We start from the raw sequence: 144,179 nt of genomic DNA, 5'->3' as shown, positions 1-144,179 counted from the left end.
GGGGGGGGTTTGTTTGGCCTGAGAAGGTCAGGTTTTTTGCTGTGATTTGTGGGGGAGAAAGAATGATAATGTGCCTATTGACAAATGCCCAACTAGGGATAGTTGCTGAAATTCTTGTGCATTTTTTCGATCCAAAGTGGTTTTATGTGGCCATGCTGTCATTGTTGTGTGTGTATTGTTCCTGTCTGATCATGCAAACATCGTTTGGAAGCATCTGTTGACCTTCTATTCTTTTTGATCTTGTTTAATCGTGTACACCGAAATGCAGCTTCCAGCAGAACATGGTCACCAATGTATGTATGTGTGGATTGTGGGCTGGTGGTGGGTGTTTTGAATAAGTCTCTTTTTAACATTATGTTGGAATGCTTTGTAAGAATAATGACTGTTAAGTATGTTTCTATAATCTTGCAGATAAAAATGTAATGTGTTGCCCGTTATACACTGAAATTAAAGCTGTGTCCACTCTAAGGTTTTGTCAAAATTTTAGATTGCAAGCTCCTATGAGCAGGGCCCTTAAATTCCTATTGCTAAATGTAGTGCCATACATCCCCAAATTTTTTTGAAGCTAGTAAATGAGTGTGTGTGTGTGTGTGTGTGTGTGTGTGTGTGTGTGTGTGTGTGTATGTGTGTGTGTGTGTATATATATATATATATATATATATAAAAATTTTTTTCTACTGGTAAAATAAAAGTACATTATTGAGCTTTGTTGTGGGTGGTGGTGGTTTTGGGAAAGTGCAATATCTCTTATATCTTTTTTTTAATTTGTATTTGTGCACCAAAAAACTAATCTCTTCGCCCTGGTTCACATTGATGCTACTTTGAAATCGTGCTACTTCACTTAAAGTAGCACGATTTTAAAGTAGCAAGGTCAGCGCGATTACAGGTGCTACTTGATAGACATCCCTGTGGCTTCATACACAGATGTCTATTGAAGTCGCACCTGAAATCGGCAAAAGTAGTGCAGGAACTACTTAAGCAAATTGGTGCAGAGCCACAAAATCGGTGTTGCATCGATTGGAACAGTGCCATTGCTGCCAATAGTCATGCGATTTGATCTCTCAAATCGCATGAAAAATCGATTCAATGTAAACCTAGGCTTCTGCACACCTGCAAGTAAATGATAAAGGTGGAATCTTTATATATAACAGCTGTGGAGAATTGCAGGTAATGAATTCAGCTGGTAGATAGGCAGTGTTGTATGTGTCAGCTTTAGTTCACATTGGTGCGATTTGACATGTCAAATCTGTGGCAATTGCACCGTTTTAATTGGCGCGACTTTGGGGTACAATTTGTATTGATATCAGTGCAGAAGCTTGCACAGATGTCTCTGAAATTCCCCCTGCAATCGGGACTGACATGCGGGAATTAAATTGTGTGATTTCAGCTGAACGATTTCCTCCCTCTGTCAGTGTGAACCAGGGCTCAAACTGGGCCTTTTGTTTTTGTCATTCACCTGCTGCTAACCCAGGGACACCATTTCTTATCGAACACCTTTAAATATCATAAGTAGAAATAATAAATTTGCATATCTGCAAATAAACAAAAATAATAAAATTCTAATCGTGGTTGCAATCAAATATTCGCAGCAGCGATCAAGAGTGTAGTTTCGCCTTCTGACCCAGAAATGAGTCATTGTAATCACCCGGAAGTTCCTGTGCTGGTCAGGATCTCCATCTAGGTGGACATGTTGAGGTCCCTCTTTAGCAAAGAGGAGGTGCTGCTCATTTTCCAGATAAGGGTATGCTTAATCAATGTGGGGTGGATGTGGTAGTTAGATTTGGTGTGGGTGGGGTTCATTGATTTGTTTGGCATCCACACACATTTGCTTCTGGCCCATGTGCACACATCACTTCCTGCATTTGTTCTGCTGATGTAAATGCAAGTGTAAATGAGAGCTCCTTTCTATTAAAATATATATGACTTGTTTAACAGTTGGGCGACTTTGGACCTCCAAGTTGCTTGACAAGTTGTACCAGATGTTTCTCAATGATAACTAGGGATGGGCTGAACATGCGAACAGGCAAAAAATTAGTTTGAACACACGAACACCGTTAAAGTCTATGGGACACGAACATGAATAATCTAAAGTGCTAATTTTAAAGGTTAATATGCAAGTCATTGTCATAAAAAGTGTTTGGGGACCCGGGTCCTGTCCCAGGGGACATGTATTAATGCAAAAAAAGTTTTAAAAACTCACTTTTGTGGGAGCAGTGATTTTAATAATGCTTAAAGTGAAACAATAAAAGTGTAATAATCCTTTAAATTTCGTATCTGGGGAGTGTCTATAGTATGACTGTAAAGTGGCGCATGTTTCCCGTGTTTAGAACAGTCTGACAGCAAAATGACATTTCTAAAGGAAGAAAAATGTCATTTAAAAGTGCTAGCGCTAGTGCCGGTTTTCTGCCAAGAAAGTTCCCCCCGGCGGATAAGGACTCCCCTATACTGCGTAGGAGCAGCGCTTGCGCAGTACGAGCCGCCAAAAATAGCCAAAGCTGAACACCTGTGAGTCAGGGCCCCTCTATGTCCATTTGGATGGTGGGGCTTAAACTTGGACTTGAACTGAAGGTAGTGCGCAGGCACTGTGTAGAGCTGACGATCAGCTGTTCAACTTCGGAGACTTTTGGCAGCTCCGTAGTCATTCGTACTGCACAAGCACAGCACATGCACAGTACAGGGGGGTCCTTATCCACCGGGGGAACTTTCTCTGCAAGACACCGGCTAATGAATTGTCGGTCCCGACAATACACATAAAAATTCATTGATAAAAATGGCCTGGGATTCCCCCACAGTCCATTACCAGGTCCTTTGGGTCTGGTATGAATATTAAGGGAAACCCTGAACCAAAATTAAAAAAAAAAATGCGTGGGGGTCCCCCCAAATTCCATACCAGGCCCTTCAGATCTGGTATGGATATTAAGGGGTACCCCATGCCAAAATTTAAAAAAAAAATGGCATGGGGGTCCCCCTCAAAATCCATACCAGACCCTTATCTGAGCACGCAACCTGCCAGGCTGCAGGAAAAGAGGGGGGGGACGAGAGAGCGGCCCCCCTCCTGAACTGTACCAGGCCACATGCCCTCAACATGGGGAGGATGTCCCCATGTTGATGGTGACAAGGGCCTCATCCCCACAACCCTTGTGGGGGTCTGCGGGCGGGGGGCTTATTGGAATCTGGAAGCCCCCTTTAACACTCCCTGTGTAAAATGGTAACGGGTACATTTTACTCCTACCATTTCACAAAAAAGTGTCAAAAATTATAAAAAACACACAGACACAGCATGGGACAAGTCCTTTATTAAAAAAGAAAAAAAAGTTCCAGCGATGTAATCCTTCCTCGTCCCGGGATATGGAGAAAGATGCCGCCACGACACGATCCGCCTCCATGGGAGGAGCCCGCTGAATGACGCTAGACCTGCCATGACAGTTCTTAAATAGCTGAGGGCGGGGCCACTCATGACGCACAAGGGTGACTCCGCCCTCTCTGACACAACGGGGAAACACCGCGGGGTTACCAGTGACATTTACGGGTGACCCCGCCCCCCTCTGATGCCACGGAAACCCCCGTAGCATCAGAGGGGGGCGGGGTCACCTGTACATGTCACTGGGTAACCCTGCTGTGTTTTCCCCTTTTTTACAATTTTTTACACTTTTTTTGTGAAATGGTAGGAGTACAATGTACCCGTTACCACTTCACACAGGGGGGGGCGGGATCTGGGGGTCCCCTTGTTAAAGGGTGCTTCCAGATTCTGATAAGCCCCCCACCCGCAGATCCCCACAACCACCAGGCAAGGGTTGTGGGGATGAGGTCCTTGTCCCCATCAACATGGGGACATCCTCCCCATATTGAGGGCATGTGGCCTGGTACGGTTCAGGAGGGGGGCTCTCTCGTCCCCACATCTCTTTACTTTAGCCTGCCAGGTTGCGTTCTCGGATAAGGGTCTGGTATGGAATTTGGGGGACCCCCACGCCATTTTTTTTTAAATTTTGGTTGAGGGTTCCCCTTAATATTCATACCAGACCCAAAGGGCCTGGTAATGCACTGTGGGGGATCCCAGGCCATTTTTATCAATTAACTTTTATGTGTATTGTCGGGAAGGACAATTCATTAATAGCCGGCAGTAGCACTAGCACTTTTAAATTACTTTTTTTTCCTTTTAGAAATGTCATTTTGCTGTCAGACTATTCTAAACACAGGAAACATGTGCCCCTTTACAAGCATACTATAGACAACCCCCCAGGTACGAAATTTAAAGGAATATTATACTTTTATTGTTTCACTCTAAGCATTATTAAAATCACTGCTGCCGTTTTTAAAACTTTTTTTGCATTGATACATGTCCCCTGGGGCAGGACCCAGGTCTCCAAACACTTTTTATGGCAAAGAACTTGCATTTAAGCCTTCAGTGAGAACTTTGGATTTTGCAGGTTCGAGCCCCTTTGACTTCCACTATTCCAGCATATGTGATCTGACAGGCATTATTTCCGGCAAAGTGCTGCTCTCCATTTGCATTGGCGCTCAGTTTCTGAGAGTTGAAGTCTTTCTGGCCTTTTTTGAGAGCTATTTTTTGGCACTGCAGGATAATTTTTTGGCGCTATAGTAAATGACCCCCTATAAGTAAAAATTTAGTTGTCTGAAGCTGTAGTTTAGCTCAGACTGCAATTATTGTAAATTCTGGTTCTGTTTCAGCTTGGCTGATTGTGTGGTTTTCCCCTTGGCCTAGGGATGGTACCCTATTATTGCGGCCAAGGTTGGAAATTGCAACAGGCTGGGTGTATTGTGTGCCTCCTTGCCTGGAAACAGTCAGTGGGTGTGGTTTGCCTGCTGTGCATTCTGGGAGGTGGTACTTAAGAGACAGACCCCGTGACACGGAGTAGTTCCGACCTGATGGCCCTCGTGGCTTAAGGTGTGTCGCTGCTGTCAAATTGTCTTGGGCCGACTGGCCCGAGGCGTCGTAACTGAAGGTAGGCCCAAAAGTCTTGGGTCCTACCAGTCCAGGGATGGTCCTGTGCTGTCTTGCCTGTGGGAAGAAGCCGAGTGACTGGAGGATCCAGGGGAGGACTTTTCAGGAGAGGACTGCGCAATAAGGCCGGTGCCTCTAGAAGAGCCTGGAGACTCAGTTGGAGGATGCATCCCGGGTCACCTACCATACAGTACTGTAGGTTCAAAATAAGGGAACTGGTACTGTGTAATCAAGCATTGATATTGCAATAAATCGCTAATTACCCAATCCTGTGACAGAGGATACCAAATCCTAAAGTCTGTGGCAGAGACTATGACAGAGCATTGCATCAGTGTGAGAGGCCTATCCAGTGGCCTATCCAGTGGTTCCAGTTATGGAGCTGTTGTCCTCTGGATCAAAGAAAGTGTTCCTGATCTCAAATTTCAAGGTACCTGAATTCCCCTAAACCTTTCATTCCTCTATTGCATGTGTCTTTCTTAAATAAAGCATTGAAGGAAGAGACTGTGTGTCGGAGCTAAAATTAGTAAAAAGCAAAAGGGAAGACACACTAAAGAGAGATGCTGGTGCTGCTCACTCCAAATATGGACAAAAAAAAATGGGAAAAATCCCCCGGGGGGGGGGGGGGGGGTTTAGACAGCTTGATGTAGATAATGAGAGAGATGGATATGGAATGAAGAATAAAAATTCTTTATTGGGAGGTAATTACATTGATTACATGAGTGTTAAAATATAAGCTCGAGTGGGGATATACCCATGCCAAGTACAGGAAGTAGCAAACATAGGGGTTATACACAGCATATAATAATGACTATTGCACAACAAATACTGACGCGTTTCAACCCATAGTGTTTGGGGTCTCTTCAGAGGATGAGTTTGCTAAAAAAAAAAAAGATTGTAATAACATATCAAGTTTGTTTAAAACAAGATATAATGTATGCAAAAATGTTTGGTGACACATTGTGCATAATTACCACTGCATTTGGAGTTAACCCTCAGTCAGAACCTCTCCACACAGCCGCCAGACCATTCTGTGTACCTCCACGCTACGAAAAGATATAAAAAAAACTGGTGGGGTAGTGGTTGGGTGAAAAACAAAAAATAGGGAGAGGTCAATGAGTATGTGTGTTTTATGCAGATGAGGTAAGACATGATATGGAAGAGTCCGTTGGAAAAAAGGAACATTGCATGGAGAATCTAGTGCTAATGAGCCTAATAGTGAAGATTAGGTGAATATAAAATATTGTAATCAAATGGAATCTAACTAAACACTTGGAGAGGTTGTAGATGAATGGTTGTAACTTACTCCTGTGATTGAGGAAAAGTCTGGCCGTCCGAGAGGAGTGTGAGGGGATCACATTTTGATCAACCCTCATCACAGAGATTAAATAGTATCCTTAATTACAAGGGTACTGAGGAAATTGATAACAGGTGCCGTTTGCTCAGCTCCCCACCCCTGGCACGCAGGGGGAGACAATAGCCGCCAATGGCGTGCCACGTGTGGCTCCCTCGGCATCCCTGAAGGTGAAGCCTCGACTGCTGTCGTCACCTCCACCATAAACTACGTGACGTCCTGACGTCACACACGCACGCAGAGGGGCCCATCCGCGTGCCCGACACACGACATCCGAGGTGATCCGGAACACCGGTGGGGTGATCAATCCCACAGGTGGCCGGAGCAATGATGTCCGGAGGTGATAAGGGACGCCGCCGGCAGGGTGATCACTCCCACAGGTGGCCGAAACAAAAAAGGGCCACCTAGTGGGACGAAATGGGAGCGCAGATGGTAAAACTCCCCATCCTACTGGGAAGACGCATAGGGAAAGAGGATCCCTAACCCGGTGCAACACGCAGCCATGCAGGCATCACAGGGATCCAATGGTCCGAAACGCAAGTGGGGAAGCGCTGAACAGGGGGACATAAGAACGGGCTCATGAGATTGTACAATGTATAACAAAACAGTAACAGTAAAAACCAATAAACATGAATAACCAAGTGGCAAAGTAGAGATTAAATAGTTACTCATTGATCATATAATAAAGATATTCTAGGCTGTACACAATAAATTCTAGTGGTATACTTCAAATTAAATGGTTACTCAATCAACCCAGAAGTGGCTGCATTGAGTAATAATTTGAGGGGATTTATTGGGAGGAAATACCTCCCAGATGTAGAGAAGATGGGGGCTAAGAGGGAAGTAGGAGCATTTAGGCCAGGGTAGAAAGGTGATATAGGGTCCCAAGGAACCCTGTTCATAATCAGAGTGGGATCTTAGTCCGATCTCTGCCACAGTTGAGAAAATGTACTTGATCGGGTATGGCAAAGGGTACAGACATTTTACAAGAGCACAACTAATTTAGGGAACTCTAGGGGAGAAATATAGCTTCAGTTTGATCCCCTTATTAAAAGTCTGCTTGGTATCCTAATATATAATTTGGCACATTCATTGTCCTAAAGAGTACAATATTGATACAATATGATGTAGTATTCAAAATTTGTGCAAAGAAATATATACAAAAGAACATACAGTGCACAGCTTATACCTTAGCTCTCATGTGTCAAAGGGGGAAGGGGTGTTTAAACACCCAAAATTGTTGTATAGCAAAAGGGAAGACGCACTAAAGAGAGATGCTGGTGCTGCTCACCCCAATATGGACAAAAAAAATGGGAAAGGTCCCCCGGGGGTGGGGGGGGGGTGTTTAGACAGCTGGATGTAGATAATGAGAGAGATGGATGTTGAGTGAAGAATAAAAAATCTTAATTGGGAGGTAATTACATTGATTACATGAGTGTTAAAATATGAGCTTGAGTGGGGATATACCCATGCCAAGTACAGGAAGTAGCAAACATAGGGGTTATACACAGCATATAATGACGTGTGGCTCCCTCGGCATCCCTGAAGGCATTGTTATGGGTCTATCTATGAGCTAACGCTCTAAAAATTGCCGTAGGTTCTGGCCCCCCGCCCCCTCTGGGGCGCTTCAGTGGCAGGCACCTGTAACGTGTGACTCCTTGTAAGCCACATTGAGTGGATCCTCATCCTCTTCTTGGTGTCTTGTTGTAGCGTGGAGGCGCGCAGAATGGTCTGGCGGCTGTGTGGGGAGGTTCTGACTGAGGGTTATTTCCAAATGCAGTGGAAATTAGGCGCAATGTGTCCCCAAAAATTTTTGCTTACATTATATCTTGTTTTTAAACAAACTTGATATGTTATTACAAATCTTTTTTTTTAGCAAACTCATCCTCTGAAGAGACCCCAAACACTATGGGTCGAAACGCGTCAGTATTTGCTGTGCAATAGTCATTATTATATGCTGTGTATAACCCCTATGTTTGCTACTTCCTGTACTTGGCATGGGTATATCCCCACTCAAGCTCATATTTTAACATAAAGAATTTTTATTCTTCATTCAACATCCATCTCTCTCATTATCTACATCCAGCTGCCTAAAACCCCCCCTGGGGGACTTTTCCCATTTTATTTAAATTACTAAAAAGAAGTCTTTAATGGGACCCCTATGACGGATATGGTGAAACAGTAAAGGAACGGTAAGCCCAATTTAAATCAACATCTCCTTCGGGGGTCAGTGCTACATGTGTATGCAACATTTCATATTTACCTGACTAAAAGTTTAAGGAGTGTAGTTATCCTTTTTTTTTGGGGGGGGGGGGGGGTTATGGGAAATAGCAATCACAAACAGGATATTGCACTAAACCCCTAGGAAAATAAGAGAACCAGAACCATTGGTAAGTGTGAGTTTGATAATAAAGTTGGCAGTGCCTCTACCCAGGGCAGGGCCTCTGTGAACAGTGGGGACTCCCTTCCTCAGAAATTAAACAGAAATCTAAACAAAGTCATTGGGAGCAGAGGAACTACAGCAACCAGCATATACCATTATTAATCTCTATCCACAGCGCTGTCCTTCTCATGCTAATATTATCACAGCAATAGTACCGTACATGATCTCATCATATACTGTATGCATTTGTGCATTAAATACAAAACTAATGAAATTGATATAAGAAGAAATAAGTAATTATTATACCAATTTCATTAATTTTTTATTTAATGCACATATGCATATATAATGAGATCATGTATGGTAATATTGATGTGATAATATTAGCATGAGAAGAACAGCACTGTGGATAAAGATTAATAGTACAAACAACTGCCTAAAATTCTGGTACTTGATAAACAGCAAGCAGTCCAAGGCAAATATTCATGCTTTTAAAGTGACAGCGCTGTGGTAAATTTATCAGTATATACCATTAACCATAAATATAAAGATAAAACCACAAAACACAATACGCTATCTCTGTACTAATCCCATGGTCATAGGATGCAATTAAGCAACTGATTAAAATAAACAGCCAATAAAAAATTAAAAAGTCTTATTCTCAGATGTTCAGGAATTAAATGTCAATAATAAAAAAAGAGGCTGTAAAAGGAAGCATGGCTTGCTTCTGAAATGCGTTCCTGTTGGCTTCCATGGCGGAAGGACTGACAGCTCCTCTCTACACTCCAGCTGGAGATACATACTTTGGACAGATATCCGAACACCGGACGAACAAACCAGGCTATACAGGGCAGCTCAACGCCAGCTCCCTCTGGACAGATCTCAGGCTGATCTCGCTATACAGCTTGCCTTCTTCCTATAATGGATAAAGACCATAGCTCCCGGTTCACACTCGGACTTCCCATCCACTGCGATCTGTCTTCATACCCCACCACACCCGCTTGTGAGTGTCATTGCTGTTTATATCAATTTTTTATCTTTTAACAAATTGTGCTTCACAATGCCTGCTTTACGCTTTTTTCCCTTCCCTCTTGCATAAGTATAAAGATGCAGACCCATATGGAAATAATACAAGCTTTATATAAGAAAAGGTTATTAACAGTACATACATCCAATGATAGACATGGGCACACTGAAATATTTTGTTTCGGAATTTCGTTATCGTCCGAAAAATAAATGTATTTAGTTACTCCCGAAATTCGTTTTTATTTATTTCGTTTTTCATAAAAAATTGCATTTGTCTGAAAATCCAAATTAACCACTTCAGCCCCGGAAGGATTTACCCCCTTCCTGACCAGAGCACTTTTTACAATTTGGCACTGCGTCGCTTTAACTGCTAATTGCGCGGTCATGCAATGCTGTAACCAAACGAAATTTGCGTCCTTTTCTTCCCACAAATAGAGCTTTCTTTTGATGGTATTTGATCACCTCTGCCGTTTTTATTTTTTGCGCTATACACGGAAAAAGACCGAAAATTTTGAAAAAAAATGATATTTTCTACTTTTTGTTCTAAAAAAAATCCAATAAACTCAATTTTAGTCATACATTTAGGCCAAAATGTATTTGGCCACATGTCTTTGGTAAAAAAAATGTCAATAAGTGTATATTTATTGGTTTGCGCAAAAGTTATAGCGCCTACAAACTAGGGTACATTTTCTGGAATTTACACAGTCTTTAATTTATGACTGCCTATGTCATTTCTTGAGGTGCTAAAATGACAGGGCAGTACAAAACCCCCACAAATGACCCCATTTTGGAAAGTAGACACCCCAAGGAAATTGCTGAGAGGCATGTTGAGCCCATTGAATATTCATTTTTTTTGTCCCAAGTGATTGAATAATGAAAAAAAAAAAAAAAAAAAAAAAAAATTACAAAAAGTTGTCACTAAATGATATATTGCTCACACAGGCCATGGGCCTATGTGGAATTGCACCCCAAAATACATTTAGCTGCTTCTCCTGAGTATGGGGATACCACATGTGTGGGACTTTTTGGGAGCCTAGCCGCATACGGGGCCCCGAAAACCAATCACTGCCTTCAGGATTTCTAAGGGCGTACATTTTTGATTTTACTCCTCACTACCTATCACAGTTTTGAAGGCCATAAAATGCCCAGATGGCACAAACCCCCCCCAAATGACCCCATTTTGGAAAGTAGACACCCCAAGCTATTTGCTGAGAGGCATGTTGAGTCCATGGAATATTTTATATTTTGACACAAGTTGCGGGAAAGTGACAATTTATTTTTTTATTTTTTTTTTTTTTGCACAAAGTTGTCACTAAATGATATATTGCTCACACAGGTCATGGGCATATGTGGAATTGCACCCCAAAATACATTCTGTTGCTTCTCTTGAGTACGGGGATACCACATGTGTGGGACTTTTTAGGAGCCTAGCCGCGTACGGGACCCCGAAAACCAATCGCCGCCTTCAGGATTTCTAAGGGTGTACATTTTTGATTTCACTCTTCACTGCCTATCACAGTTTCGGAGGCCATGGAATGCCCAGGTGGCACAAAACCCCCCCAAATGACCCCATTTTGGAAAGTAGACACCCCAAGCTATTTGCTGAGAGGCATGGTGAGTATTTTGCAGCTCTCATTTGTTTTTGAAAATGAAGAAAGACAAAAAAAAAAATTTTTTTTTTCTTTTTTTAATTTTCAAAACTTTGTGACAAAAAGTGAGGTCTGCAAAATACTCACTATACCTCTCAGCAAATAGCTTGGGGTGTCTACTTTCCAAAATGGGGTCATTTGGGGGGGGGTTTGTGCCACCTGGGCATTCCATGGCCTCCGAGACTGTGATAGGCAGTGAAGAGTGAAATCAAAAATTTACGCCCTTAGAAAGCCTGAAGGCGGTGCTTGGTTTTCGGGGTCCCATACGTGGCTAGGCTCCCAAAAAGTCTCACACATGTGGTATCCCCGTACTCAGGAGAAGCAACAGAATGTATTTTGGGGTGTAATTTCACATATTCCCATGGCATGTTTGAGCAATATATCATTTAGTGACAACTTTGTGCAAAAAAAAAAAAAAATAATAATAATTTGTCTCTTTCCCGCAACTTGTGTCACAATATAAAATATTCCATGGACTCGACATGCCTCTCAGCAAATAGCTTGGGGTGTCTACTTTCCAAAATGGGGTCATTTGGGGGGGTTTGAACTGTCCTGGCATTTTATGCACAACATTTATGCCGCGTACACACGGTCGGACTTTTCGTCTACAAAAGTCCAACGGACGCTGACGGACTAAAGCTGGCTGGTAATCCGATCGTGTGTGGGCTTCTCCGGACTTTCAACGGACTTTTTTAGCCTCAAATCCGACGGACTTTAGATTTGAAACATGCTTCAAATCTTTACGTCGTAAGTACGACGGACCCCGAAATCCGCTCGTCTGTGTGCTAGTCCGACGGACAAAAACCCATGCTAGGGCAGCTATTGGCTACTGGCTATGAACTTCCTTATTTTAGTCCGGTGTACGTCATCACATACGAATCCGTCGGACTTTTGTGTGGTCGTGTGTAGGCAAGTCCGTTCGTAAGAAAGTCTGCCGCAAGTCCGCCGAAGGTACGTCGGAAGTATGTCGGACAGGCTGTCGGACTTTTGTAGACGAAAAGTCCGACCGTGTGTACGCGGCATTAGAAGCTTATGTCACACATCACCCACTCTTCTAACCACTTGAAGACAAAGCCCTTTCTGACACTTTTTGATTACATGAAAAAATTATTTTTTTTTGCAAGAAAATTACTTTGAACCCCCACACATTATATATTTTTTTAAAGCAAATGCCCTACAGATTAAAATGGTGGGTGTTTAATTTTTTTTTTTCACACAGTATTTGTGCAGCGATTTTTCAAACGCATTTTTTGGGGAAAAAACACACTTTTTTACATTTTAATGCACTAAAACACACTATATTGCCCAAATGTTTGATGAAATAAAAAAGATGATCTTAGGCCGAGTACATGGATACCAAACATGACATGCTTTACAATTGCGCACAAATGTGCAGTGACAACAAAATAAATACATTTTTAAAAGCCTTTAAAAGCCATTACAGGTTACCACTTTAGATTTACAGAGGAGGTCTACTGCTAAAATTACTGCCCTCGATCTGACCGTCGCGGTGATACCTCACATGCATGGTGCAATTGCTGTTTACATTTGACGCCAGACCGACGCTTGCGTTCGCCTTAGCGCGAGAGCAGGGGGGACAGGGGTGCTTTTTTTTTTTTTTTTTCTTTATTATTTTTTTGCTTTTTTATCTTATTTTAAAACTGTTCCTTTCATTTTTTTTTTTTTAATCATTTTTATTGTTATCTCAGGGAATGTAAATATCCCCTATGATAGCAATAGGTAGTGACAGGTACTCTTTTTTGAAAAAATTGGGGTCTATTAGACCCTAGATTTCTCCTCTGCCCTCAAAGCATCTGACCACACCAAGATCGGTGTGATAAAATGCTTCCCCAATTTCCCAATGGCGCTATTTACATCCGGCGAAATCTAAGTCATAAAATGCTCGTAGCTTCCAGTTTCTTAGGCCATAGAGATGTTTGGAGCCACTCTGGTCTCTGATCAGGTCTATGGTCAGCTGGCTGAATCACCGGCTGCATTCTCAGGTTCCCTGTTGAGACAGGAGAGCCAGAGAAAAACACGGAAGACGGTGGGGGGGGGCATTCTCTCCCACTGCTTGAAAAAGCAGTCTAGAGGCTAATTAGCCGCTAGGATTGCTTCTACATGAAAGCCGACCGCTGGCTGAAAAGAATGATACCAAGATGATACCTAAACCTGCAAGCATCATTCTGGTATAACCACTCAAAGTCGTGAATGCTGTACCTGAAGACAAAAATATGGTTAACAATAAAGCACAGTAAACGGTAAAGTATAAAAAATTGCAGACCTGAAAAGCAAACATGATAAAACATAATAACAATAAAACATTGCAGAATAGAATACAGTAAAAAAGAGCAGAACAATAGAGAGAATAGAGAGAGAGAGAATAGAGAGAGAACAATAAAACGACAACTATTATTTTTTATTTTATATTTTTGTTTGTTTTTTTTTTTTTTTTTTTACACTTTTTTTGTAACTGTAACTTTTATAACTGTAACCGGTTCCAGGTTCGGGTCTCTCAAAATGCGATGGCATCTTGGGAGACCCTGTGAAAGTGTGTCCTAGTCTGTGCAATGCTGTACCCTACGCTAATACTCAGCTAGTGAATGGTAGCGTTCAAAACATTCACCAATGCAAAGACCAGGATTGTCAGGACAGGAGAGACAATAATAGCGGGTGTCACGCCTATATCCGCGCTTGCTGCAGACACAACATCTTTTTTGGGGGGGTTCGTCGGGTAGGGGTACTCGGGAGGACATAAAAATGCCTCTCATGCAGCCGACTGCATTTGGTTGGGGATGTGAATGGGGGAAGTACGGGCGCTGCAGAAGTGGTGGGTTCCCAATTAGGATTGGCGAATGCAGCAGGAAGGGCACTATGGGCATGACGGGCCTGTGTTTGTCTTCTTGGTGGCAGCGGGACACTATTTGTGCTTGCCACCTCACCAGCTTGAACTGCACTTATGGGACTCGCCACGTCACCAAGTGTTACTGCAGTGCTGGTTTGACTACGACCGGGGTGTACTAGGCCGCTGGCGCTTGCCAGTTCACCAAAACGCTACCAAAAAAACTGTTAACGATCGCAGGGATCAGGCCTGACTCTGCGAACGCTGCAGTTATGCATTTAGTGTTTTGTAAGTGACAGTGATCGATCGATACTGCACTTGGGTGGGCTGGGCTGGGCCGGGCGGAGGGGCAAAACGCAGGTGCTAGCAGGTATCTGGGCTGATCCCGCTAACACTGCGTTTTTGGGAACCCTAAACTGCTGGGGACGCCAGTATAGATCTGATCGGATCAGATATTGATCAGTTCAGATACTATACCACTAAGGGAGGTGTACAGTGCGTGCGTGGGTGTTAGCGCTACTGGCACTAACCTGACGCTGCCTGGGGCTGGTGCTTGCCAGTTCACCAAAACGCTACAAAAAAAACTGTTAGCGATCGCAGGGATCAGGCCTGACTCTGCGAACGCTGCAGTTATGCATTTAGTGTTTTGTAAGTGACAGTGATCGATCGATACTGCACTTGGGTGGGCTGGGCTGGGCCGGGCGGAGGGGTAAAACGCAGGTGCTAGCAGGTATCTGGGTTGATCCCGCTAACACTGCGTTTTTGGGAACCCTAAACTGCTGGGGACGCTAGTATAGATCTGATCGGATCAGATATTGATGCGTTCAGATACTATACCACTAAGGGAGGTGTACGGTGCGTGGGTGTTAGCGGTACTGGCACTAACCTGACGCTGCCTGGGGCTGGTGCTTGCCATTTCACCAAAATGCTACCAAAAAAACTGTTAGCGATCGCAGGGATCAGGCCTGACTCTGCGAACGCTGCAGTTATGCGTTTAGTGTTTTGTAAGTGACAGTGATCGATCGATACTGCACTTGGGTGGGCTGGGCCGAGCTGGGCGGAGGGGCAAAACGCAGGTGCTAGCAGGTATCTGGGCTGATCCCGCTAACACTGTGTTTTTGGGAACCCTAAACTGCTGGGGACGCCAGTATAGATCTGATCGGATCAGATATTGATGCGATCAGATACTATACCACTAAGGGAGGCGTATGCTGCGTGCGTGGGTGTTAGCGGTACTGACGCTAATCTGACGCTGCCTGGGGCGACGCATATCACCGCCGGGCGATCAGGGGGCTAAATCTTTATTCGGTAATAAACGGCGGGTTCCCTGACACTATAAAAAATAAACAAACTAACCAGCGTCACCCGTAACGGTTATACAGTGATCAGTGGTGAAAGGGTTAACTAGGGGGCAATCAAGGGGTTAAAACATTTATTAGATAGTATATGGGGGTCCCTGTCGCTATAAAACTCTGACGGCGAACCTAAATATTTACGTCCCTAACTAGCATCACCAGCGACACTAATACAGCGATCAGAAAAATGATCGCTTAGCGACACTGGTGACAGGGGGTGATCAAGGGGTTAAAACTTTATTAGGGGGGGTTAGGGGGGTACCCTAGACCTACAGGGGGCCTAACACTAACTGCCCTGACACTGTAACTGTCACAAACTGACACCAATACAGTAATCAGAAAAAAAAAAAAAAAAAAAAAAAAAAACTGCTGGTGTCAGTTTGTGACAGGGGGGGGGGTGATTGGGGGGGGATCGGGGGGCGATCGGGGGGGGGATCGGGGTGTTTAGTGTGCCTGGCATGTTCTACTGTGTGTAGTGTGTTGGTGCACTTACATTGCAGTCTTCTCTCCTCGGCCCGGAACGGAAAATACCGAGCCGAGGAGAGATGACATCATTTCCTCTGCCTCTGTGTACAATACAGAGGCAGGGAAATGATCCCATTGGCTGAGAGCGATCGCGAGGGGGGGGCCACGAATGGATGGCCTCCCCCTCACCTCCGATCGCCGGGGGAGATTTGCCGACCGCCGCAGGCACCGGGGGGGGGTCCGATCGGACCCCCCACCCGCGGGCAGGCAAGGACGTACATATACGTCCTTTTGCCTGCCCGTGCCGCTCTGTCGACGTATATAGTCGTGCGGCGGTCGGCAAGTGGTTAAGGTCAAATCTGTCATTGAAGGCTTATGGTGTCTGTCGAATTTTCAAAGAAAATTTGACGGAGCAGCTAAACTATATGACGCCACAATCGTACATTTCCGGTGGAATATTCTGCCTACAAGCTAACTATGGTAGAATTCTAATGTTGTATGACTAGTTATAATTATATTTATTAATTATTTTACTAGTCAACCAACATTAGAATTTTTCTATAGCCTATGGGCGGATGCATTTGACCGGAAATGTACAATTGCAGCGTCGTACAGTTTAGCTGCTCCGTCTAATCTTCTTAGAACTTTCGACAGACACCATAAGCCAAAGATTCAACGTTTGTATGTTTTTCGTTGCTTTGTCAAATCTTCGTCGTTCATGTTGAATGGTCTACTTGTAGAATAATCTTGGACTAATAGCGTTATGGTTAGGCACATTCGACCACAGGTTCGATAGACACAGATTGTTATTGTCAGAGTCATGTCGAATCTCCTATCTATATCGAATTGGTGTCGCAACGAAAACTAAAATAAAGCATTTGTTTAAGTCGGATCTTTCGGTTTTTGTATTCTGCGCTTAACGAAAATACCTGAAATTTAGACGAAAATGCATTTGGACTAAAAGGAATGCACGTCTATGTACAAACAGGTATATCAGCAAAAGGAATTTTGCACATGTACCTGGTAGGAATGACCCCGATTTTCGAGTCGAATGGGTGTTTGCTGAATAGCGAACAATTTGGGGTGTTCGCGGCAAATTCAAAAGCCGCGGAACACCCTTTAAAAGTCTATGGGAGAAATCAAAAGTGCTAATTTTAAAGGCTTATATGCATGGCATTTTCATAAAAAGTATTTGGGGACCTGGGTCCTGCCCCAGGGGACATGTATTAATGCAAAAAAGTTTTAAAAACTAACGTTTTTTCGGGAGCAGTGATTTTAATAATGCTTAAAGTGAAATAATAAAAGTAAAATATTCCTTTAAATTTCATACCTGGGGGGTGTCTATAGTATGCCTGTAGAGTAGCGCATTTTTCAATGACATTTCTAAAGGAAAAAAAGTCATTTAAAACACTCGTGGCTATAATGAATTGTCGGGTCCCAGCAATACAGATAAAAGTCATTAAAAAAAATGGCATGGGATCCCCCCAGTCCATTAACAGTCCCTTTGGGTCTGGTATGAATATTAAGAGGAACCCCAAACCAAAATTTAAGAAAAAAATTGCGTGGGAGCCCCCTAAATTCCATACCAGGCCCTTCAGGTCTGGTATGGATATTAAGGGGAACCCTGTGCCAATTTTTTTTTTTAAATGGTGTAGGGGTCCCCCTCAAAATCCACACCAGACCCTTCAGGTCTGGTATGGATCTTAAGGGGAACCCCGCTCCAAATTGTTTTTAAAAATGGAGTGGGGGTCCCCCCAAAAGTCCATACCAGACCCTTATCTGAGCACGCAACCTGGAAGGCCACAGAAAAAGAGGGGGGATGAGAGCGCCCCCCCTCCTGAACCGTACCAGACCACATGCCCTCAACATGGGGAGGGTTCTTTAGGGTAGCCCCTCCAAAGCACCTTGTCCCCAGGTTGATGGGGAAAAGGCCCTGATCCCCACAACCCTTGTCCAGTGGTTGTGGGGGTCTGTGGGCGGGGGGCTTATTGGATTTTGAAAGCCCCCTTTAACAAGGGGACCCCCAGATCTGGGCCCCCCTGTTTGAAATGGTAAAGGGTACATTGTTACTTCCGAAATTCATTTTTATGTATTTCATTTTTTGTTAAAAATTGCATTCGTCTGAAAATCCAAATTAATTAAGGTTGAATCTGTCATTGAAGGCTTATGGTGTCTGTCGAATGTTCAAAGAAGATTCGACGGAGCAGCTAAACTGTATGACGCCACAATCGTACATTTCCGGTGGAATTTTCTGATTACAAGCTAGCTATGGTAGAATTCTAATGTTGTATGACTAGTAATAATTATATTTATTCATTATTTTACTAGTCAACCAACATTAGAATTTTTCTATAGCCTATGGGCGGATGCATTTGACCGGAATGTACAATTGCAGCGTCGTAAATTTTCTTAGAACTTTCGATGGACACCATAAGCCAAAGATTCAACGTTTGTATGTTTTTCGTTGCTTTGTCGAATCTTCGTCGTTCATGTTGAATGGTCTACTTGTAGAATAATCTTGGACTAATAGCACATTAATGGCACGGGTACATTGTACCTGTGCCATTTCACAAAAAAGTGTCAAAATGTAAAAAAAAACAGGATACACCTTGGGACAAGTCCTTTATTAAAAAATAAAAAATAAAAATGTCCCACAAAGTCCATTCATCTTCTTCTATGGCTCCGCCGACAGACCGAAAAATAAAATAAAAAAGATCCACCTCCATGGGAGGCACCCACTGTTTGACACTTCAGCGTCGATGACAGTTCTTTTATAAGTGAAGGCGGGGCCACGCTGTGAAATACCCGAGTGACCCCGCCCCCCTCTGATGCATAGGTACTTCCCAATGGCTTCCCTGTGGCCTCAGAGGGGGGTGGGGCCACCCATTTATGTGCCCGTACCTGAAGGGTACCTGATGTACCTGAAGGGTCTGGTATGGATTTTGAGGGCGACCCCTACGCCGTTTTTTTTTTTAATTGGCGCAGGGTTCCCCTTAATATCCATACCAGACCTGAAGGGCCTGGTAATGGACTGGGGGGGATCCCATGCCATTTTTTCAATTACTTTTATCTGTATTGCTGGGACTCGACAATTCATTATAGCCGCAAGTAGTTTTAAATGACTTTTTTTCCTTTAGAAATGTAATTTTGTGCAGGGACTGTTCTAAACACAGGAAAAATGTGCCATTTTACAGGCATACTATAGACACCCCCCAGGTAAGAAATTTTATATTTCACTTTGATTGTTTCACTTTAAGCATTATTAAAATCACTGCTCCCAAAAAAACGGACATTTTTAAAACTTTTTTTTGCATTGATAAATGTCCCCTGGGGCAGGACCCGGGTCCCCAAACACTTTTTATGACAATAACTTGCATATTAACCCTTAAAATTAGCACTTTTGATTATTCATGATTTTTCACGTTCGTGTCCCATAGACTTTACCGGTGTTCGCGTGTTCGAACAAATTTTTTGCCTGTTCGCATGTTCTGCTGTGAACCGAAGCGGGGGGGTCTTCGGCTCATCCCTAGTACCTGGGTATATACACTATATTACCAAAAGTGTGCATGAACTTTAATGGCATCCCATTCTTAGTCTGTAGGGTTCAATATTGAGTTGGCCCACCCTTTGCAGCTAGAACAGCTTCAACTCTTCTGGGAAGGCTGTTTACAAGGTTTGGGTGTGTGTCTATGGGAATGTTTAACCATTCTTCCAGAAACACATTTGATAGGGTAGGCACTGATGTTGGACGAGAAGGCCTGGTTTGCAGTCTCCGCTCTAATTCATCACAAAGGTGTTCTATTGGGTTGAGGTTGGGACTCTGTTTTTATGGACTTTGCTTTGTGCATTGATGCACAGTCATGTTGGAACAGGAAGGGGCCATCCTCAAACTGTTCCCTCAAAGTTGGGAGCATTAAATTGTACAAAATGTCTTGGTATGCTGACACCTAAATAGTTCCCTTCACTGGAACTAAAGGGCCAAGCACGACCCCTGAAAAGCAACCCCACACCATAATCCCCTCTCCACCAAAGGATTTAAACCAGTGCACAAAGCAAGGTCCATAAAGACATAGATGATCGAGTTTGGGGTGGAGGAACTTAACTGGCCTGCACAGTCCTAACCTCAACCCGATAGAACCCGATAAACCATCCAAAAATGTGCAGCACTATGGCAGTTGAAGAGTAAATAGAGAACAAGATGACAGCTTCCTTGACTGAAAATGATAGTCGGGTTTACTTCCACTTTAAGTTGAACAATAGAGGACACCGTCATCGAATTAAAGAGTGTTGACTCTTGGTCAGGTGAATAGAAAGGTTTAGGTTTGTTTTTTGCTAGCTTGGGTCAATAGAAAGTTATAAACTCTGTCTCTTCCCAGCAGTAACACTTGTAAGTTCTGAAAGCCTTGTAAACATAGAACAGTTTCAGTTTAAAAAAAGTTTACTTCTTTCTGGGTCCAGGTCTGTTTATGCACCAATACAACCCATTGTTCAGAAAAGCCCGTAGCAAAAGAAAAGAAGAAATAAGCGCAGGCTACATGAAATGGGACCCTGTAGGCTAGGCTAGTGAGGATTCAATTATTTCCTGAAGTTAACTTGAGCTCACAGGTGATTGGTCAGAGCGGTGTAAGGGGGAGGCAGTGTAGAGAGGAGGTCAGAGGTGCAGACTTCCTGTCAGCACACGAGGATAGGAAAAGTTAGTGTGCTGATATGTCTGCCCCTGCTCTCCTCTGCGGATTGATGGCTGAAGCTAACAGTATGACTGAGGGTAATGAGAGGGACTCAGGGTAATGACAGAGACTATGGGCACAGCATGGCTGCAGAGCCAGCTCGCAACCATGCAGGGGATGTCCGCTGCAGTCCCCAGCGGGTCGCAGATGCAGCGTGTTCGGCAGGCATGCACACCAGAACGCTACAGCCCATCCGGGTCCCCTCAAGTTCAGCGGGGCTTGGGCTATCACCCTCAGACACCGCCGGCTCCGCCACTATTGGCGGAAACCAGGGACATTGCTGTTAGGATGCCTTGGTGGAGCACATCCCCACCCCCGGCTTCCATCTGTGCACAGACCAGGGGGAGAGCGGCACCATCCCTGGTGGATGTTTCAGCAGAGATGGCGGCTCATCGGGGAAGGAGTATTATTGGAACATGCCCATACACCAGGATGGCTGGTGTCACCCATGCACCCATATCCAGCCAGGATCCAAGGGCCACAGTGGAAGGGAGGAGAAGCAAGGCCCCTCCCACCTCTGGAGGGGTGAAGAGGTCACACCTCACCACAGCCAGGACCAGCAGCCCCGCGGGCCAAAGGTGCAGAACAGAGGGCGAGCTGCCAGGGCCTTCTGCGGCCAGAAATTCCTCGCCAGTGCAATCTCCAGGTGGTCTCCAAGAGTCATCCTGCTCAGAAGGTGAGCTGTCCAGTGAGGAGGAGGTCAAAGAGGAGGTCATCGCCCCGAGGAGGTCGGCTGCGGTGGATTCTGGATTGACGGCTGTGGGACCACGTCCTGGTCGGCCCAGTAAGTCCATGCCTATTGTTGATGCTTCTTTTCAGTCTTCTCCTGTCCCTGTGTCCAGGTCCAGAGGTGGGAGGACCCCTTGGTCATCGGGTGTGGGGTCAGTCATGTCTGGGGAAGCCACGGCCATGCAGGACCTATTGGTGGGGCTACGGTCGTTGGTGCAGCATTTTGATGCAGGTGCACCGGCATGATCTCCGCTGGTGTTGGCCTGGGTTTCGGATGTGGGTCAGGCAGGGGCCCCATCAGTAGTGGGTCAGGTACAGGGGACGGGACAGGGGTTAGATGTGGTGGTGTCACCGGGGGATTCGGTGGTTCAGGAGTTGAGCGCCCCTTGCCCCTGCGGTTCCCGAAAAAGGAGGTTAATAAGAATACTGAGCTGGTGCGGATGGCTGATTCGGCCAAATGCAAAGTGTACATCTGCTTTGAAGGCCCCCTCTCAAAGCTGAGGTCAGGGAAATGATCTGAAAAGGGGAGTATGTGGAGATCTTCATGTTGCTCCCCCTGGAAAAATTTAACCTGGGCAAGGTTACACCGGAGGAATCAAAAAGGAAGACGAGGAGAAGCGGCGGTATAGGTTGATTCCGCAAACGTTTAGTAACTGGTTGCAGGCATTCGCCATTTTGGCTAGTGTCATTGGCGAAAAAGCACCGGAGAATTGCTTGCCATTGTTTTGCTATCTGGACTCCATTGGCGAGGCCCAGAGGGTGTATGGCTGTGATATGATGAACAATTCCGTCAGCACAAAGCAATACGCCCTTCCCTGCGTTGGCACCATAAGGACATCAGTTTGTGGATGAAACGTATGTCCTCTCCACGAGCCTCTACGGCGTTTTTTCAAGTGGAGGCCGGAAGTCCAAACACCCCTGGACAGCTGGCCTCAAAAAAGCGGGGTCAGTGCTGGCAATTCAATGAGGGTTCTTGTAGGTTCGGCGCCAACTGCCCTTACAAACATGAATGCTCACACTGCGGAGGGGCTCACCCCTTGTCCCGCTGTTTTAAGGCCGGGAAATCCCATACCGGTGATACTGCAGGTAAGAGGCCAGACGCTGGTGAGGGTGGACAGGATGTCCCCCTTTCTAAATAAATATCCAGACCGGCAGGCAGCTCGGTTACTAAGAGAGGGTTTCACAGAGGGTTTTGTTATTCCATGATCCCCCGTAGCGGACAACCTGAAATCTGCTAAGGAACACTCTGAAGTGGTTTCTGAGAAGCTTGCTAAGTTAGTGTCCTTGGGCAGCATGGGATGCCCCTTTCCGCTCCCTCATTTGGGGAATTTAGTGGTGTCACCGTTGGGTGTGGTTCCGAAGAAGGAGCCCAATAAGTTCCGTTGGATACACCACCTATCATTTCCAAAGGGTGGGTCTGTTAATGATGCCATCAACCCCGAGGCATGTGCAGTATCTTATACTTCGTTCGAAGCTGTTGTGTGTTTGGGTTGGCAATACAGCACACAGTTTTCATCTCCTGGTATTTAAGTGGTTGGGGGCCTGTTACGTGGATCTCTGCCTGCCTATGGGTTGTTCCATCTCATTTAAGACTTTTAGTTCCTTTTTGGAGTCGATAGTACGGAATGTGGCGGGTGTCAATTCTGTCATTGATTACCTGGATGACTTTCTCTGCGTAGGTCCCACAGCTTTTAGGTTATGTGGAGTACTGCTTGCTACAGTACAGCACATAGTGGAGCATTCTGGTGTACCCCTTGAGGCGGATAAGACGGAAGGCCCTGCGGAGGTGATCAAATTCCTGGGGATTGAGATTGATTCTAGGTCTATGGAATGTCGTCTGCCTGACGATAAGTTGCATGCCTTACAGAAAGAGGTTCGCTTAGTCGCAGGGAAACGCAAGATTCAGCTGCGGGACCTGCAGTCTTTACTCGGCGAGCTCAATTTTGCATGCCGTATTATGCACATGGGCAGAGTTTTTTGTGGGTCACTTCACTCTCTGCATTTTATCAGACTGAATAGGGAGCATAGGGACGACCTGCAGGTTTGGCGGGCATTTCTGGATGAGTTCAATGGGCGGTCCATCTGGATAGAGGGGCCAGTCAGCAACTATAATTTGGAACTCTTTACAGATGCGGCTGGTTCTACTGGGTATGGGCTTTGGGGGTTGGTGGAGTGCGGAACGCTGTCCCAAATAATGGCTCTTTCCCGTTTTCAGTTGGACAGGTTACAGGAGTTGGTGCCTGTTGCGGAGCAGCATGGAACCCCTTGTCTTCCTTATCTATGGCAGGTTGCGTTGGAATCACCTCCAGTCAGATTCGAAACTCCTTGAGTGAGTCGACATGGTTGTTCTATTCTAAAGTTTGGAAGGACTGGGAGGCTTTAACCCGGCAGTCAGGCTGTGGGGGTGATAGTGGGAGATGAGACAGTCACTCATATACTTTATTTGAAAGTGTTTTGCAGAAGGGATATCCATTTTAGCCATGCAAAGAAAATTGGCTGGCATGGCTTTCTGGTTCAAAATGTGAGGCATGCCTGACTTTGCCAAGGACTATTTAGTAAAACAGGCATTGAGAGGTTATAGAAGGGACTCTCTCACTTTTGATATTTTGCATGCTTTGTTTCTACAGATGGCTACAGCTTGTTCATCAGAGTTTGAGACAGTACTATTCCAGGTGGCATTTGTGTTAGCATTTTATGGAGCCCTCAGGGTGGGGGAACTGGTCAGCCCTTCCAAGGTGGCATACGGGGGCTTGTCGGCGGACAATGTCTGCTGTGACGACTCAGTGGTCAGGCTTTTCATCCGCCATTAAAAGACGGATCAAGCCAGCAGGGGGGCTCACATTGAATTGCGCAAAATACAGGGTTCCTTCACATGCCCTGTAAAGACGGTGATGGCTTACTTACGGCTTCGCCCAGCAGTGGCTGGTTCTTTTCTGATCCATTCTGATGGTTTGGCTTTATCTAAGTTTCAATTTATTTTGATACTGCGGCGCTGCCTTTCGGCTGCCGGTGTTGAGGCCAGTAATTTTTCATTGCATTCATTTAGGATTGAGGCAACCAATGAGGCTGCCTGGTGGGGTCTTGACAGAGTGGTAGTTAAGCACATTGGCAGGTGGGAATCCGACAGATTCAAAATTTACCTTTGTCCCCATTTGATTTAATAGGGGTTGGTTGGTTTTTAAAGATAAATAAACGGAAAAAAAATACGGGAAGGTGGGGGTTATGTGTCCCCTTTTTTGTTTTGTGTTTATTTCCATGATCTGTTGAGTAGTAATGGTGGTAAGATGGTGATGGGTGTGTGTGTGCTATGCTTCACTTTTTCTTTCAGATCATACTTGCCTTGTTTGGATCCTGAGTAGGGATGAGCTTTCTGTTCGAGTCGAACATGAGTTCGACACGAATATCGGCTGTTCGATCATTCGACGAAGATTGAACATTATGGGGCGTTTGCACCAAATTCGATCGGCGCATCACGCCCCATAATGCACTGCGTCATCGCAGTGCATTGCTGGCTGATGATTGGCCAAGCATGCACTATGACCCACATGCTTTGGCCAATCACAACGCCATCAGCAAAGAGAGCCATAATTGGCCAAAGGGTTAAGTCCACGCCCCACACTATATAAGGCCCCCTGCACATCGGCCTTGTATAGTGTGTTCTTGGCAGAGAGAAAGATAGAGACAGAGAGTGTAATTTCATTTACTTTGAGCAGGCAGTTTATTCAGTTAGTTGCAGTGTATTTAGTATATATATATATATATATATATATTTATATTTATATATATATATATATATATATATATATATATATATATATATATATATATATATATATATATATATACATCTCGGCTTTGTATGTATATATATATATATATACACACTGTATCCAGTTTAGCTAGATCTCACTGCAGGCTGTTCCTCCTGGTGTACTGTTTCTAATATACTTCAGGCAGGCTGTTGATTCAGTTAGCTGCAGTGTATTTAGTATATATATACATCCCAGGTTTGTATATATATATATATATATATATATATATATATATATATACACATTGGGGATGGAGAGTATTCAGACACCCTTAAATTTTACATTTTCCACTCTTTGTTATATTGCAACCATTGACTAAAATCATTTAAGTTCGTTTTTTTCCTCATTAATGTACACACAGCACCCCATATTGACAGAAAAACACAGAATTGTTGACATTTTCTCAGATTTATTAAAAAAGAAAAACTGAAATATCATATGGTCCTAAGTATTCAGACACTTTGCTCAGTATTTAGTAGAAGCACCCTTTTTATCTAATACAGCCGTGAGTCTTTTTGGGAAAGATGCAACACATTTTTTCACACCTGGATTTGGGGATCCTCTGCCATTCCTCCTTGCAGATTCTTTCCAGTTCTGTCAGGTTGGATGGTAAATGTTGGTGGACAGCCATTTTTAGGTCTCTCCAGAGATGCTCAATTGGGTTTAAGTCAGGGCTCTGGCTGGACCATTCAAGAAAAGTTACGGAGTTGTTGTGAAGCCACTCCTTCATTATTTTAGCTCTGTGCTTAGGGTTATTGTCTTGTTGGAAGGTAAACCTTCGGCCCAGTCTGAGGTCCTGAGCACTCTGGAGAAGGTTTTCGTCCAGGATATCCCTTGGCCGCATTCATCTTTCCATCGATTGCAACCAGTCGTCCTGTCCTTGCAGCTGAAAAACACCCCCACAGCATGATGCTGCCACCACCATGCTTCACTGTTGGGACTGTATTGGACAGGTGATGAGCAGTGCCTGGTTTTCTCCACACATACCACTTAGAATTAAGGCCAAAAAGTTCTATCTTGGTCTCATCAGACCAGAGAATCTTAGTTGTCACCATCTTGGAGTCCTTCAGGTGTTTTTTAGCAAACTCCATGCGGGCTTTCATGTGTCTTGAACTGAGGAGAGGCTTCTGTCGGTCCACTCTGCCATAAAGCCCCAACTGGTGGAGGGCTACAGTGATGGTTGACTTTCTACAACTTTCTCCCATCTCCCGTCTGCATCTCTGGAGCTCAGCCACAGTGATCTTTGGGTTCTTCTTTACCTCTCTCACCAAGGCTCTTCTCCCCCGACAGCTCAGTTTGGCCGGACAGCCAGCTCTAGGAAGGGTTCTGGTCATCCCAAACGTCTTCCATTTGAGGATTATGGAGGCCACTGTGCTCTTAGGAACCTTAAGTGCAGTAGAATTTTTTTGTAACCTTGGCCAGATCTGTGCCTTGCCACAATTCTGTCTCTGAGCTCTTCAGGTAGTTCCTTTGACCTCATGATTCTCATTTGCTCTGACATGCACTGTGAGCTGTAAGGTCTTATTTAGACAGGTGTGTGGCTTTCCTAATCAAATCCAATCAGTATAATCAAACACAGCTGGACTCAAATGAAGGCGTAGAACCATCTCAAGGATGATCAGAAGAAATGGACAGCACCTGAGTTAAATATATGAGTGTCACAGCAAAGGGTCTGAATACTTAGGACCATGTGATATTTCAGTTTTTCTTTTTTAATAAATCTGCAAAAATGTCAACAATTCTGTGTTTTTCTGTCAATATGGGGTGCTGTGTGTACATTATTGAGGAAAAAAATAAACTTAAGTGATTTTAGCAAATGGCAGCAATATAACAAAGAGTGAAAAATTTAAGGGGGTCTGAATACTTTTCCTCCCCACTGTGTATATATATATATATATATATATATATATATATATATATATATATACACACTGTATCCTGTGTAGCTAGATCTGACTGCAGGCCATTCCTGGTGTATGTATTCAAATACACTTTCAGGCAGGCAGGCCAGGCAGGTTATTCAGTGATCTGCAGTGCATAAAATATATATACAGTTTCCAACATATGTATATTCACTGCATTCTAGTCTAGCCAAGCCTATATCTGACTGCAGGCCATTGCTGGTGTATGTTTTAAAATACACTTTCAGGCAGGCAGGCAGGCAGGCAGGCAAGTGATTCAGTGATCTGCAGTGCATTAAATATATATACAGACTCCAACATATATATATCCACTGCATTCCAGTTTAGCCAAGCCTATATCTGACTGCAGGCCATTGCTGGTGTACGTTTTCAAATACACTTTCAGGCAGGCAGGCAGGCAGGCAAGTGATTCAGTGATCTGCAGTGCATTAAATATATATACAGTCTCCAACATATATATATATCCACTGCATTCTAGTCTGGCCAAGCCTATATCTGACTGCAGGCCATTGCTGGTGTACGTTTTCAAATACACTTTCAGGCAGGCAGGCAAGTGATTCAGTGATCTGCAGTGCATTAAATATATATACAGTCTCCTACATATATATCCACTGCATTCTAGTCTAGCCAAGCCTATACCTGACTACAGGCCATTCCTGGTGTACGTTTTTAGCGACACTTGCAGGCAGGCAGGTGATTCAGTGATCTTCAGTGCTTAAAGATATATATACAGTATCCCACATATATATCCACTGGATTCTAGTCTAGCCAAGCCTATACCTGACTACAGGCCATTCCTGGTGTACGTTTTCAACGACACTTTCAGGCAGGCAGGTGATTCAGTGATCTGCAGTAGGGATGAGCCGAACACCCCCCTGTTCGGTTCGCACCAGAACATGCAAACAGGCAAAAAATTTGTTCGAACACGTGCACACCGTTAAAGTCTATGGGACTCGAACATGAATAATCAAAAGTGCTAATGCTAGTTATTGTCATAAAAAGTGTTTGGGGACCTGGGTCCTGCCCCAGGGGACATGGATCAATGCAAAAAAAGTTTTAAAAACGGCCGTTTTTTTCAGGAGCAGTGATTTTAATAATGCTTAAAGTGAAACAATAAAAGTGTAATATTCCTTTAAATTTCGTACCTGGGAGGTGTCTATAGTATGCCTGTAAAGGGGCGCATGTTTCCCGTGTTTAGAACAGTCTGACAGCAAAATGAAATTTCAAAGGAAAAAAGTCATTTAAAACTACTCACGGCTATTAATGCATTGCCGGTCCGACAATACACATAAAAGTTCATTGACAAAAACGGCATGGGAATTTCCCACAGGGAAACCCCGAACCAAAAGGAAAAAAAATGGTGCGGGGGTCCCCCTAAATTCCATACCAGGCCCTTCAGGTCTGGTATGGATATTAAGGGGAACCCCGTCCAAAATTTTTAAAAAATTGGCGTGGGAGTCCCCCTCAAAATCTATACCAGACCCTTTAGGTCTGGTATGGATTTTAAGGGGAACCCCACACCAAAATTTTTTAAAAAATGGCGTAGGGTCCCCCCAAAAATCCATACCAGACCCTTATCTGAGCACGCAACCTGGCAGGCCGCAGGAAAGAGGGGGGGACGAGAGAGCGGTCCCCCCCTCCTGAACCGTATCAGGCCACATGCCCTCAACATTGGGGTCCCCTTGTTAAAATGGGCTTCCAGATTCCGATAAGCCCCCCGCCCACAGACCCCCACAACCACCGGGCAAGGGTTGTGGGGATGAGATCCTTGTCCCCATCAACATGGGGACAAGGTGCTTTGGGGGGTTACCCCAAACACCCTCCCAATGTTGAGGGCATGTGGCCTGGTACGGTTCAGGAAGGGGGGCACTCTCTCATCCCCCCATCTTTTCCTGCGGCCTGCCAGGTTGCGCACTCGGATAAGGGTCTGGTATGGATTTTTGGGGGGACCCCACACCATTTTTTTTTATTTTGGCACGGGGTTCCCCTTAAAATCCATACCAGACCTGTAGGCCCTGGTATGGAATTTAGAGGGACCCCTCACACCATTTTTTTTTCATTTTGGTTTGGGGAAATCCCATGCCGTTTTTATCAATGAACTTTTATATGTATTGTCGGACCGACAATTCATTAATAGCCGCAAGTAGTTTTAAATGACTTTTTTTCCTTTGAAGTGTCATTTTGCTGTCAGACTGTTCTAAACACGGGAACATGCACCCCTTTACAGGCATACTATAGACACCCCCCAGGTATGAAATTTTAAGGAATATTACACTTTTATTGTTTCACTTTAAGCATTATTAAAATTGACTGCTCCCAAAAAAAACGGACGTTTTTAAAACTTTTTTTTGCATTGATCCATGTCCCCTGGGGCAGGACCCAGGTCCCAAAACACTTTTTATGACAATAACTTGCATATAAGCCTTTAAAATGAGAACTTTTGATTTCTCCCATTGACTTTTAAAGGGTGTTCCGTGGCTTTCGAATTTGCCGCGAACACCCCAAATTGTTTGCTGTTCGGCGAACTGGCGAACAGCCGATGTTCGAGTCGAACATGAGTTTGACTCGAACTCAAAGCTCATTCCTAATCTGCAGTGCACAAAGATATATATACAGTCTCCTACATATATATCCACTGCATTTTAGTCTAGCCAAGCCTATACCTGACTGTAGGCCACTCCTGGTGTAATTTTTCTAGTAAACCTCAGGCGGTGTTTTGCTAATCCAATTTTACAGCATGCCTGGAAGGCCACCAAGGAAAGGCAGAGGCTCACAGGCCACTCAGCCCGGGTTCACACCACAACGGGCTGCGGATCGCACAGGAGCGCTGTGCGTCCCTGTTCACCGTTTCAGGGCCGAATCAGGGCCGATTCTATGCCTGAATTCGGCCCTGAAACGCAGCCAAAGACGCACAGCGTTTTTGTGCAGTGCGCACTGCAGCCGCCCCGGAGATATGTGAACTGGCTCCATAGGGAGCCAGTCACATTCTCCTGCTATGCGAATTAGAGGTGCGGAAACGCACCTCTAATTCGCATAGGTGTGAACCCGGGCTAAAAGAGGGCAAGCAGACTCTGTGTCTACAGCCAACAGTGCTGATCGTGAACACAGTGCATCCTCAGCATGTGGCCATGGGGCACGCTTGTCCTTTTTTTTGGCAGATGGCCGTGTTGAGCCACAACATGCAGAAGAGTTGGTACAGTGGATAACAAAGCCATCCTCATCCTCCTCTGTCACCCAGGCTAGGAGAAGTTTGGCTGCCGATGCAGCTGCCACATTGGCCTATTCCATTGGCTCTAAGGCATAAGTCACCCTTATGGCCCCACCATCATGTCCTGAGGAGTCCCCCGAACTGTTCGACCACAGCGTTGGGTACACGCTGCAGGCAGGCAGCATTTTGAAGGCCCCGATGATGGTACCCAGGATGAGGATGAAGGCAGTAACGTGAGCCCAGAGAGAGGGGGTGCCCAAGAAGGACAAGAAACTGGCAGTCATGTTCCTCCAGCTGCAGCATACTGCCAGGTTTGCTCCAGTGGCGAGGAGGGAGGGGATGATGAGGTCACTGACTCTACGTGGGTGCCCGATAGAAGAGAGGAGGAGGCACATCTCCAATGAGGCAAGATGCTCTCGAGGGGCCAGCTTAAGGACAGCCAACCGACTGCATCACACCACAGAGCTCTGCATGTGCAGGGCGTTGCTGATTCTGCTTGTTTTTTCAAAAGTTTTTTGGTGTGGGCCTTTTTTGAGATGTGTGCAGCAGATCGCACTGTTGCTGTTTGCAACATTTGTCTGAAGCCTATCAAGCATGGCCAAAACAGCAGCCACTTGGGCACCACATGCTTGACCAGACAAATGTCGAGCTCCCATGCAGTCCTTTGGCAACAGTAATTAAAAGACCCACACCAAAGATCAAGGTGGACCTCTCCTTGCTCCTCATCAGCTGGGATCTCCAACTCCACTATAACTTCAGTCCTCTCAGAGAACTGCACTGAGGAATTGCCCTAAGCAGGGTAATAACTTCTCCGCAGGATGTGGAAACCTTGCAAAAAGACCTGAACAAATTAATGGGGTGGGTGACTACATGGCAAATAAGGTTCAAAGTAGAAAAATGTAAAATAATGCATTCGGGTGGCAAAAATATGAATGCAATCTATACACTGGGGGGAGAACCTCTGGGGGAATCTAGGATGGAAAAGGACCTGGGGGTCCTAGTAGATGATAGGCTCAGCAATGGCATGCAATGCCAAGCTGCTGCTAACAAAGCAAACAGAATATTGGCATGCATTAAAAGGGGGATCAACTCCAGAGATAAAACGATAATTCTCCCACTCTACAAGGCTCTGGTCCGGCCGCACCTGGAGTATGCTGTCCAGTTCTGGGCACCAGTCCTCAGGAAGGATGTACTGGAAATGGAGCGAGTACAAAGAAGGGCAACAAAGCTAATAAAGGGTCTGGAGGATCTTAGTTTTGAGGAAAGGTTGCGAGCGCTGAACTTATTCTCTCTGGAGAAGAGACACTTGAGAGAGGATATGATTTCAATTTACAAATACTGTACTGGTGAACCCACAATAGGGATAAAACTTTTTCGCAGAAGAGAGTTTAATAAGACTCGTGGCCACTCATTACAATTAGAAGAAAAGAGGTTTAACCTTAAACTACGTAGAGGGTTCTTTACTGTAAGAGCGGCAAGGATGTGGAATTCCCTTCCACAAGCGGTGGTCTCAGCGGGGAGCATTGATAGCTTCAAGAAACTATTAGATAATTACCTGAATGACCGCAACATACAGGGATATACAATGTAATACTGACACATAATCACACTCATAGGTTGGACTTGATGGACTTGTGTCTTTTTTCAACCTCACCTACTATGTAACTATGTAACTATGAATGAAGGTGTAGAATTAGGAGTCCCAAGCACTTGCGGGCAATCTGCTAGCGGTACACCTAAATCCGATTGTAGCAGGCAAATTTCCCTACCCCAGTTGCTAAAACGTCGAAAGAAATTCGGTCCCAGCCATCCACATGCTCAGAGGCTGAATGCTAGTTTGGCTAAATTGCTAGCACTCCAACTGCTGCCTTTTCAGCTGGTAGACTCTGCCCCCTTTTGAGAATTTGTGGAATGTGCGGTATCTCAGTGGCAGGTTCCCAAACGCCATTTTTTTTCTTGGAAGGCCATTCCAGCTCTCTATCGGCATGTGGAAGGCAATGTCTTGGCCTCGTTGAACAGGGCGGTCAGCAGTAAGGTGCACATTACCACTGACTCATGGTCCAGCAGGCATGGACAGGGACGTTACCTTTCTTTCACGGTGCACTGGGTAACTCTGCTGGCAGCTGGGAAGGATGCAGGATAGGATGCAGTAATGTTGAAGCTTGTTCTGCCACCACGCCTCCAAAATGCTGTTAGTGGTGATTCTGCCACACCTCTCTCCTCCACCCCCTCCTCTTCTTCTTCCTCTATGGCCTCTTCCTGTGCAGATTTGTCCTCGGAACCAGCGGTGCTCTGTAGGCGTGCTAGAGGCTACGTAAGCACTCAAAAAGATGCCATGCGGTGCTTGAGTTGTTCTGCTTAGGGGACAGGAGCCACACTGGGGCAGAGATTCTGGCAGCTCTGCAGGGGCAGGTTCAGAGGTGATTGATGCCACGCCAGCTTCAGCCAGGAATGGTGGTTTGCGACAATGGCACCAACCTCCTCTCTGCCCTCCGACAGGGACACTTGACCCATGTTCCCTGTTTGGCTCACACCCTTTATTTGGTGGTGCAGCGGTTCTTGTGCAGGTACCCATGCTTACAGGAACTCCTGAGGCAGGCCAGGAAAGTCTGTGGGCATTTTTGCCAGTGCACTGCCAGTGCTCGGCTGGCTGACCTTCAAAAGGAATGCAACCTGCCCAAGAACCACCTCATCTGTGACATGCCAACCAGGTGGAACTCAATGTTGGCAATGCTGCAGCGGCTGCACATGAATCAGAGGGCCATCAATGAGTACCTGTGCAAGCATGGCACCAGGACAGGGTCAGGGGAGCTTGGCTTTTTTTCACCACGCCAGAGGCTAATGATCAAGGATGCATGCACTGTCCTGTCACCATTTGAGGAGGCCACGAGGATAGTGAGCAGTGACAGTGCCTGCATCAGTGATACTGTCCCTCTTGTCTTCCTGTTGGAGCAAACTCTGCATGGAATAATGGACAGGGCACTTGAGGCAGAACAGAGGGAGGAAGAGGAGGACTTTCTTACCTCTAAAGGCCCCCTTTATCCAGACAGTATTCCTGCAGGCCGGCCTATCACACAGGAAGAGGAGGAGGAAGAGGAGGATGAGGATTGTGTCAGCATGGAGGTGGAGCCTAGCATTCATCATCAGAAGCAATCTTCAAGGGATCGTTTTCAGTCCCCAGAAACCCATGAACTAGTATGTGGCTGGGAGGAGGTGGCTGCGTATCATGTCGTTCTTAGTGACCCAGAGGACTCCGGACCGAATGCATAAGCAAACCTACGCTGCATGGCCTCCCTGATCCTGCAAAGCCTGCAAAGCCGAGGACCCTCGGATTCGTGGTATCAATGAGAGGGATCAGTACTGGCTGGCAACCCTTTTTGATCCACGTTACAAGGGTAAGGCCGTGGAACTTATCCCGCCTTTGCAGAGGTAGCAGAGGATGAAACATCTTTGGGAGGCCTTGCAGAAAGGTTTGTGCAATGCGTTTCCAGAGCCTGGCAAGTTACAATTTCCTGGTCCTCCTGGACAATGTGTTGCTGAGGCTTCGGTCAGTCACAGAAGGAGCGGTGGAGAAGGTGGCCGTTTGACCGGTGTGTCCAGACAATTTTTTAGTCTGCAGCCCCAAGGTCTGATCGGTTCCAGCAACCATCGCCAGTGTCTGATTTACATGGCGCAGGAATACCTTGGGGCAAGATCTTTCTTAGAGACCTTCTTAGAAACCTTTCCAACCGAAATCCATTGGGTTACTGGGTTACTGGGTCGTGAGGATGGATCACTGGTCAGAGCTTGCACAGTATCCAATTAAGCTACTGGTCTGTCCTGCATCCAGCATTCTATCTGAAGGCACATTCAGTGCTGCTGGAGGCTTTGTAACCAATCACAAAATGTGCCTGTCCAGACTCGGTTGATCGGCTCACCTTCATAAAAATGAATCAGTCTTGGATCACGAGTTACCAAGCACTTGATCCTGATGTAATGATTCATTTTTTATGAATGTGAGATCTCTTGAAGACTGCCTATGCTGATGCAGAGTGACTTTCCTGTTATGCTGACTATCCTATTCCCCCTCAATGTTCATGTTGATAGCTTTTAAGAACATTTTTAGTTCTGGGGATCACTACCAGTGCCTAAAGCCCAATTTTTCTGCCCATGTTTAACAGGGGCGTGTAATTACAATTTTTGCTGTAATATTTTGCAGCAGGGCTCGTTTCTGTGCTCAACTAGAATATCTGTGAGGGGTTGCAGTGTTGTGGCACCACCACCACCGCCGCCTAAGGCCCAATTTTTCTCCCCCCTGTTTAACAGGGGCACGTAATTACAAATTTTGCTGTAATATTTTGCAGCAGGGCACGTTCCTGCGCTCAGCTAGAGTATCTGTGAGGGGTTGCAGTGTTGTGGCACCAGCACCAGTGCCTAAAGCCCAATTTTTCTGCCCTTGTTTAACAGGGGCATGTAATTCCAATTTTTGCTGTAATATTTTGCAGCAGGGCTCGTTTCTGCACTCAACTAGAGTATCTGTGAGCAGTTGCAGTGTTGTGGCACCAGCACCAGTCCCTAAAGCCCAATTTTTCTTCCCTTGTTTAACAGGGGCATGTAATTACAATTTTTGCTGTAATATTTTGCAGCAGGGCACATTCCTGTGCTCAACTAGAGAATCTGTGAGGGGTTACAGTGTTGTGGCACCACCACTGCCGCCGCCGCCTAAGGTCCAATTTTTCTGCCCCTGTTTAACAGGGGAGCGTAATTACAATTTTTGCTGTAATATTTCATAGCAGGGCATGTTCCTGCGCTCAAATAGAGTATCTGTGAGGGTTACATTGTTGTGGCACCAGCATCGGTGCCTAAAGCCCAATTTTTCTGCCCCTGTTTAACAGGGGTGTGTAATTAAAATTTTTGTTGTAATATTTCGCAGCAGGGCTCGCTCCTGTGCTCAACTAGAGTATCTGTGAGGGGTTGTAGTGTTGTGGCACCAGCACCAGTGCCAAAGGTCCAATTTTTCTGCCCCTGTTTAACAGGGGCATGTAATTACAATTTTTGCTATAATATTTCACAGCAGGGCAAATTCCTGCGCTCCACAGTATCTGTGAGGCTTTACAGTGTTGTGTCACCACCACCACCGCCGCCTAAGGCCCAATTTTTCTGCCCCTGTTACCAGGGGCACGTAATTACAATTTTTGATTTAATATTTCACAGCAGGGCCAATTCCTGTGCTCACCAAGAGTAACTGTGAGGGCTTACAGTGTTGTGCCACCACTACCACCACCACCACGAAAGGCCCAATTTTTTTTGACCCTGTTCAACAGGGGCATGTAATTACAATTTTTGATATAATATTTCACAGCAGGGCCTGTTCCAGCGCCCACCAAGAGTATCGGGAGGGCTTACAGTGTTCTGGTACCACCAACACCTAAGGCCCAAATTTCTGCAGAGTATATAGGGCAGGCCATATAGTATATACAGGCGGTCCCCTACGTTCTAACATCCGACTTACAAACGACTCCTACTTACAAACGGAGGGAGACAACAGGAAGTGAGAGGAAATCTACCTCTAGGAAGGGAGATTCTCTCCTGTAAGAGTTAATATGGGAAAAAGGTGTCTCCAATGATGGTTTATCACCAATCCTTGTTTCCCTAAAATCCCCAAATTTTCAAAATCCAATTGTCATTGGGACAGAAAGTGAGGTGAAATCTTCTGAACAGGGGCACAGACAGCAAAACAAATGTTACAGGGGTGATGATAACCCTTCCCTATGTTATCCAAAAAAGCTTAAAAATAGATTTTTTGGCTGGAGCTACACTTAAAAAATGTACCTGTTCCAAATTACAAACAGATTCAACTTAAGAACAAACCTACAGTCCCTATCTTGCTTGTAACCCAGGGACTGCCTGTATACTGCTGTTCAGAGTATATAGGGCCTGGGGGCCCCACGCCTTTTCTTTTTTTAATTTGGGTTCGGGGTTCCCCTTAATACCCATACAAGACCCAAAGGGCCTGGTAATGGACTGGGGGGTTACCCATGCCGTTTTTCTCAATAATTTTCATCCATATTGCCAGGACCCGACATTACATTACAGCCGCAAGCAGTTTTAAATTACTTTTATTCCTTTAGAAATGTAATTTTGTGCAGCGACTGTTCTAAACACGGGAAACGTGTGCCACTTTACAGGCATACACCCCCCAGGAACGATATTTAAAGGAATATTTCACTTTTACTTTTTCACTTTAAGCATCATTAAAATCACTGCTCCCATAAAAACAGACGTTTTTAACATTTTCTTTTGCATGGATACATGACTCCTGGGGCAGGACCCGGGTCCCCAAACCCATTTTAGGACAATAACTTGCATATTAGCCTTTAAAATTCACACTTTTGATTTCTCACGTTCGAGTCCCATAGGCTTTAATGGTGTTCGAATGTTTGCGCAAACTTTCGGTCCGTTTGCATGTTCTGGATGCAAACCGAAGTGGGGGGATGTTCGGCTCATCCATAATCCTGGGCCATTCTTTTTGTTCATTGATGGGCAATGAGGGCTGATGTCAGGTCTAATGGCCGACAATTGGGTTTCCCACAAGCAGAAGTCAGCATCCGGTGGATTGGAATTTCAGGGATGTTATGGAGCAGGGTTGTGCCGGAGGTTAACAGGATATCCAGATGGGATAGGCCCCTGGATGTATTGGTCATTAGGGATGAGCCGAACACCCCCGGTTCGGTTCACAGCAGAACATGCGAACAGGCAAAAAATGTGTTTGAACACCTTTAAAGTCTATGGGACACGAACATGAAAAATCAAAAGTGCTAATTTTAAAGGCTTATATGCAAGTTAGTGTCAAAAAAATTTTTTGGGGACCTGGGTCCTGCCCCAGGGGACATGCATCAATGCAAAAAAAGTTTTAAGAATAGCCGTTTTTTCGGGAGCAGTGATTTTAATAATGCTTAAAGTGAAACAATAAAAGTGAAATATTCCTTTAAATTTTGTACCTGGGGGTGTCTATAGTATGCCTGTAAAATGGCGCATGTTTCCCGTGTTTAGAACAGTCTGAGAGCTAAATGACATTTCTAAAGGAAAAAAGTAATTTAAAAGTACTCGTGGCTATAATGAATTGTCGGTCCCGGCAATACACATAAAAGTCATTGAAAAAAATGGCATGGGATTCCCCCACAGCATGGGTCTGGTATGAATATTAAGGGAAACCTCGAACCAAGATTTTTAAAAAAAAATTGCGTGGGGGGTCCCCCCAAATTCCATACCAGGCCCTTCAGGTCTGGTATGGATATTAAGGGGAACTCCACGCCAAAATTTTAAAAAAATGGTGTGGGGTCCCCCTCAAAATCCATACCAGACCCTTCAGGTCTGGTATGGATTTTAAGGTGAACCCTGTACCAAAATAAAAAAAAAATGGTGTGGGGGTCCCCCCAAAAATCCATACCAGACCCTTATCTGAGCATGCAACCTGGCAGGCCGCAGGAAAAGAGGGGGGGCGAGAGAGCACCCCCCCTTCTGAACCATACCAGGCCACATGCCCTCAACATTGGGAGGGTGCTTTGGGATACCCCCAAAACACCTTGTCCCCATGTTATTGGGGACAAGGGCCTCATCCCCACAACCCTTGCCCGGTGGTTGTGGGGGTCTGCGGGTGGGAAAAAAAAACTATCCCACAAAGTCTTCTTCTTCTTCTCTTGCTCCGCTGACGGACTGAAAAAGAAAAACAAATGCGACCGACCAAGAGAGAAGAAGAAGAAGACTTCATGGGACAGTTTTGTAAAATTTTTTAATAAAGGATTTGTCCCCAAGCCGTGTTATGTAATTTTTACCATTTTCACACTTTTTTTGTTAAATGGTAAGGGTACATTTGTACCCTGTTACCATTTCACACAGGGGGGTCCCCTTGTTAAAGGGGGCTTTCAGATTCCAATAAGCCCCCACCCGCAGACCCCCACAACCACCAGGCAAGGGTTGTGGGGATGAGGTCCTTGTCCCCATCAACATGGGAACAAGGTGTTTTGGGGGGTACCCCAAAGCACCCTCCCCATGTTGAGGGCATGTGGCCTGGTACAGTTCAGGAGGGGGGACGCTCTCTCGTTACCTCTCTTTTCCTGCGGCCTTCCAGGTTGCGTGCTCGGATAAGGGTCTGGTATGGATTTTTGGGGGGACCCCACGCCATTTTTAAAAAAATTTTGGCACGGGGTTCTCCTTAACCACTTCAGCCCCGGAAGGATTTACCCCCTTCCTGACCAGAGCACTTTTTACAATTTGGCACTGCTTCGCTTTAACTGCTAATGCGCGGTCATGCAATGAATGCTGTACCCAAACAAAATTTGCATCCTTTTGTTCCCACAAATAGAGCTTTTACCTCTGCGGTTTTTATTTTTTGCGATATAAATGGAAAAAGACCGAAAATTTGGAAAAAAAATGATTTTTTCTACTTTTTGTTATAAAAAAATACAATAAACTCAATTTTAGTCATACATTTAGTCCAAAATGTATTCAGCCACATGTCTTTGGTAAAAAAAATGTCAATAAGCATATATTTATTGGTTTGCGCAAAAGTTATTGCGTCTACAAACTAGGGTACATTTTCTGGAATTTACACAGCTTTTAGTTTATGACGGCCTATCTCATTTCTTGAGGTGCTAAAATGGCAGGGCAGTACAACCCCCCCCCCCCCCCAAACGACCCCATTTTGGAAAGTAGACACCCCAAGGAAATTGCTGAGAGGCATGTTGAGCCCATTGAATATTATTTTTTTTATCCCAAGTGATTGAATAATGACAAAAAAAAATTTAACCACTTGAGCCCCGGACCATTATGCTGCCTAAGGACCAGAGATCTTTTTCCAATTTGGCACTGCGTCGCTTTAACTGCTAATTGCGCGGTCATGCAATGCTGTACCCAAACGAAATTTGCGTCCTTTTCTTCCCACAAATAGAGCTTTCTTTTGATGGTATTTGATCACCTCTGCAGTTTTTATTTTTTGCACTATAAACGGAGGTGCTAAAATGGCAGGGCAGTACAAAACCCCCCCAAATGACCCCATTTTGGAAAGTAGACACCCCAAGGAAATTGCTGAGAGGCATGTTGAACTCATTGAATATTTATTTTTTTTGTCCCAAGTGATTGAATAATGACAAAAAAAAAAAAAATATTTACAAAAAGTTGTCACTAAATGATATATTGCTCACACAGGCCATGGGCTTATGTGGAATTGCACCCCAAAATACATTCAGCTGCTTCTCCTGAGTATGGGGATACCACATGTGTGGGACTTTTTGGGAGCTTAGCCGCGTACGGGGCCCCGAAAACCAAGCACCGCCTTCAGGATTTCTAAGGGTGTAAATTTTTGATTTCACTCTTCACTGCCTATCACAGTTTCGGAGGCCATGGAATGCCCAGGTGGCACAAAACCCCCCCAAATGACCCCATTTTGGAAAGTAGACACCCCAAGTTATTTGCTGAGAGGCATATTGAGTCCATGGAATATTTTATATTTTGACACAAGTTGCGGGAAAGTGACACTTTTTTTTTTTTTTTTTTTGCACAAAGTTGTCACTAAATGATATATTGCTCACACAGGCCATGGGCATATGTGGAATTACACCCCAAAATACATTTAGCTGCTTCTCCTGAGTATGGGGATACCACATGTGTGGGACTTTTTGGGAGCCTAGCCTCGTACGGGGCCCCGAAATCCAATCACCGCCTTCAGGATTTCTAAGGGTGAAAATTTTTTATTTCACTCTTCACTGCCTATCACAGTTTCGGAGGCCATGGAATGCCCAGGTGGCACAAAACCCCCCCAAATGACCCCATTTTGGAAAGTAGACACCCCAAGCTATTTGCTGAGAGGCATGGTGAGTATTTTGCAGCTCTCATTTGTTTTTGAAAATGAAGAAAGACAAGAAAAAACTTTTTTTTTTTTCTTTTTTCAATTTTCAAAACTTTGTGACAAAAAGTGAGGTCTGCAAAATACTCACTATACCTCTCAGCAAATAGCTTTGGGTGTCTACTTTCCAAAATGGGGTCATTTGGGGGGGTTTGTGCCACCTGGGCTTTCCATGGCCTCCGAAACTGTGATAGGCAGTGAAGAGTGAAATAAAAAATTCACGCCCTTAGAAAGCCTGAAGGCGGTGCTTGGTTTTGGGGTCCCGTACGCGGCTAGGCTCCCAAAAAGTCTCACACATGTGGTATCCCCGTACTCAGGAGAAGCAGCAGAATGTATTTTGGGGTGTAATTTCACATATTCCCATGGCATGTTTGAGCAATATATCATTTAGTGACAACTTTGTGCAAAAAAAAAATAAAAAAAATTTGTCTCTTTCCCGCAACTTGTGTCGCAATATAAAATATTCCATGGACTCGACATGCCTCTCAGCAAATAGCTTGGGGTGTCTACTTTCCAAAATGGGGTCATTTGGGGGGGGGTTGAACTGTCCTGGCATTTTATGCACAACATTTAGAAGCTTATGTCACACATCACTCACTCTTCTAACCACTTGAAGACAAAGCCCTTTCTGACACTCATTGTTTACATGAAAAAGTTATTTTTTTTTGCAAAAAAATTACTTTGAACCCCCAAACATTATATATTTTTTTAAAGCAAATGCCCTACAGATTAAAATGGTGGGTGTTTCATTTTTTTTTTCACAGTATTTGCGCAGCGATTTTTCAAACGCATTTTTTGGGGAAAAAACACACTTTTTTAAATTTTAATGCACTAAAACACACTATATTGCCCAAATGTTTGATGAAATAAAAAAGATGATCTTAGGCCGAGTACATGGATACCAAACATGACATGCTTTAAAATTGCGCACAAACGTGCAGTGGCAACAAAATAAATACATTTTTAAAAGCCTTTAAAAGCCTTTACAGGTTACCACTTTAGATTTACAGAGGAGGTCTACTGCAAAAATTACTGCCCTCGATCTGACCTTCGCGGCGATACCTCACATGCATGGTGCAATTGCTGTTTACGTTTGACGACAGACCGCCACTTGCGTTCGCCTTAGCGCAAGAGCAGGGGGCGACAGGGGTGCTTTTTTTTTTCTTTATTATTTTTTTGCTTTTTTATCTTATTTTTAAACTGTTCCTTTCATTTTTTTTTTTTTTAATCATTTTTATTGTTATCTCGGGGAATGTAAATATCCCCTATGATAGCAATAGGTAGTGACAGGTACTCTTTTTTGAAAAAATTGGTTGTCTATTAGACCCTAGATCTCTCCTCTGCCCTCAAAGCATCTGACGACACCAAGATCGGTGTGATAAAATGCTTCCCCAATTTCCCAATGGCGCTATTTACATCCGGCGAAATCTAAGTCATAAAATGCTCGTAGCTTCCGGTTTCTTAGGCCATAGAGATGTTTGGAGCCACTCTGGTCTCTGATCAGCTCTATGGTCAGCTGGCTGAATCACCGGCTGCATTCTCAGGTTCCCTGTTGAGACAGGAGAGCCAGAGAAAAACACGGAAGACGGTGGGGGGGGGCATTCCCTCCCACGGCTTGTAAAAGCAGTCTAGAGGCTAATTAGCTGCTAGGATTGCTTTTACATGAAAGCCGACCGCTGGCTGAAAAGAATGATACCAAGATGATACCTAAACCTGCAGGCATCATTCTGGTATAACCATTCAAAGTCGTGAATGGCGTACCTGAAGACGAAAAAATGGTTAACAATAAAGCACAGTAAACGGTAAAGTATAAAAAATTGCATACCTGAAAAGCAAACATGATAAAACATAATAACAATAAAACATTGCAGAATAGAATACAGTAAAAAAGAGCAGAACAATAGAGAGAGAGAATAGAGAGAGAGAGAACAATGAAACGACAACTATTTTTTTTTATTTTTTATATATTTTTTTTTTTTTACACTTTTTTTGTAACTAACTTTTATAACGGTAACCGGTTCCAGGTTCGGGTCTCCCAAAATGCGATGGCATCTTGGGAGACCCTGTGAAAGTGTGCCTAGTCTGTGCAATGCTGTACCCTACGCTAATACTCAACTAGTGTATGGTAGCGTTCAAAACATTCACCAATGCAAAGACCAGGATTGTCAGGACAGGAGGGACAATAATAGCGGGTGTCACGCCTATATCCGTGCTTGCTGCAGACACAACATCTTTTTTGGGGGGGTTTGTTGGGTAGGGGTACTCGGGAGGACATAAAGAAAATGCCTCTCATGCAGCCGACTGCATTTGGTTGGGGATGTGAATGGGGGAAGTACGGGCGCTGCAGAAGCGGTGAGTTCCCAATTAGGATTGGCGAATGCAGCAGGAAGGGCATTATGGGCACGACGGGCCTGTGTTTGTCTTCTTGGTGGCAGCGCGACACTACTTGTGCTTGCCACCTCACCAGCTTGAACTGCACTTATGGGACTCGCCACGTCACCAAGTGTTACTGCAGTGCTGGTTTGACTACGACCGGGGTGTACTAGGCCGCTGGCGCTTGCCAGTTCAATAAAAAGCTACCAAAAAAACTGTTAGCGATCGCAGGGATCAGGCCTGACTCTGCGAACGCTGCAGTTATGCATTTAGTGTTTTGTAAGTGTCAGTGATCGATCGATACTGCACTTGGGTGGGCTGGGCTGGGCCGGGCGGAGGGGCAAAACGCAGGTGCTAGCAGGTATCTGGGCTGATCCCGCTAACACTGCGTTTTTGGGAACCCTAAACTGCTGGGGACGCTAGTATAGATCTGATCGGATCAGATATTGATCCGATCAGATACTATACCACTAAGGGAGGCCTATGCTGCGTGTGTGGGTGTTAGCGGTACTGGCGCTAATCTGACGCTGCCTGGGGCGACGCATATCACCACCGGGCGATCAGGGGGCTAAACCTTTATTCGGTAATAAACGGCGGGTGCCCTGACACTATAAAAAATAAACAAACTAACCAGCGTCACCCGTAACAGTTATACGGTGATCAGTGGTGAAAGGGTTAACTAGGGGGCCATCAAGGGGTTAAAACATTTATTCGGTAGTATATGGGGGTCACTGTCGCTATAAAACGCTGATGGCGAACCTAAATATTTAGGTCCCTAACTCTCGTCACCAGCGACACTAATACAGCGATCAGAAAAATGATCGCTTAGCGACACTGGTGACAGGGGGTGATCAAGGGGTTAAAACTTTATTAGGGGGGGTTAGGGGGGTATCCTAGACCTACAGGGGGATAATACTAACTGTCCCAACACTGTAACTGTCACAAACTGACACCAATGCAGTAATCAGAAAAAAAAAAAAAAACTGCTGGTGTCAGTTTGTGACGGGGGGGGGGGTGATTGGGGGGGGATCGGGGTGTTTTGTGTGCCTGGCATGTTCTACTGTGTGTGTGTAGTGTTGTGCACTCACATACCTGTCTTCTCTCCTCGGGCCGGAATGGAAATTACCGAGCCGAGGAGAGATGACATCATTTCCTTTGCTGCTGTTTAGCATACAGCAGCAAAGGAATGATTCGATTGGCCGGCGGCGATCGCGAGGGGGGGGCCACGAACGGATGGCCTCCCCCTCACCTCCGATCACCGTGGGACAAAAGACGACCACCTCGGGCACCGGGGGGGTCCGATCGGACCCCCCACCCGCGGAAGGCAAATCACGTACATGTACGTGATTTTGCCTGTCCGTGCCACCTTGCCGACGTACATCGGCGTGAGGCGGTCGTCAAGTGGTTAAAAAAAGTTGTCACTAAATGATAAATTGCTCACACAGGCCATGGGCATATGTGGAATTGCACCCCAAAATACATTTAGCTGCTTCTCCTGAGTATGGGGATACCACATGTGTGTGGGACTTTTTGGGAGTCTAGCCGCGTACGGGGCCCCGAAAACCAAGCACCGCCTTTAGGATTTCTAAGGGCGTAAATGTTTTATTTCACTCCTTACTACCTATCACAGTTTTGAAGGCCATAAAATGCCAGGACAGTTCACCCACCCCTCCCCCCCAAATGGCCCCATTTTGAAAAATAGACACCCCAAGCTATTTGCTGAGAGGCATGTTGAGTCCATGGAATATTTTATATTTTGCCACAAGTTGCGGGAAAATGACAAACTTTTATTTTTTTTTTTGCACAAAGTTGTCACTAAATGATATATTGCTCAAACATGCCATGGGCTTATGTGGAATTACACCCCAAAATACATTCTGCTGCTTCTCCTGAGTATGGGGATACCACACATGTGGGACTTTTGGGAGCCTAGCTGCGTACAGGGCCCCGAAAACCAAGCACTGCCTTTGGGATTTCTAAGGGCGTAAATTTTTGGATTTCACTCCTCACTACCTATCACAGTTTCCAAGGCCATAAAATGCCCAGATGGCATAAACCTCCCCCCAAATGACCCCATTTTGGAAAGTAGACACCCAAAGCTATTTGCTGAGAGGCATGGTGAGTATTTTGCTGCTCTCATTTGTTTTTGAAAATGAAGAAAGAAAAGAAAAATGTATTTTTTTCAAAACTTTGTGACAAAAATCGAGGTCTGCAAAATACTCACCATACCTCTCAGCAAATAGCTTGGGGTGTCTACTTTCCAAAATGGTGTCATTTGGGGGGGAGGGTTGTGCCATCTGGGCATTCCATGGCCACCGAAACTGTGATAGGCAGTGAGGAGTGAAATCAAAAATTTACACCCTTAGAAACCCTGAAGGCGGTGCTTGGTTTTTGGGGTCCCGTATGCAGCTAGGCTCCCAAAAAGTCTCAAACATGTGGTATCCCCGTACTCAGGAGAAGCAACAGAATGTATTTTGGGGTGTAATTTCACATGTTCCTATGGCATGTTTGAGCAAAATATCATTTAGTGACAACTTTGTGCAAAAAAAAAAATTGTCTTTTTCCCACAACTTGTGTCACAATATAAAATATTCCATGGACTTGACATGCCTCTCAGCAAATAGCTTGGGATGTCTACTTTCCAAAATGGGGTCATTTGGGGGGGGGGGTTGAACTGTCCTGGCATTTTATGCACAACATTTAGAAGCTTATGTCACACATCACCCACTTGAAGACAAAGCCCTTTCTGACACTATTTATTTATTTCAATTACTTTGAACCCCCAAACATTATATATTTTTTTAAAGCAATGGCCCTACAGATTGAAATGGTGGGTGTTTCATTTTTTTTCACACAGTATTTGCGCAGCGATTTTTCAAACGCATTTTTTGGGGAAAAAACACACTTTTTTTATTTTAATGCACTAAAACACACTATATTGCCCAAATGTTTGATGAAATAAAAAAGATGATCTTAGGCCGAGTACATGGATACCAAACATGACATACTTTAAAATTGCGCAGAAACGTGCAGTGGCGACAAACTACATACATTTTTTAAAGCCTTTAAAAGCCTTTACAGGTTACCACTTTAGATTTACAGAGGAGGTCTACTGCTAAAATTACTGCCCTCGATCTGACCTTCGTGGTGATACCTCACATGCATGGTGCAATTGCTGTTTACATTTGATGCCAGACCAACGCTTGCGTTTGCCTTTGCGTGAGAGCAGGGGGGGACAGGGGTGCTTTTTTTTTTTTCATTTTTTTTTTGCTTTTTTATTTTATTTTTAAACTGTTCCTTTCATTTTTTTTATCATTTTTATTGTTATGTCAGGGAATGTAAATATCCCCTATGATAGCAATAGTTAGTGACAGGTACTCTTTTTTGAAAAAAATGGGGTCTATTAGACCCTAGATCTCTCCTCTGCCCTCAAAGCATCTGACCACACCAAGATCAGTGTGATAAAATGCTTTCCCAATTTCCCAATGGCGCTGTTTACATCCAGCGAAATCTAAGTCATGAAATGCTCATAGCTTCCGGTTTCTTAGGCCCTTAGAGATGATTGGAGCCATTCTGGTCTCTGATCAGCTCTATGGTCAGCTGGAAGAATCACCTGCTGCATTCTCAGGTTCTTAGGTTCCCTGTTGGGACAGGAGAGCCAGAGAAAAACATGGAAGACGGTGGGAGGGGGGTCATTCCCTCCCACTGCTTGTAAAAGCAGTCTAGAGGCTAATTAGCCACTAGGATTGCTTTTACATGAAAGCAGACCGCTGGTTGAAAAGAATGATAACAAGATGATACCTAAACCCGCAGGCATCATTCTGGTATAACCACTCAAAGTCCAGCAACATACCAGTACGTTGCTGGTCCTTGTTGGGTATATATTGTAATCTTTTTTTTTTCATGCAGCCTGTGGGCTGAACGAAAAAAAGAGATTGATTGGTGGGTATGCCCACCATTAGAATACCTCCCTTCATCCACCCACTTCTAATGAGGGGCATACATGCACCATTTATATATGCCTAAGCATGGGGGCATCTGCCCCAAAAGTTAAGAGCAAATCGCTCCTCCGCCCCTACTGCTCCCATGCTTCGGCATATATCACCTCCGCTGGAGTCACGGCTTTATATATCGTGGGAGCAAACGCTGTTGCTGTCAAGATAAATAAATCCGCGCTGCAGCTGAATGGCGTACCTGAAAACAAAAAAATGTTTAACAATAAAACACAGTAAACAGTAAAGTATAAAAAATTGCTTACCTGAAAATCAAACATGATAAAACATAATAACAATAAAACATTGCAGAATAGAATACAGTAAAAAAGAGCAGAACAATAGAGAGAGAAGAGAAAGAGAGAACAATTAAACAACAACTATTTTTGTTTTTTTCTATTTCATATTTTTTTTGTGGTTTTTTTTTTTTTTTACACTTTTTTTGTAACTGTAATGCCCCGTACACACGGTCGGACTTTGTTCGGACATTCCGACAACAAAATCCTAGGATTTTTTCTGACGGATGTTGGCTCAAACTTGTCTTGCATACACACGGTCACACAAAGTTGTCGGAAAATCCGACCGTTCTGAACGCGGTGACGTAAAACACGTACGTCGGGACTATAAACGGGGCAGTGGCCAATAGCTTTCATCTCTTTATTTATTCTGAGCATGCGTGGCACTTTGTCCGTCGGATTTGTGTACACACGATCGGAATTTCCGACAACGGATTTTGTTGTCGGAAAATTTTATAGCAAGCTCTCAAACTTTGTGTGTCGGAAAATCCGATGGAAAATGTGTGATGGAGCCTACACACGGTCGGAATTTCCGACAACAAGGTCCTATCACACATTTTCCGTCGGAAAATCCGACCGTGTGTACGGGGCATAACTTTTATAACTGTAACCGGTTCCAGGTTTGGGTCTCTCAAAATGCGATGGCATCTTGGGAGACCCTGTGAAAGTGTGCCTAGTCTGTGCAATGCTGGACCCTACGCTAACACTCAGCTAGTGTATGGTAGCGTTCAAAACATTCACCAATGCAAAGACCAGTATTGTCAGGACAGGAGGGACAATAATAGTGGGTGTCACGCCTATATCTGCGCTTGCTGCAGACACGACATCTTTTTTGGGGGGGTTCGGTGGGTAGGGGTACTCGGGAGGACATAAAGAAAATGCCTCTCATGCAGCCGACTGCATTTGGTTGGGGATGTGAATGGGGGAAGTACGGGTGCTGCAGAAGTGGTGGGTTCCCAATTAGGATTGGTGAATGCAGCAGGAAGGGCACTATGGGCACGACAGGCCTGTGTTTGTCTTCTTCTTGGTGGCAGCGGGACACTACTTGTGCTTGCCACCTCACCCGCCTGAACTGCACTTATGGGACTCGCCACGTCACCAAGTGTTACTGCAGTGCTGGTTTGACTACGACAGGGGTGTACTAGGCCGCTGGTGATTGCCAGTTCACCAAAACGCTACCAAAAAAACTGTTAGCGATCGCAGGGATCAGGCCTGACTCCACGAACGCTGCAGTTATGCATTTACTGTTTTGTAAGTGACAGTGATCGATCGATACTGCACTTGGGTGGGCTGGGCCGGGCGGAGGGGCAAAACGCAGGTGCTAGCAGGTATCTGGGCTGATCCCGCTAACACTGTGTTTTTGGGAACCCTAAACTGCTGGGGACGCTAGTATAGATCTGATCGGATCAGATATTGATTCGTTCAGATACTATACCACTAAGGGAGGTGTATGGTGCGTGCGTGGGTGTTATCGCTACTGGCACTAACCTGACGCTGCCTGGGGCTGGTGCTTGCCACTTCACCAAAACGCTACCAAAAAAACTGTTAGCGATCGCAGGGATCAGGCCTGACTCTGCGAACGCTGTAGTTACGCGTTTAGTGTTTTGTAACTGACAGTGGTCGATCGATACTGCACTTGAGTGTGCTGGGCCGGGCCGGGCGGAGGGGCAAAACGCAGGCGCTAGCAGGTATCTGGGCTGATCCCACTAACACTGCATTTTTGGGAACCCTAAACTGCTGGGGACGCTAGTATAGATCTGATCGGATCAGATGTTGATCCGTCCAGATACTATACCACTAAGGAAGGTGTATGCTGCGTGCATGGGTGTTAGCGGTACTGGCGCTAACCTGACGCTGCTTGGGGCAACGCAGACCCTATCTGACCCTAAAACCTAACTTATATCACCGCCGGGCGATCAGGGGGCTAAACCTTTATTAGGTAATAAATGGCGGGTGCCCTGACACTATAAAAAATAAACTAACTAACCAGCGTCACCCGTAACAGTTATACGGTGATCACTGGTGAAAGCGTTAACTAGAGGGCAATCAAGGGGTTAAAACCTTTATTACATAGTATATGGGGGTCCTTGACGCTATAAAAAGCTGACGGCGAACCTATATCTTTACCTCCCTAACTAGCGTCACCAGTGACACTAATACAGCGATCAGAAAAACAATCGCTTAGTGACGGGGGGTGATCACGGGGTTAAAACTTTATTAGGGGGGGTTAGGGGGGTACCCTAGACCTGAAGGGGGCTACCACTAACTGCCCTACCACACTAACTGTCACAAACTGACACCAATGCAGTAATCAGAAAAAAAAACTGCTTGGTGTCACTGTGACGGAGGGGTGATTAGGGGGTGATCAGGGGGAGATCGGGGGGTGATGAGGGGTGTAAAGTATGCCTGGTGTGTTTTACTGTGTGTGTTGTGTTGGTGCACTCACTCAGATGTCTTCTCTCCTCGGCTCTGGAACGGAAAATACCGAGCCGAGGAGCGATGACATCACTTCCTCTGCCGCTGTTTACTATACAGCAGCAGAGGAAGATTTTCATTCATTGGGAGTGATCGCGAGGGGGTGGCCACGAATGAGGGGTGTCCCCCTCAGCCTGGATCACTCTCCTAATGAAGCCAACTGCCTCAGGCACCAGGGGGGCGCAATGCGCCTCCCGCCCGCGGGAGGCAGATCACGTACCAGGTATGTAATTTTGCCTACCCGTGCCATTCTGCCGCAGTATATCTGCGTTAGGCGGTCAGCAAGTGGTAAAATCCATACCAGACCTGAAGGGTCTGGTATGGATTTTGAGGGGGACCTCCACGCCATTTTTTTTTTCAAATTTTGGTGCGGGGTTCCCCTTTATATTCATACCAGACCTGAAGGGCCTGGTATGGAATTTGGGGAGACCCCCACGCAATTTGTGTTTTTTAAATTTTGGTTCGGGGTTCCCCTTAATATTCATACCACCAAAGGTTCTGGTAATTGACTGTGGGGGAGTCCCATGCCATTTTTTTCAATGACTTTTATGTGTATTGCCAGGACCGACAATTCATCATAGCCGCGAGTACTTTTAAATGACTTTTTAACCTTTAGAAATGTCATTTTGCTCTCGGACTGTTCTAAACACGGTAAACATGTGTCACTTTACATGCATACTATAGACACCCCCCAGGTACGAAATTTAAAGGAATATTTCACGTTTATTGTTTCACTTTAACCACTTCAATACCAGGCACTTATACACCTTCCTGCCCAAGCCAATTTTCAGCTTTCAGCGCTGTCGCAATTTGAATGACAATTGCGAGGTCATGCTACACTGTACACAAACAAATTTTTTTATCATTTTGTTCCCACAAATATAGCTTTCTTTTGGTGGTATTTGATCACCTCTGCAATTTTTATTTTTTGCGCAAAAAGACCAGAAATTTTGAAAAAAATAAGTTTTTCTTTGTTTCTGTTAAAATTTTTTGTAAATAAGTATGTTTTCTTCTTCAATGATGGGCACTGATATGGCTGCACTGATGGGCACTGATAAGGCAGCACTGAAGAGCACTGATAGGTGGCACTGGTATGCGGCACTATTGGGCACTCATAGGTGGCACTGATGGGCACTCATAGGCGGCACTGATGGACACTCGTAGGTGGCACTGATGGGTACTTATGGGTGACACTGATAGGTGGCACAGATGGGCACTGATGGGCACTGATGGGTACTGATAGGTGGCACTGATGGACACTGATGGGTGGCACTGATGACACTGCTGGGTGGCATTGCTGGGCATCACTGAATTAATTTGTTCCATAATGGTGCCAGTCAGTGCCCATTTGTGGGCACTGATTGGCATAGATTGGGCATTAATTTGCACATGTGGATGGCCATGGGCGATGTACCTGGCCTTCCACATGTTATGTGCTTCCCTGGTGGTCCTGGCGGCTTCCCTGTTAGTCCAGTGTGGGCATCTGAGGGTGGCTGCACTGATAAACAATCAGCACAGACCCCCCCGTGTCAGGAGTGCTGACGATCGGTTCTCCTCTACTTGTGTCTGTCAGACACGAGTAAGGAAAAGAAGATCAATGGCTCTTCCTTTTTAAATCGTGATCAGCCGTGATTCGACACCGTCAGAGGCTCTTTATCGAGATCGGTGAGGCGGTGTGTCAGACTGACACACCGCACCACTGATCGCCACAATGCACGCCCCTACCGGTGCGCGGTGGCTGTTATCCTGCAGGATGTCATATAACGCCCAGTCAGGATAACTGAACCACCACCCGGCCCTCATTCTGCTATAGGCCGGGCGGGAAGTGGTTAAGCATTATTAAAATCACTGCTCCCGAAAAAACGGCCATTTTTAAAACTTTTTTTTGCATTGATACATGTCCCCTGGGGCAGGACCCAGGTCCCCAAACACTTTTTATGACAATACCATGCATATAAGCCTTTAAAATTAGCACTTTTGATTTCTCCCATAGACTTTTAAAGGGTGTTCGCGGCTTTCGAATTTGCCGCGAACACCCCAAATTGTTCGCTATTCGGCAAACAGGCGAACACCCGATGTTCGAGTTGAACTTGCATTCGACTCGAACATCGGGCTCATCCCTATTGGTCATACATGCAGGGGGTAATGACCTGGGGGTTAGATCCACTAGGCACCTAAGGGACATAAAATTTGATGTGCTGCGACTTCAAGCGGCTTTCCCACACATGAGAGTGGTATGGTCGGAGATGGTGGCCCGCACCACCTGGCGTCTTGCCCGGTCAGTTGCTAAGATTAACAGGGCCTGAGTAAAGGCCAATAAAGAGGTTGGGAGATTCATAGCCAGGAATGAGGGTCTTGTGGTCAGGCATAAGGAGCTTGAGTTTGAGACATGGAGATATCTCCGTGGGGATGGAGTTCACCTTAATGAGGTGGGTACGGACCTGTGGTCTTTAGGTTTACAGGAGGGAATGCAGTGAGCAGTTCGTTGTTGGCGGGGCACAAAGGTGTGAGGCTTTACACTTTGCGCTGTGGCGGTTGGGTTTTTGGAGGCATTTGGAAGTAAAAAGATGGTATTAAAGGTTTGGGACACATCTGAGGTATGGGTCCCCAGTGAATGCCAGTCACATGGTTAACTGGGAGTTTATGGTTGGGACACATCTGAGGTATGGGTCACTGGCGAATGCCAGTTACATAGTTAACTGGGAGTTTATGGTTATCTGCTGAAGGTTATTCGTCCCCAAGTTGGATGCAAAGCGACAAGGACCATAAATGGTTAAGCGGATATAAGGTAAAGGGTTGGATATGTAGTGTCTCCAAGGATTGGCAACCAAAAAGTTTATGCTTTGTTTTGGTTTATACTGTTTTTTTTTTTTTTTGAAAATTCTTTTTATTCAGATTTAAAAACGTAAATAAAAATAACAACCTTAGGGCTGCCAAATTGGCTTAAACCCTACATTAATCCCCCCTCCCCCCTCCCCCATTGACGTCACAGCCCAGTTTGAACAATAATGAGATTTGAGTTCTCCTTCACCAATCTCATGATTAATCTACACACCGCTGAGATATTACAGATCTATATTACATTGTGAGCCTAAAATCCTCCATTAACAGTACTCACCACCATTACCCATAACCCTCTTGGTTTGATATGTTAGATATCTGGAGAACACCTGGAGAACATTGGTGAGGATATCATCTGGACTCACATATTTCTACTGAGCCTGTTTTGACCCCCCTGAATAAGGGTGGTCGCAGGCTGTCCGGTAAGCCTCCAACTTTTATCCCTTGGTGGTGGGCAACAGCTGCGGTGGAATACTGAACCAGACTCTGTGTTGGAAGTGTCACTACGCTTTGGGACCTGTTTGACATTTTTTTTGGGACTGTATTCATTTCCTTTTCATTTGCGATCACTAAAATCAGCACTATTAGTGATTAGATGGTTTATGTTGACATAATATTTGTATTCATTTTTGCTGCCACATTGGTTCATCTTTATTCACTTCTAGTTTGCCATATTTTTAGAACTCACTTTTCTAATATTTTCTGATCTTTAAACTTAATGCAGGTGCACTTGATTGATTTTCAAATGTCACTATATATTTATTTGATTAATTTAGACTAAATGATATATGGTCTTTTATTAGTCACTTTATTTACACATTTATGGGGCTCCGCCCACTCGCATACATCATTATATGCGTATTTATAGTCCAGCGCTACACTATTTTTTCTATTGTCCATTACCCATAACTATCTGGAGAATTCCCGCGTTAAATCCTAATGACATCTCATTTTATGGCTTAATCATTACACTTATCTGGTTATCCCACCATATTCTCAGAACTATACCATGCCTGCCAAACTTTTTCACATTTCTTTCTACACCCTCTAGCTTGGTATGTAGATTTATAAAAGGGCATCATGTTGTTCACCAGCATCTTCCAGAAAGCAACTTCTGGAGCCTTTGGATCTTTCCATTCAAGTAATATTGCTTTTTTGGCGTAAAACAGCAGTATAGTAAGCAATGTTCTCAAAGCCCTAGTCTGAACCACCTCCTCCACCAAACCCAACAGACAAACCCTGATATTTAGCGGAATGGAGACTGTGAGAAGGTCCGAAACACATGAAAGGACCTCCTCCCAATATCTTTTTATCTGTGGACAATGCCAGAAAATGTGGCTGGCGTCTGCCGGGGAAAAGGCACACCTCCAGCATTCCGCTGAAACTGTCCCAAAAATCTTAGCCAACCTGGCTGGAGTGAAATAGCTCCTATGAAGGAATATGAATTGGATCAGCCTGTCTCTGGCTGATACCAAATGGTGAAACGGCTGAATGCACATCTCATCCCAATCCTCACCCTGCAACTCAGGAACTTCTGCTTCCCAACTACTTCTGACATTAGCTACAGCTTTGTGTGTAGTTTTAAAAAACTCTTTATATGATTTAGAAAGGGGCTTTTCTAAAACCTCTTCTGATAATATGGATTCAAGAGTTGATGGAATAGATTCCACTTTGCGGTCCCTGAATTGTGACTGGAATGCATGCCTAATTTGTAGGTAACGGGAAAAGTATGTATTCTCCAAGTCATGTCTCGTCTTTAACTGGGGAAAAGTCAGAAGGTCGCCAAAGGAAGTTATGTCTCTTAATGTTTTGACTCCCTTTACCGCCCGCATCATGGGATCCGGTATGTTGTAGAAGTGTTGTAGCGTGGGGTTCATCCACAGTGGGGTCATGGGCGAAAAGCCCTGAAAGCTGGGGGATGCAAGATGCACCGCCAGTTCCCACGCTTTAATCGTGGCCTTCATAGTAGTTGTTAATGGTAATTCAGATTTAAGACCCCTAAATAGCGCCATGCATAAGCTTTCGAAAGACCCCAAGTAAGCTGCCTCCAATACCGTGGCGGCGTCACCCTCATCCTTGATTAACCATCTGTGGGCAAAAACCATTTGCCCTGCCAGATAGTACTTGTGCCAGTCTGGGAGCGCAAGTCCCTCCCTATCCCTCGGTTCCTGAAGTACCTTGAGCCTGACTCTAGGAGGCTTGGGGGCCCATAAAAATGAGCCCACCAATGCGTCTAGTTGTTTGAAATACGATTTGGGAATCCACACTGGTGCGTGTCTCAAAAAATATAAAATTACCGGGAGGACCTTCATTTTAAGCAGACTGATCCTGCCTATCAGGGACAATGGAAGTCTAGTCCACGCCTGAATTTTTTGTTTAAGGAAAGTCACCAAAGGGAGCAGATTCAGGGACATGTAGTCATTTATATTAGCTGTAACCTTTACCCCCAAGTATTTCATTGACGATACCCATTGTAAAGGTAACTCTGGATCCACCCCATTTTTTGCCTTAGCATCTAACGGGAGAATTGAAGATTTACTCCAGTCCACCTGTAACCCCAAGAACCTGGCAAACTCATCTAGTATGTCCAATACTACCTTCAGTGAGTTCCTAGGGTCTTCAAGAAACAGGGACATGTCGTCAGCATATAATGCTACTGTTTTATGAATTGTGCCCACTCTAATATCCTGAATCTTTTTACAGGCACGCAAGGCGATAGCCAAGGGACTGCATAGCTCTGAGGAAGAGGGGACAGTCCCCTCGAAACGTGTTAGCGGATTGCAGCGTCTGTGCGTTCCTCCACGACCCCTGGAAGGTTCCGCTCATTTCAAATCGCAGACTGTATACCGGTGCGATTTTATGTTGTGCCTCCTCCACCAATCACCTGTGAGTTATTTCCTTTATTATTTTTTATCAAATGAATGTTTTAAAAGTTAATGCACTAGGCTGGTGCGCTTTTGTCTTCTTTTTATTTCGATAGCCAAGGGTTCCATGACCAAGGCAAAAAGGAAAGGGGATAAAGGACAGCCCTGTCTGGTACCTCTACTAATTGTAAAGAAAGGAGACACTGCCTTACCCATACGTATAGCCACCTTGGGATTCTTGTATAACATGGAGATCCACTTCCTAAAGTATGGGCCGAATCCCATAACCTCCAATACCTTACTCATGAATTGCCAGTCTACTGAATCAAAAGCCTTTGCTATATCTATGGAAACCAGAATTCTAGATTCATAGTTGTTAGGGGGGAGTTGTAGGTGCGTGAACAGTCTCCTAAGGTTGGTGTCAGTCGACTTGCCTGGCATGAACCCAGTTTGGTCTATGTTAACTACTGTTTGTATATAAGTCTGGTTGCTAATATTTTGGTTAGAATTTTAAGATTTGTATTCAGGAGGGCAATTGGGCGGTAAGATGCACAGTCAGTCAAGTCCTTCCCAGGTTTTGGCAAAAGAATCATATATACTTCCATCATTGAATCCGGTAGAGAGGAGCGTTTTAGACAGTGTTCTTGTAACCAATTAAATCTAACTGCCAGTACTTCAGCATTAGCCTTATAGAAATCTGAAGTGAACCAACAGGCCCGGGGGCTTTATTAGGTGGGAAAGCAAACATTGCAGCCTCGATCTCCTTAACCGTAATCTTGGTCTTCAAATAGGGCACAATCTTCTTCCGACAATCGGGGTATAGGCAGTTTCTGAAGTATATTATCCAACTCCGCCGCATCATACGGGGGAATAGAAGAATATAATGAGGAGAAAAAATCATCAAACTCCTGCATAATAAGTGTCGGATCACTTACCAGCGCCCCTCCTTTGTCCTTAATAACTGGAATATGCGCCATCGGGGGGTGATCCACCACCAACTTAGCTAGGAGCTTCCCATTTTTGTCCCCTTCAGCAAAAACCTTGTGCATTTTCTGAGACTCTTCTGCCTTAGTCTGACTTTTTACCCATAGTGACAATCGCCTTCTGACTTCCAGAAGGGAACTATAAGAGCTCTCCTCTGGGGACTCCGCGTATGCCTTAGCACATTCTCTCTCTTCCTGTTGTAAATTTTTGTATTCCTCATTCTCATTAACTCTAGCAGTCTTAATGGCCGATACACATTCCTCCCTGGCAACTGCCTTGAAGGCATCTCAAACCACTGGGGGATCTGCCATGTCAATGTTAGCAGTCCAATACTGCTGGATAGCCTCCTCCAGCTGGGCAGCAACTTGTTCGTGCTGCAACCAACTAGGGGATAAATGCCAGCCCCCTCTCTCCCCCCCGACTGGAAGGTCAGAGTAAGGGACAGAGGATTGTGATCCGACAGACCCCCAGCCAGATAGTCAATGCTCTCCACTGACGGCATTATCAGGTTGTTGCCAAATGCTAAGTCTATTCTTGCCGCAGATCCATGGGCTGTTGAAACATGAGAGAAGCATCTATCCAATGGATGTTTCCACCTCCATAGTTCCACCACTCCAGCCACTGAGGCCCAGCCCCTCAAGTCCGCAGAGCTTGCCCTGGCCGGGTTGGAGGAGTCCAACGCCGCGTCTAGTACAGCGTTAAAATCCCCCAACACAACCAGGGGTAAATGAATGTATTGAGCCAGCCTAGTCCACATATCATACAAAATTTGAACCTGGAAAGGAGGAGGCATATACACATTAATTATCAATAAACGACTGTTGAAGATATCAAGTATCACTGCAGCAAACCCGCCTCCAGGGTCCGTAATCACTTGGTGTATAGTACATGGGACTGACCTACTGATAAGAATGGAGACTCCCCTCGCAAATGTAGAATATGTAGAATGTACAGCTTTTTGGATCCACTGTTTGTGCAGTGCCATGACTCTGCTTCCCTCTAGGTGGGTTTCTTGCAATAGTGATTGATTAAAAATGAATCTATATCCGGTGAGGAAGGGGAAAATCCTCTGTGAACAGTTAGACTTATACCACCATCTTATGTGTTTCCGACCATTGCAGGTACAGAACATACACAAACAGGTGGACTCCCCCAGTCAGCATGATAGTCTAGTCAGGTAAATTATGAGAAACATCCATAGTCATTACTGTTAGGAACCTGAGGAGGCTCCCTTGGTCCCTTACCATCATTCACTACTTCAGCTTACCTAGTTAGATGCAGATCTCAAAGACACAAAAAAGAGCTGCGGGGTTCGCCTTTATATACATCTGAACATAGGCCCAAAGGACTTTGTACCCTGCTCCATGGATGCTCTAGTGTTGGGAAACTGAAAACAGGAGCCCAGAACAAAACACAACAGGTGCAACTATAGAGTCCAGGAGTGTTTGGGCATTTTACCATGACAGTTAAGGAAAGTTCCTTATCCAGCCAATCACTTGCTTCTCCGGGGTCTTCAAAGAATTTCACACTGCCCTTGAATTGGATCTGGAGCTTGCTCGGATACAGCATGCTGTATTGGATTTCCTTGTCCTTTAATTGCTTGCGGACATCATTAAAGGATCTACGTTGCTGTTGCGTAGCTGCCGAGAAGTCCGGAAAAAACATTACTCTGGCATTTTCATACTTGAGCTCCTTGCGTTTTCTGGATTCGGCCAAGATCATGTCACGGTCCCTATAATTCAGAAACCGAACCAGCAGGGGCCTAGGAAAATCTCCAGGTGGTCTGCGGCCTGTGGGTACTCTGTGAGCTCTTTCCACAACGTATGTGGGGGGTAAATCCTCCAGCGACAGTATTTGCTTGAAAAAGGCCTCAGTAAACATGACTGGCTTGTCACCTTCAGCACCCTCAGGCAGGCCCACCACCCTGATGTTATTCCTCCTCTGTCTGTCTTTAGCGTCTATTGCTCTGCACTGAAGGGAAAGCACCATGTTCTTTAGCTCAGCCAGATTAACCCCCTGAGAGTGAGAAACATCCTCCACATCAGAGACCCTGGATTCCACCCTGAAGAGCCGCCCCCTGATCTTATCTAGGTCATGCCTGATCAGCGTGCATTCTGAAGATAGATGATCAATCCTGCCCATTAGTTCTGACTTACTGGTATTTATGGCTTCTAGGATTGGTCTAATAATAGCCTCTGTGTCCACAGCCCCCAGTGTGTCCTCTGCAAGTTCAGCGTCTGGTCCCAGCTCCACAGCAGCCCTCTCCGACGCCATTATCACAGTTGACTTCTTGGCGTGCCTTGCTGAGCTCCATGCAGGCAAGATGGCGGGGGCGGAGTCTCTGTTCCCTTCCTTCACGGAGCGTGTTTGGCGCGGGTCATTTGCAGCCTTCTGGTTCTTTTTGGAAGCCGAGGAATGCATTCCTGTGTGCCAGACACCTTCCCCTGCAAGATTGTTAAGGCGGATTTGCTGATAAAGTGCTCTTTTATCACGGATTATGCCAGGATGATCGGAGCTTCTGAGAAAAGCGTGCTGCCTCGTTCACATCCGGCCACGCCCTATTTGGTTTATACTGTTAATTATTTTATTTAATAAAGGGGCCGTTTTATCCCAACCTTTGGTGTCAGACTATTTTTAGTAGCAATAATAAGGGGCTACAATATGAGTCAAAAGTATACATAGGGGTTACCTTTTCAAGAAAAGCCCATAGCAAAAGAAAAGAAGAAATAAGCGCAGAGCTACATGAAATGGCACTCTGTAGGCTTGGCTAGTGAGGGTTAAATTATTTCCTGAAGTTAACTTGAGCTCACAGGTGATTGGTTAGAATGGTGTGAGGGAGAGGCAGTGCAGAGAGGTCAGAGGGGCAGACTTCCTGTCAGCACATGAGGATAGGAAAAACTCCCGCCCGCCCTAATTATTTGAGATTGGTTGCATTGAAAATTGATAATGTTGGTTTGTTTTTCTGTGTTTGTTGTTTTCTTTTTGTGTTTTCTTTTCTTTTAGGAAGGCGGTTGGGTCTTTGGAGGCATTTGGAAGTAAAATGATGGAATTAAAGGTTTGGGACACATCTGAGGTATGGGTCCCCAGTGAATGCTAGTTACGTGGTTAACTTGGAGTTTATGGTTGGGACACATCTGAGGTATGGGTCCCCGGTGAATGCCAATTACGTGGTTAACTGGGAGTTTATGGTTATCTGCTGAAGATGGTTCGTCCCCGAGTCTGATGCAAAGCGACAGGGACCATAAATGGTTAAGCAGATACAGTATCTCACAAAAGTGAGTACATCCCTCACATTTTTGTAAATATTTTATTATATCTTTTCATGTGACAACACTGAAGAAATTACACTTTGGTACAATGTAAAGTAGTGAGTGTACAGCTTGTATAACAGTGTAAATTTGATGTCCCCACAAAATAACTCAACACACAGCCATTAATGTCTAAACCGCTGGCAACAAAAGTGAGTACACATCTAAGTGAAAATGTCCAAATTGGGCCCAAAGTGTCAATATTTTGTGTGGCCACCATTATTTTCCAGCACTGCCTTAACCTTCTTGGGCATGGAGTTTACCAGAGCTTCACAGGTTGCCACTGGAGTCCTCTTTCACTCCTCCATGAAGACATCACAGAGCTGGTGAATGTTAGAGATCTTGCGCTCCTCCACCTTCCCTTTAAGGATGCCCCACAGATGCTCAATAGGGTTAAGGTGTAGTGATATGCTTAGCCAGTCCATCACCTTTACCCTCAACTTCTTTAGCAAGCCAGTGGTCATCTTGGAGGAGTGTTTTGGGTCGTTATCATGTTGGAATACTGCCCTGCGGCCCAGTCTCCGAAAGGAGGGGATCATGCTCTGCTTCAGTATATCACAGTACATGTTGGCATTCATGGTTTCCTCAATGAACTGTACCTCCCCAGTGCCGGCTGCACTCATGTAGCTCCAGACCATGACACTCCCACCACCATGCTTGACTGCAAGCAAGACACACTTGTCTTTATACTCCTCACCTGGTTGCTGCCACACATGCTTGGCACCATCTAAACCAAATAAGTTTATCTTGGTCTCATCAGACCACAGGACATGGTTCTAGTAATCCATGTCCTTAGTCTACTTGTCTTCAGCAAACTGTTTGCGGCCTTTCTTGTGCATAATCTTTAGAAGAGGCTTCCTTCTGGGATGACAGCCATACATACCAGTTTGATGCAGTGTGCGGCATATGGTCTGAGCACTGACAGGCTGACCCCCCACCCCTTTCAACCTCTGCAGCAACTCTACAGTGACTATTTTTAGTAGCAATAATAAGGGGCTACAATATGGGTCAAAAGGTATGGGTATTAGTGGTAAAATATAAGATGGTATACATAGGGGTTACCTTTTCAAGAAAAGCCCGTAGCAAAAGAAAATAAGAAATAAGCGCAGGGCTGCATGAAATGGGATTCTGTAGGCTGGGCTAGTTAGGGTTAAATTGTTTCCTGAAGTTAACTTGAGCTCACAGGTGATTGGTCAGAGCGGTGTGAGGGAGAGGCAGTGCAGAGAGGAGGTCAGAGGTGCAGACTTCCTGTCAGCACACGAGGATAGGAAAAGCTCCCGCCCGCCCTAATTATTTGAGATTGGTTGCATGGAAAATTGATAATGTTGGTTTGTTTTTCTGTGTTTGTTGTTTTCTTTTTGTGTTTTCTTTTCTTTTAGGAAGGCGGTTGGGTCTTTGGAGGCATTTGGAAGTAAAATGATGGAATTAAAGGTTTGGGACACATCTGAGGTATGGGTCCCCGGTAAAAGCTAGTTATGTAGTTAACTTGGAGTTTATGGTTGGGGTTACCTTTTCATGAAGTTCAAACAACCTTTTAAAAACTCTCTTCAAATTCTCAGAGTCTTTTAGTTTTCTGTATTAAAAGGTTTATCCCGAGGTTGATCAGTATAATTCATTGGGAAGTTATATGTAATTATTTTTAATTCAGAGAGGCTCTATCAAGTGGAAAACAAAGAATTTAAGCTTAGTTTCTAATTTTTTATGAAAAGATGAACTAGCGCACATCACCCTAACACCCTTTCCCCAATCTCTGCTGCACTTATACAGTATATATGAAGACCTACACCAGCCAGTGTAACAGGCCTCGCACTTGAAGTTTTCACTGCACATCTCTTGGGGCTATGTACTATCACAATGCGTGCAATGAGGAGCTGTCAATGGTCAGCATGGCCACATGACAAAGCTGACTAATGGCAATCTCTTCTGAGCCTTCTTTTTCCAGGATGTCCTTGAAAAAATAAGAGATTCTCATTGGTCAGCATGGTCACTTGGCCACATTGACCAATGGCAACTCTCCATTGTATGCACTGTAATGGTACACAGCCTTTAAGGCTGTGTGCAGAAATTTTTAGTTGTGGGGGCTGTTACGCCAGCTGGCATAGGCTGTGGGAGAAGGTGCCCACAATACATATTTGTGGCAGGGACAAGGGTTGGGGAGGTTGCTGTGAGCTAGTTCACCTTTTCATTTATTTATCAAAGGTGAACTTAGCCTTTAACTAATCCAAGAGTTCAGTTTATGTGTATCTATGATCAGCTCCTTTGGCTACACTGTTTGCATAGTGGTGCATTTCCTAGCTGGCCTTTTTTACTCCTTTGCACTGACAGTACACAAATATGTGGCCTCTCTGAGTGGCCACAGATTTGCATATCATTTTGTAAACACAGCTGTACCGAGAACACGCGCTCTGTGCGCTCACAGCACAGTTACCGACGACTAACAGAAAGCTTTCCAATTATGTGACTGCTGTGACAGACAATCATGGTAGTCACGTGATCATAAACCCCGCCCTGCCTCCCGGCATTTGAAACCCCTTAAAGGGCCAGGAGGCACTGGCGCCAAGGGGTTTTCCTTATCACCATAGGTCATAGAAAATGAGGACTGTAGCTGCCAATTTCAGTCTTTTTAGATGGTGCTAAATGCAGAACTTCAAACATGATCAACTCCATGAGGTAGAGAATACTTTTATAACTTGCTTTTCCAATTCTATTGGTCTAAGACACAGCATTGGCAAACAGGTATAGGTAAGACTAGGCCTGGCCTATTGCATCTTGTATTCACCCTCATTTCTGTTTCTTGACATGTTATGCAGTTTATAATGTTGAAAAAAATATGTCATCCAGTTAAACCTATGCTAAACTAAAAAAACACTAACCTAAAGCTTTAGCTAAATATAGTAATAACAAATGATTTGTATACTGTATAAACACATTATAGGATCAAAAAAGTATAATTAAAGAAAGTCACCTTTTGTGATAATGTAAACATTTACTTTTTAGTTTCTATATTGTGTATATCTAATTAATATTTAAAGTAATTTATTTGTCATGCTATTTACAAAAAGTATTTTATTTATTATTTATTATACACTGTGATATTGAAGCCGGAGATCATCAGCCAAGCACCTTAGAAAAAGCAAACACTTCCTTTCAAAAATAGTCCAACAGAAAAAACAGCTTTTCCTCCGGAAACAAAAATAGTCGATCAATTCTTGGTACAAAACACTCAGCTCACTCCCAGTCACACTTCTCCTTTAACAGGGTGTTTGAAATCTCCTGGATGCCTAAGGGGTCCCAAAGAGAAGGTCATCAGAGTTCAGCAACCTTGTCTCAGCCACGCACTAGCCCACATTGCTCATTTTGTTGTGTTTTTCTCTAGTCTCTACTGAGGGATGGAGGTTCTTTCCCACCCAAATATCTACCTGAACCTCCAAATTTTCGGGTCCCAAATGAGGAGTTATCGATCAAAAGGTGACTGTAGGTCAGTCCTCTTCTCTCCCTGGGGTTCAGACAGTTTGGGGTAAAGGACCAATCACAGCGCTCCTTTACCACGTGATTAGCTGTGTCCAATGATAGCTGATCATGGAAGTAAACACAAACTGGTCACCTGTGTTTCTTTCCTCACGCTGACAGCGCTAGGAGAGAATAAGGAAGCCAATGACTGGCTTGTGTTAAAGGGACATCAACACTGTAAATAAGGGCACTGATTATCAGTGTACTGATTATCAATGCAGTCCCAACAGTGCCCACCAGTGCTGCCAATCAGTGACCATCAGTGCTTCCTCATCAGTGCCACCTATCAGTGTTGCCTACCAGTGCTTATCAGTGCCACCTATCAGTGCCCATCAGTGCCACCTATCAGTGCTGCCTATCAGTGCCTATCAGTGCCACCTACCAGGGCAGCCTCATCAGTGCCCCCAAGTGCTATCTATTAGTACCCATCAGTGCCACCTATCAGTGCACATCAGTGCCATCTATCAGTGCCGCCTCATCAGTGCCCATCAGTGAAGTCTAATAATGCCCATCAGTGAAGGAGTAAAATTACCTGTTTGCCAAGTTCTATAAAAAAAACTATGAAAAAAAAATTGTTTTTTAAAAAATGTTCGGTCTTTTTTTGTTTGTTTAGAAAAATTTTAAAAAAAAAACAGTGGTGATTAAATATCACCAAAAGACAGCTCTATTTGTGTGAAAAAAATGATAAAAATGTCATATAGGTACAGTGTAGCATGACCGCGCAATTGTCATTCAAAGTGTGACAGTGCTGAAAGCTGAAAATTGGCCTGGGCAGGAAGGAAGTAAAAGTGCCCAGTAAGCAAGTGGATAAAGGGACCACAACCCAAATAGTGGGGAAATATAGCTGCCATCCAGGACCTACCCCTGCCGTCCTGTACAACACTTATCAATTTAATCTCTTCTATATTTTTTCTCCTCACAAACTTTTAATAATATTTAGGTATTGAACCTGGTAATGTAAATTGTTTATGTTTTCTAATATATTGTCCATACACTGTATCTGATATTGTATTTTTATATAATCTTTATCCATATTCTGATGAAAGGCACACAGTAAATGTCCTGAAATGCGTTGGTTATCAATAAATAGATAAAAAGATATATTGTATACATAAAAGCTTTACAATATTGTTTTAAGACAAGTCAACACACATTTATATTCTGAATAATCTTTATTAAGATAGTGATATTTGTTAACACAATTTAACACAGATTAATGCAAAATAACATTGCTGACTTTAGCACAGCTGCTATGATTTCTGAATGCCATTAGTAGGTCATTACATAATTCTATTTGGCTCTATTTGGCTCCAATCATCTACTCCCCTTTGCGTCCTACAATGAATAGAACAGCTTTATATTCAATGAGATCGCTGACATTGCGTCTCCTCTGCACTGCATAGTAATCAATGACTAAACCCACCTTACCAAAGGCATTTTTCACAAACTCCTCATCAAATTTAAAACTATGGAACTGTTCTGCTCCAGCAGACCAGTAAGTTACATCTAATGCCGCAATAAGTAACAGTTGGCCTCCGGGTTTTAGCAGCTTTATGATCTTCTCCAGATTCTTCATGTATTCATCTTCATTTTTACTGATAACTCCCAGTATCCACATACTGATAATACAATCAGCAAATGGTAGTCGCACCGGGGAAGTTGTGTTTTCCTGTTCAAAATCACATTTTAAAATCTGCATGATGGATGACCTTAGGCGCATTTCTTTCTCCTGAAGTTGATCTCTGAAAGAAAAAAAAAACATAATATTTAAATTACAAGTAATATTTCAATATAAAGTGATATGGTGTGATAAGCAATTCTGCCAAAATTCAGTTAGACAAGTTAAAATAAAATTGTCATACTAGTGTAGCACTACCCCTGTAGGAGTTGCTAATTGCAGGGTTCCCCACTACTGCACAGCCAGTCACACAGCATTTCCCTCTCGCATCCAGACACAGTGATCAGACATTTGGCTTGTTTTTTTGTTTTATTAGGGGATAATAACTTGAATGGAGTAAGGGCAGATCCGTCTTAATAGCATCATGGGCCCCTGGACAAAGTAATGCACTGGGCCCCTCTACCAGCTTTTCTCAATTTACGTACCTACTTTCAAGAAATAAAGTATAAATAGTTCATAGAATCAAACATAGATTCATTAGTACGTTAAATAAAATCGATTTTACAAAAAGGAAAACATTCCACAAATCAAAGACTAATCAACACAAAGGGCACAGTACAGTGGGCAATGCAGTAGGGCACAGTACAGGAGGGGTCAGGAGGGCACAATATTAGGATCAGGAGTGCACAGTATACAGTAGGTTCTGGAATGCTTCCCGGGACTCGGCCATCTTGGGACAGTTTAGTAAAAAGCACGACTGTCCCAGCAAATTTGGGACAGTAGGCAAGTATGATGTAATGCAAGATTATTGTGGGGCCCCATGCACCTGGGGCCCCTGGGCAATGCCCAAGAGTGCCCTTGCATTAAGATGGCCCTGAGTAAGGGATTATGGGATACCCTACTTGAAAATGTCCAACAATTAAAACCAGGGACAACTTCCTCACTATTTACAGATTTCTCTTCTTCCTTCCACCTGCACTGTTCCCTTGTACAGCTCCTGCTGGTTCACTCCTGGGGTTACTAACAGTCTTTAGTTAGTTCAGCAACAGCCCATTACAGGCTAGGAATAGGGATGAGCTTGATGTTCGGGTCGAACATGAGTTCGACTCAAACATCGGGTGTACGCCCGTTTGCCGAACAGCGAACATTATGGGGCGTTCAAATAAAATTTGAGCGCAGTGGAATGCCCATAATGCACTGCGAGATCGCAGTGCATTGCTGTATGATGATTGGCCAAAGCATACACCTGACCTGCATGCTTTGGCCAATCACAGTGCACTCTGCTGAGAGAGCCATAATTGGCCAAAGGCAGGGTGCCTTTGGCCAATCATGGCTCAGGGGGACTAAGTCCACACCCCATTGTCAAGAATTTAGTAGACCAGACTGTGTGGACTGCACAGAGGAAACCAGAAACGTATGTAAGTGAAATGGTGTTTATTAAGAAGGTGACAAATAAGTGAAATATAAACAGTGCAAAACCAACCACAGACCCACAAACTACAAATAATATATACAAATAACCTGTTTCCCCAAAAATAAGACCTAGCATGATTGTCAGTGATGGCTGCAATATAAGCTCTACCCCCCAAATAAGCCCTACCCTGTTTCCCCAAAAATAAGCCCTACCCTGAAAATAAGACCTACAAGGACTTTAACTAGGGCTTATTGGGGGGGTTGGGCTTATATTGCAGCCATCACCGACAATCACGCTAGGTCTTATTTTGGGGGAAACAGGGTAACTGGAGATACTGGAATCGTAAACAAACCAGGCCGAGGTCATACACAGGGAGGTCAGCAGATAGGTAAGGATGGGAAACCAACAGGACAGGGAGAGGATGGATGGATAAGCTACAGGGAAATCAGGACACAGGAAGGACAGGTGCAGGATGGGTTCGGGATAGGAATCGGATCAGATCATAAACAGGCTCAAGGTCAGGATAGAAGCAGTGAGGTCAGGGCACAGGGAGAAAGATACCAAGGCAAGCATGTGAGGGCTTGCCGGGTATTTATAAGACTGCAGTAATTGACCTCATGTTATACCTGAGCGCAGAGGGTGCCTTCTGCCCCACACTGCCAGAATACACCCGCTGGTGCACACTGGTACTACGGCCCAAAGATGCAACAGTGCCTCCAGCAGGTGAGTCCTCATTTTACAGGTCCTAGGTGTTGGAAGACACCCGCTGGTGGACACTGGTACTGCGATCCAAGAGACCGATAGTGCCACCAACGGGTGAACCTTTTCATGACAGTACCCCCTGAAAGGAGTGGCCTCCGGACACTCCAACTAGATGAAATTGTCCAAAGTTTATGGCCTCAAACCGTGTCACAGTACATGTTGGCATTTGTGGTTCCCTCAATGAACTGTAGCTCCCCAGTGCCAACAGCACTCATGAAGCCCCAGACCATGACACTCCCACCACCATGCTTGACTGTAGGCAAGACACACTTGTCTTTGTACTCCTCACCTGGTTGCCGCCACACACGCTTGACACCATCTGAACCAAATAAGTTTATCTTGGTCTCATCAGACCACAGGACATGGTTCCAGTAATCCATGTCCTTAGTCTGCTTGTCTTCAGCATATTGTTTGCAGGCTTTCTTGTGCATCACCTTTAGAAGAGGCTTCCTTCTGGGATGACAGCCATGCAGACCAATTTGATGCAGTGTGCAGCGTATGGTCTGAGCAATGACATGCTGACCCCCCCACCCCTTTAACCTCTGACGCAATGCTGACAGCACTTATATGTCTATTTCCTAAAGATAACCTCTGGATATGATGCTGAGCACATGCACTCAACCTCTTTGCTCAACCATGGCGAGGCTTGTTCTGAGTGGAACCTGTCCTGTTAAACCGCTGTATTGTCTTGGCCACCATGCTGCAGCTCAGTTTCAGGGTCTTGGCAATCTTCTTATAGCCTAGGCCGTTTTATGTAGAGCAAGAATTCTTTTTTTCAGATCCTTAGAGTTCTTTGCCATGAGGTGCCATGTTGAACTTCCAGTGACCAGTATGAGAGAGTGAGAGCGATAACACCAAATTTAACACACCTGCTCCCCATTCATACCTGGGACCTTGTAACACTAACGAGTCACATGACACCAGGGAGGGAAAATGGCTAATTGGGCCCAATTTGGACATTTTCACTTAGGGGTGTACTCACTTTTGTTGCCAGCGGTTTAGACATTAATGGCTGTGTGTGTTTATTTGTGTGTGAGTTATTTTGATAACAGCAAATTTACACTGTTATACAAGCTGTACACTCACTACTTTACATTGTAGCAAAGTGTCATTTCTTCAGTGTTGTCACATGAAAAGATAGAATAAAATATTTACAAAAATGTGAGGGGTGTACTCACTTTTGTGAGATACTGTGTGTGTATCTATATATATATATATATATATATATATATATATATATATATATATATATAGAGTCTTGTGTGTGTGTGTGTGTGTGTATATATATATATATATATATATATATATATATATATATATATATATATACTCTGCATCCAGTGTAGCCTATATCTACAGTGCATTCTGTGGTGTACTGTTTCTAATACACTTCAGGCGGTGTATTAAAATATATATATATATATATATATATATATATATATATATATATATATATATATACACAGTCTCGTATATATACAGTGGGGATGGAAAGTATTCAGACCCCCTTAAATTTTTCACTCTTTGTTATGTTGCAGCCATTTGCTAAAATCATTTAACTTCATTTATTTTCCTCATTAATGTACACACAGCACCCCATATTGACAGAAAAACACAGAGTTGTTGACATTTTTGCAGATTTATTAAAAAAGAAAAACTGAAATATCACATGGTCCTAAGTATTCAGACCCTTTGCTGTGACACTCATATATTTAACTCAGGTGCTGTCCATTTCTTCTGATCATCCTTGAGATGGTTCTACACCTTCATTTGAGTCCATCTGTGTTTGATTATACTGATTGGACTTGATTAGGAAAGCCACACACCTGTCTATATAAGACCTTACAGCTCACAGTGCATGTCAGAGCAAATGAGAATCATGAGGTCAAAGGAACTGCTTGAAGAGCTCAGAGACAGAATTGTGGCAAGGCACAGATCTGGCCAAGGTTACAAAAAAATTCTGCTGCACTTACGGTTCCTAATGCCCCGTACACACGGGCGGACTTTTCGATCAGACTGGTCTGGCGGACAGTCCGATCATGTGTGGGCTTCATCGGACCTTCAGCGGACTTTTCTAGTCGAAAATCTGACAGACTTTAGATTTGGAACATGCTACAAATCTTTACGTCGTAACTCCGCCGTACCCAGAAATCCGCTCGTCTGTATGCTAGTCCGATGGACAAAAAACGACGCTAGGGCAGCTATTGGCTACTGGCTATCAACTTCCTTATTTTAGTCGGTGTACGTCATCACGTACGAATCCGTTGGACTTTGGTGTGATCGTGTGTAGGCAAGTCCGTTGGAAGTCCATCAAAAGTCCGTCGAAAGTCAGTCGAAAAGTCCGTCGGACCAGTCCGGTCGAAAAGTCCGCCCGTGTGTACACGGCTTAAGAGCACAGTGGCCTCCATAATCCTTAAATGGAAGACGTTTGGGACAACCAGAAACCTTCCTAAAGCTGACCGTCCAGCCAAACTGAGCTATTGGGGGAGAAGAGCCTTGGTGAGAGAAGTAAAGAAGAACCCAAAGATCACTGTGGCTGAGCTCCAGAGATGCAGTCAGGAGATGGGAGAAAGTTGTAGAAAGTCAACCATCACTGCAGCCCCCCACCAGTCAGGGCTTTATGGCAGAGTGGCCCGACGGAAGCCTCTCCTCAGGGCAAGACACATGAAAGCCCGCATGGAGTTTGCTAAAAAAACACCTGAAGGACTCCAAGATGGTGAGAAATAAGATTCTCTGGTCTGGTGAGACCAAGATAGAACTTTTTGGCCTTAATTCTAAGCGGTATGTGTGGAGAAAACCAGGCACTGCTCATCACCTGTCCAATACAGTCCCAACATGAATCATGGTGGTGGCAGCATCATGCTGCGGGGGTGTTTTTCAGCTGCAGGGACAGGACGACTGGTTGCAATTGAGAGTCCAGAGTGCTCAGGACCTCAGACTGGGCCGAAGGTTTACCTTCCAACAAGACAATGACCCTAAGCACTCAGCTAAAATAATGAAGAAGTGGCTTCACAACAACTTTGTGACTGTTCGTGAATGGCCAAGCTAGAGCCCTGACTTAAACCCAATTGAGCATCTATGGAGAGACCTAAAAATGGCTGTCCACCAACGTTTACCATCCAACCTGACAGAACTGGAGAGGATCTGCAAGGAGGAATGGCAGAGGATCCCCAAATCCAGGTGTGAAAAACTTGTTGCATCTTTCCCAAAAAGACTCATGGCTGTATTAGATCAAAAGGGTGCTTCTACTAAATACTGAGCAAAGGATCTGAATACTTAGGACCATGTGATATTTCAGTTTTTCTTTTTTAATAAATCTGCAAAAATGTCAACAATTCTGTGTTTTTCTGTCAATATGGGGTGCTGTGTGTACATTAACGAGGAAAAAAATGAACTTAAATGATTTTAGCAAATGGCTGCAATATAACAAACAGTGAAAAATTTAAGGGGGTCTGAATACTTTCCGTCCCCACTGTGTGTGTATATATATATATATATATATATATATATATATATATATATATATATATATATACTCTGCATGCATTGTAGCCTATATCTACAGTGCATTTGGTGGTGTACTGTTTCTAATACACTTCAGGCGGTGTACACAGTATCTAATACAGTGTGCACAGTTTCTACTACACTTCAGGCAGTGTACACAGTATTTAATACCGTGTAGTGTGGTGTTCCATAACAAAAAATACATCATGTCCGGAAGGCCACCAAGGAGCAGCAGATGCTCACAGGCCATTAAATAGGGGCAAGCAACCTCTGTGTCTACAGTGGTGGTCGTGGACATGGTGCATCCTCTGCAGGTGACCGTGGGACACGCTTGTCCTTTGTTTCTGCTGCTGCCGTGTTATTGAGCTACAACATGAAGAAGTGTTGGTGGAGTGGATAACAAAGCCGTCCTCATCCTCCTCATCCTCTGTCACCAAGGCTCAGAGTAGTTTGCCTTCCAACACAGCTGCCAAAGTGGCCTATTCCACCGGCTCCTTTTCTACAGTCACTCCTTCCATAGCCCTACCATCATACACGGAGGAGTCCCCAGAATTATTTGACCACAGTGTCAGGTACATGCTGCTGGAGGATGCGCAGCGATTTGAAGGCTCTGATGATGGTTCCCAGGTTGAGGAAGGGAGTAACGTGAGCCTAGAGAGAGGGCGTGCCACAGAAGGAAAAGAAACTGCCAGTCGTGTTCCCCCAGCTGCAGCATACTGCCAAGTTTGCTCCAGTGACGATGAGGGAGGGGATGATGAGGTCACTGACTGTACTTGGGTGCCTGATAGAAGAGAGGAGGAGGCACAACTCCAATGAGGTAGGATGTCCTATAGTGAGCAGCTTAAGGGCAGTCACCCTGACATAGTTACATAGTAGGTGAGGTTGAAAAAAGACACAAGTCCATCAAGTCCAACCTATGTGTGTGATTATGTGTCAGTATTACATTATATATCCCTGTATTTTGCAGTCATTCAGGTGCTTATCTAATAGTTTCTTGAAACTATCAATGCTCCCCGCTGAGACCACCGCCTGTGGAAGGGAATTCCACATCCTTGATGCTCTTACAGTAAAGAACCCTCTACGTAGTTTAAGGTTAAACCTCTTTTCTTCTAATTTTAATGAGTGGCCACGAGTCTTGTTAAACTCTTGTTAAACTCTCTTCTTCGAAAAAGTTTTATCCCTATTGTCTCTTCTCCAGAGAGAATAAGTTCAGTGCTCGCAACCTTTCCTCATAACTAAGATCCTCCAGACCCTTTATTAGCTTTGTTGCCCTTTTTTGTACTCGCTCCATTTCCAGTACATCCTTCCTGAGGACTGGTGCCCAGAACTGGACAGCATACGGCACAAGGCCGGACCAGAGCCTTGTAGAGTGGGAGAATTATCGTTTTATCTCTGGAGTTGATCCCCCTTTTAATGCATGCCAATATTCTGTTTGCTTTGTTAGCAGCAGCTTGGCATTGCATGTCATTGCTGAGCCTATCATCTACTAGGACCCCCAGGTCCTTTTCCATCCTAGATTCCCCCAGAGGTTCTCCCCCCAGTGTATAGATTGCATTCATATTTTTGCCACCCAAATGCATTATTTTACATTTTTCTACATTGAACCTCATTTTCCATGTAGTTGCCCACCCCATTAATTTGTTGAGGTCTTTTTGCAAGGTTTCCACATCCTGCGGAGAAGTTATTGCCCTGCTTAGCTTAGTATCGTCTGCAAATAAAGAGATTGAACTGTTTATCCCATCCTCCAGGTGGTTTATGAACAAATTAAATAGGATTGGTCCCAGCACAGAACCCTGGGGAACCTCACTACCCACCCCTGACCATTCTGCGTACTCCCCATTTATAGCCAGTTTTCAATCCATGTACTCACCCTATGGTCCATGCCAACGGACCTTATTTTGTACAGTAAACGTTTATGGGGAACTGTGTCAAATGCTATAGCAAAATCCAGATACACCACGTCTACGGGCCTTCCTTTATCTAGATGACAACTCACCTCCTCATAGAAGGTTAATAGATATGTTTGGCAAGAACGATGCTTCATGAATCCATGCTGATTACTGCTAATGATACCGTTCTTATTACTAAAATCTTGTATATAGTCCCTTATCATCCCCTCCAAGAGTTTACATACTATTGATGTTAGACTAACTGGTCTGTAATTCCCAGGGATGTATTTTGGGCCCTTTTTAAATATTGGTGCTACATTGGCTTTTCTCCAATCAGCTGGCACCATTCCAGTCAGTAGACTATCTGTAAAAATTAGGAACAACGGTCTGGCAATCACTTGACTGAGTTCCCTAAGTACCCTCGGATGCAAGCCATCTGGTCCCGGTGATTTATTAATGTTAAGTTTCTCAAGTCTAATTTTAATTCTGTCCTCTGTTAACCATGGAGGTGCTTCCTGTGTTGTGTCATGAGGATAAACACTGCAGTTTTGGTTACTGAAGTCCCCCTATTCACTCGTGAAGACTGAGGAGAAGAATAAATTCTATATGGGGCCAATATGGTCTGTCCTCCCTTTTTTACTGTTTACATACTTAAAGAATTTCTTGGGATTTTTTTTGCTCTCCTCCGCTATGTGTCTTTCATGTTCTATCTTAGCTGTCCTAATTGCACCCTTACATTTCTTGTTGCATTCTTTATAAAGTCTGAATGCTGAGGATGATCCCTCAACCTTGTATTTTTTGAAGGCCTTCTCCTTTGCTTTTATATGCATTTTTACATTGGAGTTAGGCCATCCAGGACTTTTGTTCGCTCTTTTAAATTTATTACCCAATGGGATACATTGGCTAATGCCCTTATTTAATATGCTCTTAAAGCAAACCCATCTCTCCTCCGTATTCTTTGTTCCTAATATTTTATCCCAATTTATGCCTTTTAGCAAGGTTTGTAGTTTAGGGAAGTTGGCTCTTTTGAAATTCAGTGTTTTTGTATTCCCTTTATGTTTCCTATTTGTGTGATTTATACTGAAACTAATTGACCTGTGATCGCTGTTACCTAAATTGCCCCGTATTTCCACATCTGTGATCAGGTCTGTATTGTTAGTAATCAGTAGATCCAGTAATGTTTTATTTCTAGTTGGTGCGTCTACCATCTGACCCATAAAATTGTCCCGCAAGACATTAAGGAACTGGCGAGCCTTAAATGAATGTGTGGTTCCCTCCGCCCAGTCTATGTCTGGATAATTAAAATCCCCCATTATGATAACACTTCCCATCCTTGCTGCTAATCCAATTTGTGATAGGAGATCCGTCTCCACTTCCTCCCTCAGGTTAGGGGGCCTATAGCATACTCCCAGTATTATTTTCCCCTTAGCTTCATCCCTTTGGAGCTCTACCCATAAGGATTCCACCTCCTCTCTAGCTCCCTCAGTGATGTCATCTCTCACATTCACTTGTACATTATTCTTGATATATAGGCATACCCCTCCCCCTTTTTTACCCTCTCTATCCTTGCGGTATAGGGTATACCCTTGAATGTTTGCCAGCCAATCATGAGAGCTGTTGAACCAGGTCTCTGAAATTCCCACAAAATCCAAATCCTCCTCGTACAACAGTATCTCTAGTTCACCCATCTTGTCCGCCATGCTCCTGGCATTGGTGAACATGCCACATAGTTTAGACCGGTCGCATATTGTCCTCGTACTGGGTGTTTCGAGATTGCAACTGGGACTTGCTACTATACTCACCTTGTGTTTTTGTGCTTTGGTTAACCTACCACTAATGCCCCCAATACTACCCTCTGGAATATCTTCCACACTGGCTATCTCTGCCTCTGGACCCTCCCCCCCATGGCCTAGTTTAAAAACCCCTATAACTTTTTGGCCATCTTCATTCCCAGCAGATCTGCACCCTCCTCATTTAGGTGCAGTCCGTCCCTTCTATAGTACCGGTTACCGACTGAGAAGTCGGCCTAGTCCTCCAGGAACCCAAACCCCTCCTTACTACACCCTATTGCATCACACTGCAGAGCTCAGCAGGTGCAGGGCACTACTGACTCCCCACTGACTTTAAAAGGTGTGGGCCTTGGTGTGGGCAGATCAAGCATGGCCAGAACAGCAACTGTTTCAGCGCCACATGCTTGACCAGACATATGACGGCCTGCTATGCAGTCCATTGGCAACAGCACTTAAAAGACCCACAACAAAGAAAAAGACGGACTTCTCCTTGCTCCTCATCTGGGATCTCCAACCCTACTATACCTCCAGCCCTCTCAAAAACCTGCACGATAGGAATGAAGGTATAGCAATAGGTGACCCAAGTACTTGCAGCCAATCTGCTAGCAGTACACCACCATCTGAATTTAGCAGGCAAATTTCCCCACCCCAGTTGCTGAAACGTAAAAAGAAATTTGGTCCCAGCCATCCCCATGCTCAGCGTCTAAATGCTAGCTTGGACAAAATGCTAGCACTGCAACTGCTGCCTTTTCAGCTGGTAGACTCTGCTCCCTTTCGTGAATTTGTGGAATGTGCTGTACCTCAGTGGCAGGTTCCAAAACGCCATTTTTTTCATGGAAGGCCATTCCGACTCTCTACCATCATGTGGAAGGCAATGTTTTGGCCTCGTTGGACAGGGCGGTCAGCAGTAAGGTTCATATTACCGCTGACTCATGGTCCAGCCAGCATGGGCAGGGATGTTACCTTTCCTTCATGGCAAACTGGGTAACTCTGCTGGCAGCTGGGAAGGATGCAGGACAGGGTTCAGTGTTGTTGGAGCTTGTTCCACCATCACACCTCTAAAATGCTAGTGGTGATTCTGCCACAGCTCTCTCCTCCACCCCCTCCTCTTCTTCTTCCTCTATGACCTCTTCTGCAGATTTGTCCTCTGAAGCAGCGGTGCTCTGTAAGCGTTCGAGGGGCTACGCAAGCAGTCAGGCTAAAAGGTGCCATGTGGTGCTTGAGCAGGTCTGCCCAGAGCACAGGAGCCACACTGGGGCAGAGATTCTGTCATCAGGGGCAGACTCAGAGGTGGTTGATGCCATGCTAACTTCAGCCAGGAATGACTGTATGAAACAATGGTACTAACCTTCTCTCCGCCCTCCGACAGGGACACTTGACCCATGTTCCATGTTTGGCACACGTCCTGAATTTGGTGGTGCAGCGGTTCTTGAGCAGGTACCCAGGCTTACAGGACCCCCTGAGGTAGGCCAGAACGTCTGTGGTCATTTCCGCCAGTCATACAGTGCCAGTGCTTGGCTGGCTGACATTCAAATGGAATGTAACCTGCCCACCAACCGCCTCATTTGTGACATGCCCACCAGGTGGAACTCAATGTTGGCAATGCTGCAGCGGCTGCACACACAGTAGAAGGCCATCAATGAGTACCTGTGCGAGTATGGCACCAGGACAGGGTCAGGGGAGTTTGGTTTCTTTTTGCCACTCCAGTGGCTACTGATCAAGGATGCATGCACTGTCCTGTCACCATTTGAGGAGGCCATAAGGATGGTGAGCAGTGACAATGGATGCATCAGTAACACTGTCTCTCTAGTCTTCCTGCTGGAGCACACGCTTCATGGAATCATGGACAGGGCACTTGAGGCAGAACAACAGGAGGAAGAGAAGGACTTCCTTTCCTCTCAAGGCCCCCTTTATCCAGATAGCATTCCCATGGGGCTGCCAAACACAAAGGAAGAAGAGGAGGGGGTTAACACTCAGCAGCAGTCTTTAAGGGATGTTTTTCAGTCCCCAGAAACCCAAGAAGCTGTATGTGGCTGAGAGGAGGTAGTTACAGATCGCGTGATCCTTAGTGACCCAGAGGACTCAGAAACGAATGCCTCTGCAAACTTACGCTGCATGGCCTCCCTGATTCTGCAAAGCCTGCGAAAGGACCCTAGGATTTGTGGTATCAAGGAGAGGGATCTTTACTGGCTTGCAACCCTTCTTGATCTACGTTACAAGGGTAAGGTTGCAGAACTCATCTTGCCTTTGCAGAGGGAGCAGAGGGTGAAACATCTTCAGGAGGCCTTGAAGAAAGGTTTGTACAACGCATTTCCAGACCCTGGGAGGTTACAATTTCCTGGTGCTGGACAACGTATTGCTGAGGCTTCGTTCAATCAGAGGAAGAGTGGTGGAGAAGGTGGCCAGCTGACCGATGCCTTTAAACAATTTTTCAGTCCTCAGCGCCATGGTCTGATCAGTTCAAGCAATCATTGCTAGCGTCTGCATTACATGGTGCAGGAATATCTAGGGGCAAGAGCAAACTTGAAGACCTTTCCAACAGAGCATCCACTGAGTTACTGGGTCTTGAGGATGGACCACTGGCCAGAACTCGCTCAATATGCAATTGAGCTACTGGCCTGTCCTGCATGCAGTGTGCTTTCTGCTGAAGGCTTTGTAACTGATCATAGAGTGTGCCTGTCCACAGACTCTGTTGATAGGCTCACATTCATAAAAATTAATCAGTCTTGGATCAGCAGCTATTAAGCACCTGATGCTGATGTAACTGAATTTGCTATGGGTGTGGGATCCCTTGAAGACTGTGCTGACTATTAGGGATGAGCCGAACACCCCCCGGTTCGGTTCGCACCAGAACCCGCGAACGGACCGAAAGTTCGCACGAACGTTAGAACCCCATTGACGTCTATGGGACTCGAACGTTCGAAATCAAAAGTGCTCATTTTAAAGACTAATTTGCATGGTATTGTCCTAAAAAGGGTTTGGGGACCCGGGTCCTACCCCAGGGGACATGTATCAATGCAAAAAAAACTTTTAAAAACGGCCGTTTTTTCGGGAGCAGTGATTTTAATGATGCTTAAAGTAAAAAAAAAAAAGTGAAATATTCCTTTAAATATCGTACCTGGGGGGTGTCTATAGTATGCCTGTAAAGTGACGCGTGTTTCCCATGTTTAGAACAGTCCCTGCACCAAATGTCATTTTTAAAGGAAAAAATCTCATTTAAAACTGCTTGCGGGTTTAATGTCATGTCGGGTCATGGCAATATGGATGAAAATCAGTGAGACAAACGGCATGGGTACCCCCCAGTCCATTACCAGTCCCTTTGGGTCTTGTATGGATATTAAGGGGAACCCCGCACCCAAATTAAAATAAGGAAAGGTGTGGGGCCACCAGGCCCTATATACTCTGAACAGCAGTATACAGGCGGTGCAAACAAGACAGGGACTGTAGGTTTGTTGTTAAGTAGAATCTGTTTGTAATTTTGAACATTTTTAACGTGTTTAGCTCCAGCCAAAAAATCTTTTCTAAGCTTTTTGGAAAACATAGGGAAGGGTTATCACCCCTGTGACATTTGTTTTGCTGTCTTTCCTCCTCTTCAGAAGATTTCACCTCACTTTTTTGTCCCAATGAAAAATGTTTTTTGAAAATTTGGGTTTTTTTGTGGAACAAGGATTGGAAAGCATCAGTGGAAAGGAGAACTTGTTTTCCCATATTAACTCTTACAGGAGAGAATTTCCCTTCCTAGGGGTAGATTTCATCTCACTTCCTGTTGTCTCCTTCCGTTTGCAAGTAGGAGTCGTTTGTAAGTTAGATGTTTGAAAGTAGGGTCCTGCCCTATATACTCAGCAGAAATTTGGGCCTTAGGTGTTGCTGTGGCCACAACACTGTAAGCCCTCACAGGGCCCTGCTGTGAAATATTAGATCAAGAATTGTAATTACATGCCCCTGTTGAACAGGAGCTGAAAAATTAGGCCTTAGGCACTGGTGCTGGTGCCACAACACTGCAACCCCTCACAGACACTCTAGTTGGAACGCAGGAACGAGCCCTGCTGCAAATTATTGCTTCAAAAATTGTAATTACACGCCCCTGTTAGACAGGGGCAGAAAAATTGGGCCTTAGGCACTGGTGCTGGTGCCACAACACTGCAACCCCTCACAGACACTCTAGTTGGAACGCAGGAACGAGCCCTGCTGCAAATTATTGCTTCAAAAATTGTAATTACACGCCCCTGTTAGACAGGGGCAGAAAAATTGGGCCTTAGGCACTGGTGCTGGTGCCACAACACTGCAACCCCTCACAGACACTCTAGTTGGAACGCAGGAACGAGCCCTGCTGCAAAGTATTGCATCAAAAATTGTAATTACACGCCCCTGTTAGACAGGGGCAGAAAAATTGGGCCTTAGGCACTGGTGCTGGTGCCACAACACTGCAACAAGCTATCAGCGTGATGATTGAGGAGGAAGAGGATAATTACTCAGGGATAGTCACTCAGCATCAGCATAGGCAGTCTTTGAAGGGATCTGAGATTTCAAAAAAAATTATTCGGTTACATCAGCATCAGGTGCTTGGTAGCTGGTGGTGATCCAAGACTCATTCATTTTTATGAAGGTCAGCCGATCGACCGAGTCGGTGGACAGACGCACCCTGTGATCGGTTACCACGCCTCCAGCAGCACTGAATGTGCGTTCCGAAAGAACGCTGGATGCAGGACAGGCCAGTAGCTCAATTGCATACTGTGCAAGCTCTGGCCAGTGATCCATCCTCAAGACCCAGTAACCCAGAGGATTTTCGGTGGGAAAGGTGTCCAAGTCTGATCTTGCCCCTAGGTATTCCTGCACCATGTAAAACAGACGCTGGCGATGGTTGCTGGAACCGATCATACCTTGGGGCTGCGGACCAAAAAATTGTCTGAACGCATCGGTCAGACGGCCACCTTCTCCACCGCTCCTTCTTTGACTGACCGAAGCCTCAGCAACACGTTGTCCAGAAACAGGAGTTTGTAAACTCCCAGTCTCTGGGAACGCGTTGCACAGACCTTTCTGCAAGGCCTCCCGAAGATGTTTCATCCTCTGCTCCCTCTGCGATGGCAAGATAAGGTCCGCAACCTTACCCTTGTAACGTGGATCAAGGAGGGTTGCCAGCCAGTATTGGTCCTTCTCCTTGATACCACGAATACGAGGATCCTTACGCAGGCTTTGCAGGATCAGGGAGGCCATGCAGCGTAGGTTTGCTGAGGCATTCGGTCCGGAGTCCTCTGGGTCACTAAGAACGACATGGTCCGCAGCCACCTCCTCCCAGCCACGTACAAGTCCATGTGTTTCTTGGGACTGATCCCTTAAAGACTGCTGCTGATGCTGAGTGCCAGGCTCCACCTCCATACTGACACAATCTTCCTCCTCCTCCTCTTCCTCCTCGTCCTCTTCCTGTGTGATCGGCGGGCACGCAGGAACACTGTCTGGATAAAGGGGGCCTTGAGAGCTAAGGAAGTCCTCCTCTTCCTGCCTCTGTTCTGCCTCAAGTGCCCTGTCCATTATTCCACGCAGCGTGTGCTCCAACAGGTGGACAAGGGGGACAGTGTCACTGATGCATGCACTGTCACTGCTCACCATCCTCGTGGCCTCCTCGAATGGTGACAGGACAGTGCATGCATCCCTGATCATGGCCCACTGGCGTGGGGAAAAAAAACCAAGCTCCCCTGACCCTGTCCTGGTGCCATAGTCGCACAGGTACTCATTTATGGCCCTCTGCTGCGTGTGCAGCCGCTGCAGCATGGCCAACGTTGAGTTCCACCTGGTGGGCATGTCACAGATTAGGCGGTTCTTGGGCAGGTTAAACTCCTTTTGGAGGTCCGTCAGCCGAGCACTGGCATTATATGACCGGCGGAAATGCACACAGACTTTCCTGGCCTGCCTCAGGACATCCTGTAAGCCCGGGTACCTGCCCAAGAACCGCTGCACCACCAAGTTAAGGACGTGAGCCAAACAGGGCACATGGGTCATTTGTCCCTGTCGGAGGGCAGAGAGGAGGTTGGTGCCATTGTCGCAAACCACCATTCCTGCCTTAAGTTGGCGTGGCGTCAACCACCTCTGAACCTGCCCCTGCAGAGCTGACAGAACCTCTGCCCCAGTGTGGCTCCTGTCCCCCAAGCACACCAGCTCAAGCACCGCATGGCATCTTTTGGCCTGCGTACTTGCGTAGCCCCTTGAACGCCTACGGAGCACCGCTGGTTCCGAGGAAGAGGCCATGGAGGAAGAAGAAGAGGAGGGGGTGGAGGAGAGAGGTGTGTCACAATCAGCATTTTGGAGGCGTGGTGGCGGAACAACCTCCAACACTACTGCACCTTGTCCTGCATCCTTCCCAGCTGCCAGCAGAGTCACCCAATGCGCCGTGAAACTTAGGTAACGTCCCTGTCCATGCCTGCTGGACCATGAGTCAGCGGTAATATGCACCTTACCGCTGACCGCCCTGTCCAGCGAGGCATGGACATTGCCTTCCACATGCCGGTAGAGAGCCGGAATCGCCTTCCGTGAGAAAAAGTGGCGTTTGGGTACCTGCCACTGAGGAACCGCACATTCCACAAACTCACGGAAGGGGGCAGAGTCTACCAACTGAAAAGGCAGCAGTTGAAGTGCTAGCAATTTTGCCAAGCTAGCATTCAACCGCTGGGCATGTGGATGGCTGGGAGCAAACTTCTTTCGGCGGTGCAGCAGCTGGGGCAGGGAAATTTGCCTGGTACAATCTGACGTCGGTGTACCAAAAGCAGATTGCCCACAAGTACTTGGCTGTGACACACCTAATTCTACACCTTCATTCCTCTCACTGCAGGTCTCAGAGAGGACTGAAGGTCTAGTGGGGTTGGAAATCTCAGCTGATGAGGAGCAAGGAGAGATCCTCTTTGTTCTTTGGTGTGGGTCTTTTAGATACGCTTGCCAACGAACTGCATGGCAGGTCAACATATGTCTGGTCAAGCATGTGGTACCCAAGCGGGAGATATTTTGGCCACGCGAGATACGCTTGAGACATATGTTGCAAATAGCAGCGGTGCGATCTGATGCACTCGTCTCAAAAAAGGCCCACACCAAAGAACTTTTTGAATAACGCGCAGAGACTGCAGCGCCCTGCACATGTGGAGCTTTGGGGTGTGATGCAGTCAATGTGCTGCCCTTAGGCTGGCCCCTGGAGGGCATCCTGCCTCGTTGGTGATGTGCTGCCGCCTCCTCCTCCTCCTCCTCCTCCTCCTCCTCCTCCTCCTCCTCTCTCCTATCAGGCACCCACGTTGAGTCAGTGACCTCATCATCCCCTCCCTCCTCATCACTGGAGCAAACCTGGCAGTATGCTGCAGCAGGGGGAGCATGACTGCCAGATTGCTGTCCTTCTTGGGCACCCCCTCTGTCCGCGCTCATGTTACTGCCTTCATCGAGCTCAGTATCGTCATCAGAGCCTTCCAAACGCTGGGCATCCTCCTGGAGCATGTACCCAACACTGTGGTCAAACAGTTCGAGGGAATCCTCATGAGGACATGGTGGAGCTAGGGAAGGAGTCACTGATGACATTGAGCTGAGGGAAGAGGCCGCTGCTTTGCCAGACAAAGCACCCTGGGCATGGGTGAGAGAGGATGAGGAGGATGAGGACGGCTTGGTCATCCACTCGACCAAGTCTTCCGCATGTTGCGGCTCAACATGGCCAGCTGCCGAAAAAAAGGCCAAGCGTGTCCCATGGCCACGTGCTGATGAGGATGCACCGTCTCCACGACCAGCACTAGACACAGAGCCTGCTTGCCCTCTCTTATTGGCTTGTGACTGTCTGCCTCTCCTTCTTGGCCTTCCAGACATACTAATGGCCTGTAGCTGCACTAAGCTGGGATAGAACACCTGTAATTTTCTTCAAGTAGCTTTATATACTGTAACCAGACAAGCCTGCCTGTCAGTAGGAAGATAAGAGGAACGGATCTAGCTGAACACTGTGAGCAGGACGCACTGTACTAAATGTAAATAGTCTAGCTGCCTGACCGTGGTACTAATAGGATCAAATAGAACACCTGTAATTTTCTTCAGGTAGCTTTATATACTGTAACCAGACAAGCCTGCCTGTCAGTAGGAAGATAACAGGAACGGATCTAGCTGTACACTGTGAGCAGGACGCACTGTACTAAATGTAAATAGTCTAGCTGCCTGACCGTGGTACTAATAGGATCAAATAGAACACCTGTAATTTTCTTCAGGTAGCTTTATATACTGTAACCAGACAAGCCTGCCTGTCAGTAGGAAGATAACAGGAACGGATCTAGCTGTACACTGTGAGCAGGACGCACTGTACTAAATGTAAATAGTCTAGCTGCCTGACCGTGGTACTAATAGGATCAAATAGAACACCTGTAATTTTCTTCAGGTAGCTTTATATACTGTAACCAGACAAGCCTGCCTGTCAGTAGGAAGATAACAGGAACGGATCTAGCTGAACACTGTGAGCAGGACGCACTGTACTAAATGTAAATAGTCTAGCTGCCTGACCGTGGTACTAATAGGATCAAATAGAACACCTGTAATTTTCTTCAGGTAGCTTTATATACTGTAACCAGACAAGCCTGCCGGTCAGTAGGAATTTAACAGGAACGGATCTAGCTGAACACTGTGAGCAGGACGCACTGCATTAAATGTAAATAGTCTAGATAGAAGATAACAGGAACAGATCTAGCTAAACTGAATACAGTGTATATATATATATGCAACACCTGGGATGCATATATATACACAATACACTGTAAGTGCAGCTAACTGACTGACTGTTCTGCCTAATCTATCTAACTCAAATCAAATGACACTGTCTCTCTCTCTCTCTATCTCTCAGCACACCGGAACACACACTACACAGGGCCGCCGTGCAGGCGGCCTTATATAGTGTGGGGTGTGTACTAAATCCCCTGAGCCATAATTGGCCAAAGCCACCCTGGCTTTGGCCAATTACAGCTCTCTCTACTGACAGCGCTGTGATTGGCCAAGCATGCGGGTCATAGTGCATGCTTGGCCAATCATCAGCCAGCAATGCACTGCGATGCCGCAGTGAATTATGGGCCGTGACGCGCCACACGAATTTAGCGCGAACGGCCCATAACGTTCGCAATTCGGCGAACGATCGAACAGCCGATGTTCGAGTCGAACATGGGTTCGACTCGAACACGAAGCTCATCCCTACTGACTATCCTATTCCTTCTCAATCTTGATGATGCTAGCTTCCAACAATAGTTTTGGGTTAGGGCAACACCACCACCACTCAAGACCCAATTTTTCTGCCCCTGTTTAACAGGGGCACGTAATTACAACTTTTTATATAATATTTCAATGTAGGGCCCATTCCTGCACCCAACAAGAGTAACTGTGAGGGCTTACAGTGTTGTGGCACCACCACCACCCAAGGCCCAATTTTGATATGCCAGTTTAACAGGGGCATGTAATTACAATTTTTGATCTAATATTTCACAGCAGGGCCCGTTCCTGTGCCCAACATGAGTATCTGTGAGGGGTTACAGCATTGTGGCATCACCACCACCACCCAAGGCCCAATTTTTATGCCCCTATTTAACAGGGGCATGTAATTACAATTTTTGACAAAATATTTCATAGCAGGGCCCGTTCCTGTGCCCAACAAGGGTATCTGTGAGGGGTCACAGATGTGTGGCATCACCACCACCCTAGGCCCAATTTTTCTGCCACTATTTAACAGGGGCATGTAACTACAATTTTTCATCTAATATTTCACAGCAGGGCCCGTTCTTGTGCCCAGCAAGAGTAACTGTGAGGGCTTACAGTGTTCTGGTACCACCAACACCTAAGACCCAATCTTCTGCAAAGTATATAGGGCAGGCCGTATAGTTTATATACTGCTGTTCAGAATATATAGTGCCTGGGGGGCCTGGGGGAACCCCACGTTATTTGTTGAAAAAATTGGGTGCAGGGTTCCGCTTAATATCCATACCAGACCTGAAGGGCCTGGTATGGATTTTGGGGGTGACGTCCATGCCATTTTTTTTTGTATTTTTATCTATATTGCCAAGATCCGACAATACATTACATCCGCGAGCCGTTTTAAATGACATTTTTTTCCTGTAGAAATGTCATTTTTCTGTGGCACTGTTATAAACATGGGAAAGGTGCGCTACTTTACAGGCATACAAAGGACACCCCCCAGGCACAATATTTAAAATGAATATTTAATTTTTATTGTTTCATAAAACGCGTCGGGATTACATGCATGATTTCCATACAGATAATTTTTACATTGTTCCACTCAAGACTTTTAAATACTATCCAGCCCTTTCAGTGGCCTATGTTGTGTAGGACTTGTCTTCATCCCATGTTATGTCAAAGTACCATGGCGTCAATATGTATATGTGGTTTTTAGCATGTCTTGCATTTATCCGATTTTGTGTACGCATTTTTTCTCATTGAGTACTCTGTATATGATCTCACAAGGTACAATAAAATGTTCTTTGCAATTATTGCTTTTTGTTATACATCTCTCATTCAAAGTCCCCAAAAGAAAACTTTTGTTGGATATTAAGTAATAAACTCATACAAGCAATACTGTGCTTTATATCCTATGTGCTTACTCTATAAAGTGATTGGCCTCATTCAAAGTCCCCCTGACCAAAATTCTCTTTTTTCTGTTCAAATTTGGGATGGAGGCCAATTACTGATGGTGCCATGGACCACATCTTTTTTCTCTTTCAATGTGGAGTGAACAGCATTGCACACATCCTTTTGCCTATTTGTAGAGGCTCATCCCAGTTCTACTGGTTGCAGAAGAATGCTAGCCCAACTAGCTGCCACCAGACCACCTGGCTGCTTTCTCTTCCCAGTCCTCCCAACTGGCACACACATGGAGACTCCCCAGGGCAGGGCCGTCTTAATGAGAGGGCACACCTGGGCCCTGCCCAGGGGCCCCATCTGCATGGGGGGCCCCTGCACTCTCCCCAAAAAAGCTGCTCCTTGACCCCACGCTGCCTGGAAATTGGGGGCCCCATGATGGCACTGAGAGTGATGATACACAGGGGAGTCAGGCTGGCAGCGGTGCGCCTTCTGTGCAGAACGATACCTATTTCACAGCCAGCAGGGAGGGGTGGGGCTGGAGCGCCAGTGATGCTCTGACCCCGCCCCATGCAGTTTAAATGCTCAGGACTCGGAGGCCCTGGGGTAGGAGCTGGAGTGGGAGCTGCTGAATCGGCAGCACTGAGAGCCCGCCTGCGGAAGTGGCATTGTGGATGGTGTCATAGTGAGCCCAGCTGTCCAGCACTGTTTGCACAGAAGGGCTTGGAATGCCCGGAGGAATGCTCCCTCCTCCACCCCTCCTTTTACCTGCATGACTTGATTGGTATAGGTGAGTCCCTGTCACAGTGCTGGAGGTGGGCACATAGCCAAAAGTTCTCATGCACTGTATCTCCACTGTAAAAGGGGGTACTACATAGATTGGAATAATGGTGCTGGGGAATATCAAGTTTGTATGGGAAAACAATGCTGAGGGGGTTCTGGGGTGTATAGCGGTAGCAATGCTTGGAGTATCTTGGGTGGATATAGTGCTAGAAGTATCAGGGATGTAGAGAGGCCACAGTGTAGGTGGTATCCAGGATGTAGTGGGGTCACAATACAAGGGGCATCTTATGGTATATTGTAACAGTGCTGGGAGAATATCTAGGGTGCAGAGAGGGATAAGAGTGCAGGGGGAATATCTATGGTGCAGAGAGGGATCAGAGTGCTGGGGGAATATCTAGGGTGCAGACAGGGATCAGAGTGCTGGGGGAATATCTAGAGTGCAGAGAGGGATCAGAGTGCTGGGGGGGATATCTGGGGTGTAGAGGGGTCTGAGTGCTAGGGGGATATCTGGGGTGCAGAGAGGGGTCTGAGTGCTGGGGGATATCTGGTGTACAGAGAGAGAGATCAGAGTGCTGGGGGAATTTCTAGGGTGCAGAGAAGGATCAGAGTGCTGGGGGGGATATCTGGGGTGTAGAAGGGTCTGATTGCTGGGGGGATATCTGGGGTGTAGATGGGTCAGAGTGCTGGGGAGATATCTAGGGTGTAGCGGGGTCAAAGTTCTGGGGGATATCTGGGGTGTAGAGGGGTCAGAGTGCTAGGGGGATTTCTAGGGTGTAGACGGGTCACAGTGCTGGGGGGATATCTGGGGTGTAGAGGAGTCACAGTGCTGGGGGATATCTAGGGTGTAGAGGGGTCAGAGTGCTGGGGGGATATCTAGGGTATTTATTTGGGGTTGAGAATCCAGGGGTGTGGAAGTGGTAACAGGATAACAATTTTAGGGGGAAACCTGGTGTGTGTGTCTGGAAGGGGGGAGGAGTTAGGAGTGCTGGATGTATATAAGATGTAGAGGGGTTAAAATGTTGGGGGTGTCTGGGGCACCATCAGGCTGGATGGTGCTTCATGATTTTTATTGGCGGCCGTGTCTATACTTGTGTTACAACTGTCCTGAGCATCATTCTAGCAGATATATTATATGCACAGGACAGCTTTGTTAGTTTATGTATGTAGTATTTTCCCACTGTTTCTTTACTGTACAGAATATTGGTTCATGTAGTTAAAGCGGAGCTCCACCCAAAAGCTTACCTGCGCTGTCTCCATTGTAGGGGCCCCAGAGCATTACATTGCCCATAGGCCTATGATGCTATTAAGACGGCCCTGCCCCAGGGCAAGGTTGGACGAAGACTTGGCACACTACTGTCTTTAAGAGAGCACTGCTACAGCTAGCAGTCTCTCCCCTTGTCTGGCCATGCACTGTGTTGATCTACTCACTGTCTCTCCTTCCTCTCACTGTCTCTCTGGCTACGGTCCCCTCACCTGCCTCCTGTGGTGGGATCCTTCCAGGTCAGCCTCATGAACTCTAGCCCGAGGTAAAGCCCCTCCTGACAGGGGTCCCTCAAGCGCTATCGACAGACTCTCTTCAACACTGCTTCTCCATCTGCCACCCAACTCCTTTGCTGGCATGGCTCATTAGTTCCCTGCCAGCCCCCCAACCTGGGGATTGGTTAAGGACCCCTAAATATTCAAGGCAAACGCTCCTAGATTCCACCCATTATTTTCCAGAATGTTCTCCAACATTCTAGAAACAGGGTGGGGTCATCAGAGAGCTGCTATGAGTCATCCAGCCCTGGCCTCTAATAATCCTGACCTACAGTATATCCAGTGACTCAGGTTTATCCCTGGGCTAGACTATAGTTTGCCTACTCTCCCTTCTAGTAGCATACACTGGAGGGTGCTACACTAGGATTTTGAAATTAAATTACATTGCAGTCAATAGGAGGTCATATTTTATGTTTAAATGAGGTCCTCTGGGGGGCTGCTGGACAAGCTATTGTCATTGAAATGACATGTTTGTGTTTGCTTGTTGTTCCTTGAACTGGTAAGATAATGGGTGTGGTTTACTAAAGGCAAATAGACTGTTGACTTTGAAAGTGAAATTGCGCTTTGCAACTGCATTTTCCCCAGAGCTTAGTGAATGAGGTGATATTTCACTTTGCAAAGAATACGCAATCAAGCACAAAGACAATTTTAAAAAATAACATTTTTACTTGCATGTGATTGGATGATGGAAGTCAGCAGACCTTCACCTTATTCGCTAAGTACAGGGTAAAATTCCCTTGCAAAGTACAACTTCCCTTGCAATGTCTATTTGTCTTTAGGAAATTAACTCCAAAAAGTGTGATAATAGCACCCTAAAAAACAGAGGCCCCGTCTCTCAGAAGTTTGGCCTTCTCCTCCTTCCTCCGCCACTGGACCAATTAAAAAACAAAGCCCGCTTCGCGCATGCGCAGTAGGGACCTGGCTGTGAAGCCGAAAAGCTTCACTGCCGGGTTCCCTTACCTGGAATGGTGGCGGCTGCACCCGACACAGCAGGGTCACTTGACAGATAAGTGTCCTTATATATTAAAAGTTAGCAGCTGCAGTATTTGTAGCTGCTGACTTTTCATTTTTCGTGGGGAAGCCAGCCATAGCATCCTTAACAACCGATGAGTAATCAGCTGTCAATGGGAGTAAAAATAAAAAGTGCCAGTTAAGGCATAAAGAAAAAAATGGTGTGGTCTGGTATGGTTTTGGAAGTTTGGTTTTAACCCCAACGGCAAATTAAAAAGAAAAAATGATGTGGGGTCCCCCCAAAATCCATACTAGACCCTTATCCAGGCATGCAGTCGGCAGGTCAGGAGAGTGGGGGGCGAGCAAGCACCCCCCAGTCCATACCAGGCCACATGCCCTCAACATGGAGGGTGGGGTACAAGGGCCTCATCCCAACAGCTATGGCTTATAAGAATCTGGAAGCCCCCTTTAACAACAGAGCAGGCATTCAGCAGGAGGCCGTCCCAGGAGGCGGAAGCATTTTTTATTTTTTGGGACATGGTAGACATCGGTGCCCGTTTTCGGGAAAATATCTCCTTAACCGTTTAGGTTAAGGAGATATTTCTTGTACATACAGGTAAGCCTTAATCTAGGCTTACCTGTAGGTTAAAGTGGTCTGTAAGGGTTTACAACCACTTTAAGTGTTGGTCATCTAGTCTGTATTAAGAGAAATGAGAATAAAGATTTGTATATTTTTAAAATATATATTTGTAAATGTAATTGTCCTTTAGGGCAGTGGTCATCAACCCTGTCCTCAGGGCCTACTAACAGGCCAGGTTTGCAAGATAACTGAAATACATCACAGGTGATATAATTTACTGCTCAGTGATTGCAGTATTCTAGTCTGCATCTCCCCAAGGTAATACTGTACATGAAACCTGGCCTGTTAGTGGGCCCTGAGGAGAGGATTGATGACCACTGCTTTAGGGGATATCTCTACTAGGGAATGATTATATTGAATAGCATTTGATCCAGAGTCTGGGACACATTCATAGACCACATAGGAAAATATAAATTCAGTCCAATCAATTCAGGTGCAAAGCAAATTTTAAGTTTTCTTCAAAGTGTCCTGGATATGAATCTAAGGGACAATACTTTGACAGTTCATATTTTGACCTTGTCAGCATTCTCAGCAACCAGATAGGCTCTTCATCCAATTGTAATTCTAAAGCTTATATGATGAGTAGACCTTAAAAGGAGAGCTTTGTAACATTGTGGGATTTGAATGTTGTTTTTTAAGATACCAACTATAGCACCCTCCTAGTTAGGTTGCTAATAGGTTTAGGTAAATTTAGTTTTGGGCTCCTCTGTAGAGTGGAGCCGGATTAGATTTTGACGCACTCTGACCTACCTGACATACACTGACCTATCTGACATACACTGACCTATCTGACATATACTGAACTACCTAACACACACTGACCTTCCTACCTGACATACACCGACCTATCTGACATTCACTGAACTACCTGACACACACTGACCTATCTGACATACACTGACCTATCTGACATACACTGACTTTCCTACCTGACATACACTAACCTATCTGACACACACTGACCTACCTGATATAAACTGACCCACATTGACATGCACTGACTTATCTGACCAGACTTCAGGTGACGTGACCTCCTCCTGCAGCTCAGCCATAGTATGCACCACGCCCATCACAGTAGAGTAGACAGTGGACAGCAGGCACACCAGGCACTCCAGGCAGCCAGAGCCATGACAGGATAGGAGAGGAGAGGAGAGCCACCCACCCGAACGCCGAGTGGGGATCTTCTCACAGTGACGCGGCGGTGGCCGTATTGTTGTACCCACCTTCTGGAGCCTGCAGCGCCTATGATTGGCGTCACACATCCCGCAGTCCTGGCATTGGACCAGTGGGACGTCCATCATAGGTGCTGCAGGCTCCAGAAGACGGGACTTGATATGTCACTCTGCCATGCTCGGGGTCAGATTGGTCCCCTCTCAGGCTCGGGGCTGATAATAGAATTGTACATGCCCAAGACACCGGCCTTTTTGGGGACCACTCGGGGCTCCAGCCCCCCCTCAGCCCCACCTCCTGAAGCCACTAGTCCCCAGAGAGCCTCCCCTTACATCAGGATTCCCAGAGAGCCCCTCCTTACATCAGGGTCCCCAGAGAGCCCCACCTTACATCAGGGTCCCCAGAGAGCCCCCTCCTTACATAAGGGTCCCCAGAGAGCCCCTCCTTACATCAGAATCCCCAGAGAGCCCCCTCTTACATCAGGGTCCCCAGAGAGCCCCCTCTTACATCAGGGCCCCCAGAGAGCCCCCTTACATAAGGATCCCCAGAGAGTGTCTCCTTACATCAGGGTCCCCTGAGAGTCCCCCTTATATCAGGGTCTCCAGAGAGCACCCCTTACATCAGAGTCCCCAGAAAGCCCCCTCTTACATCAGGGTCCCCAGAGAACCCCCCCTTACATCAGGGTCTATGGAGAGTCCCCTCCTTACATCAGGGTTCCCAGAGAGCCCTCTCCTTACATCAGGGTCCCCAGAGAGCCCCTCCTTACATCAGAGTCCCCAGAGAGCCCCCTCGTACATCAGGGTCCCCAGAGAGCCCCCTCGTACATCAGGGTCCCCAGAGAGCCCCCTCGTACATCAGGGTCCCCAGAGATCCCCCTTGTACATCAGGTTCACCAGAGAGCCCCCCTTACATAACGATCCCCAGAGAGCCCCCTCTTACGTCAGGGTCCCCAAAGAGCCCCCTCTTACATCAGGGTCCCCAGAGAGCCCTCCCTTACATCAGGGTCTCCAGAGAGCCCCTCCTTACATCAGAGTCCCCAGAGAGCCCCCTCTTACATCAGGGTCCCCAGAGAGCACCCCCCTTAATTCAGGGTTTCCAGAGAGCACCCCCTTACATCAGGGTCACCAGAGAGCCCCCCCTTACATCAGGGTCTCCAGAGAGCCCCTCTTACATCAGGGTCCCCAGAGAGCCCCTCCTTACATCAGGGTCTCCAGAGAGCCCCCTCCTTACATAAGGGTCTCCAGAGAGCCCCCCTTACATCAGGGTCCCCAGAGAGCACCACCCTTACAATAAGGTCTCCAGAGAACACCCCCTTACATCAGGGTCTCCAGAGAGCCCCCTCTTACATCAGGGTCCCCAAAGAGCCCCCCCTTTCATCAGGGTCCCCAGAGAGCACCCACTCACATCAGGGTCCCCAGAGAGCCCCCTCTTACACCAGGGTCCCCAGAGAGCCCTCCCTTACATCAGGGTCTCCAGAGAGCCTCCTCCTTACATTAGGGTCTCCAGAGAGCCCTCACTTACATCAGGGTCACCAGGAGCCCCCCCTCAGCGGCAGAACGGCAGGGCCCAGTCGCAAGTGCGACTGCTGCGACACTGAAAGTTCCACTACTGATATGGGCACTGTAGTTGTACAGATGTTGATTTACCTTTGTACAACCACTGTTGAATTCTCCACTATCAATCAGTGCTGCAGAAAGACACAGCAGGGAGGATTCATTCATCCACATTTAATGTGTGGATAGGGGGATCTGATCAGTTTTTTCATTTAGCCCGCTCATCTATGGGCAGCCTAATACACCACTCTAACATACCCACTAGTTAATTCAACAGATCTGGAAAGCACATCCACTAATTTCTGTTCAAATGCAAATAAACATGATTTTATTTTATATCTACTCTATACTATATCTATCGATTTTAGGATTAAAAAAAAATAGAACTCCAGATACAAATAACAAGATGAATAGCCTGTTAAAAGATACAATATTACACCCAGATTTTTCTGCAACATTCACCTTCAGTCCAGAGTAGGGATGAGCCGAACACCCCCCTGTTCAGTTCGCACCAGAACTTGCGAACAGGCAAAAAATTTGTTCGAACACGCGAACACTGTTAAAGTCTATGGGACATGAACATGAATAATCAAAAGTGCTAATTTTAAAAGCTTATATGCAAGTTATTGTCATAAAAAGTGTTTGGGGACCTGGGTCCTGCCCCAGGGGACATGGATCAATGCAAAAAAAAGTTTGAAAAACGGCCGTTTTTTCGGGAGCAGTGATTTTAATAATGCTTAAAGTGAAACAATAAAAGTGTAATATCCCTTTAAATTTCGTACCTGGGGGGTGTCTATAGTATGCCTGTAAAGGGGCGCATGTTTCCCGTTTTTAGAACAGTCTGACAGCAAAATGACATTTCAAAGTAAAAAAAAGTAATTTAAAACTACTTGCGGCTATTAATGAATTGCGGGTCAGACAATACACATAAAAGTTCATTGATAAAAACGGCATGGGAATTCCCCACAGGGGAACCCCGAACCAAAATTTAAAAAAAAAATGATGTGGGGGTCCCCCTAAATTCCATACCAAGCCCTTCAGGTCTGGTATGTATATTAAGGGGAACCCCAGCCAAAATTTAAAAAAAAAATGGCGTGGGGTCCCCCTCAAAATCCATACCAGACCCTTATCCGAGCACACAACCTGGCAGGCCGCAGGAAAAGAGGGGGGGTGAGAGAGCGCCCCCCCTCCTGAACCGTACCAGGCCACATGCCCTCAACATTGGGAGGGTGCTTTGGGGTAGCCCAGCAAAACACCTTGTCCCCATGTTGATGAGGACAAGGGCCTCATCCCCACAACCCTTGGCCGGTGGTTATGGGGGTCTGCGGGCGGGGGGCTTATCGGAATCTGGAAGCCCCCTTTAACAAGGGGACCCCTAAATCCCGGCCCTCCCCCCTGTGTGAAATGGTAAGGGGGTACTTACCCCTACCATTTCACAAAAAAGTGTCAAAAATGTTAAAAATGACAAGAGACAGTTTTTGACAATTCCTTTATTTAAATGCTTCTGGTTCTTCCTCCAGGTTTTCTCGTCCGGCATCTTCCTCCGCGGCGTCGGCGTCTTCTTCCCTTCTTCTCCTCGGGCCGCTCCGCATCCATGATGGCATGGAGGGAGGCTCCCGCTGTGTGACGCTTCTCTCTTGATCTTCTTCTATTCATCTTCTTCTCTTCATCTTCTTGTCTTCATCTTCTTTTCGGGCTGCTTCGCATCCATGATGGCATGGAGGGAGGCTCCCGCTGTGTGACGCTTCTCCTCTTCTGATGGTTCTTAAATAATGGGGGGGCGGAGCCGCCCGGTGACCTGCCCCCCGACGCACGGGGACTTGACGGGACTTCCCTGTGGCATTCCCCGTGACATCAGAGGGAGTGGGTCATTAGTTACGTAACCCCGCCCTCTTCTGATGTCACGGAGAATGCCACAGGGAAGTCCCCGTCAAGTCCCTGTGCATCAGAGGGGGGCGGGGTCACCGGGTGGCTCCGCCCCCCGTTATTTAAGAACCGTCAGAAGAGGAGAAGCGTCACACAGCGGGAGCCTCCCTCCATGCCATCATGGATGCGGATCAGCCCGAAAAGAAGATGAAGAAAAGAAGATGAAGAGAAGAAGATGAAGAGAGAAGCATCACACAGCGGGAGCCTCCATTCATGCCATCATGAATGCAGTGCGGCCCGAGGAGAAGAAGGGAAGAAGACGCCGACGCCGCGGAGGAAGATGCCCAATGAGAACACCTAAGGAAGAACTAGAAGAACCAGAAGAACCACCTGCTGGAGTTTGCATGTTCTCCCTGTGCCTGCGTGGGTTTCCTCCGGGTACTCCGGTTTCCTCCCACACTCCAAAGACATGCTGGTAGGTTAATTGGATCCTGTCTAAATTGTCCCTAGTATGTATGAATGTGAGTTAGGGACCTTAGATTGTAAGCTCCTTGAGGGTAGGGACTGATGTGAATGTACAATAAATATGTAAAGCGCTGCGTAAATTGACAGCGCTATATAAGTACCTGAAATAAATAAATAAATAAGAAGAAGATGGAGGAAGAAACAGAAGGAAGATAGAAGATAGGAGAAAGAAGAAAGAAGATAGAAGAAAGAAGAAGTATTTAAATAAAGGAATTGTCAAAAATTGTTTCTTGTCATTTTTAACATTTTTGACACTTTTTAGTAAAATTGGTAGGCCATTTCACACAGGGGGGAGGGCCGGGATCTGTGGGTCACCTTCTTAAAGGGGGCTTCCAGATTCCGATAAGCCCCCCGCCTGCAGACCCCCACAACCACCGGCCACATGCCCTCAACATTGGGAGGGTGCTTTGGGGTAGCCCCCCAAAACACCTTGTCCCCATGTTGATGAGGACAAGGGCCTCATCCCCACAACCCTTGGCCGGTGGTTGTGGGGGTCTGCGGGCGGGAGGCTTATCGGAATCTGGAAGGCCCCTTTAACAAGGGGACCCCCAGATCCTGGCCCTCCCCCCTGTGTGAAATGGTAAGGGGTACAAAAGTACCCCTACCATTTCACAAAAAAAGTGTCAAAAATGTTAAAAATGACAAGAGACAGTTTTTGAAAATTCCTTTATTTAAATGCTTCTTTCTTCTACCTTCTTTCTTCTTTCTTTCTTCTTTCTTCTATCTTCCTTCGGTTTCTTCCTCCATCTTCTTCTTCTTATGGTTCTTCCTCCAGGTTTTTCTCGTCCGGCATCTTCCTCCGCGGCGTCGGCGTCTTCTTCCCTTCTTCTCCTCGGGCCGCTCCGCATCCATGATGGCATGGAGAGAGGCTCCCGCTGTGCGACACTTCTCTCTTGATCTTCTTCTATTCATCTTCTTCTCTTCATCTTCTTGTCTTAATCTTCTTTTCGGGCTGCTTCGCATCCATGATGGCATGGAGGGAGGCTCCCGCTGTGTGACGCTTCTCCTCTTCTGATGGTTCTTAAATAATGGGGGGGCGGAGCCGCCCGGTGACCCTGCCCCCCGACGCACGGGGACTTGACGGGACTTCCCTGTGGCATTCCCCGTGACATCAGAGGGGGCGGGATCATTAGTTACGTAACCCCGCCCTCTTCTGACGTCACGGGGAATGCCACAGGGAAGTCCCCGTCAAATCCCCGTGCATCAGAGGGGGGCGGGGTCACCGGGTGGCTCTGCCCCCCGTTATTTAAGAATCGTCAGAAGAGGAGAAGCATCACACAGCGGGAGCCTCCCTCCATGCCATCATGGATGCGGAGCGGCCCGAAAAGAAGATGAAGAAAAGAAGATGAAGAGAAGAAGATGAAGAGAGAAGCGTCACACAGCGGGAGCCTCCATTCATGCCATCATGGATGCGGAGCGGCCCCAAGGAGAAGAAGGGAAGAAGACGCCGACGCCGCGGAGGAAGATGCCGGACGAGAACACCGGAGGAAGAACCAGAAGAACCAGATGAAGGAGATGGAGGAAGAAACCGAAGGAAGATAGAAGATAGAAGAAAGAAGATAGAAGAAAGAAGAAGTATTTAAATAAAGGAATTGTCAAAAATTGTTTCTTGTCATTTTTAACATTTTTGACACTTTTTAGTGAAATGGTAAGGGTACTTTTGTACCCCCTTACCATTTCCCACAGGGGGCAGGGGCCGGCATCTGTGGGTCACCTTCTTAAAGGGGGCTTCCAGATTCCGATAAGCCCCCCGCCTGCAGACCCCCACAACCACCGGCCACATGCCCTCAACATTGGGAGGGTGCTTAAGGGTAGCCCCCCAAAACACCTTGTCCCCATGTTGATGAGGACAAGGGCCTCATCCCCACAACCCTGGCCGGTGGTTGTGGGGGTCTGCGGGCGGGGAGCTTTTTGGAATCTGGAACCTCCCTTTAACAAGGGGACCCCTCTATTAGTGCAGACCCCCCTCAGTGCAGCCCCCCTCTATTAGTGCAGAACCCCCTCAGTGCAGACCCCCCTCTTTTAGTGCAGACCCCCCTCAGTGCAGCCCCCCCCATTAGTGCAGACCCCCCCTCTATCAGTGAGGACCCCACTTTTATTGTTTCACTTTAAGCATTATTAAAATCACTGCACCTGAAAAAACGGCCGTTTTTAAAAATTTTTTTGCATTGATCCATGTCCCCTGGGGCAGGACCCAGGTCCCCAAACACTTTTTATGACAATAACTTGCATATTTAAAATTAGCACTTTTGATTATTCATGTTCGTGCCCCATAGACTTTAACAGTGTTCGCGTGTTCGAACAAATTTTTTGCCTGTTCGCATGTTCTGGTGCGAACCGAACAGGGGGGTTTTCGGCTCATCCCTAGTCCAGAGATATCCCCCATGTTACCATTTTTCTGCCACTTGATGTCCTCGGTCTGATGACCGGGATCATTGAACCCACTTCCTCTTAGCCCAGGTTGTCCTGGACCCTCCCCACTCTGTGACTGGACAGTGATATGAGAAGCAGCACAGTGATGGTCTTGTCTCACTGTCACTCTGCTCCATCCTTCTATCACCACATGAACATGTGCTGCTTTTTCCTCTCACACTCCAGTCCTGTAGTACAGAGGCTGCAAGAGGCGGATAACAGGTTGGATTCAGGTACACTGTTTGCATTCAAAATGATTACAGAGCTCCGTTAATCCGTTAAGTCTTTTATATCTGCCTAGAATTTCATTTTAATACATATATAAAATACATCTTGTTATAGAAAATTATCATTCATCTTTCGCTTTTTATATGCATAAATATTCACCTTATTCATCCAGTCAATGAGACTCAGCTGATCACAGAACTGAGTAAGGGGCCAATCCCGGCTCCTTGCCACATGATCAGCTGTCAGCCAATGACAGTTGATCACGTGATGTAAACAGAAGTGAGTAATAGGCTTTTTTTCCTCGTGTTCACAGTGTGAGGAGAAAAAAAAGCTGATTACTGGCTTCTGTAAACAGGACATCGGTCACTCACACAGAGAGGCACTGCCGCCTCATCAGTGCCACCTACCAGTGCCCATAAGTACAGCTAAGCAGTGCCCACCAGTGCACACTAGTGCCACCTATCAGTGTCCACCAATGCTGCTAATCAGTGTCCACCAGTGCTGCCAATCAGTGCCCACCAGTGTCACCAGTGCCACCTATCAGTGCTGCCTATCAGTGTCACCTACCAGTGCCACCTATCAGTGCCACCTATTAGTGCCACTTATCAGTGCCACCTATCAGTGCAGCCTTATCAGTGCCTCCGTCCTGATCAGTGCCCACCTGTACAGCCTATCAGTGCCCATAAATGCAGCCTCATCAGCGCACATCAATAAAGGAGAAAAATGACTTGTTTTCAAAATTTTATAACAAACTATGAAACCCCAGTAGTGATTAAATACCACCAAAAGAAAGCTCTATTTGTGTAAAAAAAAATGATAAAAATGTTATATGGGTATAGTGTTGCATGACCACGCAATTGTCATTCAAAGTGCAACAGCGCTGAAAGGGTTGTTCTTCACCTGTACCACCTCCACTGCATACTACCAGGTGCATATTTGCCAACATTGCGAAAAAAAAATGTGGGAAACATTTTTGGCTGTAGGCGGAGCTGTACAATAATTAGGGGGCGGGCATTCGTTTGTAGGCGTGGCTTAGCAATAAGAAATACAAGTGCTGTGAAAAATGGCCGTGGTTTACGTGAAATAGTGGGCGTGGCTTAAATGGGCGTGGCTCAAAGAGGGTGTGGTTAGAGTCTGAGATGAATGAGGGATGGAGAGGGAAAGGGGGAGAGGGAAAGGGGGAGAGAGGAATGATGGGACAGCAGCCCCAGATCCTACACAACAATAGAAATATGTGTATTCTAGAAAGTTTAACAAGCAGCAGATAAAGATACTCCAAACACCTGGTGTTAACGCTTCAATCATCCCGGCACTATGATTGTTATGGTGTCAGGATGATTGAAGCGCATTATTTCTATTATTACATTGTAATATAAAATTAAATCATTCAACTCACCATAATGCCGAATCAGTGGGATCCCTGAGCGTGTCACCTTCCACGTCGCCTGCCACCAGCAGAGTCCATCCTTGCATCAAGTGCCACCAGCAGAGTCTGTCCTTGCATCAGGTGACCCTAGCAGAGTCCGTCCTTGCACCAGGGGTCCCCAGCAGAGTCTGTCCTCATATCAGGTGCCCCCAGTAGAGTCAGTATAGACCCCCTCAGTGCAGACCCCCCTCCATCAGTGCAGAACCCCTCAGTGCAGACCCCCTCCATCAGTGCAGATCCCCTCAGTGCAGACCCCCTCAGTGCAGACCCCCCTCCATCAGTGCAGACCCCCTCAGTGCAGACCCCCCTCCTTCAGTGCAGACCCCCCTCCATCAGTGCAGACCCCCTCAGTGCAGACCCCCCTCCATCAGTGCAGATCCCCCTCCATCAGTGCAGACCCCCTCATTGCAGACCCCCCTCTATTAGTGCAGACCCCCCTCACTGCAGCCCCCCCTCTATTAGTGCAGACCCCCCTCTATTAGTGCAGACCCCCCTCAGTGCAGCCCCCCTCTATTAGTGCAGACCGCCCTCAGTGCAGCCCCCCTCTATTAGTACAGACCCCCTCAGTGCAGCTCCCCCTCTATTAGTGCAGAACCCCCTCAGTGCAGACCCCCCTCTATTAGTGCAGACCCCCCTCAGTGCAGCCCCCCTCCTATTAGTGCAGACCCCCCTCAGTGCAGACCCCCCCTCTATCAGTGCAGACCCCCCTCTATTAGTGCAGACACCCCCTCTATTAGTGCAGGCCCCCCTCAGTGCAGACCACCCCCTCCATCAGTGCCATAGCAGACCCTCCCCTCCCATAACGCCCCCCACCACACATCCAGGAGCGTCCGGTGTTGTGCCGAGAAAGTTCCCCTCGGCAAGTAAGGACCCCCTGTACTGCGCAGGCGCAGCACTTGCGCAGTACGAGCCGACAGAAATAGCCGAGCTGAATAGCTGGGGAACTTTCTCGGCAAGATACTGGCGCCGTGTGTTCAGTGGAGAGGGGAGGGGCCGATCCATGTAGCTAAAGGACCCGATTCATTGGCTGCACGGATCGTGCCCCCTTTCTCTCTCCACTGAACACTAGGGTGAAGATCTAGCGGCGGCACCGGCGGCCATTTTGCTGGAGCCAGCTGCTCCAAAAATTTAAAAAACAGCATTCCCGATTTTCCTGATGGAAATCCCGATTCGGGACAGCCTCCAATCGGGACGAGGGTCCCAAAATCAGGATTGTCCCTGGAAAATCGAGACTGTTGGCAACTATGCAGGTGCTGGCCCTATTCGTTATGGGCTTCACAATAGAGAAAAAGGGTGTGGTCGGCCACACATCCGATAAAATCACCTTAATTTAAACATATTCTGAATAGACACTCCGCAATGTACAATTGAGAGGAAATGGCACACCAGCTAGTGCTATTTTTCCTCAATTGTACATTGGGGAGTGTCTATTTCAGAATATTTCTAAATTAAGGTGATTTTATCAGATGTGCGGCTGACCAGACCCTTTTCCTCTACTGTGAAGCCTGTAATGGACAGGGCCAGCACCTGGTAGTGTGCAGTGGAAGTGGTACAGGTGTAAACTGACCTTGAGCAGTGATTACTCTTCACCCATAGGCTTACTATGGGGCATCCATAGTCGGTTCGGACCAGAAGGCCCTCAGAATAGGTAAGCATAGACATCCTTCCTTTACAGGGTAGATAGTATAGGGCTTAGAATGGGGGTGAGAGCAGGGTTAAGTTTAGATTTGACTGGGCTTCTACTTTAAATAATGTGAATAGGCTTTTTCAGCACAGTAGATGAGGAGAGCCTGATTAAAAACATTATAAAGAGCTGAGAGCTCCATCTGCTGGATGAAAACATAGATTTGAACTTTTGAAATACAATATTTCAAAGTTGCCTGACTAAAAACATGAAAAAAAGTTAAAATACAAACAACTTAATAAATTAAATATACTCAAAAGCAATAGAAGTTGCCTTTAAAGAAACAATCTTCTGCAACCTAAAATGCAAAAATCAGGAAGGGGACAAGTCACCTCGTTCCTTCTAACTCAGCTGCAGCTGATGATGTATGCGACCAATCATATGCTCCGGTACGGTCATATAGCCATCTGTTCAGTTCCATGATACATCTCTCTTGGAATTTTAATATGACTATTTTTTTGAAGAATTTGGAGGCGGAATAAAGTTGGTGAATGGAGGAACCAATGCTGATGTCAATCAAAAATGTACCCTCAGCTCGACCTGGAGGAATATTAGAGATTCAGATGTTATCTTACCCAAAACTAATTTCACTGCCAAAAAAAGAGATTTCACATTTTCATCACATTCGGCATTTAATGACACTGCTAGATGAAAATAGCTTTAAAAAGTTGTTTCCAACCAACATATAATATGGTTCTGGGATTTCCTGCTAGGTCAAGCCTTATATGTCACATTATCCTCCATATATGAAAGCACCAGATGAGGAAGATGCTGATGGAGAGAGAGAGAGAGGGTAAGGAGAGTATAAAGGGGTGAGAGGGCTATTTGCAGAGAAACAGCCACTTTGCTCTTCATCTGTTCTGATCATTTAGGCTCAATTGACACTTGTGCAACTTCAAAATTGTGTGATTTCCACTGCGACTTTGTGACTTGATGCGACTTTTATGCCACATTGGATGAGTGTGACTTTGTTGCAACTTTGGCTTAGACCATGTGACTGCATATGCTCTACAAAGTCGCAGACACATGTATATGATCCAGTGCAACTTTCATGCGAATTTTGAGAGTTTACATGTTGCATGAAAATCTTACCAAAGTAGTACAGGAACTACTTTAAAGTCTCTGTGACTTTAAGGCCTCATGCACACAAGGCGTTAAAAAAAAAAATCTGCAAAGCCAGTACCGACATCAGGAAAAACACGTTTGTATTGACGTTAATGGTGTTAATGCACACAGAGTTCCTCTTTACATCAGAGTTTGCAGGATTCCCCCTTACATGCTGCGTTAGTGTTTAGCAGCGTTTCTCTGCTCTCTTCTATTTTTCACTCCCAAATCCAATTACCACAGCTTAACCACTTGCCGACCACCTCACGCAGATATACTGCAGCAGAATGGCACGGGCAGGCAGAGTAACATATGGGTACGTTACTCCCCTCCCGCGGGTGGGGGGCACGATTGTGCCGCCCCCCGGTGCCCAAGACAGTCGGCATCGTTTTTAGGAGCGATCTGTCCTGAGGGGGAGACCACTGATTCATGGCCTCTCCCTCACGATCGCTCCTGACGAATGAGAAGCTTCCTCTGCTTCTGAAATGTAAACAGAAGCAGAGAAAGTGATGTCATCTCTCCTCGTGGAGCCTTTTCGTTCCGGATCCTGAGTAGAGAAGACATCAATGTGAGTTGCACCAACAGCACACTAACACCAGTACACATAGGCACATAACCCCCCCCCCCCCCCCGCACCCCCTGTGACCCTAGGGTTGCCACCTTTTCTTCAAGTCAAACCCAAACAATTTAGCGGCGCACATCAATTTTTTTATTTATTTTTTTTTTACAGCATATACTATGCAGTACATATATTATGTGATTAAATAACATTTATAATCATATGAAGTTAATCACAAGAGTCCCCTCTTACATCAGAGTCCACAGAGTTCCCCTTTTAAACCTGAATCCGCAGAGTTCCCCTTTTACATCTGAACTTGCAGAGTTACCTTACACTGTTAGGGGGGACTCTGCAGACTAATGTAAGGGAGAATTTCAGGGACTCTGACCTAAGGGATGCTCTGGGACCCCTGATTTAAGGGGGAACACTAAGAACACATTACACTCTTGGCTTAGACAACTACAGACAGCAACCCTGCTGGGAAGCCAGAGTCTGGTCTGAATAATGTGTCCGGGTTTCAGGTGGTCTGAAACCCGGACACATGATTCAAAACCCGAACTGTCCGGGTGAATCCTGGACAGGTTGCAACCCTATGTCACCCCCTGTCACAGTGACACCAATAGCAATTTTTATTTTTTTTACTGATCACTGCATTGGTGTAATTTGTGACTGTTATAAGTGTTAGGGCAGTTAGTGGTAGGCCCCTTTAAGTCTAGGGTACCCCTAACTCCCCTAATAAAGGTTTAACCCCTTGATTGCCTCCCAGTTAACTCTTTCACCCCCTGTTGCCAGTGTCACTAAGCGATCATTTTTCTGATCGCCGTATAAGTGTCACATGTGACGCTAGGTAGCCAGTTAGTTATTTAGGTTCACCGTCAGCTTTTTATAACGTCAGGTACCATATACTACCCAATAAAGGTTTTAACCCCCTGATTTCCCCCTAGTTAACCCTTTCACCAGTGATTACCATATAAGTGTTACGGGTGACGCTGGTTAGTTTGGTTTTTTTACCCACCATTTATTACCCAATAAAGGTTTAATCCCTGCTGCTGCACCAATATATGTGCAGGCACCCGCCTCAAGTATTACCTCTATAAGAGGTATGTCTGCTTCCGCCCCACTTCCCCAGCGATTTAGGGGTGATCCAGTTCAATGCAGAGGGTTTCTCAACCAAGTTGAGATATACTTTGAGATGCTGCCCCAGGCGTTTCCCACGGACAGACACAAAGTAGGGTTTGTGATATCTTTGCTTTCTGAGAGAGACTTGGCCTGAGCTAACCCTCTATGGGAGACGCAAAAACCTGTTGTCTTGAGTTACCCTGAGTTAGTGGCCTCCTTTAAAAGGGCATTTGACTTTCCCGCACGCTCTGCTTCTGCTGCCAAGTGCCTCATGTCCATCAAACAGAGTATGTGAACTGTTGCCGACTACGCCATTGAGTTCCGTACTCTGGCAGCAGATTTTGCTTGGAACAATGAGGCCCTCATGGCTACTTTTTCTCATGGTCTCTCGGATTCCATCAAGGATGAGATAGCAGCCCGAGATATACCAACTGAGCTGGAGAGCTTGATCTCGTTTGCCATCCTCATTGACTCCAGACTCAGAGAAAGACTTTCTTTTAAGGAGCGCTTGCAGAAGCCTCCTGTACATTTGCCTCCAAGCTTTACAGTCCCACCCGTGCCTCCCTCACCTCCCATGCCTCCTGGTACCGAGTCGGTCAGTGAAGATGAACCCATGCACTTGGGCTTCACGCGTCTCTCTGTGGTTGAGAGAACCTTTAGGAGGAGGGAGAGATTGTGCCTTTATTGTGGCTAGGCAGGTCACTTTTTGAACTCTAGTCCTACCCGTCCTGGGAACACCCGAACCTTGAGGTCCTGTCATGGACAGACCTTAGGTGGCGTTGTTTCATCCCCAGTTATCCAGAAGGATAAGCCCCTGTTTTTGGTCACCCTTTCTTGGGCTAAGTCGTCTATCAAGATACAGGCTCTAATCGACTCTGGGGCTGCAGGCCTGCTCATTGATGCTGCCTTTGTATCAAAGCACTCAATTCCACTGCAGCTGCGTGACACTCCACTTGCCATTGAGGCTCTTGTTGGGAGACCTCTACAACCTGCCCATGTGACTCATGAGACGGTTCCGTTGTCCATGGCCGTAGGGGCTCTTCACCATGAGATAATCCAATTCCAAGTGATTTCCTCTCCTAAGTTTCCGCTGGTTATTGGTTATCCTTGGTTACAGAGGCACAACCCCTCTTTTGATTGGCTCCGTGCTAAGGTTCTCTCCTGGTCACCACAATGCAGTGAAATATGCTTCCGGAAGGTAGCCAAGGTCCTGTGTACCTCTTCACTCTCTCCTCCTGCCAGAGTAGTACCGTGATTTTAGTGATGTCTTTGACAAAGGTCAAGCTGGTAGTTTGCCTCCACACCGGCTGTATGATTGCGCAATTGACCTTCAACCTGGTGCCACTCCCCCTCGTGGCCAGGTTTACCCTTTGTCGGTCTTGGAGGATAAAGCCATGGAGGAGTATGTTGCAGACGCACTTTCTCGGGATTTCATCCGCAAATCCTTGTTTCCTGCTGGTGCTGGTTTCTTCTTTGTGAAAAAGAAGAACAGTGAACTGATACCTTGTATTGATTATAGGGGTCTCAATCGTTTCACGATTAAGAATTCCTACCCGATCCCGTTGATTACAGAGTTATTTGACCGCCTCAAGGGAGCAACGGTTTTCACTAAGCATGATCTGAGAGGGGCTTACAATCTCGTGAGGATTAAGGAGGGCGACGAGTGGAAAACTGCGTTTAATACCAGAACAGGCCATTATGAGTACCTTGTAATGCCTTTTGGCCTTTGTGACAACCCCAGCAGTTTTCCAGGAATTTATTAACGATGTCCTCCGAGATTTGTTGCAGTTATGTGTGGTGGTTTATCTCGATGATATCCTCATATTTTCCAAGTCCCTGGAGAGCCACCACACAGATGTCTGTCATGTGCTTTGGAAGTTAAGAGAGAACAATCTCTATTGTAAACTGGAGAAGTATGAGTTCCATCGGGAACAGGTTAAATTCCTGGTGTCAGGTCCCACACTTACCAGACAGGTGAGTCCGCTTGGGCAGAGGGTAGGCTCCCTTACGTATCCGATTCGGGGCCCCTGATAGAGTAAACAGGAAGCCCACGAATGCGGAGTGGTATGAGGGCCTGCTGTGGAGTCCTGGAGCAGGGTGGTTTTACAAGCAACTGGTAGAGCTTCAGGTAGGCTGGAACTGATGCTGAGCAGGAGCTTATCAGGGTGGTCACACACAGGCAGAGGTCGGCAGCAGGCTGGCAGCAACGGTACAAGAGGAGCAGGCAGTAACAAGGTCAAACAAGCCGGGGTTGGGTTCAGGCAGCAATCAAGGGAGGTCCAAAGACAAGCCGGGTCACAACGGGTCAAACTTCAGGAACACAGGAACACAGAGAGGATCACAGGAACAAGACACAGAGCTGTTGATCAGGCAGCACCGAACAGGGACAGAGGCAGACTTAAATAGGCTGATTGGCGCCAAAACGCTGCGCACGTGCGTACGCCGATTCGCCAAAGCACTGCACGCCCCCGCACACGCCCGAGCACGCTCCCGACGCCGGCGTGCACGCCAACGCTACCGGGCACGCCTGCGGTAACGCCCATAGGCGAACGCGCGCTAGCGCGGACGTGCGTCAGCGCGAACGCGCGTACGCACATCCGCCCGGACGCCACCCTGCATGCCACGGCTGGTCAGACCAGACACGCCAGCGCCCTCTGGAACACGCGCCCTAGCACGCACGGAGACACGAGCACCAACGCGCCCCGGCGCGCACCGGCGCCCAACCAGGTAACCTCTCTGACAGTGCCCCCTCCTCAAGGGCAGACTCCGGATGCCCAGCTGGGCCATCTTTGTGGCATGAGAAGTTTTAAAAGACTGAAGAAGTTCTCTGGCATGTAGGTTACTTTCTGGCTCCCATGAATTGTCTTCGGGTCCATAGCCCCGCCATTTCACCAGATATTGAATCTGATTGCGTCTTCTTCTGCAATCTAAAATTGCCTCCACCTTGAACTCCTCCTCGCCGTTAACCAAGATAGGTTTGGGTGGCCCAATACTACGGCCAGAAAAAGAGTTGGGGTAACCGGCTTCAAGAGGGACACGTGGAAGACTGGGTGTATCCTCAGGGAGTTAGGAAGGTCAAGTTCATATGCCACATTGTTGACTTTTCTTTTAATCGGAAAAGGACCCAAATATTTAGGACCCAGTTTTTTGGACGGACAGGCCAACTTAAGGTTAGCAGTAGATAACCAGACAGAATTGCCCGGTTCCAGAACAAGTTCTCCCCGTCTCTTCCTGTCAAAAATTCTCTTATAATCTTCTTGAGCTTTAGTCATGGTATCCTGCAGCAATTTGTTATTGTTTGAGAAAAAGTCCAAAGTTTTGGATACTGCAGGAACAGGGCATTCGGGAATAGATCCAGGCAAGAAGGATGGGTGGAAACCATAGTTGGCATAAAACGGTGACTGATTGGTAGCTGAGTGTAGTGAGTTGTTGTAAGAGAACTCCGCGATGGGAAGCAGGGAAGCCCAGTCATCCTGGGAGAATGCAGAGAAACAGCGGAGGTACTGCTCTAAGGTTTGATTCGTCCTCTCGGTTTGTCCATTTGACTGGGGATGATAGGCCAAAGAGAATGATAACTTGATTTCCAGGGCGCCACAAAGGGCTTTCCAGAATCTGGAGGTAAACTGGACGCCTCTGTCAGAAACTATATTGGTTGGTACTCCATGCAGTCTGATGATCTCCTTAATAAAGATGGTAGCAGTCTCCATAGCCGAAGGGGTGCCCTTCATGGGGAGGAAATGAGCCATTTTAGACAGCCTGTCTACAACAACGAAAATGGAAGAAAAACCTTCTGATGGAGGGAGTTCGACAATAAAGTCCATTGAAATCATGGCCCATGGTCTCTCTGGGACTAGTAATGGTCTCAACAGACCCCAAGCTCTTGCCCGGCTACTCTTGCTTCTGGCGCAAGTATTACAGGACTCAACATATTCCTTGCAATCCTTGGTCAGGTGGGGCCACCAAAAGGTGCGTTGGACAAGATCAATTGTCTTCCGTGTGCCGAAGTGACCGGCCAGTTTGTGATCATGGCATAAGCTTAATACTCGTACCTTTAGCTCCTCAGGGACCACAATTTTATTTTTATACCAGAACAGACCATCTTTGGTACAAGCTTCAGCAGGTGGTGACATTCCCATAGAGGATCGTCTGATCTGAGAGATTAGATCCTCCTGTAAGATCAGGAAATTCCCAGAGGGGAGAATGGTGTCTGGAGACAGGGTCTTCTCTGAATCAAGAAACATTCGGGAAAGGGCGTCGGATTTGACATTCTTGGATCCGGGTCTGTAGGTAATATGAAAAATAAATCGGGAAAAAAAAAATGCCCATCTGGCCTGCCGGGGTTTCAGTCTCTTGGCTGTCCTTCAGTATTCTAGGTTTTTATGGTCCGTGTAGACCAAAATGGGATGAGCTGCACCTTCCAGGAGATAGCGCCATTCCTCCAGAGCTGCTTTAATGGCTAGAAGTTCCCGATCTCCCACATCATAATTTCTCTCGGAAGGGGAGAGTTTACGTGAGAAAAATCCCACAGGGTACAGGAGTGCTTTGGCACCTTGTCTTTGTGAGAGTACGGCTCCAACCGCGACTTCGGAAGCATCTACTTCCAGGACGAAAGATAAGGCAGGGTTGGGATGTTTGAGGATAGTGGCTGACGTAAACAGAGCTTTGAGTCTTTCAAAGGCCACTTGCGCCTTGGGGGTCCAGCAGAACCGGGTTCCTTGTTTGATAAGTTCCATAATGGGAGTGATAATTGAAGAGAATCCTTTAATGAATTTCCTATAGAAATTAGCAAAGCCAATAAAGCGCTGTACTCCCTTCTTGTCTATAGGTGCAGGCCAATCCAAGATAGCGGATACTTTTTGCGGATCCATCTTGATACCGTCAGGGGAAATGACCAAGCCTAGGAACTGGATGGATTGGCGCTCGAACTCGCATTTTTCGAGTTTGGCATAAAGCCCATGTTGTCTAAGCCGGGTAAGTGCATTTCGTACATGTTTGCGGTGGTCAGTCTGGAAGCAGAGAAAACCAGGATATCGTCTAGATAAACGATGACATATAGGTCCAGAAAGTCCCAAAAGACATCATTGACGAAGTGCTGGAATGTGGCCGGCGCGTTGCACAGACCAAAGGGCATGACGAGGTACTCGTAGTGCCCAAATCGAGTACGAAAGGCCGTCTTCCATTCGTTCCCCTCTCTTATGCGGATTAAATTGTAGGCTCCACGGAGGTCCAACTTGGTGAAGACGGTAGCAGATCCTAATCTCTGAAACAATTCAGGAACCAGAGGTAGTGGGTATCTGTTTTTTACAGTAATTTTATTGAGCTCCCAGTAATCGATGCAAGGACGTAAGGAGTGATCCTTCTTCTCTACGAAAAAGATGCCTGCACCTGTTGGAGAAGTGGAGGGACGAATGAATCCTTTCTTTAGGTTTTCGTCTATATAGACTTTCAAAGTGCCCAGCTCCTGCTCAGTTAAGGGAAAAATCCTCCCTAAAGGAACTTCGGTTCCTGGTAAGAGTTCTATCGGGCAATCATAGGGTCTGTGTACTGGAAGAGTTTCTGCCCCCTTTTTGCTAAACACATCCAGGAAATCTTGGTAAGGTTCAGGGAGATTTTGGTAAGACTTGATTTCTGAGTCTAGGTACAGGCATTGAGAGGAAGCCATAGGGGTTCCTTGTAAACAGTGTTGCTTGCAATATTCAGATGAAAACTGGATTTTGCCCGTGGACCAGTTGACACTAGGATTGTGAGCCTGTAGCCAAGGCATTCCTAAGATAATTGGGAAGAGGGGAGAGGAGATGACATCCAAGCGTAAAAGTTCCTGGTGTTCCGGGCCAATGGTGGCCAGTAGAGGAACAGTTTCCTGGGTAACAGGGCCGGAGCTGAGAGTGGAGCCATCCGCTAAGAAAACTGCTAATCCCTGAGCCTTGGTTTGAGTAGGAATATGATGGTTTTTAATGAAGGTCCAGTCAATGAATCCGCTACATGCTCCCGAATCAATGATGACCGGTACTGGGATGTTCCTTCCAGGTAACTGTAATATAACGGAAAGTGTTAAGTGGTTACCGGATCTAGGTAAAACAGGTGCACACAACGAAGAGGACGGTAAACACTTACGTCTCTTATTGGGACATGCCCTTGCAAAATGTCCAGACTCTCCGCAGTACAGGCACAGGTTGAGAGTGCGTCTGCGTGTCTTCTCTTCTGGGGTCAGAGAGGGACGGAGCAGTCCCAGCTGCATGGGCTCAGGAGCCTCCTGGGTTGGAACAGACGGGACAGGTGGAGCTTGGTTTGGGACACTGGGGGCCCTGGGTAACATCCAAGTGAGGCGTGGATGGCCAACAGACCTCTCAGAACGTCTTTCTCTGAGGCGGCGGTCAATTTGGATTGACAAGTTGATAAGCTCCTCTAGTGTCTGAGGTATCCCTACCCGTGCCAATTCGTCCTTAAGAGGGTCCGACAACCCCAGCCGGTATTGGTGACGCAAAGCCGTGTCATTCCACTCCGTATCAGAGCTCCAACGCCTAAACTCTACAGCGTAATCTTCGGCCGCTCTGCGGCCTTGTTGAAGGAAGTGCAAGGCGGCTTCTGCTGTGGCTGTTAACTGGGGATCCTCGTACAACTGGGACATTGCTATGAAAAAGTCATTTAAGGAATCCAAGGATCTGGCCTTTTGCTCAAGCAGGTGGTGGGCCCAGGTCTGAGGCTCGCCGGACAGCAGAGATATGACGAACCCCACTTTGGTGGCTTCCAGGGAAAACGTACGGGGTTGTAGAGCAAAATAAAGTTCGCATGCGTTGCAGAATGCCCGGAACTTGCAACGATCTCCGGAGAATTTTTCGGGTGTAGGCACCCTGGGCTCTGGTGGGAGCATTACTACAGAGGGAGCTGAGGCAGGATTAGCAGGTGCTGTTCCCGAAGGGGAGGCTGAGAGGGCCTGGACCTGTCCTTCCAGTCTGGTGTAGCCCTCCTGTAGACTTTTGACGGCTTGGGTGAGGCCCGCGAGGTGCCTACAAAGTTCATCCATGGGGGAGGCCCCCTGCCCGGACTCAGTCATGGCTGCCTGATACTGTCAGGTCCCACACTTACCAGACAGGTGAGTCCGCTTGGGCAGAGGGTAGGCTCCCTTACGTATCCGATTCGGGGCCCCTGATAGAGTAAACAGGAAGCCCACGAATGCGGAGTGGTATGAGGGCCTGCTGTGGAGTCCTGGAGCAGGGTGGTTTTACAAGCAACTGGTAGAGCTTCAGGTAGGCTGGAACTGATGCTGAGCAGGAGCTTATCAGGGTGGTCACACACAGGCAGAGGTCGGCAGCAGGCTGGCAGCAACGGTACAAGAGGAGCAGGCAGTAACAAGGTCAAACAAGCCGGGGTCGGGTTCAGGCAGCAATCAAGGGAGGTCCAAAGACAAGCCGGGTCACAACGGGTCAAACTTCAGGAACACAGGAACACAGAGAGGATCACAGGAACAAGACACAGAGCTGTTGATCAGGCAGCACCGAACAGGGACAGAGGCAGACTTAAATAGGCTGATTGGCGCCAAAACGCCACGCACGTGCGTACGCCGATTCGCCAAAGCGATGCGCGCCCCCGCACACGCCCGAGCGCGCTCCCGACGCCGGCGTGCACGCCAACGCCACCGGGCACGCCTGCGGTAACGCCCATAGGCGAACGTTAGCGCGAACGCGCGTACGCACATCCGCCCGGATGCCACCCTGCACGCCACGGCTGGTCAGACCAGACACGCCAGCGCCCTCTGGAACACGCGCCCTAGCACGCATGGAGACACGAGCACCAATGCGCCCCGGCGCGCACCGGCGCCCAACCAGGTAACCTCTCTGACACCTGGGCTGTTATTTCCACTGCTTCGATGGACCCAGAGAAACTTTCGGCAGTCCTACAGTGGCCTCGACCCATGGGTTTACATACTCTGCAGTGTTTCCTGGGTTTTGCCAACTATTATCAGAAGTTTATTCGTAACTTCTCGTCTCTGATCAAGCCCCTGACCAATATGACCAGAACGAACGGTAACCCACAGAGTTGGTCTCCGGAGTCCATTAAGGCCTTTGAAAGTCTCAAGGATAAAATCAAGAAACACCGCGCTTGCTCTGTCAAAGCAGCTCACACACAAAAAGGAAATTTGTAAGAAATATGGATATAAATAGTGTAGCGCTAATATTGAACAGAATCTCAAAAGGCATAATATCCAACTATGACCACCATAGATCTAACAAGTACTACCATAGAGGTTTCAGATGAATGTATATTCACCTCTAAGGAAATCTAAAAACCAATAAAAGCTCAGATTCCAATGGTGATGTCTGTACATTCCATAGCTAAATCAAATGGGACAGTAGGCAGAAAAACAACAAAGAGAATATATATATGGCCATTTGATTCATAACTCTATATATTCTAAATGGTACTGGAAAGAGTCTCTATAAGTGTCTAATTTATATAGAAGCTGTAGAAGTCCAAAATGGGTGATGATATCCCCACGTCACATAGAATAAAAAGAGATGGTAGACACTGATGGAGGCTTACCGGAACCGTTGGACTCACAGAGATATATATCCCTTGAGTCAGAAAAGCTTGTGTTGCCACCGGGCAATATAGTGAGATGTCACGCTAGACCAATACGGAATCCGGATGCTGTGTCCAAAGCTCCTATCAGACTTCTTCCGTGCTTGACCAAATTTCGTAGTGGCTCATAGAAAGTAAAAAAGGGGGCCACATAGTGTAATACCGTTTAAAAGAAATAAAATTTATTGTGGTAGAAAACTTACATGTTCCATGATAAAAAAAGCGCTTGAATTAAAATTAATGGCAGGCAGTGGAGTCTTCCGACGCGTTTCGTCTCATTAGACTTCCTCTGGGGTACTCTACCACCGCTGCCATACTTACTTATATACCCACCAAGACCCCCTTTGATGAGAATCCGGCATGTGCCCCTTGTTTACTCGCACTTCCGGGTGTCGCCAAAATGGCGGCCCCTCGTGCGTTCCAAGCCTCTTTCTGATGGCTTCTATGCGTTCCAATCATCTCTTGTGGGGAAATGGGGAACCAAAATGTCAATTTGTTGTTAAAATATTAAATCATATGAACAATAAAATCCGCCCGGATGCCACCCTGCACGCCACGGCTGGTCAGACCAGACACGCCAGCGCCCTCTGGAACACGCGCCCTAGCACGCATGGAGACACGAGCACCAATGCGCCCCGGCGCGCACCGGCGCCCAACCAGGTAACCTCTCTGACACCTGGGCTGTTATTTCCACTGCTTCGATGGACCCAGAGAAACTTTCGGCAGTCCTACAGTGGCCTCGACCCATGGGTTTACATACTCTGCAGTGTTTCCTGGGTTTTGCCAACTATTATCAGAAGTTTATTCGTAACTTCTCGTCTCTGATCAAGCCCCTGACCAATATGACCAGAACGAACGGTAACCCACAGAGTTGGTCTCCGGAGTCCATTAAGGCCTTTGAAAGTCTCAAGGATAAAATCAAGAAACACCGCGCTTGCTCTGTCAAAGCAGCTCACACACAAAAAGGAAATTTGTAAGAAATATGGATATAAATAGTGTAGCGCTAATATTGAACAGAATCTCAAAAGGCATAATATCCAACTATGACCACCATAGATCTAAAAAGTACTACCATAGAGGTTTCAGATGAATGTATATTCACCTCTAAGGAAATCTAAAAACCAATAAAAGCTCAGATTCCAATGGTGATGTCTGTACATTCCATAGCTAAATCAAATGGGACAGTAGGCAGAAAAACAACAAAGAGAATATATATATGGCCATTTGATTCATAACTCTATATATTCTAAATGGTACTGGAAAGAGTCTCTATAAGTGTCTAATTTATATAGAAGCTGTAGAAGTCCAAAATGGGTGATGATATCCCCACGTCACATAGAATAAAAAGAGATGGTAGACACTGATGGAGGCTTACCGGAACCGTTGGACTCACAGAGATATATATCCCTTGAGTCAGAAAAGCTTGTGTTGCCACCGGGCAATATAGTGAGATGTCACGCTAGACCAATACGGAATCCGGATGCTGTGTCCAAAGCTCCTATCAGACTTCTTCCGTGCTTGACCAAATTTCGTAGTGGCTCATAGATAGTAAAAAAGGGGGCCACATAGTGTAATACCGTTTAAAAGAAATAAAATTTATTGTGGTAGAAAACTTACATGTTCCATGATAAAAAAAGCGCTTGAATTAAAATTAATGGCAGGCAGTGGAGTCTTCCGACGCGTTTCGTCTCATTAGACTTCCTCTGGGGTACTCTACCACCGCTGCCATACTTACTTATATACCCACCAAGACCCCCTTTGATGAGAATCCGGCATGTGCCCCTTGTTTACTCGCACTTCCGGGTGTCGCCAAAATGGCGGCCCCGCGTGCGTTCCAAGCCTCTTTCTGATGGCTTCTATGCGTTCCAATCATCTCTTGTGGGGAAATGGGGAACCAAAATGTCAATTTGTTGTTAAAATATTAAATCATATGAACAATAAAATCCGCCCGGATGCCACCCTGCACGCCACGGCTGGTCAGACCAGACACGCCAGCGCCCTCTGGAACACGCGCCCTAGCACGCATGGAGACACGAGCACCAATGCGCCCCGGCGCGCACCGGCGCCCAACCAGGTAACCTCTCTGACACCTGGGCTGTTATTTCCACTGCTTCGATGGACCCAGAGAAACTTTCGGCAGTCCTACAGTGGCCTCGACCCATGGGTTTACATACTCTGCAGTGTTTCCTGGGTTTTGCCAACTATTATCAGAAGTTTATTCGTAACTTCTCGTCTCTGATCAAGCCCCTGACCAATATGACCAGAACAAACGGTAACCCACAGAGTTGGTCTCCGGAGTCCATTAAGGCCTTTGAAAGTCTCAAGGATGCCTTTGTTTCTGCTCCTGTGTCGGCACATCCTGATCCTACGTTACCTTTTATCCTTGGTGTTGAAGCTTCTGAGACTGGTGTTTGCGTCCTTCTGTCTCAACGTTCTACCTCTGAGAGTGCTATGCATCCTTGTGGCTACTTTTCCAAGAAATTGTCACCTGCAGAGTGCAATTACGAGATTGGTGACAGAGAGCTGTTGGAAATCATTTTAGCCCTGAAAGAATGGAGACATCTCCTCAAAGGTACCACTGTGCCGGTTCTCATTCTTACTGGCCATAAGAATCTCACATTCTTGTCTGAGGCTAAATGCCTCTCTCCCAGAAGGGCATGATGGGCTCTTTTCTTGTCAAGTTTCAATTACTTTGTCTCATTCTTACCCGGTACTAAGAATGTAAGGGCTGATGCCTTGTCATGACAATTTCCCTCCACTTCCAAGCTGGAGTCGGTTCCAGTTCCTATGATTCCTCCCGATCGTATTCTGGCTACGGTTCGCACCTGTCTTGCTTGTCCTTTGGGTGACAAAATTCTTGCTGCTCAGGTCAAAGCTCCTCCTCAGAAACCTTGTGATCGCTGCTTTGTCCCAGAGTGTCTCAGTACTGCCGTGCTCCAGACTTACCATTCTCCCACGGCAGCTGGCCACCCTGGTAAGAATCAACTCGTTTGGGCCATTTCCCAACAATTCTGGTGGCCTAGTCTACGTGCTGATGTAACTGCCTTTGTAGCTTCCTGTTCCGTGTGTGCTCAAAGTAAGACTCCATGACACCTTCCAGTGGGCCTCCTACAACCCATACCCAATAGAGAGAGGCCCTGGACCCACCTGTCTATGGATTTCATTGTGGAGTTGCCCAACTCCAAAGGCAACACAGTTATCCTTATGGTGGTTGACCGGTTCTCAAAGATGTGTCATTGTATTCCACTTTAGAAGTTGCCCACTTCTAAGGAACTGACTTCCATTTTTGCTTGGGAGATTTTTCGCTTACATGGGCTACCCAAGGTGATTATCTCAGACAGGGGTAGTCAGTTTGTGTCCTGGTTCTGGCGAGCCTTTGTGCACAGCTGGGAATTTAGCTTGCTTTCTCCTCTGTATATCACCCGCAGTCTAATGGGGCCGCAGAACGAGCCAATCAGTCCTTGGAGCAATTCCTACTTTGCCATATTTCTCACCATCACAACAACTGATCAGACCTATTACCATGGGCAGAGTTTGCTCACAACAGTGCCTTGAATTCTGCTTCCCGATTGTCTCTATTTATGGCGAATTATGGTTTCCAACCTTCCATGTTGCCTGACTTGTTTGTTCCGCAGAGTATTCCTGCACTAGAGGAGCATCTCCGTGGACTTTGTTCCACTTGGGCACAAGTCCAGGAAGCTTTGCATCATGTTAATGATAGGTACAGACTCCTTCCTACCAGGTTGGGAACAAGGTCTGGCTGTCATCTCGCAACCTCCGACTTCTTGTTCCCTTACTGAAGTTCGCACCTCAGTTTATTGGGCCTTTCCGTATCCTTCGCAGGATTAACCCAGTGGCTTACGTGTTGGACCTTCCTCCTAGTATGCGCATCCCAAATGTGTTTCATGTCTCCTTATTGAAACCTTTGGTCTGCAACCGCTTTACCACCTCGGTGCCACGTCCTCACACTATACAGGTTGCGTACTGCTAGGTTTGGGGGATGATGAGGTCACTGACTCCACGTGGGTGCCTGATAGGAGAGAGGAGGAGGAGGAGGCACATCACCAACGAGGCAGGATGCCCTCCAGGGGCCAGCTTAAGGGCAGCACACTGACTGCATCACACCACAGAGCTCCGCATGTGCAGGGAGCTGCTGTCTCTACACATTATTTCAAAAGTACTTTGGTGTGGGCCTTTTTTGAAATCAGTGCATCAGATCCCACCGCTGCTATTTGCAACATATGTCTCAAACGTATCTCGCCAAAACATCACCCGCTTGGGCACCGCATGCTTGACCAGACATATGTCGACCTGCCATGCAGTTAATTGGCAAACGTACTTAAAAGACCCACACCTAAGAACAAAGAGGACCTCTCCTTGCTCCTCATCAGCTGGGATCTCCAACCCCACTATACCTTCAGTCCACTCTGAGACATGCACTGAGAGGAATGAAGGTTTAGAATTAGGTGTGTCACAGCCAAGTACTTGGGGGCAATCTGCTATCTGTACACCGATGTCAGATTGTACCAGGCAAATTTCCCTGCCGCAGCTGCTGCACTGCCGAAAGAAGTTCATTCCAGCCATCCACATGCCCAGTGGTTGAATGCTGGCTTGGCTAAATTGCTAGCACTTCAACTGCTACCTTTTCAGTTGGTAGACTCTGCACCCTTCCGTGAGTTTGTGGAATGTGCAGTTCCCAAACGCCACTTTTTCTCACGGAAGGCGATTCCGGCTCTCTACTGGCATGTGGAAGGCAATGTCTTGGCCTCACTGGACAGGACAGTCAGTAGTAAGGTGCATATTACTGCTGACTCATGGTCTAGCAGGCATGGACAGGGACGTTACCTATCTTTCACCGCACACTGGGTGACTCTTCTGGCAGCTGGGAAGGATGCAGGACAGGGTGCAGTAGTGTTGGAGGTTGTTCCGCCACCACTACAGCAGAATCACCACCTCCAAAATTCTACTAGTGGTGATTCTGCCACACCTCTCCCCTTCACCCCTTCTCTTCTTCTTCCTCCATGGCCTCTTCCTGTGCTAATTTGTCCTTGGAACCAGAAGTGCTCTGTAGGCGTTCAAGGGGCTATGCAAGCACGCAGGCAAAAAGATGCCATGAGGTGCTTGAGCTGGTGTGCTTGGGGGACAGGAGCCACACTAGGGCAGAGATTCTGTCAGCTCTGCAGGGGCAGGTTCAGAGGTGGTTGATGCCATCCCAGCTTAAGGCAGGTATGGTGGTTTGCGACAATGGCACCAACCTCCTCTCCGCCCTCCGACAGGGACAACTTACTCATGTGCCCTGTTTGGCTCACGTCCTTTACTAGGTGGTGCAGCGGTTTTTGGGCAGGTACCCAGGCTTACAGGATGTCCTGAGGCAGGCCAGGAAATTCTGTGTGCATTTCCGCAGGTCATATAATGCCAGTGGTCAGCTGGCTGACCTCCAAAGGGAATTTAACCTGCCCAAGAACCGCCTAATCTGTGACATGCCCACCAGGTGGAACTCAACGTTGGCCATGCTGCAGCAGCTGCACATGCAGCAGAGGGCCAATAATGAGTACCTATGTGACTATGGTAACAGGACAGGGTCAGGGGACCTTGTTTTTTTTCCCCACACCAGTAGGCTATGATCAGGGATGCATAAACTGTCCTGTCACCATTTGAGGAGGCCATGAGGATGGTGAGCAGTGACAGTGCATGCATCAGTGACACTCTACCTCTTGTCCACCTGTTGCAGCACACGCTGCATGGAATAATGGACAGGGCACTTGAGACAGAACAGAGGGAGGAAGAGGAGGAATTCTGTACCTCTCAAGGCCCCCTTTATCCAGACAGTGTTCCTGCGTGTCTGCCGATCACACAGGAAGAGGAGGAGGAGGAGGATTGTGTCAGCATGGAGGTGAAGCCTGGCACTCAGCATTATCATCAGTCTAAAGGGATCATTTACAGTCCCAAGAAACCCATGGACTTGTACATGGCTGGGAGGGGGTGGCTGCGGATGATGTCGTCCTTAGTGACCCAGAGGACTCCGGACCGAATGCCTCAGCAAACCTACGCTGCATGGCCTGATCCTGCAAAGCCTGCAGAAGGATCCTAGAGTTCGTGGTATCAAGGAGAGGGATCAATACTGGCTGGCAACCCTCCTTGATCCACGTTACAAGGGTAAGGTTGTGGACCTTATCTTGCCATCGCAGAGGGAGCAGAGGATGAAACATCTTCGGGAAACCTTGCAGAAAGGTCTGTGCAACGCGTTCCAGAAGACTGGGAAGTTACAAACTCCTGTTCCTGGACAACGTGTTGCTGATGCTTCGGTCAGTTAAAGAAGGAGCGGTGGAGAAGGTGGCCGTCTGACCGATGCGTTCAGACAATTTTTTAGTCCGTAGCCCCAAGGTATGATCGGTTCAAGCAACCATCGCCAGCGTCTGTTTTAAATGGTGCAGGAATACCTAGGGGCAAGATCTGACTTGGACACCTTTCCCACTGAAAATCCTCTGGGTTATTGGGTCTTGAGGATGGATCACTGGCCAGAGCTTGCACAGTATGCAATTGAGCTACTGGCCTGTCCTGCATCCAGCGTTCTTTCGGAACGCACATTCAGTGCTGCTGGAGGCTTTGTAACCGATCACAGGGTGCGCCTGTCCACCGACTCGGTCGATCGACTGACCTTCATAAAAATGAATCAGTCTTGGATCACCACCAGCTACCAAGCACCTGATGCTGATGTAACCGAATATTTTTTTTTGAAAAGTCAGATCCCTTCAAGACTGCTTATGCTGATGCTGAGTGACTATCCTGTTATGCTGAGTGATTATCCTCTTCCTCCTGAATGATCATGCTAATAGCTTGTAAGAACATTTTTGGTTCTGGGTGCCGCTACCAGTGGCTAAGGCCCAATTTTTCAGCCCCTGTTTAACAGGGGCGTGTAATTACAATTTTTGATGCAATATTTTGCAGGAGGGTTTGTTGCTGTGCTCAACTAGAGTATCTGTGAGGTGTTGTGGCACCAGCACCAGTGCCTATGGCCCAATTTTTCAGCCCCAACAGGGACATGTAATTACAATTCTTGATCTAATATTTCACAGCAGGGCCCATTCCTGCGCCCACCAAGAGTAACTGTGAGGGCTTACAGTGTTGTGGCAACACCACCACCACCACCACCACCAAAGGCCCAATTTTTCTGCCCCTGTTCAACAATGGCATGTAATTACATTTCTTGATCTAATAGTTCACAGCAGGGCCCGTTCCTGCGCCCACCAAGAGTAACTGTGAGGGCTTACAGTGTTGTGGCAACACCAACACCTAAGGCCCCAATTTCTGCAGAGTATATAGGGCAGGCCCCTACTTTCAAACATCCAACTTACAATCGACTCCTACTTGCAAACAGAAGGAGACCACAGGAAGTGAAATGAAACCTACCCCTAAGAAGGTAAATTCTCTCCTGTAAGGGGAAAAATGTATCTCCTCTCCACTGATGCTTTATCACCAATCCTTGTTTCACTAAAACCCCCAAATTTTCAAAAAACATTTGTCATTGGGACAGGAAGTGAGGTGAAATCTTATGAAGAGGAGCACAGACAGCAAAACAAATGTTACAGGGGTGATAACCCTTCCCTAGGTTTTCCAAAAAGCTTAAAAATCGATTTTTTGGCTGGTGCTACACTTTAAAAATGTACCAGTTCAAAATTACAAACAGATTCTACTTAACAACAAACCTACAGTCCCTGTCTTGTTTGCACCACCTGTATACTGCTGTTCAGAGTATATAGGGTCTGGGGGCCCCACGCCTTTCCTTTTTTTAATTTGGGTACGGGGTTCCCCTTAATATCCATACAAGACCCAAAGGGCCTGGTAATGGACTGGGGGGGTACCCATGCTGTTTGTCTCACTGATTTTCATCCATATTGCCGGGACCGACAGTATATTAAAGCCGCAAACAGTTTTAAAAGACTTTTATTCCTTTAAAAATGCCATTTTGTGCAGGGACTGTTCTAAGCACGGGCAACATGCGCCACTTTACAGGCATACTATAGTCACCCCCCAGGTACGATATTTAAAGGAATATTTCACTTTTTTTTCACTTCAAGCATCCTTAAAATCACTGCTCCTGAAAAAAGGACGTTTTTAAAACTTTTTTTGCATTGATACATGTCCCTTGGGGCAGGACCCGGGTCCCCAAACCCTTTTTAGGACAATACCATGCAAATTAGCCTTTAAAATTAGCACTTTTTATTTCGAACGTTCGAGTCCGTTTCGGTCCGTTCGCAGGTTCTGGTGCAAACCGAACCGGGGGGGTGTTCGGCTCATCCCCACTCACTAGTGTATTAGTAAATTTAGAGCCCAAAATGGCAAATTGAAGGTACACTAGTGAAGAGGCCTAAACGTTTCTGAGCATGACAGATAGTGAAGAGGAAGTCACTCATCTGTCAGATTCAGGCTCAGAATATGATCCTGTAGACCACGGCGGCTCCATGACAGATAGCTCTGAGGACAGAGTTGTGGTCCCTGCCAAGGTCAGGCGTACTAGACCCTGATCTTCTTCTGCTGTTGTTGAGGTGCAAGAACCACAAGGCTCTCATATGGAGCAGAGAAGTACTAGTGCCGCTCATCCTTCTGGTGAACTGGCAAGCACCAGCGGCCTAGTACACCCAGGTCGTATTCAAACCAGCACTGCAGTAACACGTGGTGACATGGCGAGTCCCATAAGTGCAGTTCCAACTGGCAAGGTGGCAAGCGCAAGTAGTGTCCCACTGCCACCAAGAAGACAAAGACAGGCCGTCGAGTCCATAGTGCCCTTCCTGCTGCATTTGCCAATCCTAATTGGGAACCCAACACTTCTGCAGCACCCGTACTTCCCCCATTCACTGGCCAACCCGGAATTCAGGTGGAAACAGTTGATTTTACGTCACTTGATTTTTGTTCGCTGTTTTTCACTGAAGATCTCTGTAGATCTGTTGTGGACCAAAGAAATTTGTATGCTGGTCAATTCATCGCCGCTAATCCCCAGTCCTCCCTTACCAGAGATTGGAAACCAATTACAGGTTCCGAATTTAAGACCTTTCTGGGCCTATCCCTCGACATGGGCATAGTTAAAATGAGTATGTTGCGGTCATATTGGTCCACTGACCCAATTTACCATATGCCTAGCTTTTGTGCCTCCATGACCAGGGCATGATACGAGCAGATCTTGCGGTTCATGCATTACAACAACAATTAACTCTGTGGTGCTCGTGGAGACCCTGTATACGATCAGCTCTACAAAATTCTGCCCCTCGTAAACCACTTCAACCAATGTTTTACAGACTTCTTTACTCCCCATCAAGTTGTCTGTGTTGATGAGTCCCTGATTAAGTTTTCTGGCCGTTTGTCTTTCAAATAGTATCTTCCTAGCAAGCGTGCCAGATACGGGGTCAAGATGTATAAGCTCTGGAACAGGGCCACAGGCTATACATGTAGTTTTATGGTTTACGAGAGAAGAGATAGTCACGTAGAGCCGCCAAACTGCCCAGATTACATGGGGAGCGCTGGCAAGTTTATGTGGGACTTGGTGTCACCCTTATTTGGAAAGAGGTACCATTTGTATGTGGACAATTATTACACGAGCGTGTCACTTTTTAGTCACTTGTTTGATCATCAGATTGGCGCATGTGGCACTATGCGATCTAATCGCCGGGGCTTACCCCAGAGGCTTGTAGATTCCCGGGCTGGGGGAGAGAGCCTGCTTGAAGTGTAATAACTTGCTCGCTGTGAAGTGGAGGGATAATAAGAATGTTTTCGTTCTTTCCTCCCTTCATGCAGACACGACGGTCCAAATTCCTACGGCGACTGGTGTTGTGGAGAGACCCCTCTGTGTCCACGAATATAACCAAAATATGGGAGGGGTGGACCTCAACGACCAGTTGTTGGCGCCGTACCTAGTTGCCCGTAAGGCCAGACGCTGGTACAAAAAAGTGTCTGTTTATTTATTTCAATTGGCTTTGCTGAACGCTCATGTGCTATACAGAGCTTCAGGACGGACTCGATCCTTCCTTAAATTCCAGGAAGAGATTGTCAGAGCCCTTCTGTTTCCAGACAGTGCTCCACCTCACCTTCCCAATCCAAATGTAGTAAGCCGGCTGCATGAGAGACATTTTCCGTATGTCCTCCCGAGTACCCCTACCCAACGAGCCCCCCAAAGAAGATGTCGTGTCTGCACCCGCTATTATTGTTCCTCCTGTCCTGACAATCCTGGTCTTTGCATTGGTGAATGTTTTCGTTCAAATATTTTTATTGGTAAATAACAAGCATTAGTTACAAGCTTTACGGTACAAGGTATCATGTAGGTATAAAGCAGTGTACATCTTAACAGGTTAGGATAATGATGACATAATAAAGGTTAAAGCTTGCAAACAATATACGCTCTGTCAAGTATCTCGAGAGCCAATAAAGCTGAGTATGCTGGCATTAAGATGGACCGTGGTCCTTAATTTAGACACAATATATCATTGGTATTTATAGACATGGGGCCGGTCTCGGTAAACAATCGAGACCAACTCAACGGGGAAAAAAAGAAAAAATAAGACAGAGTATACTACCCATGTTACCAGGGATAATTAAGGGGGGTAGTGGAAAGAGTGTGAGGAGAGTAGAGAGAAGGGAAGGAGAAAGGAAAAAGTAAGGGAAAGCTGAGAAGAGGTAGAGCAGCGGTCGGGCGCGCGGGCACCGATGTGGTTTCCATAGTCAAAAGTGGTTATTAAAACTATTTCAGGGTTCTAGTAGGCACACGTCAATGTCTGGGGGCAAGAAGTGCTCTATCCATGGTTGCCAAACTCTGAAGTGCTGTGGGACTTTATCTATTATTGTTGCTTCAATTTTGCTGTGAATCATTGCCTGGGTAATTCTATTTTGCATTTCAATTATGCTAAGTGCAGGTGTCTTCCAGGCTTTGGCTATCGTTTGCTTAGCAGCTGTGAATAGGTGGAGAAGGAGACAGCGTTGGGCTCTGGTGTAGTCTTGGGGTATAAGGTTGAGTAGGGCTATAGTTGGGTTAGGTTCCAACGTGACCTGGTGGAGAGTGGAAGCCATCTGGAATGTTGCTGCCCAGAAACGTTGTACTATTGGACATGTCCACCAGATGTGGGTATGTGTTCCTTTATCTTTGCAGCCCCTGAAGCAAGTCGGGGGATACTCAGGTAGAAATTTGGCAATTCTGGATGGGACCAGGTACCATCGCATGAGCACCTTGTAGTTTGCCTCTAAGGCAACAACATTTTGGGATGAATTTTTCGTATTGGTCCATATGGTGGACCAGTCATCTGCTTCGAGATCGATGTTTAAATCTTTAGACCATTGTCTCGCATAGGTGGGAAGATTTATGGGTGGTGTCGTGAGGTGAGTGTAGAGGCGAGAGATGATACCTGGTGCGTGCAGGTCCGAGTCGCACATATTTTCAAACTCAGTCAGGGTGTCCAGCCCAGAACTGGATTTTAAATTTGTTTTGACAAAATGAGCAATTTGGAGGTAACGAAAGCACTCTTTAGGTGAAAGGTGCGCTTGCGCTTGTATAGCTGGAAATGATTTTATAGAGTTACCACTAAGTAAGTCACAAATGCGAGTCAGACCCGCTTGGGCCCAGGTTTGGAACAGGGCTGGTTCAGTGTGTGCTGGGTAGAACAGCGGATGGCCCAAAAATGATAAGAGTGGGGAGTGTGGTGAGATCAACTTAAAGGGGGTTCGTAATCTATCCCAAAGTTTGAGGGTGCAATGCGTTATTGGGTTGGTTATAGTGCCACGAGCTGCTGGGGGGAGCCACAGTAAGTTGGTAACTGTAATTGGGTGGAGATCTATGGCCTCGAGGCTGACCCATAGTGGAGTTTCATTCTTAGAGTGATATAGAATAGCCTGGGCCAGTCGGGCTGCGTGATAATAATGTAAGAAGTTGGGTATACCAAGACCTCCATTGAGCTTGTGGCGGAGTAATACTGGTCTGGCCACTCTAGGTTTAGTGGGGCCCCAAATGTATTTAAAAACTCGGTTTTGTATGGTCCTATGATAATAAGGGGGGATCGCTATCGGGAGTACCCTATATAGATATAGCAATTTCGGTAGTAATGACATTTTCACAGCTGCCACTCTTCCCAGCCAGGAGACACATAGAGGCTGCCAGGAATTAAGCAATGAAGAGAGTTGGGTTAACATTGGGAGGTAATTGGAATGGAATAAGTTTAGTGGGTCACTAGTCAGTTTAATCCCCAGGTAGGATATGGATGTTGTAGACCAAGTGAAGGGGTAGTTTTGGCGAAGTAACTCGAGATCGGTTCGTGGTAGTGACACATTGAGAGCCTTGGATTTCGCTTGGTTGACTTCTAACCCGGAGACCAGAGCAAACTTATCTAAGATGCGCATGAGGTTTGGTAAGGTTGTATGTGGCGACGTGATGAATAATAATGCATCATCTGCGAAAAGGCATAACTTATGCGTGGTAGAAGCTATCTCCAGACCACGAACGTCAGGGTTTGCTCTGATCAGGGCTGCCAAGGGTTCTATTACTAGAGCAAATAATAGGGGGGATAGGGGGCAACCCTGTCTGGTTCCACGAGTGCATTGGTGAATGTTTTGAATGCTACCTTACACTAGTGGAGTATTAGTGTAGGGTACAGCACTGCACAGACTAGGACACACTTTCACAGGGTGTCCCAAGATGCCATCGCATTTTGAGAGACCCAAACCTGGAACCGTTACAGTTACAACCATTACAGTTACAAAAAAAAAGTGTAAAAAAAGTAAAAAAAAAAAAAGAAAAACACAAAGAAAATATAAAAAAAAAAACAAAACAAAAATAGTTGTTGTTTTATTGTTCTCTCTCTCTCTATTCTCTCTCTATTGTTCTGCTCTTTTTTACTGTATTCTATTCTGCAATGTTTTATTGTTATTATGTTTTATCATGTTTGCTTTTCAGGTATGTAATTTTTTTATACTTTACTGTTTACTGTGTTTTATTGTTAACCATTTTTTTGTTTTCAGGTACGCCATTCAGCTGCAACGCAGGTTTATTTATCTTGACAGCAACAGCGTTTGGTCCCATGATACATAAAGCCGTAACTCCAGCGCTGTCGGAGGTGATTTCACCACCACAGTTAAAAAAAGAACATATATGCCGAAGCATGGGGGCAGCAGGGGCGGAGGAGCGATTTGCTCCTATCTTGCAGATACCCCCATGCTTCGGCATATGTATATATTTTAGGCACAGATTGTGTTAAAAAAAGTTTTATTTTTTACTATTTTTTTGTATTTGCTTTGCAGGTATGGTATGTCTTACTGTTATTGTATACTGTAATGTTACTTTGATTTATTCTTAACCATCATTTGCTTAGCAGGTACGCCATTCAGTTGCTGTCAGGGCTGGGCTCAGCCCTTCCTTCTCTGTGCTGGCCACTCAGCTGTCGGCTAATTGCCAGCTCCCATCTCTCTCTCCACAGTTACCCAGCTGTTGATTCTTCTCGTCAGTCCTGCCTACTTAAAGCCATCCAGCTCACTTGATCTCTGCCTTCGCCTTTGTCAACATCACAGAAACTTTCTCCTGCATTCCTGTTGAAGACTTGCTTGGCTGACGTTCCTTCTGGCTCCTGATCCTGCTTACTGTACTATTACATTTATCTCTGGCTCTCTGACATTTACTTGGCTGACTACCTGATCCGGTTACTGAACTCTGGCTTGTTTTGACTACGTTTACTCTGTTTACCTTATTATTATTATTATTATTAAACAAGTGTGATTTAACTATACTTCTGTCTCGGTCTGATTCATGGTTCCTGATAGCTGCGGCATGGATTTATTTATCTTGACAGCAACAGCATTTGCTCCCACGATACATAAAGCCATGACTCCAGTGCTGTAGGAGGTGATTTAACCACCACAGTTAAAAAAAGAGCATATATGCCGAAGCATGGGGCAGCAGGGGTGGATTTGCTCCTAACTTTTGGGAAGGATGCCCATATGCTTCAGGATATATTTTTTATGCCATTCAGCTGCAGCACTGATTTATTTAGCTGCTGGTGACATCATTTCCTCTTCCGGTTCAAGCTGGACAGCATGGAGCTGACTACTTCCTGGTTTTCCTGAATGTACAGCTATTCAGCACAACATCACACCAGAACCTCTCCCAGCTACCCGGATCGTGCAAGGAGCCTGTGGGACGCAGTAGAACTGCCAGGAATACATACTTATGACAAGCATTACTCCCACTTATATCTTAGTAGAAGAAGTTATATCTTGGTGGAGGCACCCAGGAGGGGTGCCAGGCGGTCCGTCACACTGTCTTAATAGAAACATAGGGACTGCCATTGCTGACTTTTCCTTCTGACAATGCTAACTACTTGGCTGTCCTGATTAGATTGTCCTCAGCTATCTTGTTATCCAAGGGCAGGAAGTGTGCTACTGGCAAAATCACCAGGAAAAAAAAAAAGAAGAAAGAAACTTGAAAATTAACTGTTACCGCTACTACATCTAAGAGCTGGGTGGGCCTATGTTACTGACGTCATCACGTTTTGTCTCTTCGGAGATTGATGGTACAGGGAGTAGCAGGCAGAGGAAGCCTGAGGAGACGCCGCTAATCCAATTATTGACATACCGCGTGTATATCAGCTCTATGTCGTAAGTGCAATCTATTTGAATGCAATAAATTAATCTTTTAAGTACTGCACTATAGGCGCAATTTTTGTTTATGTCTTTGAGTGACAAGGATCCAGCAGTTTGGGATATCCAAATAGGTTTTTGGGAGACCGAATTCCCTGTGCTTGGTTAGACCGCTATTGTGGTCATTTCTGCGGGTAAGAAGACTACATACTCACTCTGGGTGTAAAGGCTGTTTGGAAGAAGGGGCTCTTTCTTCACGGCATTGGGCCTATATTGTATCTTCATACCTGCATGGATATCTTCTGATCACTGTCTATTTTATTTGGGAATTTTCTCTAGTTCAAACATTTATTTTTATTTTTAATATTTTTTTTCATTGTGTTTCTTCACTGTTGGTTTATGTATATTTTCATCCACCTGAACAATATTGTGGATTTCACTCAATTTATTATTCTTTTGGAATATAATATTTTTTGCAATTGTATATGTAATTTGTCATTTATAGAGTTTCACAATACCTAAATAGGTTCACTTTATTATAAATGTACTATTGATTCTTAGTCTCTTATATTTCAGATATTGAGACTCTGCTTTAGTTTTCCAATTTCACTATCTCAGGTTTTTCACCACTTCTGAATATCTGATATAAATTTAAATTTTTCTTTTTACTCACACTGATACTAGAGCTGCACCTACCCCATATTTTCCACTGATCTGAGTGTGTATTAATTCTTTGGTGCTGGCAGCTTTATTTATTTGATTTACTTAAATTTTTTATTCATATATTGTTTTCGAGAGCAGCGTTAACCGTTCGTTTTTTTTCCACTGATTTATTTATCTTGACAGCAACAGCGTTTGCTCTCATGATACATAAAGCTGTGACTCCAGCGCTGTAGGAGGTGATTTCACTACCACAGTTAAAAGCCAAATGGTGCAGGTATGCCCATCATTAGAAGTGGGTGAATGAAGGGTGGTATTCTAATGGTGGGCATACCCACCAATCAATCTCTATATTTCATTCAGCCCACAGGCTGCATGATAAAAAAGATTACAATATATGCCCAACAAGGACCAGCAACATACTGGTAGTGGTTATACCAGAATGACGCCTGCGGGTTTAGGTATCATCTTGGTATCATTCTTTACAGTCAGCGGTCGGCTTTCATGTAAAAGCAATCCTAGGGGCTAATTAGCCTCTAGACTGCTTTTACAAGCAGTGGGAGGGAATGTCCCCCCCTCCCACCGTCTTCCATGGTTTTCTTTGGCTCTCCTATCCCAACAGGGAACCTGAGAATGCAGCCGGTGGTTCCGCCAGCTGCCCATAGAGCCAATCAGAGACCAGAATGGCTCCAATCATCTCTATGGCCTTAGAAACCGGAAGCTATGAGCATTACATGACTTAGATTTCACTGGATATTTAACAGCGCCATTGGGAAATTGGGAAAGAATTTTATCACACCGATCTTGGTGTGGTCAGATGCTTTGAGGGCAGAGGACAGATCTAGTGTCTAATAGACCCCATTTTTTTCAAAAAAGAGTACCTGTCCCTACCTATTGCTATCATAGGGGATATTTACATTCCCTGAGAACAATAAAAATGATTTAAAAAAAATGAAAGGAACAGTTTAAAAATAAAATAAAAAAGCAAAATAAATGGTTAAAAAAAAGCGCACTCCTGTCCCCCCTGCTCTCGCGCAAAGGCGAACGCAAGCTTCAGTCTGGCACCATAAGTAAACAGCAATTGCACCCTGCATGTGAGGTATCACCGCAAAGGTCAGATCGAGGGCAGTCATTTTAGCAGTAGACCTCCTCTGTAAATCTAAAGTGGTAACTTGTAAAGGCTTTGAAAGGTTTTTAAAAATGTATGTAGCTTGTCGCCACTGCACGTTTGTGTACAATTTTTAAGCATGTTGTGTTTGATATCCATGTACTCGGACTAAGATCATCTGTTTTATTACATTAAACATTTGGGCAATATAGTGTGTTTTAGTGCATTAAAATGAAAAAAGTGTGTTTCTTCCAAAAAAAAAAATGCGTTTGAAAAATCGCTGCGCAAATGCTGTGTGAAAAAAAAAATGAAACACCCACCATTTTAATCTGTAGGGCCTTTGCTTAAAAAAAAATATATAATGTTTGGGGGTTAAAAGTAATTTTCCTGACAGACTCCATGGCAGCCTACGTGTGGGTTAACCCCGCCTCCTCTCCAATGCTATAGGACCCCATTCCCATAAAAGAGTACTCACCACTAGCTACTGCGTTCCTTTTTTGTCCTCCTCCAATGGACCTATTCAAGTTGTTCACGTCCGGTCGGACGGATCCAGGATTATGGCATAGCTCTTGCGGTGCAGCTCAGGGCCCAGCCACGGGCGGGCGAGTAGCGTTTGAGGCTGAAGATTTTCCCCTTGTGGTGGAGGGATGGTTGCCTCTGTATGCTGAAAACTTCTGGACGTACCAAACGGCTGGCAAGGTCGGAAGCATGTTTGTCTCCATGGCAGTGTTTTCTATGTATCCTGTCTTTCCCCAGGTATCTCCGGTCTCTATATCAGCGAGACCGGTCGTTTTGGGTCCTTTTCCCCTCATGGCGGCTGGAGCGCTGGTGCGTTCCAGCCTGCCTCACTACTTCCGGGTACGGCGTTCTCGCTGTTCGCGCATGCGCAATAGCCTCCTCGAGACCGAGGCTTGGCTCGCGCATGCGCAGTACGGCATAATGCCCTGGAACCGCGCGTGCGCGGTACGATCGCTGACCCATGGCGCAGGCGCGTCATGGGCGGTGACATCACGGGCGGGGAGCTTTAAATGCCGCTCTGAGACTCCCTCACAGTGGGATTTCCCTCGCAGTGAATGGGAGTGCAGCGGTCTTCCCCATGCCCAGCACTGGTCAACTTTAGGTGAGTGTTTTGAGCACTTTGGTATACTTTGTGCGTGGAAATGTAGAAATGCATATACTTGTAAAAAAAAAAAAAAAAACAAACAAAAATATATATATTTTATACTCAAAGTTTAAAAAAAAAAAAAAAAAAGGAAATAATATAATATAAAATAAATTAAAAAAAAAAAAAAAAAGAAAAAATATATAATATATATAAATAAATTTTCTCCTTGATATATGATGAGATGTTGTGACTCTTTAGGGGCAACGGACTCCTTCTTACTGGTTTGTTGGCCCATCTAGGCCATTTTTTCTCTCTTTTTTGCAGACCAGCTGCATTGTATCGCACTTCTTATAGAAGAAGCAAATTATGGATAGTTCACCGCCTTTAAGTGGCCAGCCCTCTCGCACAAGGTATGTGCTTAAGAGGGGAGGGGTGGAAGGTCAGTCGCATGGTATATGCGTTGTCTGATGACGGTCCCATCATTTTCCCTTCCCTATTGTGCTTTTTTCCAGCCCTTCTAGATCGGACCCTCAGATTCCGGTCCAGAATGTTAAAGACCTTGCCAGGCCACAACGCCAGTCTCCTTCAAGCTCCAGACGAGACTCTGCTTCTGGAGACCACCACCAGAGGAGACGATCTCATTCCTCCTCCAGACACCGCTCCCACCGCCATGACAGCCGCTCTGATCGTAGAGCCTGCTGGGGATGTGGAACAAGAGTTCCGGAGGGCAAATCACTATGTGACCGGTGCTATGCCCGGGCGGTCAGGGAAAAGGAAACAGAGACCCAGCATTTGGAATCTCTAGTTAAACGTGTGGTACAGCAATCCCTGAAAGAGTTGGATTCACCCCACACGCTGAGCCAGTCTACGGTACTGTCTGGCCCCCCGGCTGATGAGGCCCGTGAAGACCCGGCACGTCCCAGCCTTATGCGGCCTCTCTTGATTCCTCAGATGATGATCTTCGGGAGGAAGAGGAAATCGGAGGCTTTGACTTCAACATGGTGTCACCTTTAATTAAAGCAATCAAAGAGGCCCTTAAATGGGAGGATCCCGCTACTCCCCCGGCCAAGCAGAAGAAATTCTTCAAACACCTCGGAAAAGAACGCTCAAACTTTCCGCTCCTTTCAGAGCTGAAAGATATTATAGATGAGGAATGGAGCAAAATGGATAGGAAATCCTCTATGGTTAACAAAACCTCCAGATTGTACCCCTTCAAGTCAGAAGAGGTGAAATACCTAGAGAATGCTCCCCTTGTAGACGCTGCCCTGATGCGGCTGGCTAAACATGTCACTCTTCCCCTGGAGGATACGGTATCCTTCAAGGATGGTCTCGAGAGAAGGATTGACCAGGATCTGAAGAGAATCTATGGGTTGGCAGGCACGGCCTGTAAACCAGCGTTTGCTCTGGCAGCCATGTCAAAAGCCATGGAGGCTTGGGCGGAAAATGTGGATTCCTTCCTTAAGGGAATTTCGGAAGAACTGGCGGGAAGTTCAGCGGCCGCAGAATTAAAGCTAGCGGCAGTCTTCTTGGGGGAGGCATCCATTGATTTGATACGCCTGTTGGCGCGAGTCATGCTATCGTCAGTCACGGCCAAACGGGCATTATGGTTACGTCCTTGGCTTGCTGACCCTATTTCCAAACAGGCCTGGTGTAAAATTCCCTTCGAGGGATCCTCACTGTTTGGCAATAAACTCGATGATGCCATATCACGTGCTACGGGTGGCAAGTCGGGCTTCCTTCCCCAGGATAGACGCCTTCTTGGGCGGAAGAAACCTCAGTTTAGAAGACGTTCCCCAGAGCGCTCCAGGGAAGCTCGCTCTTACAAGCCCGGCAGGGACTTCAGGAAGAACTGGAGCAGAGGTCAAGCTTCCTTTCGCAAGTCCGCTAAAGGCCAGACATCCAGTGGTCGTGAGCAGGCAAAGTCCTTTTGAGATTACGCCCGCCCAGGCGGGTCGGGTAGGGGCACGGCTAAGCCTCTTCCGGCACGTCTGGGTGGCCTCGATCTCGGACTTTTGGGTGATAAGAACAGTTTCAACAGGTCACAGATGGACCTTTTCCAATATTCCTCCCCCCAGATTTGTCTCCACTCTTCTTCCCCGGTCGGAAGATCAAAGGAAAGCTCTTCTGTCCTATGTGGACCTTCTGAAGTCTCAAGGAGCAGTTGTACTTGTCCCCAGGGACGAATGGTTTCAGGGGGTATATTCTCCCCTTTTCTTAGTTCGAAAAAAGAGTGGCTCTTGGCGCCCGGTCATAGACCTGACCTACCTGAACGAGTTTATAGAGCAAGGAAAGTTCAAGATGGAATCTCTGTCGACCATTCAGCAAGCCATTCAGCCAAACGATTGGATGATTTCCATCGATTTGAAGGACGCTTACTTCCACGTCCCAGTAGAGGAGCGGCTTCACAAGTACCTACGTTTCCAAGTAGGGCAGGAGCATCTGCAGTTTATTTGCCTCCCCTTCGGGTTGACAACCTCCCCCCGGGTCTTCTCAAAGATCCTCTTAGCCACGGTGGCCCTCATAAGGTTAAAGGGGGTGCGGCTCTACCACTACCTCGACGACCTCCTGGTTCTATCTCAAAGCAGGGATCGGCTGCTGGCCCACCGGGAGCAGGTGATCTCCGCTCTATCCAGCTTCGGGTGGCTTCTGAATCTTGCAAAGAGCCACCTAATTCCGACTCAACGCCTAATATATCTGGGAGCACAGTTCGACACCGTAAGAAGCACTATTTCTCTTCCACTACAGAAAGTTCCGGTGGTCCGGGACAGAATTGCTCGGGCTCTACATGCCTCACACCTGAAGGCCTCTCAGTGTCTAATAATCATCGGCACGATGGTCTCCACGACTCCCATGGTCAAATGGGCCTTGTGGAGATTACGTCCCTTCCAGTCAGGGTTCCTGCAGCAATGGGAAACAGGGGACAAGAATCAGGTCATCCGGGTGACATCATCAATGAGAAACAGCCTCTTCTGGTGGCTCCAACGCAAGAACTTACTGACATGTCATTCCATTGCTCCCACCGCCTGGATCACGGTTACGACCGATGCCAGCGGGACGGGCTGGGGAGCCCTCTGCGGTTCGAACCTTGCACAGGGCAAATGGGATCCATGCCTGCCAGTCCCGGGTTCGAACGTCCTAGAGCTCAGAGCGGCCTGGTGTGCACTGCAGTCCTTCTCTCACCTACTGAAAGGGAACTCAGTATTGCTAAGAATGGACAACACAACGGCAGTCGCCTATGTGAAGAGGCAGGGGGGTACCCGGAGCCTCAATCTCCTTCGGGAAGTCGAGCCCATCCTTTCCTGGGCACAGAAGAACCTATGCAATATCTCGGCAGTGTTTGTCCCAGGGGTCCAAAATACCCAAGCAGACTTCCTTTCTCGCACCAAGCTGGACAACAACGAGTGGTCCCTGAATATGGAGACATTCAGATGGGTCTCATCACTGGGGATCGAACCCGAGGTGGATCTATTTGCCTCACGCCACAACTGCAAGTTGAAGAAATATTATGCCAGAGGTCATTGCAGCCAGGCTCTCGGGTCGGACGCACTGACGGATCTCTGGAGATTCAACAAGGCCTATGCCTTTCCACCGCTTCCAGTCATCCTGAGGTTCCTGCAGAGGCTCAGTTCGGAAACAGCCGAAGTGTTGATGATAGCTCCATACTGGCCGAACAGGCCATGGTTCCCTCTCCTTGTCCAGCTCAGCTTCAGGGACCCGGTGCCTCTCCCTCTCAGGCCGGACCTTCTTTCTCAGGGGTCAGTTCTGCACCCATGTCCGGCAGTACTGAGACTGATGGTCTGGTTCTTGAGAGGGAGAGGCTAATCTCGCTTGATTGCGCTCCCTCAGTGATCTCAACTCTTATGAGCTCAAGAAGATCTAGCACGAATAAAGTCTACAGTAGGATCTGGTCCAAGTTTGTGGATTTCTGCTCTTCTAACGGCAGGTCTTGTAGACACCCGGAGGTGCAAGACGTCCTCAGCTTCCTTCAAACAGGTTTAGACCTACCATTATCCATCAGCTCGCTTAGAGTCCAGGTATCTGCACTGTCTGCCTTCTCAGGGTCTTCTTGGGCAAATAATCCGTTAATCCGGCAATTCTTTCGTGGCGCTTCAAGGCTTAAGCCCCAAAGAAAATCCAGGTTCCCCAAATGGGATCTGCCACTAGTTCTGGATTCAATCTCGGGACTCAGTACTAGCGGGCCTTCCCCGCTCTCTATTAAGGACTTCTCGGCAAAGGTGGTCTTTTTAGTAGCCGTCACATCGGCAAAAAGGGTCTCTGAGATTGGCTCTCTGGGTTGTGAAGAACCCTTCCTGACGTTCTTCCCAGACCGGGTAGTACTCGTCCCTATGCTGGGTTTAAATCCAAAAGTGTCCTCAGTGTTCCATGATAATCAAGAAATAGTCCTTCCCACGTTTAAGTCTCCAGGATCTTCCGAAATTCATCCTCTGGATGTAGGGGAAGCAATTAAAGAATACCTGAGAATAACTTCTCCCTTCAGACGTTCTGACCATTTATTTATTTTACACTCAGGAAGCAATAAAGGGAAAAAAGCTTCGATTAGGACACTCGCTACTTGGATTGTTCAGACTATTCAACAAGCATACAGGGCGAAGGGCTTGGCTCCTCCACAGGCGGTGACAGCTCACTCCACCAGGGGAATGGCGGCTTCATGGGCGGCAGCTCGACACGTGGCCCCGGACACCATATGCAAAGCGGCCTCGTGGGCCTCTATCAATACTTTCATGTCTCACTATTGTATTGAGCCTGCTTCATTGTCCTCTGTAAACTTTGCTTTGAGAATCCTATCGGTTGATAGGGCAAATTAAAATTTTTGGTTTGACTCAACATACCCACCCGTGTGGTCGGCTAGTTATTTCCCACACGTAGGCTGCCATGGAGTCTGTCAGGAAAAAGGAAAATTTATTATCAAATACTTACCGTAATTTTCCTTTCCTGATGGACTCCATGGCAGACGGAGTTCCCACCCATTGGTCATAGAGTAGGCTAGTTACGGAACGCAGTAGCTAGTGGTGAGTACTCTTTTATGGGAATGGGGTCCTATAGCATTGGAGAGGAGGCGGGGTTAACCCACACGTAGGCTGCCATGGAGTCCATCAGGAAAGGAAAATTACGGTAAGTATTTGATAATAAATTTTCCTTTTTCTTGCAAAAAAAATTTTTTTTTTCATGTAAACAAAAAGTGTCAGAAGGGCTTTGTCTTCAAGTGGTTAGAAGAGTGGGTGATGTGTAACATAAGCTTCTAAATGTTGTGCAAAAATGCAAGGACAGTTAAACCACCCCAAATAACCCCATTTTGGAAAGTAGACACCCCAAGCTATTTGCTGAGAGGCATGTTGAGTCCATGGAATATTTTATATTTTGACACAAGTTGCGGGAAAAAGACAATTTTTTTTTTTTTTGCACAAAGTTGTCACTAAATGATATATTGCTCAAACATGCCATGGGCATATGTCAAAATTAACCCCAAAATACATTCTGTTGCTTCTCCTGAGTACAGGGATACCATCTTGGCATTTTATGGCCTTCAAAACTGTGATAAGTAGTGAGGAGTGAAATCAAAAATGTACCCCCTTAGAAATCCTGAAGGCGGTGCTTGGTTTTTGGGGCCCCGTACGTGGCTAGACTCCCAAAAAGTCCCACACATGTGGTATCCCCATACTCAGGAGAAGCAGCTAAATGTATTTTGGGGTGCAATTACACATATAACCATGGCATGTGTGAGCAATATATCATTTAGTGACAGCTTTTTGTAAAAAAAAATATATTTCTTTTTTTTTTTGTCATTATTCAATCACTTGGGACAAAAAAATTAAATATTCAATGGGCTCAACATGCCTCTCAGCAATTTCCTTGGGGTGTCTACTTTCCAAAATGGGGTCATTTGGGGGGGGGGGGGGGTTTGTACTGTCCTGTCATTTTAGCACCTGAAGAAATGAGATAGGCAGTCAATCATAAACTAAAAGCTATGTAAGTTCCAGAAAATGTACCCTAGTTTGTAGATGCTATAACGTTTGCGCAAACCAATAAATATATGCTTATTGACATTTTTTATACCAAAGAGATGTGGCTGAATATATTTTGGCCTAAATGTATGACTAAAATTGAGTTTATTGGATTTTTCTTATAACAAAAATTAGAAAATATCATTTTTTTTCAAAATTTTCAGTCTTTTTCCATTTTTATCGCAAAAAATACAAATTGCAGGGGCAATCAAACACCATCAAAAGAAAGCTCTATTTGTGTGAACAAAAGGACGCAAAGTTCGTTTGGGTACAGCATTGCATGACCGCGTAATTACCAGTTAAAGCAGCGCAGTGCCAAATTTATTTATGTAACGCTGCTGCTCAAGGACATGCTGGCCCTGGGGTTTTTTGCAGCTTGAAAACGCCTATGCCACTAAAAGCTCCTAAAAGCTTATGTGGACACATAGAATAACATGGAGAGACATTTTAAACCTGTAAAAAAAAAAACGCATGATGCTCCTAAAAGCGGTAGGAAAAACACCCTGTGTGTATGAGCCTTAATTCGCACAAATATGAACAGTACTTATTGGAAAACATGGGGTGCAACTTGTCATGTGACTTTGGGGTCCAAACTTGCATGACAAGTCGTACAAGTGTAAACTGGGCCTTAAAGATAGAAAACGGAGAAAAGAAAATAACCCCTCAAAAAGTGGTGGGACTTTAAAGGCAACGGAGTAAAAATAAAAACAGTTTTATTAACACAAATATACAAAAATATACATATCAAGAAAATTCAAATACAGTCGTATAGATCAGTTTAACAGTAAAAACAGGATTGTACTGGTGAGCGAACCAGAAGTATGTTCATGTAGTCTTCCACCTGAGCCTACGCGTTTCGGGACTACAAGAGTCCCTTCATCAAGGGCAAATGGTAGGCGGACTTTACACTGATAAAACATGAAATAGCGTAATTAGAAACAAATGCATTGAACATATTTACTGCATCTAACATCATTCTAGGAAAAAAAAAAAAAAAACACATACCCAAGCATAACCAAGAAGAGAGGCCGACTGTCGGAGCAGTTCTCGGGGGCAACAACACACAGGGCGCCAGGAATCCAAAATAGGAAACGGGCGTGTCTCTGGCCCCGCCTTCTCCACACTGGTCCCAATGTGCTACCCCAGGGGGGGATTCCGGGAGTGACAGCGCTGCCCCAAGAGGGCCCAGCAAGCGAAGAACCAGAGGGGAGGAGAAAAAAAAATTAATTATCTGAAAATACAAAGGAGAGAAGGCCTTATGTACTGGAGTACTGAAAGAAGGGCCTGTAAAGTAATTAAGTATAAGTATACATTAAGTATACATATGCTAAAAACGCATAAACACCGCACGTTGAAGCGGCAAACACCCATGTGCTCAAGATGCATAAACACCGCACATCCTGCGGGTATGCATCCAGGCCGGGGGTGAAAAAATGTTCTAAATGTTCATGACTTACCCCAATATTAGTGTATGAGGGATATGGTAATTAGGTGTGGGTAGGTGTCCCCAATATGCGAGCAGGGGGAGCGGGTGTGCCTTGAGCGCAAGATCAGCTGCAGGTATTATCGAGAGTAGCAACTTCCTACAGAAAAGTCTGTAGAGAAAGGCAAGAGAAAGGTGTAAGTTATATGTAGTGCTGCCCAATGTGTGTGAACGGGGTATTCCCCAGGCAGGCACATTAAAAAGCAAACCAGGATTAAAGGTTTTTGAAAAGGTTTTTTGAAAAGGAACGGTGTTAACGAGTATGATACGGGAAAGCCTTACCTTGTCTCTGGTGTTATGTTGCAGTATCATTAGTGGCTTTAAGCCGTCTCCAACCACCACCGCCGAGTTGGACAATGACACCGACACGGCGTTCGGTGGTTGAATATAAAGAGGAAGGGGAGGTGAGTGCGGCAATGATTGGCGTTTAGATCCCGCCAATCATACCGCTGCTCCAATCGGGGTGCGGGTGCCATGGAGATCCTACAGCGTCGATCCACGGACGCTGAAAAAAGGAATCCATGGCAACCGTCAGACGCTGCTCAAATGCGCGCCATTCACTGCTCCAATCAGGGTGAGAGTATCGTGGAGACAGCGTCGATCCAACTAAGGACGCTGAAAGGAGGGATCCATGGCAACGCTGAGACGCCATTCAGTCTCGCGCCGCTTGCCGCTCCAGTCAAGGTATAGGTGCCATGGAAACCTCACAGCGTCAATCCACCTACGGACGCTGAGAAGAGGGATCCATGGCAACACTATAACACCGCTCAGTGTAGCAGGAAGGGGGAAGAAAATTACAAGCCCTGACAACAGGAAAACAAGAGAAAGGAGGGCTCGCACAGAGGTACTCTACCCATCTACCGATGTTTGGGCAGAATGTGCACCAACTAGAGTGCTGCAAATCACTCCGTAAGGGGGGCTACTAAGAAAGTGTTGTTTACATACAGAATTGGAATTGGGGTGGGGGTAAAAAATTATTAATTAAAGGGGCAAGGGCAACGAGTAGCCACATCCGCCTAAGTGAGTTAGCGATAGAGTCATCAGCCTCATAAGCTCATATCCTCGGTTGTTTGTGTGGAGTCGTCAACCTCATATATTGGTACCTTCGGATGATTGCCAAAAGGGCACCACAGGGGCAGAGGGACCCTGAGCGAGAACTGCACGGCACCCCCCCACAGCGAACCATGGGGGGGGTCATGCAGAAAACGCCCACCGATGCATAAAAGGGCACCGTAATCCACGGGCGCAGACAGGCAGCCATAAGCCGCCAATCACTCCGCGAGAATGTTCCGGGTACCCGTGGAGAGGCCCCCCGACGGACAAAAGTTCCTGGGAGGCCCGCGTGCGCCGGGCGGGACAAAGAGAGGCCAGAGCTGTGGTGAAAAGATGTTTCCCAAGTAAAGCCGACAGTGAGCCCCAAATGATGATATGCCCGTATGAAAGAAAAAGAAAATGAAAATATGAATGTAAAATGGTGATGCATGACAATCACATACAAGAAAGAAACCAAAAAGGACATAACAGCACCCTACAGATCAGTACTTTATAAGTCTTTCTCGCAAACCCCAGAGGAGAAACCTTCTAAGAAAGGTCTAAAACTCAAATGGTCATTAAGGCCGGGGGGTGAGGTGGCAGCAAGGTCTGCAATCCAGCGGGCTTCCCATTGTAGCAAGGCCTTGTTCCAATCCCCACCCCTCGGGCTGGGGTGCACTCTGTCCAAAATTAAAAAGTAAATATTAGGAAAAGTACCATGATGCACATTCACCACATGTCTCCCCAGTGGGAGTTCAGGGTTCGCTTTCCTCATGGCAGAGATGTGCCTTGAGGCTCGCAACGAGAATTTCTGTTTGGTCTTGCCTACGTAGAAATGAAAACATTGGCAAACTAGAAGGTATATCACACCCTCTGTCTTGCAGTTTGCAAAATGGCGTGGTCTATATGGATGTCCATTGGGGAGGGTCACATTCTGTTGTGTATTCATGAATCTACATATGGAACATCCTCCACATGTGAATGTTCCAAATCTCTTACAGATAGAAAACAAGTATTATAATGTTTGTGAATTGACCTTTTACAAGCAAATACATAAAAAGTGATAATATAATGAGTGACATATTCACCAAATAAAACAGTCATAAGAAATACATTATCATTTGTTATCGTCTCATCATAATGTGGTACCAGTTTATGATTCTGTTTTACAATAATCTTCTTTGGATCAGGCTGCCACTGTTGAACCTTCCACCTCAAGTTGGAGTTCTACATCCCTTCATTGTGCCATTGGATGGAGTAAATGGACAGAGGCTTAATCTGGAAGTTGTTGTTTGCCTCCCATGGAAGTGGCACCCAAGACAGCTTTTCACAATAAAATGTTTTTTTTTTTTTAAACCCACTGAAAAAGTCGCTAAAAATTATTTCTAGAACGCAACCTTGACTGGTACTTGTCTAAACCCTTATCCTGGACTTGCTTACTCCAGGAACATTATTTACCCAAAAGTAGACTTCATTTAACCAATTATAGTAAATCAGAGGGCGATTGGTTGCTCCAGATGAAACACATTTTTTGTGTTGATCTTTGTTATTTATTTAGAAAATTCAATTTAATCTCATGTACATCGGTGTTATAAAATATCAATCAAATCAATTTCAATTGCAGGTTGTAACATAACAAAATGTGGAAGAGCCCATAGTGAGGTGAATATTTTTTTTAAAGAAACAGCATGTTTTTTTGTAAGAAATAAAGCATTCTCCCTCTACTAGAAATAGGAAGCTGTGAGGTCAGAGCTATGGGGACTCCCATGTATGTTAGTGATACTCATAATCCTCTTACAAACGATCGGATTATCGGCAGGGAATTGTGTGATGAGAGACTGTTGGCCTAAAACCTGACTGTTAGTATGCTCCATCAGACAATTGTTGTCCAACTTTCCTCCAACAAATGTTGGGTGGCAGGCTAGTAAATTTTCAGTGGACAACGGTCTGTCATCAGATTTTCGTATCGTCTGTATACAAATCCATCACACAAAAGTCCAAAGTACAAACACGCATGCTCAAAATCAATGCTCACCAAACACGACATTAGCAGAAGGTGCCCAAAGGGTGGCACTCAAGAGCTGAAATTCCATGTAGTACGTCACTACTTTCGTTTTTTTTGGCCGACAATTGTGTGCCGTTAGTATACAAGACAAGTTCATGGCATACTCCCTTCATACAAAAGTCTGATGCTCTGTTGGCCAACAATCTGATCGCATGTACGAGGCTCTAGATTTATTAACAACATTAATCTTTTTTTGTTAAAAACATCAGTCTATGCTGTACATACCGGTGCTGAGCTGATAGTGAATCATCGCCATTGGAAATTTTAAAGTATCATCTGCAAAGACCATGTCCTCCTTATTAGAGAAATATGATTCAAGAAAACCTCTGGCATCCATTCCATGTACATGATAGAGTTTATGTGTTGTGGAATCCATCGTCCTGCAATGCTGAACTTCCCCTCTATGATTTCTGCTTTCAACTAAGCTTTAATGTTTGAGTTCTATATATATTCTTTTGAAATAAGGTGGTTACATTTTATTGTAATATAATCATAAATATATTTATAAAGCAGTCATGTGGATAGTGCTGACTGAGGCATGATTGCCATCTGAGTTTGCAAAGGTTTAACCACTTTAAGACCAGGCTTTTTTTTACATTTGTTGTTTTCAAGTAAAAATCTGTATTTTTATACTAGAAAATTACTTAGAACACCCAAATATTAGACAGTGGGGAAAATACTTATTTGATCCCCTGCAGATTTTGTAAGTTTGCCCACTTAAGAAATGAAGGGTCTATAATTTCTTATCATAGGTGTATTTTTGTAATGATAGAGACAGAATATCAACCAAAAATCAAGAAAAACCACATAAAACAAATGCTATAAATTGAGTTGCAGTTCAGTGAGTAAAATAAGTATTTGAACCCCATGCAAAATACGACTTAGTACTTGGTGGAGGAAACCTTGCTGACAAGCACAGAGGTAAGATGTTTCTTGTAGTTGGTTACTAGGATTCAGTGTTGACAACCCCCCCCCCCCCCGAAGTGCAATTTACTGGCAGGATGTGAATTTAAAAGCAGTACCATTTTTTACTGGCAAAAATCATGAAATTTACTGACAGAGACAAATTTTTTAATCACACTGGAAAAAAAGTACCTAAAATGACACTTTTCAGTGCTAAACAATGCAAAGATCAATATTTACACTATAAACATATAGCTAGTGCTCTGGTCACCAGAGACCACCTTTTGGCAGAGTCCACTGCATTCTCCTCTACATCAGAGTTCCCACTTACATTAGGGTCTGCAGCATTGCCTTTTACATCAGAGTTCCTCTTTACATCAGGTTTTCCAGAATTCCCCCTTCAGACTGATGTAAAGGGGAACACCTGGAACTCTGATGTGAGGGGCACTCTGGTGGCCAGAGTCCACCTTTGGCAGAGTGAATACACTGACGTAAGTGAGGGGTTACTGATATAACCTTACATTATTGTATTCACTCCCCCTTACACCAGTGACCCCCCTCAGAGTGGCCTGACGGTGCTGTCACTGACCTCCTCTCAGGTGCACCGTGCAGGGCTCAGTCAATCGGCCCCAGCTTGGTGGCTCTGGTTTTATCTGATAGTCTCCTCTCCACAGTCCACACTGACTCCTCCTGTAATCCTCATCCCAGCGGCGTTCTAACTTTCAATGCCTCTCCAGACTTCCCCTCAGAGACTGCAGATATGATACAAGACAAGAGATGGTCAGAAATTGCAGACATGATACAGAGATTGTGGACATGATACAGAGGTGGTCAGAGGATGCGGACAGGATACAGAGGTGGTCAGGGGATGCGGACATGAATGATACAGAGGTGATCAGAGAATATGGACATGAATGATACAGAGGTGGTCAGAGATTAAATTTCTTTCTCCTGAATTTCCTCTCTGAATAAAATATTAAATGGGCATTACAGGGAGAGTTTCCAATAGTGAAGAAGTAAAGAACGTCCATTTTGGTTACACAATGAATTTATCAGCAACATCTACAAGATATATTCAGTATTGATTGTAAAGTCTCGTTTTTTTTTTTCTATTAAAATAACAAACATGTGAGGGCAGGAGGCGGAGCCTAGCAGAGCAGACATGCATTGTTAGAGCTCCACACCGCTGAGGAGAGAAGAGAAGGACAAAGCGGAGCCTGCAGGCTCAAAAGGTATCCATTTGAACCTTTTTGCCCCAGGGAACAAACTGTGAAAGTTTGGGCAGGAAATATGGTACTGGGAGGAAACCGTGGCAGAAATAAAAATCACCTCACAAAGAGCTCACAGGCACTCACTGCAGCTGAAGCAGCTCCAGTCACCTCACAAGATACAGCATCAGGGCGCTCTCACAGACAGAAAATGTCACAGCAAGACTCTCCATTTGAGTCAGATACAGAACAAATCCTCTCACAAACTTCTCCACAAGCCTCCTCAGTATCCCCAGTAATATTATTACAATTTGAAAAGATGCTTCATAAGGCTTTAAAACAAACCTCAGACCAAATAACAAAAAGCCTAACCAAAGAAATAAGAGAGCTGGGAAACCGCACCGCAGCCTTATGCCGCGTACACACGAGCGGACTTTCTATCCTACTTGGTCCGGCACACTTTCCGACGGACTTTGTCCGCCAGGTGCGCCGGACTTTAAAACGGACGGACTTGCCCACACACGCCGGGACTTTCTGGCGGGCTAAGTCCGCCCGTCTTTCCGACGGACTTTCGCCGGAGTTCCGGCGGACTTTCAGAATGAACGGACTTGCCCACACACGGACAAGTCCGTTCATTTTGAACGTGACTCAGGTGCGACGGGACTAGAAAAGGATGTCAATCTTGCCGCTTTTATCGGCGAGATTGACACCTTACTAGCCCCGTCGCGGGGCATACCAGGCCCTTAGGTCTGGTATGGATTATAAAGGGGAACCCCGCTACGCCGAAAAAACGGCGTGGGGTCCCCCTAAAATCCATACCAGACCCCGATCCGAGCACGCAGCCTGGCCGGTCAGGAAAGGGGGTGGGGACGAGCGCCCCCCCCCCTCCTGAACCGTACCAGGCCGCATGCCCTCAACATGGGGGTGGGTGCTTTGGGGGAGGGGGGCGCCCTGCGCCCCCCCCCCAAAGCACCTTGTCCCCATGTTGATGAGGACAAGGGCCTCTTCCCGACAACCCTGGCCGTTGGTTGTCGGGGTCTGCGGGCGGGGGCTTATCGGAATCTGGGAGCCCCCTTTAATAAGGGGGCCCCCAGATCCCGGCCCCCCACCCTATGTAAATGAGTATGGGGTACATGGTACCCCTACCCATTTACCTAGGAAAAAAGTGTAAGTAATAAAACACACTACACAGGTTTTTAAAATATTTTATTAAACAGCTCCGGGGGGGGGATCTTCCTCCGGCTTCGGGGGTCTTCTTCCGGCTTCGGGGGTCCCTCCGCTTCATCTTCTCCCGGCGTCCGGTTGGTTCTTCTCCCGGTGTTCCAGTTCTTCGGCCGGCTCCTCTGCTGTCTTCAGGCAGCTCTCTTGCCAGCAGAGGTCCGGACTTCTGGGCTTCTGGGCTTCTGGGCTTCTTCTCTTCTCTTCTCCAGATGTTGACACGACGCTCTCTCCGGCTGGACTGCTCTCCGAGGGCTGCGTTGTGACTTATATAGGCGGAGACCCCGCCCCCTTTTGATGTCACAGTCCCTGGGCATGCTGGGACTGTGACGTTTTAGGGGGCGTGGTCAACATCACCCAGTGACCACGCCCCCTAAAACGTCACAGTCCCAGCATGCCCAGGGACTGTGACATCAAAAGGGGGCGGGGTCTCCGCCTATATAAGTCACAACGCAGCCCTCGGAGAGCAGTCCAGCCGGAGAGAGCGTCGTGTCAACATCTGGAGAAGAGAAGAGAAGAAGCCCAGAAGCCCAGAAGCCCAGAAGTCCGGACCTCTGCTGGCAAGAGAGCTACCTGAAGACAGCAGAGGAGCCGGCCGAAGAACTGGAACACCGGGAGAAGAACCAACCGGACGCCGGGAGAAGATGAAGCGGAGGGACCCCCGAAGCCGGAAGAAGACCCCCGAAGCCGGAGGAAGATCCCCCCCCCGGAGCTGTTTAATAAAATATTTTAAAAACCTGTGTAGTGTGTTTTATTACTTACACTTTTTTCCTAGGTAAATGGGTAGGGGTACCATGTACCCCATACTCATTTACATAGGGTGGGGGGCCGGGATCTGGGGGCCCCCTTATTAAAGGGGGCTCCCAGATTCCGATAAGCCCCCGCCCGCAGACCCCGACAACCAACGGCCAGGGTTGTCGGGAAGAGGCCCTTGTCCTCATCAACATGGGGACAAGGTGCTTTGGGGGGGGGGCGCAGGGCGCCCCCCTCCCCCAAAGCACCCACCCCCATGTTGAGGGCATGCGGCCTGGTACGGTTCAGGAGGGGGGGGGCGCTCGCTCGTCCCCACCCCCTTTCCTGACCGGCCAGGCTGCGTGCTCGGATCGGGGTCTGGTATGGATTTTAGGGGGGACCCCACGCCGTTTTTTTCGGCGTAGGGGCTTCCCTTTATAATCCATACCAGACCTAAGGGCCTGGTATGCCCCGCGCTCGCCGCAATAGGAAAATTTGTTTTTCCTATTGCAGCGAGCGTGAGATGCAATACCCTGCCCTCGTGTTGTATCTGGTCCGTCGGACCAGCCTACACACGAGCGGGCTTTCCGTCGGACCAGCACACACACGAGCGGACTTTCCGCCCGAAACTGAGTCCGGCGGAAAGATTTAGAACTTTCTTCAAATCTAGGTCCGGCGGGCTTTTGGGAAAAAGTCCGCCGGAAAAGTCCGCCGGTGCCTACACACGGGCGGATTGTCCGGCACACTCTGGTCCGCCGGACCAAGTATGCCGGAAAGTCCGACCGTGTGTACGCGGCATTAGAAATAAAAATGGATGAAATTGAAATTACAACCCAAGAAAATATAACAAAATTGGAACAATTAAAAAAAGAGAATTTAATACTTCAAACTAAGCTCGAAGATTATGAAAATAGAGCCAGACGTTCAAACTTGCGCATAAGGGGAATACCTGAAACTGTGACAGACCTGCAATCTACTATTACTGCTTTATTACAAGAACTAAAGCCAGATATCCCTATTGAACGTTTAGAACTGGACAGAGTACACAGAGCCCTCACAGCCAAAAAGAAAGATGGACCCCCACGTGATATAATCACAAAATTTCATTATTACAGAACGAAAGAACAAATACTAATTGCTGCAAGAGAAAAAAAGGAACTTAATTTTCAAGGACACAATTATCAAATTTTTGCTGACCTATCCCAACTTACTATTACTAAAAGACGATCCATGAAACCCCAACTAATGGAACTGCCACGCCACAACATTATGTATCAATGGGGCTTCCCCTTTTCAGTCAGATTTAACTACCAAGGTACAATTTACAGAAGCAGATCAGCAGATGAACTACAACAAACCCTTTTAACCACTTGCCGACCGCCGCAC

At 46.1% G+C, this 144,179-nt stretch overlaps 1 protein-coding gene across 1 annotated transcript; it reads right to left on the bottom strand.

Moving 5' to 3' along the window:
- Positions 1-64,175: 64,175 nt before the first annotated feature.
- LOC141111249 (indolethylamine N-methyltransferase-like) lies at positions 64,176-139,148 on the bottom strand. The gene is made up of 3 exons (XM_073603392.1): positions 138,958-139,148; positions 99,623-99,830; positions 64,176-64,700 (listed from the first exon to the last, which is right to left on the bottom strand). Exons 1-3 carry the CDS (start codon positions 139,106-139,108, stop codon positions 64,277-64,279), a joined length of 783 nt encoding a protein of 260 aa, XP_073459493.1. The 5' UTR covers positions 139,109-139,148; the 3' UTR covers positions 64,176-64,276.
- Between the last annotated feature and the right edge of the window lie 5,031 nt (positions 139,149-144,179).

The sequence above is a fragment of the Aquarana catesbeiana genome, linkage group LG10, assembly GCF_042186555.1.
Source record: "Aquarana catesbeiana isolate 2022-GZ linkage group LG10, ASM4218655v1, whole genome shotgun sequence".
Lineage (NCBI taxonomy): Eukaryota > Metazoa > Chordata > Amphibia > Anura > Ranidae > Aquarana > Aquarana catesbeiana.
Note: the sequence above shows the minus strand (reverse complement) of the source record. Positions and strands in the feature narration are given on the sequence as shown.

What these genes read in the sequence shown, in the direction of transcription:
- LOC141111249 (XM_073603392.1), bottom strand. Translation starts at nt 139,108, where the DNA reads ATGGATTCCACAACACATAAACTCTATCATGTACATGGAATGGATGCC. An exon ending in TCACTATCAGCTCAGCACCG is followed by an intron (nt 99,831 to 138,957) that starts GTATGTACAGCA and finishes ATATTCCTCCAG; the next exon opens with GTCGAGCTGAGGGTACATTT. An exon ending in GCTGAGTTAGAAGGAACGAG is followed by an intron (nt 64,701 to 99,622) that starts GTGACTTGTCCC and finishes TTTTTCTTTCAG; the next exon opens with AGATCAACTTCAGGAGAAAG.